The sequence below is a fragment of the Trichosurus vulpecula genome, chromosome 7 (assembly GCF_011100635.1).
Source record: "Trichosurus vulpecula isolate mTriVul1 chromosome 7, mTriVul1.pri, whole genome shotgun sequence".
NCBI lineage: Eukaryota > Metazoa > Chordata > Mammalia > Diprotodontia > Phalangeridae > Trichosurus > Trichosurus vulpecula.
The window spans coordinates 103414702-103558880 of record NC_050579.1 but is presented as its reverse complement, the minus strand read 5'-3'; the positions used below and the strand labels follow the sequence as shown (position 1 = coordinate 103558880).

The following is a 144179-nucleotide window of genomic DNA, read 5'->3' as shown; positions in this document are numbered from 1 at the left end:
AGGTGGTGAGAAAGGTCTAGGATTCACTTCATTAGAGGGGACCATGGACACTTTAATAAAGTACCATTGGCTCAGAGCTCCACCTCAGTGATTTTTCTTGCAGATCGGGAAATTATAGTCCCCATAGCAGGATAGAATTGATCCCCACCCTCCAATATTGGCACCCTGAAGCAAAGCCTCCCTTTAGCCTGTGCAGCTTAGAGATTTGTCACTAATTAAGCTACCTACCTACAGGAACCTCTGGCTATAGTTTGTTATTTCTCTTACCTGTATCATATCTAAAGTCAAAGCCCAGTGGGGATGCCCTTCAATTGTCCATGATGAGTCAAGGGATTACAAAGCCAGGTACCTGATCTACTTCCCAGAGACTTTTCTTGACTGGTTCAAAAGATCAAACATTTTGACTAATCTTCCTTTCCTCTCTCTCAAGTAGGTACATAATCATTTCTATACATCCCCTTCAGTTCTGAATCTTGTTGACCTGAGTAAAACCGTGCTGGTCCCAACAATCACAGAAGTTTGGTTCCCCTCTAACTCCGTCTTGTTAACCAAAGGAAAATTGGCAACTCTCAGGAAGGAGATGATTGATGGTAGCTTATAAAAGGGAGTCTTTTGAAGCCAAAGGACCTGATATTCAAGTTTATATCACATCACTGATTTTACGTGCCCTCTGTCCTCAATCCAAGCCCATCCCTCACATCTACAGCTTGTTTAAATATCAAATTAATCTACATTTGGTGTTTTCGTTTGAAATGTCTGAAATCATGGCAATCTGGAAGTAAACCTTGTTCACTTTTGAACAGGATATGTACCATGAAACAAGGGCCATTGTCTGTGTTTCTCTCTGCACACACAGGATGTTCTCATAGCTGGATCTAACCAAATACCAAACTAATCCAACTTTCATTTAGGGAGCAAACAGGATTTTCTGTCCCGTTGTGTATGAAGGAAGGGTTGGGGGGCGGGGGTCAGGAAATGAAGTGTAAAGGGGATGGAGGGCTAGGGTGAGGGTCAGACTCCTAAAACTGAAGTGAGTTATGAAGTAGAGTCTGCTTTTGCCATTTTCTATGAAGAAAATAATATGATTTTTGTTCTCATCCTATTAATTAAAATCCCCTACCAAACTATTTTAGTTAACTATTGCAACCATTCAGGTGAACAGAATAGGTGAATGACTATTCTGGGTAAATAGAAAAAGTAAACAGTTTCCTCCATTAACTTCCATGGTTAATTTGTCAAAGGGCAATAAAAGACAATCCTCAATTAGCTCATTCATTAACTACAATTGTATGAAAATAAAGCACTTCCTTGCTTACACTTTCCCCAAGCCTTAACTTAGTATTCTGTTCTCAAGGCCCCCATTCTGGTTGCTTCTTTTACCCTACCCTTATATTTTCTTCTAGGTCTTTTCAAAAGAACCTTGAACGATTTCCTTCCATTATCCCTTGCCAACACACTCTCTCTTCTGCTACTATCATCTTACCTTTCTTCAAAGTAACAGTTTCATTATTATATTGGCCAGAAGTCTCTTATATTATTATAGAATTTACTTCCTAATTCATTGCTTGAAAATGAATGCAAGATGCTTGAGAGAAGGGACTGTCTTGCTTTTGTCATTACAACCCCAGTGCTTATACCTGAAACATGCTAGGCATTTAATAAATGATTAATGATTGATTAATTAATATGCTATTTTTTTTTCAAATAGAATATTATCTCCTTGCAGGCAAGTTCTATTTTGTTTTTTGAGCTTGTATCCTGGGCACCTTGCTAGTGCAGTGGCTTTAACATTAGTAAATGCTAGTTGAATTTAATTGCATTGGACTTGCATACCGTCCTTCCTTCTTACCACTCTATCTCTACAGTAATCTTCCTACCACCACCCCTTTTCTTAAACCCATTGATATCTTTGGTTATCCCTGATATATTTCTGAATATACCTCTTCAACTCTTTTTTTTTCCTATCCTGGCATACAGTAGATGCTTAATAATTGTTTGTTCTTTATTTCTCAGCTGCATATTTTCTCAGTATTAAACTAGATATCTTTACTTTCTTAGATTTCTATTTGCCTATTATTCATTCAACCAGAATATAATTATTTCTTTTGAATCTCTCTAGTTTTCATTATTTTCTTTCCTCCAATAATATCATTCTAAACTCTCAACTTTTATACCAAGACCTCTTTTCCTTGTCTCCCTCTTAGAACTTTCTCCTTTACCAGATCCACGATTGACTACTTCTTCCTAGCAGGTCAGACAAATTTCCATGAGGCCAAGTAAATAGAAAGATTTTACCAGAGGGCAATATTCTTAGAGGTGGGCCTTTCAGGGAAGGTAATATCAACATGTGATATTTAAAGGTCAGAACTAGAGGAGGGCTTGCAAGAAACCTACTACCATTACTTTCCTTTATCTCTAGATTAGAATAGTGCTCTGTGAACCACCGGGAAATGGCTGAGTGCCCCTTAGGATGCTCTTACCTAGAACAGATCTCCATCTGTCTTTTCCCAAATTCTGCCTGTTATAACCTACCTTTCAGTTTCACTTGGAAAGTTTGGAAATAAATTAGATTCAGAGAACACTGTTCAAGTATGTCTCAGGAACCTGCAATTGTATAAATTCTGCAATCAATAATAATACTACGTCATCCCTGACAATTGCATCAAGAGAATAAGCTGCCCTAAACACTAAAGAATCCAAAGTTGTGGGTGGAAAGAGTCATTGCTAAAGTAAAGGCTTATGTTTAGAGACTGAGACTCCCTAGCTCCAGAATTCAAGTACTCAAGAATTCTCAGTACTCTCTTTAAATTCTTCCTAAATAATAAAACAGAAACTAACAGGAGAAACACAGTAAACATTTGCAATACAAAAACACATGCTTTAAGATTGTTTTAATTACAGACATTAAGAGGAAACGCATAGAAAGCGTTTCTTGAACTTTTAAAATTTTAATTTATAGTTACATTCCTGTTTAAATTTTTATACCTTTCTTTTCCCCTGCATAAACCACTAGCATTTTTCTCCAAAAGAATTTGACTGGTAATTGTGATGTTTGGTTAACAGAAATAAGGTTGAATTGGCTAGGCACAATCTTCCACATTATATCTCCAGAGGCTTAGTACCTGTAATCCATGATAATTGACAGTACTAGCTTTCTTTCTGTATCAAAAGTTCAGTCTTCATATCTCACTATAGCTAGGGTCCTAATCAATACACAGTATGACCTAGATTTATCCTTTGGAAACTGAGTAACGTTAACTTACAACTTTTCACTTAAAATAGTTAAATTCTCAGTGCTTTGAATTTGAATAAATTGTCATGTTTTGAATGTCCAAGAGGCCTAAAAAAGTGAGCTAAAAAGGGATGGAGCCAGATGTGATGAGAGGCAACAATCTAGAAGGCAAAGGATCTAGGATTATATCCAAGAATAATCTACTCTGCAAAACTGAGTATAATCCTTTGAGGGATGGATATTTAATGAAATAGAGGACTACCAAGCATTCCTGATGAAAAGACCAGAGCTGAATAGAAAATTTGATCTGTACCCCAAGGACATCAAGGAAAAAGGAAAAGGATATATATGTACAAAAATAGTGACTTTTTTGTGTTGGCAAAGAATTGAAAATTGAGGAAATGCCAATCAATTGTGGAATGGCTAAACATGCTGTGGCATATGACTGTGAAGGAGTACCATTGTGCTATAAGAAATGACAAGAAGGATGGTTTTAGAAAAAACATAGGAAGACTTATATGAATGATGTAAAGTGAAGTGAGCAAAACCAGGAGATCATTGTACACAGTAACAGCAATATTGTAATGATGATCAAGTAAGAAAGGCTTAGCTGCTCTGATTAATACAGTGATCCAAAGAAAACTCCAAAGGATTCATGATGTAAAATGCTATCTACCTCCAGAAAAAGACCCGATGAACTCTGAATACAAATTGAATTTTAGTTTTCTCAATTTTTCTTTCTTGCTTTTCCTGCACATGATATGGCTAATATGAAAATATATTTGAAATGATTTCACATATATAATTGATATGATATTGCTTACCATCTTAGTGTAGGGGAGGAGGTGGAGAGAAGGAGAAAAAGAATTTGAATTCAAAATAAAAAAGTTTAAAAATATTAAATATTTTTAAAAACTAAAAACAAGGGAAGTGAGCCAAAGACAGGGGAAAAGAAAAACATGAGCCATGGCTACAGTTATGAAAGGCAGCACGAAATATCAGTAAAAGTATCAGAGCCAGAAGTCCTGGGTTCACATCCTGCCTTTGATACTTATTGGTCATACAGTCATAGGCAAGTCATTTAATCTGTCTGAAATCCAGTTTCTTCAGATTTCAAATGCAGCATCTGGAGCCCCAGGTTCAAGGTGCTTTATGGGTGTCATCTCAAAACCATAGCTCATGATCCCCTACCATCATGTTTCTATTCCTAGACTAATCAGTTACAAACAAAAGATTTATTCAATCAGCAGAGCAAAACAAATGACAGGAAAGATAACCTTATATATAAAGGTACACTTTTCCACAGTCTGCCAACCCAAAAGTGCAGCAAGGGGTAAAAGTAGGGATCATGTATATCCAAGAAACACATATGGAAGGGCAAACAATAGGAATACTCATGGCTAGGGAGCTAGGATACTTTTATGGAATGTGTATTACCAGGAATACATGTGAAGGGATACACATATAGAGAACATTTTTGACCAAGTTTCATGCATGGTAGGGACAACTCTCAGCTGTAACACTGCGGAACCATTGATATCCTCTGGTCCTATCATCAAATTAATTGCTTTCTCTATTAAGCTTTGATCCTGTGCCGTTCTGTGCCCTCTGCTGGGTTTCTTTTTTCATTTTTTTGTTTGTTTTTTAGAATTTTTTTTACATTTTTTTTCCTTTCTTTTTTTTTCTTTTCTGATATTCCATGCTACCACCTTCTGGTTTGGGGCTGCTGTATAGCTTCTCACTTACCAGGTTAGCAGCAAAAACTCTCCATCTCAGAGTGTCTTTAGAACTCTTTTTCTCCCCCAGGATACTGGAAGTCCCTAAATCCAGTATTATCTGAGTAACGGTCCAAAATCCCTTTTGACTATCTATCCCTGGTTTAATAATCTGGGTATCCTTTAAATCATCCTAGGGACTCCACTACCAAAACAGCAATAGAGCTGGGTAGAACGTGGGTGAAGAGGTTCTATTCAACTCCTCACCCCATGATATCAGGCAAATCAGTTCAGAAACTAGACTCAAAGGGACCAGTAGAACTAGCACAACTTTCTACCTTTGCCCTACTTTCAATATCATTAACCAAAACTGCTATTCTCTCAACGGTAAATTGAATACAATAATAGATACACAATCTATGTTAGATGGTAGTTGGGAGAAAAGCCTTTGTAAACTGTAAAGCTTGATGGAAAAGTACTATTATTGAGAAAAGGGAAAGCATGTTGTGAAGGATGACAACAGAGATGAAAATGTAGATGGAGTGGTTAGGTATGGATGGTATCAACTTCAAAGAAGGAGGAATTATAGAATAACAGTAGATTGTGGCCTGGAAATAGCACTGGGGATCAAGGAGTAAATGTACCACTCTTCAAGCATTTCAGTGAACCAGGGGCAGCAGAAAAAAACATTCATCTTCTAATAGAGAAGGTTGATAATGAAGTGCTATCTTGGGAAAGCTAGGTTTCAGTGACAAAGTAGAATGAGTACTTGAGAACAACGTCAAGGATAAAGGGAAGTTTGCTCACAACGGAGATGTTCCACAGGGTATAATTGAAGGAGCCAGTCAGAAATGGAGGAGTGACATTGCAAAGGGATTCAGGTGAACTAAATAAAAATAGAATGGGGTTGGGAGTGGGGGTGAGAGAAATTGGGGAGTGAGAGATTTTAGCCAAGGGTAATTTGTGTAGCAAATGAATATCAGGAGAAGCAGTTTGGGGATAGGGTTAGGACTACATATTAATACTAGAGGAGCAAGGATGGTTGGGATGTGATCAGGTTTGTTCATCAGTTTTATTTAACAAATATTTTAGTGCCTACTGTAGAAGCAGCTAAGTAGAAACACTGAATTTAGAGTCTCTTATGCATACTTTCTCTGATTTCTGTTTGTGTTATAAACTTGAGTAAATGGATTTATTTGCTATCTGCTATGTGTGTTCATTGTAGAACTGGAATTTGGTGGGAAAGGAGTCAAGTCTTGTATATAAAGTTTGAGGGTGTCTTTTCCCATTAAGAGAGTGCTATCAGGAGTGCAGTAAACCTAAAAATTGCTTCCCCTAGACTAACAATATTTAAGACAGCAGATAGATATAATTTCTAGCCCCAAACTCCATTTCTCTGAAGAGGGCAGAGTAGTCAACCTCTGGCCCCAACCTCCTACTTTCCCTCTTGGCAGAAATCAAAGTGTTCCTTGGAGAAGGTGGGAGGAGGAGATGCTAGAAATATCTTTCTTGTCTCCTTGCAAGCCATATCTAGACAGAACCATGAGGGTATACAAAAGAGCACACATATGTACTCCTTACAGTATTATAGATATAACAATAAATATAAACTAGAGAACTCTGAATGAGTGTTATGAGATATTTCAGTCAGAGTGGCTGAATCTAGCTCATCTTATATATAGTATTTTCTTAGGAAATATTTGCTGAACAAAATAATGATCATAGGATCATAGATTTAGAACTAGAAGGGAACCTAGAAGTCATTTAGTCCCACCCTTGAATTTTATAGATGAGGCAACTGAGACCAAGGGAGGAGAACTGACTTGTATAAGGGCATATAGGTAAATACATGGCAGAGCTGGACTTTACACCCAGATCCTCTGATTTCAAGGTTAGCATTCTTTCTACTAAACCAAGATGCCCCACCTTCTTCCCTGAACTAATGAGAGAAAAATAGAATCTCCAACTCATCCTCTGACTTGATGTTGTTCCCAAAATCCCAATTTTTATCAGGGATCCCCATCTCTCAGTCTCAGACAAGGGCCTCCTCACTGCATCCTGGCCACATAGCAGACACCACCAATGAAAACTCCTTGATAGAAGACTCATCAGGGTCCTTTAATTCTTTCCTATCCTTCAGTGGTTTAATAAACAAATATCTATTAAGTGCCTCTTTTATACAAGGCACTAGGGATGCAAAGATAAATAAGAGTCAGTACCTTCTTTCAAGGAGGGGATAAGAACCATAAACACAAATCAGCAATAACAATACAAAATATTAGAATAAATACATAATAAAGGTACAAACAAGGAGATATCTAAAGAGCTACGGACGGAGAGAGGTATCTTGGATTGGAAAGGTAGGGATGGAGATCAGAGAAACCTTCATATTGGAGGTGGCCTTTGACCTTGATCCTTGAAGGATGAGTAGTGTTTCAACAGAGTGGTTGAAAACAGGAGTACTTCTTAGGCATAGGGAACTGCATGAGCAAAGTGGACAGCAGGTATTAGAAAGATCTGAGAGATAGTAAGCTATGCAGCTTGGCTGGATCATACCATGTAGAAGAGAAAAGAGTATGAAATGATGTTGGATGGGTATATGCCAAATAGGCACTGTGTTTTCCAGCCACTGCCAGTAATGAACACTTGAGGCTCAGATCCAGTGCCCAGATCCATAGCGTTGGTCAGCTAGGCTGGTCCAAAACTGCTTAAGGGGAAAAAACAACAACAAAAGGACAAAGACAGGAGAAGAACCAAGGTGAAGACTAAATAGGCAGAAGAATGGTCATCTTACTAGGGGTAACTTATGCTTGGTATCCCACTCTGCTAGAATGTTCTAATTATTTATACTCTCATCCTGCTCCTATGCTAAAGTTGAGACTCCAGTGCCATCTGTAATAGTAATTAAGGTGGGACTTTTTGCTGTTGACCTTTAATGATTCTGGCCTTTGTTTGAATGGGGCAGGTAAAATGGGATTTTTTTGTGTTTCTCAGCACTGAGACAATTGGGAGCCACTCATTTGTATCTGATGTGATATTGGGGGTGGAGAACTTCTCCATGCCCAGCCTGGGTGAGATCGTGGCCCTGAACAGGATATATAAGCACAGAGATTAGCGTTCTCTCTCGGAGCTCTGAGCCACAGCAGGAGTGGCTTGTGACTGTGGGTCAGCCATTATAATGACCTCCCTGGCTGAGCACCCAGATGTTGATAACTATGAATTGTATTTGGTCCGTAATTCAGGGTGCTGGTTTTTTCCCCTGAACTAAGTAAATGATATTTGTATGCTGAATTAAAATAAGATTGTTAACCTCTTAACATTGCTTTCCTTAATGAAGCAGATGAAAAGGACCTGGGCTTGCAGCGTTCTGTGCGCTGGTTGTTATTGGCTTCGCACCCACACAGCAGCTGCTAGCCAAATTGTTGATACACCATCACAAGCTGATATCCCTTCTGTGTTGGGAAAATTCCAGTCCTGAACCACTGGAGAGAGCCTATGTTTCCGGTACTAAATCAGTCAGTCAATAATAATTTGGTAAGTGCCTACTGTGTGTCTGGATGCTGTGTGGCTCTGGGGATACAAACTAGGGCATATATCCTTAGGGCCTCACAGCTCTAGACCTATGATTCTTTGATACAATTTCCAGGAGATACAGTAAATTGGCCCTCCCAGAAAAAATCCCAAGATGTTTTAAATTACGTTTCTCTTCTTTGTATTGTTAGGAGACGAAGGGGTAACAACATGGCAGAACTGTAAGAAGATTGTACTTAGAGTCTACGGACCTATTTAATAGCTGTGTAGCTTTGGGAGACTTAGGAAAATAGTTTTAGAAACTTGCACTAGGTGCTTATTGTATTTGTTCTAATTATAGTTATTTGTGTGGGTGTCATGTTCTCTTATTGGATTGTAAGCTTCATGAGGGAAGAGATGATGACTTTTTCAACATTTTTATCTCCCCCAGTGACTATGATGATAATGCTTTACAAAGTTAGGTGTTTGATAATTTTTTTTAATTTGGATTCTTGTTGTATGACAAGATAAGGGCATTACCAATAGCACACATAATTTACTGTCAGAGACAAAATTAAAGCAATTATGAAATCAAGAGATAGCACAAGGAAAGAATAACATGGATCCCCTGCCTAACAAATACAGTTTAAGGCAATAATGATCTAATTTTTTCTTTTAAATAGGGTCGTTCAATGTGGATAAACTTTGAAATGCTATCAGTCAACACTTTCAACTCAGCCTCCTCTATAATTATCTCTTTTATGATAAAACAGATATATAAATAGTAACTTCTCTTTACAGCCAAGTATATAACTTTTTTTTTTTTTTGGCTAAATAAGGTTTCTTTTTGCTTGAATTAGAGAAAAAAAATAAGAATAAGAAACCAATGCTTAAGTCTTTATTCAGATAAATACAGAAAAAAGGAATAGAGATTTTGGGGGACTTGCTTTACTTTTTCTGTTATAGAGCTCTCTCTAGTGTTCCTAAAGCTCTACTACATTGACTCCTTTATGAGCCTACAAATATACGAGATACTTTTAGGGTACCAGACAATAAATAAATCTGAAGAATTCACAAAGGTTAGGAGGAGAAAAAAAAAAGCATTACTTGTGTTTGTTTTTTAAAGGCCTGGAAAGGGCCTTAAAGTATAGAATGCTAAACTTAGTCACAGGTTGTTTTTCAGTCATGTCTGACTCTTCGTGACCCCATTTGGGGTTTTCGTGGCAAAGATACTGGAGTGGTTTGCCATTTCTTTCTCCAGTTCATTTTATAGATGAGGAAACTGAAGCTGGTAAGTGTCTGAGACCAGATTTGAACTTCCACTCTGCCACTTACCTGTCTGGAGTCATGGGACCAGAATTCAAATTCTGGTCCTGCCATTTAGTACTTGTATGACCCTGGGCAATTTATTTAATGCCTTCGTGCCTTTCTTCATTTGTGAAATGAGGGGGTAGGCAAGATGACCATATGTGATATTATATATTAAGTTTAAAGAGCATTGAAAAATTGTATCTGTGCACATACAGAATAACATCTTGGTTTATTTTGTAATATGTGCACATACTCTCTCTATATAAAGTAACATATAATATATAAATTTCCTCCAAAGATGCAGATGACAGCCCATCCATGGTTCTTCTTCTTCCATTATAGTTTATGTTATGCTTCTTGAGTTTAGATTTGTTTAGGAACGGTCTCAAAGCTATTTAAGTGATAGAAGGTCCATTTGATGATTTAAGGGGCCAAGAAGTGGGATGTAGTAGAAGCAGTATCTCTTTTACATAGGCCAAGCTTTTAAGAGGGCAAAGAAGCCATTATCAGATTTTGGTTGGTCTGGAAGACTAAGGCTTAAATCATTTGTGTATCTCCCTTGTTTACCTGAGATGTAAAGAGCCAAACTTATGGGGAATTGGGTTTCCTGAGATTTGCTATAATTCTCAATGTCTTGAGAAATGTTTTTTCTGACCCAGGGTTACTGCTCTGATGAGTCAGGGAGCAAAGGAATGCAGTATTTATTTTAACAAATTCTTTCCTTTAAATTGTATTATGAGAAAATCTGTTTTTATTGAATTTTATGTTCCAGAAGTGTTTCATTGCATTTCAGTCCTGAGCCTAAATCACCATATAGGCCTAAGCTATGCCTCCCTTATAACAAAGGTCAAAGACAAAAAGATAGATCTCATATACAGCAAATATTCATAGCTAAACATTTTGTGGTAGAAAAATAGATGCCCATCTTTTGAGTAGTGGTTAAATGAGCTGTAATATATGTATGTAATTGTATATTATTATTCCATAAGAGATAATGAATATGAAAAATTCAGAGAAGAATGGAAAGACTTATGCAAGTATGTAGAAACAGGAAAATTATATATGCAAGGACTACAATAATGTAAATGGAAAGAATAAAAAAAAATTAAACTGACTCCTATAACCATGCCTATGGAGTGAGTGAGGAGGGGGAGGAGCTATGGGTATGGATATACCGCCATACACATTTGCAATGTGGGTTAATTTTATTGAATAGCTTTTCTTTCCTCTTCTTTTTTCATTCTTTTTTCTTTTCTCTCTTCTTTGTTAGCAGGGATAATTTATCAGGTAAGAGATGAGGGAGAAATATATTTAGGAATGAAGGAGATATAAAAACAAAGATATCAATACAAATTTAAAAAATAAACACAAGCACAAACAAAAAAATGCATAGGAAAATAGGTTACTCACTAGGCCACTGGTTATTACAGTCCTTAGAATTATCCACTCAAAAAGTTGATAGCTCTTCTTAGATGCTCAAAAAAAAAAAGAGGCAACTCTTTCAAACAATAAGTTTCTGGAGCATTGATTTGATTTGCATTGGTTGCAGGAATTTACTTTCCTCTTTGGGAGAGTTCTTTATATAGATAAAATCAGAAATCTGGTTCCTTCATCTCCACTCCAAAATAAATAAATAAATAAAGTATCTACATCAAATACAAGAGCTGTTTTAGAATGAAATAATCTAAACAAAAAATATTATTAACAATAATATGATATGCAAATTCTATCAAGGCAGGCCAATGTTACTACTTATTATACTAAAAAAAAGATGATATACATTAACCTCATTCATGATTATAGAATTATTATGTTATAGTGGAAACAACTCTTAGAAAATTTTTTTTTTGCGAATAGACATATATGTAGAAATAATACTAAATAGCATTTATATAGTACTTTCAAGTTTTCAAAGCACTTTAAGAATGTAAACTCATATATAAGCACTCGAAGTGAATATTTTTATCTGTGTGGTTGGTCGAAGTGTTATTTCCCTAGAGAGTTCTTTGCCCTTTGGTATACTGGAAAGGCTTATAACCCCAAATGGGAAATCTGTCACAGAGGATCATGAGAGTTTCATAAATTTAGATTTGGGCAGATTTTTTCTCATTCTTGGATCAAAGAATCATTTTGGTGATTCACAAGAAGAGCATAAGACCAATACTGACAATAAAACACCTTCTATCTACGTAAGACCATAAATATTACAAAATTATTTTCTCCATACAGGTAACCTTCACACAAATTATCCACTAAATTGGGATGTGTTAGGTAAAGCTGTCTTACTAAATCTGGTCCAAAAGGATAAAAGTCATTGAAAATAAAAGGCATATCCTCTAAATCCCTACATCTAAAAGTTTTTGAAATACTTTACAAATAGTGAAACAAGCTGTTTGGATACTCAGAATCTTGGAGACTACCAGTGCTTCTAACTTATCTGAATGGCTCCACATAAGTACCAAATGGAACTGATTTTAAAAGACAAGGCTGAGAAACCCAACCCCATCAAAGTGTCAAAAAATGATATGTAATGGGAAGGGAAGAAGGGATCTGAATACAAAGATCATCGAAGATGTCATAATCCATGTAGAAATAAAGTAAGTTGTCAAGTCACATAGATGCTTAGAACAAGAGCTAGAATCAGACTCCACACTACTCACCAATCTTCTATACAGACACACACATGCACACACAGCACCCCCACCCCTGCCATCAAAGCCCTTTCTAACTATTTCCTATATGGCATGATTGTTTTTTTAAGATTAAACACTATATCTATTTAGCCCAGGCTTATCTGGGCATGCCTAATTTTAGGTACCCTGAGGGCCCTTTAAAGTATATCCAGATTGCCTTTGAGAAGTAAATATTTTTGTGCAAAAGTTAGTGCAACTCTCACTGGCTAAATGGGAATAGGGTATAGGGGAACTGCTTTTCCCTAAAATTGGATGAACATCACTGGTAGGGACTGGAACCATTGGCAAAGAACCTAGATTATTCCTCAATGACCTTAAGGGCGCTGGAGAACCCTGAGAGATAGAGTTAAGTGATAAAATCTAATACACCTGGCCTTTAGGTAGTAGAGGCCAGAGTGGTCTGTGTTATAGTTCAACAAATCATAAACCAAAAATGTCCAAATCTATTAGAACCAGAAGGCAAAGTAAAGATAGAAAGAATCCACTCATCACCTCCTGAAATAAATCCCCAAAACAAAAATTCCAGAAATGTCACAGCCAAAATCCAAAATTCCCATAGCAAAGGAAAAATACTGCAAACATCCAAATAGACATAGTTCAAGTCTCAAGTAACCACAGTCAGGATCACAGAAAATCTGGAAGCTTCTACTATAAATTAGAGGAGATCTTGGAATATACTATTCCAAAGGCAAAAAAAGATAGGCTTACAACCAAGAATAATTTATCCTGCAAAATTGATTATAGTCCTACAAGGACAGGGAGAAATGAACCTTTAATTTAACAGAAGATGAAAAGACTAGATGGAAAAGACTAGAACTGGATAGGAATTTTAAAATACAAATATATATCAAAAGAAACTTAGATAATTTTATTTAAGCAATTGAAAAGATCTGTGTGATGATGTAGTGCTAATAAGGAATAGGGAAACAAGTTTCCTTTTAGAACCTTAATGTCTTCAAAGGGTATTGAGGGAGTCAAATGCAAAAAGAGGCATGACCCCTGGATGAATTTATTTTGCTTGACTCTGCTTATTTGCTATCTCATTTTTTAAAAAAGCGAACATTTTGAATTTCTGAATAAGGTCATATTGATGACTTTTTCATAGATCTTTATAATAGCTTAATAGAGGCCCTTTTTGTTCCTATTAGGTTGTCAATATAGATTAGCACACGTACAACCTCTTCAATTAGATATTTCATGACTCTTCACCCTATAGACATTATAGAGATGAACCTTAGCCAGCACTTTGCTTTGCCAGTCTCTCATACACTATTATGCATTCTGTGTATGTTTCTTATGATAAAGAACAATGTATTAAAGCTCAAATTTCTATCCCACTTCCTGGTAGCACAGTGCTCTGTATGTAGTATTAAATATCAATAGGTATTTAATAAATGTTTCTTGAATGAACCCTTGACTTAATGCTTTAGTGAGCTCAAGGTTTATTCTTAGCTTGTAATTGTAGAGAAAACTGAGACTACCTCCAACAAAAAAATACCATTATGACCTTAATTATTCAGCTATCTCAAGTAGAAGTTTTAGAAAGGGTGAGAAAGGAATACTGATCTTTATTATTTGGAAAATTGAGGTGTAAATATCTCTGCCTCACGAAATTTTCCATTGAACTTGGAGTCATGGGAACTGAGTTCAAGTTCCAAGTCTACCACTACTACCCATGGGACCTGGGCAAGACAATCTTTGGGCCTCAGTTGGTTCGCTATAAAATGAGTGGGTAGGATCAGAAGACTTCTCAAGGCCTTTTCAGATCCAGATTTATGATCCCATGATCTTCATTACCAGATAATTTGCATATGTAAATAGACCACTAAGACGATATTAACAAGGCAATACTTTACTATGAACAAATAGTCATCAGCTTTGTGATATTTGGCAAATCATTCCACTTTTCATAGCCTCAGTTTGTTTAATTACAAGGAGGGGTTAATGCCATTTTTGTGACCTACCTTCCAGGATTGTTGAGAGGCTCAAGTAAGATCCCTAGCACAAAACAAATTGCTATATAAGTGAAAGGATAGAGAAGCAATGTCAAAATATTTTGGAGATACCCTGTTTCTCAGAGCAAGCAGGCTGGCATAAGCCTCAGCTTGTGTAGCAAATGTGATCAAAGATCTTCCCCACCCATTCAATAGGCCTCAGGTGGACCTAGGTGGGAAAGCTTGATTATATCTTTGTTTGTAAGTAGGCCTAAAGCCCCTGCTTACCAGGTACTAAGCCGATGTGGGTGTGAAGACCTCAGGACCCTAAAGGGAGTGGCTAAGACCAGAGTCAATGGTGTGTGTGCTGAGTTCTAGTCTATCATGAATTCAGCCAATCAGAGACCTGAGTTCTAGCCAATCAGGTGCCAGCTAGGACTGTATAAAAGGAGAGTCCAGAATTGAAGAGAAAGAGAAAATTGAAGAGAAACAGAACTGAGAGCAGCAGGACTGAGAGGAAGACATTGAGGCAGCAGACATCAAGATGGCGCTGAAGAATAAACATTGAGAGAACCAGGGTCAGCAGAGCTGCAGAAGAGAATGCTGAGCAGAGAATTAGGATTCCTGAGTGATTGTTTTTCAGGAAGGCCCTAGCAGGGGGGAAGATTACAGGATGACTTGGTTCCTTGCTATAATACTATGTTATAATTTCCTTGTTACTACATTGAAGTGGGTCTACTGATTTTGGAATATCATTGCTACTATATCAAATTGGGGATATTGGTTCTTGGATTTGATCCTCCAGAGTCTAAATAAATGTTATACTTCCTCTGCCTTCTACATAGAGAGTTTTTCATACTTTGCAATTCTAAACCATTCAGGCATGTTCATGTTCATCCTCAAGGTCATGAATCTTGACTTAATGATATAGCTGGGCAAAACAATAATCCTTTGTACTCTGGATGATCACACCCTCTGGCAAAGTGTTTTGCTTGGACCAGTACCGAGTGTTCACTGAGGGATTTAGCTCCCCCTATTTTCCAGGGCAATCCCTCATATCTTTTGGTGGACCACAAGTGGCCCTCAGGCCATAAGTTGTACAGGCCTGTGCTAAGTAGTACATCCATTCACAGTCCCTCTTCCTTGTAACTGCCAGGTACTGCATTCTTGTTCCTGTCATAGAACTCTGGTTCTGTACCTCGAAGAGTAATCATGACCCCCCAACACCTGAGACAATGACTAATCCCATGGGACTCGAGAAGGCCTGTACTGTCCCAAGAAATGCCAACCATGAGAATGGTCTGTAGACCTAGAAATGATTTTGTTGTGGTCCAGTCCCTTTCATGTATATAAGTGGCTCCAGGATCAGCAGTGTTAAGCCCTTCTTGGGGGGGTGCGGCAGTTACATTTGCAAAAGCCATTTTCCTCACTCCGAAATTAATTAAACTTCTGCTTGCGCCCTGACTCTCCTGTCTCTAATCTGCTTTGTACAGCTCTGGCCACCCAAAGGTTAGAGGTTGGTCCCGGTCCAGCTGACAGCAACCAAACACAAGAAACTGACTTCCTTCCTCCTATATATTTCTTCCTGTCAATTATGTAGTTGCAATTTCATCCAATACAGCACAATCCAATACAATTTGATGCAAATAAGAAAGGATAAACACATACTAATATAGCCCTAACATTAGGGACTGGGTTATATGAAGGAATTAATCAATCAATTAATTAATAGGTAGCATTTATATAGCAGTTTAAGGTTTGCAAAGGGTTTTACAAATATGTCATTTTATCCTCACAACCCTGGTAGTTAGGGGCTATAATAATAATTATGATATAATGTAATATAAATCCATTTTGCAGACGAGAAAATCGAGCAGACAGCAAAGTGACTTGCCCAGTATCACTAGTAAATGTCTGAGGTGGGGTAAGAACTCAAATCTTCGGGTCTCCAGGTCTAGTGCTCTCTGAATGAACAAATGAATGAAAAAAATGACTGTGCTAAGAGCTGGGGGTATAAATTTAAAAAGCAAAGATAATGCCTCCCTTCAAGAAGCTCACATTCTAGTAGGGGAGATAATATAATAAGGAAACAGCTATTTAAATGTAATGCTTATCACACCATAACTTCTAAATATTCTTAAACATAGCCAGGGAGTGCCACTTTGGTCTGAAAAGTTACTGAAATAGGGAGAGGAGCCACATGGTAGTAGGTTGACACAGTCCTTCTAGGAACAAGGGCTGAGTTGATTTGATTATGGTTTTAGAAGTGGGAGATTGAGGGTGGGAGGGAAAGCAAGAGGATAAGGCTGATAACAAAGTTTTCAAGACGACCAGAGAGTGGGGAGTGGTGCATTTCACCAGGAGTCTTCAAAACTCTTCTTAGTCTAGCACTATAGATTTCCTTTATCGTCCTCTTCAATAAATACACACAAAAGAACCTTTAAAATCAAGTAACCTTTTTTCATCCTTGGTTATAAATGTGGAAAATTAGCTGCAAATTTCACCAGTGAAAATATAAGACCAATAATCATGATAATTCATATTTGAATCTATCAGTGAGCATATAATTAAGTGCCTTTATGTACATGGCATGGGAGTTATATTTATAATATTAAATTGTATTTCTACATACAATTTAAAAATGAAATAGTTTCTATTCTAAAGGAGCTTACATTCTGTCATTTATATGCAACTTTTAAGTTTACAAAATTTACAAATGCTTTCCGCACATTAAACTGGTGAGTAGATGCAAGTATTACTGTATCTATATTACATTTGAGGGAACTGAGAATTAGAAGTTATGAGAGATAAGCTTTTTGAGGATAGGGACTGTCTTGAGTTATGTTTTTTTCCCCCAATGTTTAGCACTGCCTGAAACACCAGAGGGGAAAAGGAAAGGGACAACTATTTATTAAGGTCCTAATATGTGCCAGGCATTGTGCTAAGTCAGACCTGCAAAACTTGGCAGTAGGGAGGGGCCAAAATTAAAATAAGCCAAATTTCTTCAGGCCGGAGATATGTTTTTTTTTTAGCAATTCCAAGTAAAGGTATAATTAATGATTAAACTATTTCTCAAAAACACTTTTTTTTAAATCAGGACATAATCCAGAAACTACAATCAACAAACACTTCTTTATGAAGTCACCTTCAGTGAAAGACTTCCAAGCAGCAGCCGCAATTACTTTAGAAATCTGAACACTAACCTTAGTAGCTGCCTCATTTTTTGAGTTTATTTTCTTGAAAAACCATTGTTTTTAACAATTTGGACATTTTAATTTGTTTCTCATTGGTGTCCAACTTATTTAAGGATGTTTTGATTCAAAATGGCGACAAAGATTATATTCTTTCGGAAAGGCTATTACTTCTTGGTAAACAAGCCGCAGTATTTTGTCTCTTATGTAAGTAAAAAAGTGTCTATTTGTCCAGTCTGGATTAAACACTCTATTTCTGATTCGATCTCCCACTTCTTTTTATCACCCATCTTACAAAGTTACCCCAAAAACTTTAATGTTAGAACCAAAAAATCTCCATAGCAACTGCTCATATACAAAAAAATATTGAACTGAGTGTCTAGGCTTGGAGAGGGTACAAGAAACTCATGTAATGTGGAGGGCAGCTGGATAGCGAGGGAGGGGAAGAAGCCCTGGAGTTGTTGCCGCTCATCGCTCATCGCATAGCAGGCGTCAGCAGCGTTGCACTCACTCTGTCCCTGTTCAACACAGATAAGTCTCTCACTCCTCTCAGACTAGAGACAGATGATGGTTGGTTGCCTCGGGTCATGTGACAAATAGGACACAGTGCGCAGTGGCAACCCGCCTGCCAAGTTACATGATGTGCATAACAGTGACTAGCGGAGGGTGGGTTAAGTGGGACAGGGACAAAGCATTCCTTGCATGTTTACCTTCTTTATATCCTCTCCATTTTTTGTAGGCCACCTCATATCTTTTGGTGGACCACAAGCGGCCCTCAGGCCATAAGTTGTACAGGCCTGTGCTAAGTAGTACTTCATAAATGCTTGTTAAATGAATGAGTGATTTGCTCATGCTCACAAAACTAACAAGTGCTTCTCATAGCCTACCTTCACCAGCTGAGAGCTTTCAGAAGTGAACATCTGAGCTGAGCAATCTATCTTTATCTCCCTAGTCATCAAACAGCCCTCCATTTATTAATCAAACACTGTTCTTTCCCTTTTAGTGTTTCCAATGCTGGTTCTTAACTCTGGAGAATTAATCAATTTCCCTAAACTTACACTTAATTCCAAGTCAGTTAGAGAGTTTAAGGGGCTAAACAAACCCCATCAGGATGTTGCTAATGTAACTGCCTTATCTGAGAACAGGGCATTATTATTGTGAAAGAAACCTTTGGTTCCTTTTTGAAATGTTTTCTAGCTGCACTTTTTTTTTAATTGACTAGAGTTACTGTGCCCTCTAGTGGAAATAAGGAAAAGAAAACAGAAATTGTACTTGTTAGGAAACAAAATCATTGATCCATCTTATGAAGGCAGAATAGTGCAATGACACAAAGATGAGAGTTAAGAACTTAGTCACTTATCTAAAGAGGGAAGTGGTTCAAATACAAAACACTTGAACCATATATACACACAGAGTGATATAATGGGGATGAATTCTGGGGCCAGAAAATAAATAAAAGATAAGTTAATAAACAAGCATTTATTAAGCAACAATTATGTGTCAGGTATTGTTATAGGCACTAGGGAAAGAAAAAAATCAAGGATTTCTGTTTTCAAGTTTACGAGGGGAGACAACATACACATGTATGAGTACATACAGAATCAGTAAAAAATAGAAGCAAGGTATTTAAATGTATTATGGGGGGACGGGTTCAATTTCATCATTTTGTTTTTATTCAGCCCACTTGGTGAAATGACAGAAGGTAGGGGATATGTAAAGACAGTGAGGTGTTATTGTGTCAAAAGATGCACAAAGTAGTGTCTACGTTTTGTTGCCCTTGTAGGAGATTTGAAGTTTTTCAATCAATTAGGATTTTTTTGGTTTCTCTTCCTCTATAAATTTATAGGCAGTGCTTTGTCTCTTCAGTTTTTACTTAATAAGTACTATTTGAAGTCAACCTTATTCTCAGAGGCCTTCTTCCCTTCATTCTTAACTTTCCTTCCCATTAGTCACCCATATTCCTAGTTTTGCTTAACATTAATTTTTTATCTAATTCTTCCCCGCTATTATTTTTTGCATAGTCAATTAAAATGGCCATTCCTATTACCCTTCAACTTCTTTTTTAAGTCATTTCAAAATCTCTTCATTTTTCATAATTTTTTTTTCTCTCCCTCATTCCCTTCATCATTTTCCTTTCCATTATGTTGATTCCAGAGTTTCATACTTGGAGTAATGGTCTTTATTTTTATTTACTCCTTCTTGGTATTCAAGATATACAAACAACTAAGACATGTTAATTTTTTATTAAGTTCATGATAAAAAATATAAAGAATAGACAAAAATGAAATTTAAAAAAAGAAAGCAAATGGAGTGCTCAGAATCACAGATTTTTGGAGCTGAAAGAAACCCAAATGGAGTGCTAGGCCATTTCATACATAAAAAGAATACCCTCTAAAACATACATAACAAATAGGCATCTAAATTTTGCTTGAAGACTTCCAGGGAATAGAAATCAATTACTTCTCAAGGTAGTCCTTTTCATTTTTGGATATCACTCATTGTTAAAAAGCTTCTCCTCACATAAAACTTGTTTCTTTGAACCCTTTCTCTATAGCACCTAGTTTTGCCCTCTGGATCCAAACAGAATGAGTTATTTCTCTCCCAAGCAACAGCCCTCCAAAGATACAACTCTCACATTCCCCTTCAAGTTTTCTTATGTTGCATGAATCTGAGGCCTTTTTTAATGAGGTCACTCAAGAGATTGGCCAAGGAATCCATACAGTAAAAAAGCAAGTGGAAAAAAGATGGATATTAGCCAGGTGTGGTGGTATACACCTATTATCTTTCCAATTCGGGAGACTGAGGCTGATGGATCACTTGAACTTCAAAGTTCTTAGCCCCAGACACTTAGTTTTCTAGTTCACAGAGCAGGAAGCAACTAGGCTGCCTAAGGAGGGGCAACCAAGCTCAGGTTGGAAACAGATGTCAAAAATCCTATGCTGTTGATAATCATTGGAACTGGGGCCATGGGTGGCCACTACTGCATTTCTGGGTGAGATAGGGACAACCAGAGAAGGAAGGAAGGAAGGAAGGAAGGAAGGAAGGAAGGAAGGAAGGAAGGAAGGAAGGAAGGAAGGGAAAATATTACTCAGGTTAGGAAATTTAATTGGATATGCAGCCCATTGACAGAATACTTTCAGTACATACATTTTGGATCCTACAGGAAGGACTCATTAGAAGAGGGCAGACTGGATTATATTTGGGATATTGTGCAATGCTTTCACCAATTCCAAATTTCTCTTGACGCAAAATCTTATCTAATAATAATATATGCTCTGTGATATTTTATGACTGCAAATCAGAACCATTACAATCTCTGCAGAATCAAAATTATGAGTTATCCAAAGAGCCACAGAGCAACCCATCCTGAATTTAAGTAAGCTTATGGAATATCAACATCAATAACTTACATGAAAAAAGTTACATAAAATATATTATCAAGAAAATGAATGATTGGAAAAGGATATGGACAGTTCATGTGTCCAGAGCAAGGGAAGGGAAAAAGTAGAAAGCACAGATCTATCCTGATTACCTAGAAATGTAACAAGACCAAGAAGGCCTCAAGCATGGTAAAGAGGATCCTCTCTGAACATTTTATGGGAGGACATAAATAAGAATTGTACAGAGAAGACATAAATGCACAGTGATCGGTAGTGGTTGAAGTAGTAATTTAAATGGATAAAATTATGTAGCCAGCAAGGAAGAAAGATGGGGATACTAATACTTGCCCTGTCCTACCTCAGAGTTGTTAAAGTAGTGGTGTTTAGAGTGAAATGTCAAAAGCACAATTTATATTGAGGGAAAAAAACCAAAACTATTTCAAATCTCTGCATCATTACTGTGTAAAAGTGAATTAGTCCATACTTTTTTTTTCCAGGGAACATGGAGTATTTTCCATAGGAGTAGCTAGCATTAACTTTCAAAGATCACATTTCATAGTGATTGCCTGCATTTTCAGGCTATTGACACTGTTCTCTTAGCTGGAATACACGGCTATTGTCTATTTTTAAAGCAAATTATTATAGTGTTGGGCTGGTTGGTGTTGCACAATTTCTGAGGAGACTAAGAATGCGAGTCTTTAAACTGTGAACAAAAATTAACTTAACTCTTGGTGCTCTAAATGTTTGATCCAAATGAATGACACCTAGTGGAGGAATAGCATCATATCTACTGAGCTGCTAAAGTGGTCCTAAAACAAAGGTCTACCTTTTGTGCCAACCAATGCCATCCCCACCAAATTGACTAGTTACTGTCCCATCTAGTGGAAACAGGGAAAAGAAAACAAATCATACTTGTGAGAAGACAAAACCATTGATCCGACTGGAGGCAGAATAGCAGCACTGTGCAATGATACAAAGATGAGAATTGAAAATGCAGCCATTTATCTAAAGAGAAAAGTAGGCCAAATATAAAGCACAGAGTAAGTATACAAAGAGTGGTATAATGGAATGAATCCTGGGGGCCAGAAAATAATCAGTCAATAAACAAGCACTTATTAAGCAACAATTCTGTTCTAGGCACTAGGGAAAGATGAAAAATTCAAGGATATCTGTTCTTAGTTTATCAGGGGAGACAAAAATATACATGTGTAACTACATACAGAATCAATACAAAATAATTTTGTACCAGTGCCTTCCCCGCCAAAAAAGAAAAAAAAAGACAAAAGAACATAAACTTCTGGTTGCCATTTAAAGCTCTTCACAACCTGGCCCTTCCTATCTTTTGGGCCTTTTAACAAATTACTCCCCTCCAAGAACTTTCTAGCTATACTGGGCTATTTGTTATTCCTCACACACTACATCTGTTACTGATGGAAAAGGTACTGCACAGGTTCCAGTTTGAAGAGGCACCTTTTATTGTTGGTGAAGTCCTCCAGACACTCATTTACAGATGACATGATGCTGATTTTGTTGACTCAGGACATAGAAGAGCCTCCTAAATGAGACCTAATATCACTTGAAAGAGTTTGGCCTAACTAGCCACACAGGAAAAAAAAAATCTTTTAAGGTTACTTCTAGCCTAGAGTATAAAATGAAGCTGGAGTAATACTTCTGTAGTACTCAATCTATCATCAAGCATTTATTAAGCACTTATGTGCCAGGCTCACCTACATTATTAAACTTAAGTCCCATATAAATGCAAACTATTATCTGAAAAGTGAGCATTGGATTAGATGGTCTCTGTGTTTCTTCTAGCTCTTTAAATGATTTTACCTTATGAGGTGTTTGAGACAGTGGCTTGCATATATTTTAAATGGACAGTACTTAAAGAAAAAGTTTTAAATAAAAAGATACGCCATAAATACCTAATCTTTAAGTGCTTCTATACTAAGAGGATTTAGTCTTTTATTTAATGTTATGGAAAAGAACATTTTGATTGGGGTTAATGAGTTGTAGATAGCACAAAATGTACTCATTTTATTATAACTCGGTAGTTCTTTTCCCCTTATCAACCTTCATTTTCATTCTATTTAGTATTATCTGCACATTTTTGCAAGATCCAGTCTATGTCATTCACTGAGAGACACAAGGACCTTCCCTACCTTCAGAGTAAGGTATTTAATATAATAAGAGATATTTTCTAGTCACTTATCCTCTCAAAAAATAAAAATCATTCTGGCTTAAATTTTCAGCCTGGCCATGTACTTTTGATCAACAATAAAATAAAATGTCATTTTGTAAAATAAAAATAAAACTACTGAGTTCACTTCTTAGTGTCACAAGAGCACCATCTTGTGGCTCTGCTGTAACTTGAAGAGTTTGGGTTTTGAGATATTAATTAGTACAGATAAGGAACTACACTAAACAGTCACAAGGGATTTCTTAATTTACAAATGGGTAAAGGAACGATATTTTTGTTCCTACAATTAATATACCCCTTTAAGGGTGGTGGCAGTTAATTTATCATATTCAAGTTTTTAATAGTAATTGATTCTTATGACACTTTTATTTACTACCAGCCTATCCTAACCTTTTACCAATATTCGCAATAGGGTTGACTAGAGCTTGGAGGGAAATATTTGGTCCCAGAACATAGGTAATCTATTTAATCCATATGGTATTTTATCAGCACTAAGTGTACTTGGGGAAATTTAGATAGATATTAGTAAATAGAAAAAAAAAAAATCATACTTTGCAACAATTAAGCAATTAATGTTGATAGTGACAATTCAGATTCTGCCACAAAAAAATTTTGCATAGGACAGGGTGGGAGAGGGTAGATGTATTAGTGTTATACAAAGAGCATAGTTTCCACTATTTAGCTTAAGTACTTACAAAACAAACAATCAAATTATATTTAAATGGAACAATTTTTATTATACAAGCACACATAAAATACGGAAAAATATATAACAAATGTACAAAAGTCTTAAAAACAGATTTTAGAGAAGACATCACAGTAACAGACATTCCTCCCCTTCATTTGGAAATGACTGGGATTTCAGATGCACTGACATTGAAAAAACATTTGAAAAGGACAAAAACAATTATAGACAGATTCCTGATGTTGCAATTGTAGTTACTTTTACTTGGAAGCCAAATAAAAGTGCCTCAAAAAATAGAGAGGGCATGAGGATATAAAATACATCTTTAAACTTAGGAATTATATTAAAATAACTGGAGAAAATGAATAGCATGTTTAGAGTTTGGCTAAACTGCATGTGATATGAATCTTCAAAGTAAACTTATGAAGATATTGTAGATAAAGCTCTTTTTGACTATAACCTATTCCATTCTTAACTGGCTGTTTCCTCTCCCTTTTAAAAAGGTAATCCAGAATTTCGTATTGAGATTCTTATTTGGTAATAAATGCAGTAGAATTAAAAAAAACATGCCAAAGCTATGAAGTTCCCAAAATTCACTGAAGTTTGTTTTGTTTTTTTTTTAAATTGATTTTTATGCAGAATTGAAAAAACAAAACAATATACTCTTCTTAAAATTTAAAATAAAGACTTCAGGCAGAACCATATTATGATCACCTAATATAACATCTCCAATCCAACTTTTACAGTCTGCTAGCTGCAAGCGATATAACAAAAGATCATAACCGCCGCAAATTCTTTTTGCTCTTTTTACTACCAGCAAGAGGTCCCACTGTGGAGTTTGCTTTTAGGGGTTTTTCATTCGAACAGTCTTTGGTGATATGATAGTTGCATAAACATTTTGTACAAAAATCAAAGCCACAGCTTTCTCGGTTGCAAGTTGCCCTCTGCAAAAAGGGGTCGTATTTTGCAGGTGAGTTGCAGTGGATACAGGCTCTTAGGCTTTCGTTCTTTTTCAAGGTCTTGGCAACCTATAAAGAAAAATTCATATATTAAAAAATCAGCATAGGAATTTGTTTATAGCATAGTAAGAATAAGCTATTTATGACTATGTAAAAAGAGCAAAATTAAAGCGTCAGAGGAACATCCTAAAACTCTCACAGGAGCTTTTCTCCTTTCACCCATTTTGTCATATAAAGCTTCCCTAGAAAATAAACAAACGCAAATCGATTGGCTAACGAAATATCAGGGGGGAAAACAAAAGAACTTATTGATTGAATTCAATCAACACTGTATCTTGGATAGGAAATGAACTGGCCCTTGAAATGAAAAAGGCAAAGTGGGCTGGATTTCACCTGGGAAAAAGCACAATCTCAAATTGTTTATTGCCCTCCCCCCTGCCATTTGTTTAATATCAGTATTCTCCCAGTGATACTAACTTTGAATCATGAAACACCAACATCAAAAGAATTAAACAACCAAAAATGCAATGGAAAACAATAATCATGGATCCACAAATGTACTCATCGTAAATAATGTAAACTCATTTTCTATGTAGGTGGCTGCTAATAACTGTTGGTGCTAATAGCTACCTTTGGGTTTCAGGATGGATTTATTTGTGCTTTCAGATTCTCTATTTTAGAATGCATGTGTTTGTATCTTTATATATTAACATATCAATAAAAAAGAATTACCTCAGAAAACTCATTATGTCGGCTATATGTAGAAATTCCTTGATCAGATAATCTGGACTGAGATCCTTTTTTGGATACCCTAGGAACCTGGGCTGTTGATTTCTGGACAGAAGCTAGTGCTGCCCTGACTAGAACATATTCTCTAGTTGCAGCATGAGCTGAAAATTTGGTAGTATTTTCCTATGAGAAAGTTAGAAAAGCAGTTAGTAAAGTATCATAGAATATGATATACTTAATCTTTTTGAAAAAGAATAAGCCAGAGGAATAAAGATTTCCCAAAATTAACCTAGATTATTCAAATGCATCAAGTACACAAAAATGTTTTCAAAATCAGCAAGCAAATATTACACAAATAACTTCTCTCTAATCCTTTTTATTTGTTTCCTACTCAAATCTTGGATGTGGATGGGGCAGAAATACTAGCCAATTTCATCTTTCTTAAGCGATCCTTCACTATGGTTTTGACAAACCAATATGGCTACCAGTCAGGGTATTTATGTTTCCTTCCAAATTTTTCATCTTTAAAAAGCTAAACAATTCAATTAAAGTCAATCAAAAAGTTAGGCTGCAATCAATCACCTCAAATTTTTTATCATAAAAAATGATGTATATCATTAAACTTATTATTGGCAGAAATGGCTTGACAAGTTTTTATTATATAGCTGCCTCATTTATATTGATAAATGCTTTACTGAATCCCTTTTGAGGGATTACTGTCACCTTTCAAGTATAAGTTAGGATCATAGGTCACATAATATGTTCCCCCAGTGGTATTTACAAGTCTACTTGCATAGTACTTGTCACACAGTAGAAACCTAATAAATATTATTATTGACTGATAGGTTTTCATGGACTTACGTTTTAAGGGAACTCACAAGTCACGCAACCCCTACATTACAGATGAGGAAGCCGAGGCCTAGAGGCTAAGACTTACTCACTAGAGGTCACATAGGTGGTAAAGTGACGGAGACAGGATTTCAACCCAATTCCTGTACCTCTAAAGCCAGTGCTCTTTCCTCACTGTCTCTACAATGAATTAGTTCATAGGTTATGAAACGTGTTTTAATTTTTCCCATCTGCTTCCTCATTTCAGTCATTCCAGTTGCTCACTATAATAAGAGCATCAGGAATTAAATTTAATCAACTTTTACTTTTGTCTGTTGGGCACTTTGGTAAAAGGTTTGGAGGAATAAATAAAGGCTAAAGAATTAAGATTATTTAGAATTTCTAATTATTTATAATATCAGTTTTCTATTTACAAAAATAATGAAGAATAGGCAATATAAACAAAAATGAAATAACTGTAAAAACTTACCGTAGCTTTTTTCATTGCTGCACTATATATGTGGAAAGCTCCTTTATTGTCTTTCAGAATCTTTTTCCACGTTGCACTCACTCTGGCCACACTGATAAAAGTAAAAATGTAAATGATTATAATCCTACTGCTACAAATACTTTTTATTTTTCTGAATATTTATATACACTGCAATTAGCTGCTAAGTACTTGGACCTATATTGTATACATTACTACCTTGACTTGGACTAAATATGTCCAAATCTCCAACTTAAGTCCCACTCTACAGGAAGTGAATATGGGTTCTTAAATGCTATGCCAGTGATGCACCAGCTGTGCCAGATTCTACCAATCTGGAAAGACATTTATGTTCTGTAAGTATGGTAAGAAGTTCAGCTTAGTTATGTTTTGGGAGGCTCACCAACAGAAAACTGAAAATCAGATGTCAAATTTTTTGGCCATAGAAATTAATAAAGGATATCAGCTAAAGTGTAGGGACCACAATCTGTATCTATGAAAGCAATACTTATTTTTAGATTTAGATTTTTAAAAGAATTTTCATGAAAGCTAATAACAGCCTGATGAGACTTAACTAATAGTCCCAGAGTTCTTGTATCAAATCCACCTTGGAGTTTGTATAAGGCTCTATAATAAAACAATCATTCCAAAGTTCCACTCTACAGCCAAGTTACAGCCAAGACAGGGACATCTTTCCAAAAGGATACTTACTTGATCAAGTCCATCTCGCTAAGTCGTTTTAGAATATTTGCTAAGATATGTTTGAGTCCCCTCTGAAAGAGTTCACTGAGAATATCCAGTTGATCTAAGCCCATTTTTCTACCAATTACATTATGTAGTCCAAAATCTCCTTGGGCAACTATTCTTTCCACTGTTTCCCAATCTACTTTAGGATTTCTTTTGGTATTCTTTTTCAAAGTTGAACAAACCACTTCCTCAAAATGAAGGATTGGCAACAAGGTTTTATTTGGAAACTGTTCTGTGCTTTGGTTCTGTAGAAGGCAGGGTTTGGGGCTGACAATGAAATTCCGAGACAACAGAAGGCTGTTATATTCCTGTTCACCAGGACTGCTTTGATGAGAGAATGAAGAGTAACCACTGTCCTCATAAAGTCTACTGCTCTCCAATTCTTCTGATTCACTTGAAACATTGAGCCTCTGCAGTGCTTGGTTTTCCTTGTTGTGCACTGGCCCATTTTCAGTTTTCAGTTCTACAACCCTAGGGCTCACATTCTGAGGTCCAGTAAAGGATAGATTTTTATCGTCTTTAACACATTCTTTACAAAAATCTTCCAAATATTCAGGAGTACCAGATTCCAGTTTTTTGCCAATCTCAGGCTTTGCAAATGGAGGCCCAGAATTAACATGGTTACAGTTAAAATCACATTTCATTTTAACAGAATAAGGACCGTTGTCTTTACCCTCTTGCTTGTATCCTGCAAAAAGAACACAAAACATTCAATCAGACTACTTCACAGAACAAAAAAGTTAAGATTGCATCGGCATTTATTTGTAGTCTGTGCTATTAGCTACATAGCCTCTCTGTGCCTCAGCTTCCTCATGTGTAAAACGAAAAGCTTGGTCTATATGTGTGTATGTATGTATCTATGCAATTGCTATCTGTATGTCTGTAAGATGTACAAGAGGTTTAACTTACAATGATCACACAAGTTACTGACTATAACTATTTTCATTACCTTAATTACACCTTTTACATGTCATGTCTCCTACAAGCTCCTTAATGACAGGGACCTCTACTTTTCTTCAAACTTATTTTAGACATAGAGTATCTGGAAACTGTATCTTCAATTAGACTGTTACATGGCAAACTTCTAACTCAGATACAATGCTACCATCATTTCTTCAGTGGTTAGCTGACAAAATGAATGAAAATGAAAGTAGTAGCTTATTAAAGGTCATCATGATCTGATACTAGCCATATCTCTCCAGGCTTGCTGTACATAGGTCTCCTAATTCTACTGTATAGTCAAACTGCTGCCTAGAACATGCTTCTTTTTCACCCCTGTATCATGTATTACCTGGCTTCCTTCAAGGCTCAATCAACTCAGGTACCACTTCCTGGTGAAATGTCTACTGCTGGTATCCTACCCACAGAAATTGCTTTGTGTGTAAAGAACTCTGAGGAGGGCAGTGAAGGTAGAATGGCAGCTCAGTGGCAGCAGTGAAGGTAGAATGTAAAGTCCAACTTAGAAACTTGAGGTAAGATTTAAGTTGTATTGAACACATAGAGACTATCCAATATACTGACAACTATGCCATACAGTCTCTCAGAATTAGTTGTCTTCAAAAATGACACTTGCAACTTAATGATCCTTATTCCAAAGAATTCTGATTTGTCTTTTCAATGCAGATTTCTCAAAATAAAGCTCATTTCTTTTTATTATACATCAAGAACACTGCATCTATACAGTGAAAATAACACTGGTCCTGGAGTTAGAAGACCTGGGTACCAATTTTGCCGCTCCTGCTTACCATCATGATTGTGAGCAATCATTTAACCTAGAGACTGAGTTTCTTCACTTGTAAAATTCCTGGATACTTGATGGCCTCTTAAGTCTTTTCTAGCTCTAGATTTAGGATCCAGTGATATTAAGCAAACCAATTCCATTTAAAGGGATGATTTTTAAGGCCCCTTTGGATCTGTCCCTTACTTAGCATTCACGCTCACCAGACCTTTTCCTAGGATCTATGACTTTCTGAATACATTCTAAACTAGTGGATTTCAGCAAGCTGGATCAGGAGAGAACACTTTTGCTGCTAGTTGAAATCTTCACCTTCAATAATACAGCATTTAAAAATTTTCACTGTTTCACTTTAATAACCCTTGAAGGAGGTAGTCCAGTTCAAATGTCACCCTGATTTTGTGAATGTCATGATGCTTTCCCTAACTTAAACACTGCTAAAAATAATCCTTCTCTACCACTGTACTCCTACAAAACTTTGGCTGCTACATTAGAAAGAGCACTGACTGGACTTGGAATTAATACCAATAATTAGCAATTATATAGCACTTTAAGATTTGCAAAGTGCTTTACACATGGTTATCTCTGAAGCTGGGTTCAAATCCTAGCTCTGTTTATTACCCATATGACCTCAGTTTTCTCATCTGTAAAATGAAGGGCTTGGGCTAGGTGATCTCTAAGGTCCTCTTACAGCTTTAAAAAAAAAAACCTAATCGGTTACTGAATCTTATTACTTGTACTTTCACAATATCATTTATATCCCAGTTGTTCTACTCATATACTTAATTCTAGTTATGGATTAACCTGGAACCATCATTCAGTGAGAGAAATCCTTCCATCCTACCAACAGGGACAGAGGGAATTCAGCTCTGGCACTCTCTAAAATAGATAATGAATTAAGTAAAAAGTATAAGGAGCACAGGTTTCAATCCCACTGCTTTCCTCTTTCAAGTTCTTTTGTTCTGGTGGGTGTGATTCAAGATACTGGAAGTGGAAATGGATAAGGAGAACTGAACGAAAGAGCAACTAGCAAGGAGCTGGGTTCCCAGGTAGAATCTTAGTACTTGAATAATCAAACCAATTACTATGAATGCCTTAAGTACTCTAGCCCTCCACCACCGGTTTTGAATTTGCACAGTAAATTAGCAAATCTATTCTTTAAACATCAAAAAACCAATCTATAGGGACATAGAGTTCAATGGATTTGTAGCCTATGAACACAGATACTTCCTCCGATAACAGAAAATAATACACGACTGAATATCCTATAGGACTCCCGTGTTCTCCCATAAAGGATCCATTTAGGTGTTAAGGGCTTTCCTTTCCTTTTGACAGTGATTATAAATCTTCACTGGCTCTCTATATTGCCACAAGCATAATTCTAAGAATAACTCTGCTGGACACTGAAGACCCTCCACAATTTGGCCTTATCTCTTAATCAATCAATAAGGTCTTTTTAAACTTTTGCTATGTATATAATTAAACACAGGGGTATATAAAGAAAGGCCTCTTATTAAAGAATTGAGATTTGAGCTGAGTACTGAAGGAGGCCAGGAAAGCCAGGACGAAGTGTGGAATGAGAGCATTCCAGGTATAGATGTGATAGCCAATGAATCAAGAGTCCCTGGAATGGAATAATACATAAAACATACAAGGTCCAGATTGAGAAGATTTAAAAAGCCAAACAGAGGATTTTTAATGCTACCTATTGATTAGGGAGATAACTATACTATAGCTAGGCCCTGATTAGTGCAAATAATGAACCCCCCCAGTGTAGTGGTATCATTATTCAAATTTTCACTGCATCATTTCCTTTTGGGCAGGAACTAACCATTTTTTAGATATAATTACGACTTGGAATAGTGTGAATTTGAAAAACAGTTCCACTTTAGGGATTCATTATCGGAACTAATCATGATCCAGTAGTACTTTCTGTTAATAACAAGTAACTCAACACTTTCCTATCACCTTCCTCTTTTCACTCAAGTAGTCTCCAATTCCTGGAATCTCCCTGGCTCCCCCTTCCCAATTTGCATTCTAATACATACATTAAAGCACAATTCAAATATCATTCCTTCCAGGAAGCCTTTCCAGATCACCCAGCTTAGGTAATGAAAGACCTTTCAATCAGGGAAGTCAAGCACCATTTTTTTACACAGCCTTGTTATTTTTTATAGTCAACAGTATATCTCATTCTTTAGTTTGACTGTAAGCTCCACGGAGGCGACAACTCAGTGTCCAAAACAGAATCGATCATCTTTTCTGCTAAAATCTCCCCTACCACCTCCTACCTTTCTCATTATTGTCAGGAGCAACACTATCCTCCCAGTCCCTCAGTCTTGCAACCTAGATGTTATCCTCAACTCTTCACTGTTTGTACATATTTGTTTGCTTGTTGCTTCCCCTAGTCCACGGTGATATCCTTGGGGCATGGGTCTGTCTTTTGCCTTCTTTTGTAGCCCCAGTACTTAGTACAGAACAGGTGCTCAATTAATATTTGACTGACTATATATAGACCCTAGGAATACAAAGAAAAAAAGACAGGCCTCCTCCCAGGAAGCTTACAATGTGGGAATGAGATGGGAGAATGGAAGATATGTACATAAGTAAATAAAAGCACAAAGTAACTTCGAGAAGTAGAAATATTAACTGGGGGATCAGGAAAGAGCTATGTAGTAGGAGGCACTTGAGTTTGGGAGTGACACGGCCAAGTTTGCTTTATGAATATTAATTTGGCAACGGTATGGATGATGGACTGGAGAAGGGGGAGACTGGAGGCAGGGAGAGCAATTAGGAGGCCATCATAATGGTTGAAGTAAAAGGTGTAAATATAAAGGAGTGATGTGAAGAGAAAGAGATGAGGGGAGGGGCAAGGGGGTGAGGGGAGAGAGAAAGAAAGAGAAAGAATCTCCAAGCGTCGTTAAGTACAGAAGAGGGGAGCAAAGTTGCTGATCTGAGTGACAGTAAGGATAGCGGTGCTCTGTACAGAAATGGGGAAGCTTGAAGGATGTATATTTTACTTAAGATGTATTCTCTGAAAATTAAAGTAATTGAATATGGTAGCCTTATAAGGGCAGGGTCTGGGACATTTCTCTTTCTGATCAAACCCATCCAAAAAGAATGGGGTAAAGAGAGCAGTATTGACTAATCCTTCCCTATCTATGCCATTTCTTGGCATCAGCTTTAAACATGTATAGTACAGGGGTATACTTCAATATTCATTTCCTTAGTTGTGTGACATTTAACTCCATAACTTTTACCTCCCAGGCTCCATAATTATAAATTTGGTAAGTTTTGCTTAAACTAAGATTAGTCAAAATTAAATATTACATCTTAATCTCATGCTAACACTTTGCTCATGATACCTTACTGAACATAAAATTTTACTTGTTTCAAAGCACTTTTTTTCAAAATCATCCCTTAAAAGAAGTAGAGCTGTTACTATTTTGTGGACAGAAAACTGAAGCTCAGAGGTATAAAGTAAAAAACACTGGGAATTAGGAGATCTGGGTTCTACCTTGGCACAGTCACAAACTCAATGTGCCACCTTTGGCAGCTATTCCACTCACCTCAGTTTCCTAATCTGTACACAGATGGAGTAAATGATTTCAAAGGTCTCTTCTAGCTCTTAAGATTGAATGATTTGCCCAAGGTCACATGGCTGGTAAATAGGTAAGCTGAGAATATGTTTAGTACCAGTCTTCTGTCTTGGAGGAGGTTTATCAGACCACTTTACATATAAAACCAAGCATCCTTAATATTTCCCTATTTGTATAGCTGATTTTACTTTTTGCAAAAGGGGAGAAAATCACAGCCTACTTCAGAATTGAGGTGCAGCATAAATTGCCTATTTTATTTGTATGCGTCATACCTCCGCCCCCTACTGGATTATGAGCAGCAAGAACACTGAAAAAAGGGAAAAAAAAAAGCCAACTCTGCCTCCAGTGGTCTAATCATTCTCTTCACCTTTTCCTTATGGTCACTGCTAAAATAAAATGATAATCCCTATCATTCACCATCATTAACCTATGTATCCCATAAAACTGGTTCCCAACCTTAAGGAACCCTCTTAAAAGTTACAAAATTTCCAGGACTTCCACATTATAGTTCTATTATCAGTAACAATCAGTTAAGAAAATGTATAATGGCAATGCATGGTACATAAGTAGATGTTGGAAACTACTACCTTAGAACATTTAATAGCAACAAAAATACCTCATACAACAATAGGCATTTCAGTAACTCCCTTCTCATCATTTCATTAAAACCTTTCACTGGTATTCTATGTTAATTTGTCACTGAGCTTATTCTCTAAAACTATGAAAAATATTCTCTTTACCAAATTCAAACACCACAGTCTATAAAACCTCTAGACCCTTCAGGAAAGCTCTCATTCTCATGTTTTATATTTCTTAAAATCTCCTTATAGATAACCACCATGTGACTGGCTATGAGCATGGTCTTTCCATGACTCAGGGGCCTAGTTGCCCCTAGCTGCCATATCATCCATGATCAAAGTCACAAGGCCCCCACTTGCTCCACTTTCAAAGTAAAAAAAAAAAAAACCAAACAAAAAGCCGCCTAAACCCCCCCCCAAAACCCTTCACTTTATGTTTTCTGTCCTTGCCAACCTCAATTGCCAATCTATCTATCAACAGAGACTCATATTAAATGCCTACTCTGTTCCAGGCCTTCCCTTCTTTCCACCTCAAACTACTATTCAGCCTCTGAGTCACACACGGACAGTATTGATTCCCTTTTATATACAAGTGTACTGTCATTTTCCTACTTGAGAGGACTAGTGTCTTTTTGGGGAGAAGTCTTCACAGAATATTGATTACTGCATTGTAATAACCATCTACTTTTCCCTTTAGTCATTTCTGAAGTAAAATGGTGAAAATTTTTCAAAACGGGGGTAGACACCCCCCAAAAAGGGAAGAGCCACAAAGAGGTAAGAAATAGCATTTATTCTAGTGCTTCCAGGCTGAGGCCACCCCAGTTTGGGATTAGGAGGGAAACCTGGCTCTTCCACCTCCACACACGTCTGCAAAGAGATAAGGCATTTCCCTCCCAAGGAAATGGCCAACCGGTGATCAAGCCAATGTATGGGGGGAATTAGAAATAAAATTTCACTTCATTTTTAAAGCCCTTCCCTTGTCACCCCTGGGCCCAAGAGGGGTGCTAAGGGGAAGGGGGAGGAATTTAACCCTTTCCTCAGGGCCCTGCCCAGGAGAGGCTCAGTCCAAACGCTGGGCGCATTTGGCGGGAGAGGGAAGTGAGTGAGGCCCACGAATGCTGAGGAGCGGACGGGACAGGGCCTGAGGGGCCCGCTGGAATGGCCCCGAGGGGGGCGAGAGGCGGGAGATAGTCGGTCGGGAAACTGGTCCAATCTCCCGCGCCCGGGCTCTGGGGTGCTGCCCTGGGTCGGGAGGGAAGACACCGTCGGGGAGCCCTGGGGGATGGGGGGTCTCGGGGTCCCTGGTTCCCCGCGGGACGGCTTCGGATCCGAAGTGGCCAGGCCGCCCCGTCGGAGTGAGAAGGCCCCCGGTGGGGGAAGGCAGTGGAGGTATTTGGCGCGTCTTCCAGGGGCTAGTCTTGCCCGCCGGAGGGAAAACAGTCACCGGGGTCTTCCGAGGCTCCTCTTTTTCCCTAGGGAAGCGAGGCAGCCCAGTTCTGGGGGGTAGAAGCCCCCTATCTCTCCTTGGTTCTTCCATGTCTCGTTTCCTCCCCCAATTCGATCCCCTTTCTCAAGCCCCGGCTCTCTCCCTCTCCCTCTATCCCCCACCCCAGTTCCACAGCCTAGAAACCCCCTTGGATGTCAACCACCCCAAGCCCGGCTCGCGGCCTCGTCCCTGAGGGGAGGGGTAGTCTCCATCCATCCCCGCTCCACCTCCGCCCCTCCCCGGGGGACCGCGCGCCCCGAATCGCGCCCTCTTTCCTCAGATACTCACTGTCAGTCGGGCGCGGGGATTCTGCGGCCGTAACGGCGGCGGGGCCACTGCAGCAGGAGGAGGATGCAGCCGAAAGAGGTGAGGAGCAGCAGGAGCAGCAAGAGCAGCGACTGCGGTGGCGGCTCATGCCCAGACCTAGGCGCTGGGAGTGGATGAACGCTCAGGTAGAAGAGACTCCTCCAGCAGCAGCCAGCACAAGGACCGGCTCCACCAGAGTAGTACCTTCCAAAAGGCGCCAGCTGGTACTTTTAAAATCTTTGAATTTGGTGCCCAAATCCGTGAGGTCCAATGAAGGCAAGCGGTCTGACCAACCCGCCAATAGGAAGGCGGAAGGAGGGGAAGCCTCCATCGCCGACCAATCAATCGGCGGCGGCCACCGGCAAGAGGCGGAGCCGAGGCCGACAGCGCCCCGCCTCTCTCCATCTCTCGAGCAGTCACTGCAGCGCCGGAAAGATGCAGGAACCAAGAGCCCAAAGGGCGGGGCTTACAAGAGGCGGGCGGCTCAACTACACATGGCGCGCAGCCCAACTTGCACGCACGCCCCTCCGCTAGGACCAACTCAGAATTCATGGCATCAGGCTTCTTTGCATGCTCAAGTCCCAGTCTGCGGGTAGCATCGGCTTCAGCTCGAGAATCCATAGTGGGTAGGCAGAGGTTCTCTCCTTCGTCAGGTGGTAGCTTTGGTGAGCGGCAGAGGGGCGTTTCCGGTCAGTCTTTTTTAGAGTCCGGTTCTGTGCAAAGCTCGCACACCTCCCCTCCTTTTTTCCCTCCTCCCTGCCCCCCCGCTTCCTCCGTCGAGCGCGTGCTCACGTCTCCCTCTCCTTTTACTCCTCTCTCTCCCGCTCTCTACGTCCCCTCCCCCACCAACCTCCATCACGCAGGCGCCAGGTGCTTTGAGAGTTGGCGGGGTGGCGCGTGCGCGTTGGGTCCCCCGCGCTTCTTTTGGTTGGGGGGGGGGAGGCGGCGCGGGGCATGTCCCAGTCTCTGCTGGTTCGTCCCTGCCCTGGGAGTCCCGCGCTGTCGACCCCGCCAAACTGGAGGGCGGGGATCCCGCCTAGAGTTGGACTCGGGCCCAGAGAGCCTGGGGCTCCTCCCCACGCCTGCCTTTGCGGGCGGCTTGCCTGGGATTACTACGTCTGGCGCGGGGGGGGGCGGGGCCCGCCTGGGTGTAATTGGAGGGAAACGGAAACTTCTTAAAGTTTTAAAGTCTCTTTTTCTGCCGTTTTATGGATTTCTGTGCAAAATCCTCATGAACTCTAGAATGAACCTCTTTGATTTTATTTCCTTAATATGCTATTTCTTTAGCTCCCAATTTATACACTCCAGTAGCCACCATTCAAGACCAGTAATGAAAATGGGAGGGACCCTGGAAAATCTTAGATCATTTTACTGGTGAAAGTGGATCCACCCGATTTGAAAACTGCTCCAGCCCTAGCCACGATTTGTGTTGTCAGTGATAATTATAATAATAGCTGACATGTCTATAGTGCTTACTACGCGCCAGGCACTGTGCTAAGCACTCCGCTAATATCTTACTTGGTTCTCACAACAGCCCTGAGGGGCAGCTGCTTTATCCCCATTTTGTAGTTGAGGAAACTGAGGCAGTTACTTGCCCAGGGTCACACAGCTGCTGAGTATTTGAACTCCAGACTCTCCTGACTTCAGGTCTAAGGCTCGCTCTAACCACTGCTCAAATTAGCCCCTTCTAGGTCACCTTACTTTAGTGTATGCCATTTCCTTGATCCCGAGGATATGGAGAGTGCACGTTGTTGGAGCCAAAGGATGCAGAGACCCCAAGAGATTAATACTGTTTCCCGGGATCACACTGCTAGTTAAGGAGCAAAGCTGGGATTCAAACCTTTAATGTGAGATCCAGTGTTCTCTCCAGCATGAGCTTAGTAGATGGAAGGAAATTAGTTTTATGGATGAGAGCTCAGGAAGGCTTAGGGTAGGGGATAGCAGAGTCACTTTGGTTGGAATGGAGGCGAGATGTCTAGAGCAGAAGGGGACAGGGGGGACGAACTGGTTGAGACTTCCAAGCATGTAGAGAATGTAACCTAATCCAACCTCTCTGCAGATGAGGATATCATCTAATCCAGCTTCAGCGGATGAGAGAACAGACCCAGAAATGTCAGCCTGCCTAAAACGGATGATTTACCTAGTAAAAGTACCAGAGCCAAAATACAAACCTGGTTGCCAGCCCGTAGGTCTTGCGATAGGTTATAATACCTAGGTGGAGGGGCTCTGCTTTTCTGAGCATCATTGGGTTTTGTGGTTTTGTTTTTTTTTTGTGTGCTTATTTTTTAATTTTGAGCCAGAAGCCAAAAAGGAAATTTAACTGGTACTAGGCTGTTGAGTGCTAGGCATTTTTTGCTGCCCTAAATATTGGTGGCTGACAGGGTTTTTAGTTGCTGATCCTACCAAGAGAGGCAGAATGGTTGTAGTTAGTGGCGAGCTGACCAGGTAGGCATGGATTCAGGTCCTGCCTGACCTACTGGCTGTGAGACCCTGGGCAAGTCATTGTCCTAGACAGTTCTAAGACTCTAAGTTATAGAGAAGGTGGGGGAGTTTCTTCATCCTGGAATTCCCCATAACACTGAAATCACAAATCTAGTCTGTAACCTCTTTCTGCAGGCAGAGTGCATTGAAATCTCCTAGGAGTCAGCAAGCATATATCAAGTGCATACTATGTGCCAGGCATTGGCAAAGAAAGGCAAAAGACAGTCCCTGCCCTCAAGGAGCTCATGTTCAAATGAGTGAGACAACATGCAAACAACTATGTAAATACAAGATACATACAGGGTCAGTTGGAGGTAATCTCAGAAGGAAGGCCCTAGCATTAAGGGAGGACCTGGAAAGCTTTCTTTGGGAAGATGGGATTTACCTGAGCAATGAGGAGTACTATTTAGCTTTCATTCTTGGGCTATTTCCTTATCATTTAGTTAACCGAGAGCTCTAAAAGAATGTAAACTCCATAAAGGGAGGGGTACTTCATTTTTATCTTTGTTTCCAGCATCTGTTACAGTGCCTGGCACATAGGCATGTAAGAAATACTTGTTGATTGAATGGATTAATTAAACCTACTGTGCAGAGCTTTTTGCTGGAAGGTAGGAGACAGGAGAAATAGAAAACAAGGCTCCTTGACTTGAGAAATTTAAAGTTTATGAACACAGAGCACCTATGTAAAACAACTTGAGAATTGGTTAATGTGCTTTAAACATTTATTAAGTGCCTACTGTATGCAGGCCACTGAAGATACAATGACTAAAATGAAAAATACATAAATATTAAAAGTACAAAGTAGTTTGAGGAGGGAAAGTACTAGGAGTTGGTAGAAATCATTGGATCAAAGTTCTTGAAATGGGAGGGACCTTAGAGTCCTTTTACAGAGGCCAGAGAAATTAAGTAACTTGCCCACGGTCACATAGGTAATAAGATCATAGTCAGGATTTCAAACCTGGTCCTTAGAAATGTTTCATAGAATTAGATTTGGAAAGAACATTTGATGTCATCTAGTTGAATCATGTCATTTTGCAGATTAGGGAACTCAGGCGCAGAGGTATAAATTAATTTGTCCAGTGTCACATAAGTAATAAGTAGAAGAGCTGGGATTCAAACCCAGACCCCCTGGCTCCAAATCGGGCACTCTTATGCTGCACTATGCTGCCTCCCCTGGTATATGTACTATAATGGGCACAACCTAGGAGTGCTGAATGAACATGGAATAAAGGAATAATGACCCCAAGGATTAATCAGTAATGGCATGCTAAAGGCCGTGTTTTAAGTTGTGTTTTAAAGAGAAAATAGGAAGAGGCTGTATTCCAAGTTGGGAAATGGCCAAGTAAGAGCTAGGAAATTAGTTATCTAGAGTGACCAGGGTCTTCATGCAAATTAATTTGACTGGGTTGCTCAAAGTGATAAGAGATGAGATCTGGAGACCAAGAGAGAACTGTTCAAATGTTAGGCCAGAACCAGCATTGTATAGTGATTAAACAAATGAATGAAAAAGTATCTTACTAAGTGCTTACTGCGTGTCATTCACTCCACAAGCATTGTGTAAATCCTCTTTAGGTGCCCTTGGCAGCTGGGTGTCGTAGTGGATGGAGTGCTGAGCCTGGGGTCAGGAATACCTAAGTTAAATGTGGTCACAGACACTGTCACTTAACTCTGCCTCTGTTTCCTCATCTGTAAAATGAGCTGGAGAAGGAAATGGCAAACCACTTCAGTATCTCTGCCAAGAAAACCCCAATTGGGGTCACGAAGAGTTGGACAGACAACTTTATGTGCCAGGCACTGTGCCAAGCAAGGAGAATACAAATACAAAGATGGTCCTTGCTCTCTAGGAGCTTACATTCTAGGGGGGGAAGACAATACATAAAAGGAAGTTGAAAAGAGTATAGGAGGAGGAGAGGAAGAAAATACTGGGCACTGGGGCATGATGGAGCAGTCTGGAGAAAAACGAGGAGAAGGCTGGCCTGGGTGTCCTCTTTACATGGAGATTCAGGGAGGAATCATCCAATGACTTTGACAACTGCCAAGTTATTAGATGAGCCCTTCCCAGCCACTCCCACCCCCTTGTCCCTGCTGTTACCTGGGATTTATTTTACTAGTTTTGGTAATGTGCTAGCTTTAATTATGATGCTAGGCACGTAGTTCAGTGGAATGGCAACCTCAGTGAGAGGTTGGGTTAGATAGGTCCTCATCTGCAGAGGCTGGATTAAGTTACATTCTCTACATGCTAGGAAAAGTCTTTATTAGTTTGTCCCACTGCCTCTGTCTGCTCTAGACACAACCTCCATTCCAGCCAAACTGTCCTTGCTCTAAGACTTGTCCCTACTCTTAAGAGCTGTCCCATATCCATAAAACATTTACTTCCATCGACTTTATGCATGGTAGAAAGAATAGTGGATCTGAAGTTAAAAGACCTTTGTCAGTGGATCCCCCCAGTTGAGTTCCTGTTCTAGATGAACAAAAATCTCTCTTTATAGATGGTCAAAAGTAAATACAATTACCAAAATCAATATAAATGGGCTAACTATTGTGCCCAATTCTACAAAAATACTTAACATCATTTTTTAATAAAATTCAACCACTGTGCTAAGTTGGAAAGAGTCTTAGAACAAAACATTGCATGGAATGAAAACAGATGACTATCTTTGATACTGCTAGTTAGATATGGACTCACAATACTATGGTGTGTACCAGACATAGTGTGAGATATACAGGAGACTCCTGACTGCCAAATTAAGAGCTGAATGGGATATCATAAGTGATGCTTACATAGCATTTTAAAGTATGTCATTTGAGCCTCACGGCAACCTTATGCAAGAGGTATTTGTCCTCATTTCATACGTGAGAAAGCTGGGTGGAGCTCAGACACATTAGGTGACTCACCTAGAATCAAGATTTGGGTTTTAAAGGAGGCCATCCGGCTTCCAACTCTAGCCCTCTTGTCTATTTGACCACACTGCCATCCCCTGGGGAATTGTGGAAATGAGGCTTCATTGATCCCTGCCTAGAATTTACATTTACAAATTCGATTGTTATGTGGCTTCCTTCTGTTACAATGTCCACTATAATACAGCACTTGGAGTCAGCCATTTTAAAGTGCAGTTTGATTCAATTCAACAAGCATTTCTTAAACATGTCCTGCCTTTCCTTGAGGTATGAACTATAATAGACATAATACAGGAATGCTGAACGTAAGGATTAGTCAGTAAAGGCAAAGGGGCTGTATGTGCAAACACTGTGCTTATTTGCAGAAACTGTTTTCACAGTATTGCAATGAAATGCTAGTACAAACTACATATAGAATAAGCAATTACCCAGGTACATGAATCCAGATTATTTGGCTTAAAGCATTGGTCAGTCTCTTAGGCCTCTCCTGCTCCAATTCCTGGGGTACCATCAAGTGAGATAATGTACTTGAAACATGTTGCAAACCATGCAGTGCTATTTACTTTTCAACTAATTAAAGGCCAGCCCTTTTTTTCTTTTCGGAGGTGGGGAGGCAAGGCAATTGGGGTTAAGTGACTTGCCCAAGGTCACACAGTTAGTAAGTGTCCTGAGGCAGGATTTGAATTCAGGTTCTCCTGACTCCAGGGCCAGTGCTCTATTCACTGCGCCACCTAGCGGCCTCAGCTCTTCTAACCTTGTGGTTACTCCATTTTTATTTGAGTTCATCCTACTTAGTCTCCTAAATCAAAGCTGAACTATTTTTCCCAGTTCCTTTAGGAAAGTCCACCTCACCATATCTCACTTGTCAGATTGGCTAACATGACAAAACAGGAAAATGATAAATGCTGGAGAGGATGTGGGAAAATTGGAACACTTACATTGTTGGTGGAGGTATGAACTGATCCAGCCATTCTGGAGAGCAATTTGGAAGACATAAAAATGTGCATTCCCTTTGACCCAGCAAGACCACTTCTAGGGCTGTATCCCAAAGGGATCACACAAGTGGGAAACGGACCCATATGTACAAAAATATTTATAGCAGCTCTTTTTGTGGTAGCAAAGAATTTGATGCCCATCAATTGTGGAATGGCTAAACAAGTTGTGGTATATGAATGTAATGGAATACTATTGTGATATAAGAAATGGGGAAAATACGGACTTCATAATAACCTGGAAAGACCTACATGAAATGATACTGAGTGAGCGGAGCAGAATCAGAACATTGTACACAACCACAGACATATTGGTTCTGTGATGACTAACTTTGATAGACTTGGCTCTTCTCAGCAATATAAGGTTCAAAGACAGCCCCAAAGTTCTCACGATGGAAAAAGCAAGCTACATCCAGAGAAAGAACTATAGAGTCTGAATACAGATTGAGGCAAACTATTTGTTCTTTTTTTTGGTTTTGTTTCTTCTTTCTCATGATTCATTCTATTGGTCATAATTCTTCTTCCAACTTGACTATTGTGTAAATGAGTTTAATGCAAAGGTATATGTAGAAGATATATTGGATTCCATGCTGTCTTGGAGGGGAGGGGGAAAGGGAAGAAAATCTGGAACTCAAAAACATGCAGAGCTGAGTGTTGTAAACTAAAAATAAAAAATCTTAATTAAAAAAAAGCCCACCTCATGGCTTCATATTGACTTTTATAACCCTAAGAACCCAGATTTGATTGCATCTTATGATGTGCTTATCAGATTGGCAGATGACACAAAACTTACAGGGAGGGATAGCTAATATATTGGGTGAGAGTCAGGATCTGATCTCAAAATATCCCAGACTAGAATATCAGCCTGAATTCAATAAAATGAAACTTCTAAACCCTCAATTGGCATTCAGTTCTGGGCATCACATTTTAGGAAGGCCATTTGATAAACTAGACAGCTTTCCAAGAAGGAATAACAGGATCACAGATTTGTAACTGGAAGAAACTTTAGAAGCCATCTAGTGCAGTCACCTCATTTTACAGATGCAAAAACAGGCCCAGAGAATGTGATTTTCCACATTCTCTCACTCCACATCCAGCATACACCTCTCAAATCAATCCATGGTGAGCCCTCTAAATGGTTTAATCTGTGAACTGACTTAATTTACCTCTAGAGACTACATAAGGTTTATCTCCTTAAGGGATATAAGATTATGACTCCTTAACTAGATACATTCAACTGTCATGATATTGAAGGTAATATGGAATTATGATTTATAATACTCATGGCCACAGTATACTTGTTTCCTAAGTTTAAATCCCCTGGTTTATAGCCATTAATGCTATTCCACTTGATTTGTCAGAGGCAGCAGATTAGGATGAAGCAGTTGAGGTTAGATAGGTGATAAAGATCTCATTGTGGTACTTCACCATGAGAATGGTTAGCACCAAATAGAGAACTGCAGTCAGCTATTTGTGCAGAGTCAGTCTGGGCAACTGAGATTATCTTCTACTTAAACCATACGTATCTTGAGTGTATGTAGTTGTTTATACATCATCTCTCTATTTAGAATGTGAGCTTGAAAGAAGGCACTGCTTGTGCCTTAAGAAAATTTTTTTTTATTCCTATCACCTGGCACATAATAAATGCTTAATAAATGCACTGGCTACGTTAACTGACCCAGATATGGTTTGAAGGAGGGTACGATGGTCCAATATGATACTGGGGTATGAAGGGATAAGGTAAGAAAAACTGTTCGAAAAAGCAGGCCCCTTCTACCCACTCCATGGGCAGAAATAGTATTTAAAAATGTACCATAAAAAGCATGTTTAAGGACAATTTGTATTAGCACATATTTTTCTCATTTTTATACGTTGGAGTTAATTAGTTCAGTTTTTACATTTTTCATAGGTTTTGCATAATATACTACAAATTAAACAGAAAGGCTTACATGTTAACTTGATTACAATGAGGTAAAAAAGTCACAGGAAAGAAGACAATATTAAAGCACTTATTTAATATTTTAATAATTTAATATTTAATATTGTAATCTATTTGGACAACAAATAAATTTACAACCATATTCATAATAAATTTTTTGAGGACTAGGATGCAAGAAGCCTGGAAAGCTATCTGCCTTTTCACAACATAACTAAAAAAAGGAACAATTTAAGAACCCTGGAACAGGAATTACCCTGGCTTCTGTGACTGTTCAGATACATGTTTACAAATCAATGAATATTTATAGTGTTCAAGTGGGCATTTTTAAAAGGACTAGACTTATGTACATGAAAGATGACAGAAATTGATTTTGCTAAGCTACAATACAGGATTTTGGGGGGGCAAATTAACATTTTTCTGAAATAACTTCTGTTACAGATTCATAGTCAGCATATTCCTTTAATGACTGTACAAGTTCATCTAATAGATATTCTCCTAGCATGAAACTTTGGATGTCATACAGCGATTTGCTTATTCTGTGATCTGTAACCCGATTTTGTGGGAAATGGTATGTTCTTATTTTTTCTGATCTTCCTTTGGTTCCAATCTACAAAAGATAAGTTTACAAGAGACAGATAAAATAGTTTAATTTCATCATATCTTATTCCTCAGGCTGCAACATAAACTAGATTAAAATATTAACTAATAATTTAATGCCTATAATAGTATTTAGATAGCATGGTATGGTGGATGAGAGGCTTCTTATACATGCTAGATATATGGCTCTGGGCAGTCACTCAACCTCTTAGTACCTTAGAAATGTCTCTAAGATTATAAATTGCAGGCAGATGCTGATCTGCATTGATAGATAGCTTCCTTACCCAGAGGAAACTAATTAAATAACCAGTCAGGACAACCTGCCGCCGCCGCCGCCGCCTCCCCCCCCACCCCCCAAAAGAACCACAAAACCTGAGTGCTTCAAAACAGCTGTGCTTTCATTGATGTGGGTACTTTTTCACCAATGTAAATCATACTCTGGAGTTGTAGCCAAAAATAATCATCATCTAGCAACGAATCTCTCAACTTAGTTGGTCCTTGGATGCTAGTTTGTCACTGGACCTACATACACTTGAAGAATTTCCATCTTGGAAAAAACAAAAACTTGTCATCAAGGCTTTGTTGCCTTGATGAGGAACTGAGGTGGTGGGGCCTTAAGAGAGGAATACCTGTGCTATATTACTAAAAAAATAAATTTGGGATAGAAAGTTTAGGAGACGTATCTACTAAGAAAGATTCTTAGTGCATGTATCTATTAATCTGTTAGTACTATTAAATTATCTATAATACTAGTGTTTGCTTGTCATTACATCCTGTGCAGTTATTTTCATTGGTGTTCAACTCTTCATGACCACATTTGTAGTTTTCTTGGCAAAGATACTAGTTTGCCATCTCCTTCTCTAGCTCATTTTACAGATGAGGAAACTGAGGCAAACAGGGTTAAGTGACTTGCCCAGGGTCACACAGCTAATAAGTATCTGAGGCTAGATTTGAACTCAGAAAGATGAGTCTTCCTGCCTCCAGGCCTGGCTCTATATCCAGTGTGCCATTTAGCTGCCCCATCACACATCCTCCTAAACTGTAAACTAAATGTAGGCTAGGACTGCTTCATCTAAACCTTTTATCTCCCTTAGAAACTAGCATGACATTGAGTGCTAAAGACATGTATTCAGAAGAATTTAAAATTGCCCTTAGGAAGGATGTAAAAAACTATCAAAGAAATTGGAGTCTAGTCCTTTAACTATTTAAATAACTTTCATATTCTGAAGATATAATTATTAAACACATTTGAGGTTGAAATGGCATTAATACAGCTTTTTTCATTGCTTCTATGTTTTCATTTTTGTATTTTCTTCTAGATCCCTTTATTTTTGGTATATAATTAAAGAAATTTTACCTGAATCTTTCTAGCATTATATCGTTTGTTAGTCTCTTCTTCCAGCTGAATGTTATATAGTTTTGCCCGTAACTTTTTCATGGCCATTTCTTTATTTTTTATTTGAGACCTCTCCTGTTGGCATTCAGTAGCAACACCTGAAGAGTGTTATGAGAATGAGAGTTTTAACAGAAAGCCTTCTTCATGTTTTATGCTTCTTTTTTTCCTTCTCTTCCTTTTTCTATTTCATAAGAAAAAAAAAGATGGCTCTAGTAAAAAATGAAACTATAAAAGCATGACAATTTTTCAAAGGCTCACAAATCACCTCTTAAGTTCCAATTACATAATAAATGTTCCTGCTTTATTTATCAAACAATAAGCATAAATCATGTAACACAGGATATATATTTTCCCCCACTCCTGGCCATCTACCATTAATCTTTAAAATTAGGTTTTCTTTTGGAGGTTCTTCTTTAAAACTTTGTTGCACTGTTCAATATTAACAATGATTCTCAAAAGTAAAGGGTAGGTACTAGGTCCACTTCGCTGCATATGTGATCTCATCAAAATGGATAACTTCCCTCCAGATGTATAGATTGCTATCCAATCACACTGACTTCCTCCTCAAAAAGTTTTCAGAGGAGAGTCAGTCAGTGAAACAAGTATTATTAAGTACATACTATTTGTCAGGCAAAGTGTTAAGCCCTGGGGATACAAAGAAAGGAAACAACAGTTCCCGCTTTCAAGAAGTTCAGTTTTAATCCAGAAGACAAACATGCAAACAGCTATGTAAAAAAATGTATATGGAGAATAACCTGAAAATGATCCCTGGGGAAAAAACTAAGGAGGAGAACTGAGAAAGGCTTCTTGATAAAGATGGAAGCCAGGGAAGTTCGGAGGTAGAGATAAGGGACAGAGTTCCAGGGATGGGAGATGGCCAGAAAAAATTCCTGGAGTCATTTGATGAGCAGCCTGTTCAAAAAATAGCAAAGTGCTATGCATTTTCCCAAATTCAATCTAGCCCACTTTCTTCTTTCTTACTTGTGGGCGTAACTCACTGTCCATTTGCACTATTTTTCCTAGATACGTATGTTAGATACATTCAATCAGTTGTCTATCCAACTGCATATTAGAGTTTGGACACGAGATAATCTTGCTATTTTTGTGTGAATAGTTAGGATGAATTCTTTTTTTTTTTTTTTGTTTTTTGTTTTTTGTAGGGCAATTGGGGTAAAGTGACTTGCCCAAGGTCACACAGCTAGTACGTGTGTCAAGTGTCTGAGGTCGGATTTGAACTCAGGTCCTCCTGACTCCAGGGCCAGTGCTGTACTCACTGCGCCACCTAGCTGCCCCAGGATGAATTCTTAAATAATTTTTAATAGTATTCCAAAGGCTCTGCAAAGTTCTGTGGTTTGGCAAAATCAACACAATATTGCAATCAGCACAATCTTAAAATAAGCATCTGAAAAAACTCACCCTTTATGAGGAATTTCTTTTTAATTTGGACCTGCTATACCTACTCCATAAAATGACAAACACCTTTGGAAAGCATTTGTCTTCTCATTCTAGGTCTAATCTGATACTAATAATCAGTGGGCTATCAGTTATCTCTGTTTATCAAAACATTTTGTATAATCTATATGTGCACAGAAGATAACTGTTAGAAGAGAGCCTCTAAGACTACATCTTGTTGTACTGAATCACATGCAGTTTTAGAGTCAAATATTAAGTACAGTAGTGGGATCTTGTATACTCTATACCTTTCAAATGCTTGAACATAAAGGTGTTTTCTACCCACCAAAAATAGACATTGCCTATTCAATTACCCAGGCTTGTAAATAGACAAGTTCAGTTGCAGCTTTTGTGTCATGTACACCTAAAATTTACTGAGAGGGAAAGGAATCACGGGGTGGTGTTACTTCCTCAGGGTGGGCAATGGGCACTATTCTGCAGCAGTAGTAAGGTTCTTTCTCAAATTTCTCCGCCACTGCTAGAGGACTTTAGAAGTTAACTTTATAAAGCATTTGCTTGTTTGTTTTTTCCCTTGGGGTGTGGGGGGGGGGTTGGAGGTGTCAGAGGGGTCTTAACTAATATGTTTAATAGTACTAATAAGATTAATAGTTAAATTAAAAAAATTTAATACTTTAGTCAAATATAGGATTTGATCTGGATGCAAGAGGCATGAAGGAAACCTTAATTAAATACTGGTGCAAAATGTACCTTGTGTTTATTTTACATATAATTGCATACATACATGTTGCCACCCTCAATAGAATATAAGGTCCTTGAGGCAAGGAATATTTTTTTCTCTTGTATCATTAGCACCTAGTCCTTAATAAGTACTTCTTGATTGCTTGACTTATGTCAGTTGGACTTTCAAGCAAAAGCTGGTCCCAGAGGGGGTAACACATGAGTTCATGTTTCTTTTTCAATGTCTGACCTAGCCCAAATTAAAGGGAAATTGGGTAGCTACTCAGGGTACCCCACCAAATTTATAAAAGAATTTCACTCCCTTTTTCTTTCACTTTGACCTAATCTGGGGCAACAATAATCTTATTATTTCTACCTCATCTTCCATCAAGAAAAAGAGGATGATTTGGGACTATGCACAGAAATACTCAGCCAGGTCTGCAGCTGTCCCCCATTATCCACCTGGGGCAGTTGCCATCCCTCCTGCTGGTCCCTCCTGGGATTATCTTGATGATGTGGATCAGGAGAGAAGGGACTGTATGATCACCTGCCTCCTAGAAGGCATGAAAAGTGACCTAAAGAAACAAGTGAGCTATGACAAATTAAAAGAAATCACACAAGGCCAGATGAGAACCCTGCCCTCTTTAGGAATAGGCTGGGAGAGGCTCTAAGAAAGTATACTGACTTGAATCCTGAATCTCCTACAGGAACCACAGTTTTAACCATGCATTTTATTTCTCAATTGGCTCCAGACATCAGGCAAAAGCTTCAGAAATTAGAACAGGGCCCTCAAACCCCCTTAAAAGAGATCATGGAAAGCCACTTTTAAGGTCTTATTAATAACAGGGACAAGGCACTTGCAGATGAGCCGTCCCTTAAACTTACAGTACTAGCCTTGAGTCTGCCATGAGGACGAGTTTCAAAGCCAAGGGATATACAGTAGGTCTATCTATAAATTAATATGTCCTTAAATATTCAAAGGCTCTTCAATAATTTTTTATACCAATAACTAGATATCTATTTTATTATAGGAAAAATTACCACATTATGACACTCAGTTGAGCTTATATAGGTCCCTTCAACTTCTATCTTAGAAAATCAAGAAATACCTGTTGGAAGATGAACTATTCGGACAGCACTGTCAGTAGTATTTACGTGCTGACCCCCGGCTCCACTAGCTCGCTTAGTTTCAATGCGTAAATCTCTAGGATTGATTACCAGGTTAATCTACATGAGAAAAAGAAATAGGATTAAAAATCATTTCATACACAAATACATACATATGTTTGTCTATGATTATTTGCATAAAGCTGAGAATCATATCAACCTGTAATGCATCTAACAGTCTCTTATAGGCATCAAAGGACAGACACTTATTTGGATCAAAAAGAGGTAACAAAGAATGCCATTCAGAATTTTGTTCAATATTTTTTAATCCTCAAAATAGGGATTTCTTGGAAATTAGCAAAGTTCTACTTCAAGATAGGAGATTAAATTGAACTTATTGGCTAAAATCACTTTTATGGACTATCTCAGAATTCAATATCCAAGATAAATAAGGACTGAAATGGGTAAATTCTTGAGGCTGGTCTGGGATCTGTTTTCTAACCTGTAAAATGACAGGGCTGGACTATACCAGAAGAGCAGCCTTTACCAAATTAAAATGTAATTGGTAAATATTTAACCAAAAAAAAAAATAAAAATAAGATAAAAACAATAACGTTAATATATTATTTTCTAAGTCAATATATGCAGCCTACAGAGGTCATTGTGTATGGTTTAGTGGCCCCCATTTCTATTTGAGTTTGACACCACTCATCTAAATGGCCTCTCAGGTCCCTTTCAGCTATAAGTCTATGATCACTGTTTAGGAACCTACACTATATCCCCTCTTAGAAACATTCCTCAACTAATTTGTTATTTTCAGGAAATATAGTGTAACCTGAAGAATTTATGTGAATATATAAAATGTGAATAGTAAAAAAAATAGCATGTATTTGTCCTAGGCCTTCAGAATTGGGTTTTTATTTTAATGGGTTTTAGACATATCATGAATATTTTAACTTGTCAAAGCAGTATTCTATTTATATAGTTAATATGCTAGAATCGGTCATATTGTACTTGCAATAGAGCAGAATTCACCCCATGGAAGGTAGTTTAGTTTTCAAAATTCTAAAAGGATATAAAGTCCTCTCACCAATAAAGGTGGTGCTACAACAAGGACCTCAGGAAAAATATGTGTATAATTCACAAATTACATAAGGATAAGAGGTGCACAGGGAAATTATCATTTCCCCTTCCTTACAACCCAAAGTGAAATCATGGGTTCTCAAAACCAATTAAATTTATAATAAAAAAAGAAAGCATAGAATGGTTTCAAGAATAACTGGAAATACTGCTGCTTACTTCAGTAGGCTGGGGCAATACTGCTACAGTCATTGTGCTGGTGTGCATCCGGCCTTGCTTTTCTGTCTTTGGCACTCGTTGCACTCGATGTACACCTCCTTCAAACTTCATGTGCCTATAAGCTTCTGGTCCCCCAATGCTGGCAGATGCATGTCTTAGGCCACCTTACCAAAACAGAGAAGCACAATTTGTATTCATTACTGCCATTTACAAAGACTACTATAACTTCCACTGTCTTGAAATATAATTTACACAGAAACAAAAAGAAAGTGAGCATTCAAATTTTGTAAATAACTATTAGTTTATAATCTATTTCCTCAGCTCATCAGTAATATTATCTCAACATGTTCTAAGTATAAGAATATGTTTCATCAGACATAATGATTAGAAGTTATTTTGTACAATGCGCCATATTAGGTATAGGGGGACATAAAAACATAAATAACATGCTCCCTGCCCCCCCCTCCTTTTTTGAGGCAGGGAGGAAGTGGACTTGTGTTTTATCAGTGTTGCACATTGGTAATTTTTCTATAATTTGTAAACAGCTAAAAACATGTATGTACATTTTTGTTCCTTCTCTCCAAAATCTATTCTTAAGAATAACAATTTACATTTTTATAGCACTTCAAAAAAAGTTCTCTCCTCACAAGAACTCTGTGAAGTAGGTAGTATAAGTATCATTCTTATTTTAAAGGTGAACAAACTGAGGCCAGGAGAGACTTGCCACTCTCACAGCTAGTTTCAGAGACAGGATTTGAACCCCAAAATAGTTCCAAGTCATGCTCTTTACTAGGACAATGAAATCAACCTACTAAATTCCAAGTGAATGATACAGTATTACTGACCTATTTCACTAGGAAAGTATTCCAGTATTTCAAAATGCCATTTTTTATATGAGGCATATCGCTGGTACATATCGAACATCTCTGCAGTAAACAACATAGCTTCCTGACCCCCAACTCCAGCAGTTAATTCCAAGATTAAGTCATTCTCATCTGTTTCTTCTGAGGGAATCAAGAGTAAGATTATCTGTAAAAACAAATGCCAACCCTCATATTTAAGACAAGTATTTTAAAAATTGATCAATGGGGCTATTGGCAGACATGGACAATTTGAGTTATTAAAATTTACCAGTGCTGTTCCAGATACATATCTCAATATGACTAACAATACAACATGACTCTTAGCAATTAAAATTATCTATTACTAATGTGTTGATGTTGCAACTGTAATATCTATAAGAATAAGTATTTATGTGTTTCTTTATAGGTGTTCAAACTGCTTTTCCATTCAGTCGACAAGCATTTATGAAGCATTCTATGTGGAGAGAGCATTACACTATGTACCATAGAGGTAGCATACAAAAGACAAAAAAAGCATAGCCCCGGTCCTAAAATTTTTATTGTAACTGAACACACACACACACACACACTCTTAACGATGTTTACAAACAACTGCAAATTATTCCACTGAGAAGCAATATGGCATAGCAGAAAGCACTTGATTTTCGATGTCACAATTAGTTCTATGTTCCAGCAACAGTAGTCTGTAATTCCCAGGGCTCTAAGGTTCAGGGTTCTGAGCTCCTATTCAGGGTTAGGAGTTCCCTGGGTATGGAACAGTGCTTATATTTTCAGAATGTGCTAGTTTTGCAGAGTTTCTTTTCCTTCTTTTCCCTCTTTCTGCGAATAAAAATTTATTTTTAAAAATGCCTATTGTCCAGGCTATAATATACAATTGGACAGCCCAGAGCCAGTGCCTTACTTAGTACACATACCATGGATAATCACTGTACTTAGACAGTAAACTGGACCCAAGATTGAAAAGGAGGAGAAAGGCAGTTGAATTACCACTGGGAAATCATACAGTGGTTTTATTAATACCCAAACTTCTCCCTGAGATAAAGGCCCATCTTTGTAATACCGGTATTTTTCTGGTGATGCTATATAGCTGAGAGTCAGATAATACCGTCTCTATAGAATTAAATTTGTGAGTCAACCAAAATGCAAGAGAAGCACATGGTAGATGAGAACAAGTTGCAGTGTGTGTCTACATATATATGTATACACACACACACACACACACAAAAATTATAAGGGAGAACCAATGTAATATCATTAGTTATAAAAGTGAAAAGAAGGTGGACAGGTTACACAGTGAGAAAGTTTTCTTCAAGTCCCAGCTGCTGAAAAAAAACAAAACAAAAAAAAAAAACCACCAAAACCTCCCCTGGTCCTCTTTCATATTAGTGCCTTCCCTCTGAGATTATCTTCTATATATCCTTCTCTCATATGTGTGTGTATATATATATATACACACACACACGCACACAAAAAATCTTATTTGTGTGGTTGTCTCCTCTTTTAAGATTTGAGCTCCTTGAGAGTAGGCAGTGTGGTTTTTGTCTTTCTTTGTATACCCAATATTTAGCACAGTGCCTAGAATATAGCATGTGCTTAAACATTTGTTAGCTTGATTTTAAAGCTTGTACATCTGCTTTACTAGTATCTATGCAATGTCAAGAAATCTAAAGGAAATCCCCCAAAATGGTTGCAACCCCTCTGTAGGATTCACAGGAAATGGGCAAGAGTCCACAGGAAAAGATAGGGATAGGATATAATTTCCACTAGGTAGTTCCTTACATTGATGTAATCACAAACTCTTCTAAATATCACTGAAACTTCAGGAAAGTTATAAGCCAGGATCACTATAATATTTAATCCATGTGACTCATATAGTTATGAAACTTCCCTTCCAGGACAGGCAGTGAAAAAAGCCCCAAAATAGTTTTTCCTAATACATCACTTACTTTTCAAAGGTACAATACCTTTTGCTTCAATTTAGTTAATTCTTTCTGACAAGAGATTATTTCATTTTCTGCAAGTTTCCTTAGGTCTTCATTCTCATCTAGGAAAGCAAAGATTTGAATTTATGCAGTTAATTTTAAGTAATAAGTTTTAAGAAAATAGTTAAAATTTTGTGTAGAAAAAATGTACCCTTTTATTAATATTTCTTTTCCAGCAAATTCTAAATTAACTTTCCAATATGCTTGTAGATATTTATATTAGAGAACACCAATTAAATATTAGCAGCCTCTATAGATAATCCCCTCAAAAATCATGCCTAGCTGTTTTTATTATCTAAAAACACCCTTCAAAGTGATTGTGGCTTCATTTTCATTACTGAATTCACTAGGTAATTGAAGAATTAGAATGAAACTAAAATTTTCAGATAATCGGAGATCCGCTTTATCTGACTACTTAAAAGTGTATCAAGGCATACTTCCTTTAAAAAATGTATTTTTACTTCTTTCGTTAAATACTTTCCAATTACATGTAAATTTTAACATTTTTTTTTAGATTTTGAATTCCAAATTTCCTCTCCTCCCCCACCCACGGGGAAGATATGTAATTATAATGACTATACATGTTAAGTCATGCAAAACATTTCCCATATTAGCCAGCCTAACAAACAAAAAAAAACACCAAGAAAAATAAAAAAAGTATCAAGCTATACTCCTTAAAGTACTTCATGAGGAAAGTCAAAATTTTTCATCATGGTACCAGTAATTGCACTGATTTCATTTACTGTACATCTGTTAACAAGTTTGTTTTTTCTAGGGACAGGGAACTGGTTGTGGTCAGTTGGAAGCATGATAAGAGTCTGGTGACCCTCATTTTGTAAAATGAAAAGCAGTCATGGGTAAAGCAAAAAGTAAGACATGCATAGCAAAACACTGCCTTCAAGGTTTAGAATATACTATCATGTTATCAGTTATACATGCTATGAGCTCGGTAAAAGTGCTAAAGTTCGGAGGAAAAAGAAAATGTGTTCGGCTCCAGGCCCTAAGCAAGCCACAGAAGAGGAAGCACTTCAGTCAACGCCTTATAGGTTCGTAGTATTTGGATAGGCGGAGGTGGTGATGGAAATCTAAGGGAAAGGACGTGAGCGAAATCTAGAATGGAAAAAAGTGGGAATGGCTGGCGTATGGAGCAGGGTCAGCAGAGATCGGTGGAAAGGCTAAGGAAACGAGAGAAGGAAAAAGGGGGAAGGGGGCTACTACGCTGAAATGCTATATATGAAGCCAGTCGTTGTCATCCTATTATTTTTGCTTAGTTACGTCTTCCTTGCCCCAAGAGGCGGTTCAATGCGAATAGGGCTAAAATGACTATGATGTAATAGCAACAGGCATTAATAAATGTATTTTTAAATAAAATGAAAGATTTGCAAATGATGTCTAGATGAAAGGGAGGAGAGGACTCTCGGATACAGACGAAGGAGTTAACCTTCAATTCGAGCCAACAACGAGCCATGAGGCATCTCCATCCTTCCGACTTTACCAGGACGAGCAGTTTAAAGAGATGATCCCCCTAGAAACACTTCCGGGGCCCGGACCGGCCCTAGCCGCAGCACCGCTCCCGTCTTCCCGCGCCCTCACCCTCTAGCAGCCGCTCCGTCTCCCGCAGCTCCTGCTCCTTCTCCCTCAGTTTCTGGGCCGCCATCGCCAACTCCGGACCCTGGACTAGGGACAGGGCCTGAACCCCAGGTCCCGCCAGGCGTTCGAGGAAACTCCTCATGGCCCCACCGTCGGCGAAGAGCTCCTCCAGCTGGGGGCTGCTAGAGCTCACGGGCCGGCGAGGAAGCCTAACTAGGGCTCCACGGGGCCACAAGTACCGAGCGGTTCGGAACAGCAGCGACGTCCACATAACTGCGCTAATAGCCAGACCGGAAACAGAATCTTCGAGACAGAAATCCCGGGGCATTCGTCAAATACCGCGAGAAGAGGCGGAGCGCCAGCGCTAGCGCCAGCTGAACGAACTCGCGGAGGTCTGACCCGGGCACCGCAGATCCACGTGGTTTAAAGGGCTCTTTTCATCCCTCCCCGCCTGGAGCCGGGAAGGAAGCTGTCAAGAAGCTGGGGTGATTCGATTGGCTCTCTCTGGCAGACGGGGGCGTGGTCAAAAGTTGCAGCTGATTTTGACAGAAGGCGTGTTCAAGCAACACGTGGAAAGTTGTCTGGTCTCATATAACAGCTGGGCAAGGAAAACTGAGGGACCGCCTCCGAAGTGTGTGCTCTTTTGTCCAGGCGGTGGACCAACCCTGGGCGGCGGGCAGCATCATTTAAACATCTCTTGGGCTGGCTCCAGGAAGAGACTAGCCCTACATTTCCAGAGGAGGGCGTTGAAACAAAGGGAGGCGGTAGAGAAGTAAAACGGCTTCTTTCCCAAGCTTTGTGTTTGAACCAGTCCCAGAACCTCTTACGGGCTTGTTTTCGTGCGGGGGAAGTCACTAGTTTATTCCCCTTAGATATGCGGGGCGGGCATGTCCTTAGTAACTATTATCTCTACAGTAATCCCTGCTGCGGAGTCCTCATTACAATCTCCATCTTTCTTCCTTCCCTAACAATGATATTTTTTTTTCTTGTTTCATTCCTTCTTTGCCCTTTCCGTGTGTGTGCCATTTCCATGCAATTTATGTGGAAAACTGGTGGGGAAGGTATTCTTATTCTTCATCTTATAAAACAACTATGAAAGTGCTATTATGACATCTAGTTCCTTCAAAATTATTCTTCCAATCCAACTTGAGTTCCTTAAGAGTTCTCTGGCAACCCTTAGTTACACCCCCATTCCTACCCTCAGGTTGCACCTTCCCCCTGTAACAGATTTCCCTTTTTTTTTTTTCTTTTTTTGCAGCGTTGATGCTGTTAACAGTTCGGTTGTGGCAACAGATACCGCCAGATGTCTACCGTTTTAATAAAATTGCTTTCTTAGCTGTCCTTTCTCTATTTTTCTGTTCCTGAACACATACATGCATGCATATACCAATGCACACACTCTTGAGGATTTCAGAAACGTTCCAAGTAAGCTCGCGGATCACGGGGGAAGTAAGACAAAATGTTCTTGAGACTCTTGCCACTACCCAACTCATCAGTCAGTTGAACACCACTCATGAGAACTAAGTGGCCTGTGCTCAGAATGCTGCATATTTGAAACTTCAAAACAATATCTGTAAATAATGATAAAAATAAAAAATCATATGTAAGAGATATAAGAGTCAAAGGAACCTTAACTCAGAATCAAAACCATTCTGGAGAATGTCTAGTTCATTTCAAATAATTCCTGAGAGATATCACAACCTTTGTTCTTGACTCACACTTTCCTTCCCCCATTTCAGTCTACAAAATGCAATGGAAAATCCAGGCCAGATAATTCCAGTCTGATATCCAGTTGATTAATAAAACATAGTTTTTCATTGTGAAATACTAAATAGTTAATTTTGATTACATTAAATTGAAAGTTTTTGTACAAAGCCAATGCAACCAAGATTAGGAGGGAAGCAGAAAACTGGGAAAGAATTTTTACAACCAGTGTCTCTGATAAAGGCCTCATTTCTAAAATATATAGAGAACTGAGTCAAATTTATGAGACTACAGGTCATTCCCAAATTGAAAAATGGTTAAAGGATTTGATCAGGCAGTTTTCAGATGAAGAAATTAAATCTATCTATAGTCATATGAAAAAATGCTCTAAATCATTATTGATTAGAGAAATGCAAATCAAAACAACTCTGAGGTACCACATCACACCTATCATATTGGCTAAAATGACAAAACAGGAAAACAGGAGATGTGTGAAAATTGGAACACTAATGCCTTTTGGTGGTGTTGTGAACTGATCGATCCAACCATTTTGGAGAGCAATTTGGAACTATGCCCGAAGGGCTATAAAAATGTTCATTCCCTTTGACCCAGCAATATCACTTCTAGGGCTGTACCCCAAAGAGATCATACAAATGGGAAAAGAATCCACGTGTACAAAAGTATAACAGCTTTTTTTTTGTGGTGGCCAAGAACTGGAAATTGAGGGGATGCCCATCAATTGGGGAATGGCTGAACAAGTTGTGGTATATGAATGTAATGGAATACTATTGTGCTATAAGAAATGAAGAGCAGATGGGCTTCAGAAAAACCTGGAAAGACATACATAAACTGAAGCTGAGTGAGGAGAGCAGAACCAGGAGAACATTGTACACAGAGAGAGCCACTTTGTGTGATGACTAACTTTGATAGACTTAGCTCTTCTCAACAATGCAAGGTTCTAAAACAACACCTAAAGGCTCGTGATGGAAAGTGCTCTCCACAAAGAACTAGGGAGTCTGAATGCAGATAAAAGCATACTATTTGCTCTTTTTTTGTTGTTTCTTCTTTCTTGTTCATCCCATTAGTTCTAATTCTTCTTTACAACATGACTAATGTGAAAATATGTTTAATATGAATATATATGTAGAGCCTATATCAGATTGCTTGCCAACTTGTGGAGGGGGAAGGGAAGGGATGTGGAGAAAATTTAAGACTCAAAAGTTTGTGGGACTGAATGTGAAAACTAAAAATAAATTTAAAATAGTTTTTGATGCTTGAATTATTCATCTAGTTACTTAAAAGTTTTTATATTGTATGAGTAGAGTTTTTTTTTAAATCTCATTAGGTCTTTGCATTTTAAGGTTGTATATTAAACTCACTTCCTCTTTTTTGGGGGAAAAGGGGCTCAGTAAAACTGGAAATCGTCTTCTCCTTAGTAACCTGTCTTATACCCCAAGAGTCTATTATAGATAGTTTAGATGTCCATCCTCTAATCTTTGGGGTGTCTTTGACCATAATATCTGTATTGGTGATTATGATTTTAACTACACGTAAGACTCTCAGCTGAACTCTCAAAACAAAAGTCATTTAAAGAATATACTTTATTATATTATAAAAGGTGCAAAATTGTAGTAAGCAATAACCTTATAATACAACCATTGAAAAGAATCCAATCAGCCATTCCTTTTTTCCCCCCTCAGATGCATATAGTAATTAAGTAACAATTCATCAAGTGTACTTTTTACTACTAAATTGCAACACCAATGGGAAAACAGTAAATTCTCCAAGGATACATTATCAAATTCCTTATCATTTCAAAATCTTTTAATAAAATCAATGTAATGCATATGCATTTTACAATATCATCTATGTTTCCACAATATAGTCAAAAAGGAAAACATTAGTAGGCTTTCTTTTCACTTTGAAAACTCAAAGGAAAATAGTTTTTGAACAAGATTTAGAATTTTTCACATTAATTTCATGCTCAAATTCTGTTACATTAAAAAAAAATCTGGTCAGTATAGAGTCCCTACGGTTCATCTGGCCTTGAAAAAGAGCCTAGAGTGCTGCCTATTAAATTGTATTCATGCATTCAAAACTTCTTAATGGTCCACTGATAACTGCCAGTGAAATCCATCAAAATATAGACAGATGATGAGAATGGGAATTTTTAAAAATTATACAAATGTTAAATATTAATTTTACAAGACCATATGCTTTGGAGTTTTCATTAACATTTGTTAAAATTGATCAGATAGCCTAGAATTACACATAAGTAATTTTAAAATTGTGACAAGTGAGTAAAAGCCACAGTTGAAAATTAAAACATACATGAATTTCATTATTCAGTGAAGGGCAAAATAGAACACCATCCAACAAAAAGGGTAGTATCATCAACTTTAATTCCATAGAAATGAACTAAAGTCCAGGGGAATTCTAAAAGATGAGGGTTAAGTCCAGGTAATTAGTACCTAAATAAAGTGTAAAGTAAAGGTAATTATTCAGACAATTAGAGCAACAACAAAAACACTTTCATATCAATTATCTGAACATTCTTGGTGAAACTTTATTTTAGGTATCAGTTATATTCTTCACTTTGTAAGATCTCACTGAATTTCGGTATATTCCATTTAGCATATTATATTCATTTGTTAAACATCAACTTGTGAATATTGTGATAAAGAATTTAGATGTTTTCCAACATTTATCACAAATTAGTACTAAATATCTTAACTATTCTTCCATTATTGCCTTTTGGATAATCTTCTAATAATATGTACAACTGTCAAACTCCTTAAAGTTCCAACTTAAAAATACTTTTAGTTTTAACTCAGTAATTTTCTAGTTAAAATTCTGGATGCTTACCCTTTTCCTATTTAGATTATGATTTTTATATCAATCAACAAGTATTTATTAAGTGCTTTCTATACTCCAGGCACTGGGCTTTAGGGAAAGGATTTTAAACTAGTTTCTCCTTTTGCTTTTTAAAAGAAAAGTATGCTGTTTACTTTGTGCCATTTTCTATTTCCATAGCAAACATTTCTATTACCTTTACGCCTCCTTCTAAGTGTCTAATAGGCTGGTCCATGAAATAAAAAAATATTTCCATGAATTATGAGTTTTTTGCCTTGTTGTAGACTGAAAACACACAGATTTAAACAAGAGTAGTCATGGGAAAGCCTTATTGATATATTTTGAAAGAAGCACCTTTTTTTTTGCCACACATTTTAAGTACAGGTGTTATTTTTTTTAAATGCACATTTCTTTTGAAAAGATGGCAAACTGTGCCCCTTTTTGAAATATGAAAGTCCAGTGTATCTTTTTAGCTTTCTTTTTTATACTTTCACCTTCTTCCTTGTATCATATATTGATTTGCAAAAGTCTAGTATCCTCTATTAGACTCCCTAAGGGCAAGAACATGGTTGTCTTATTCATCTTTTTATCTCCTGGTGCTTACATTTATTAGGTAATCAATAAATATTTGTAGCGTGAATGTGGTTTATTTGTTTTAAAGTAGAAATGCCCTGTCAGAAGTCAGTTTTAGGTTAACAGTTAAAATACAGATATTTGGAGCACAAAGTGTAATGTGTAGGAATAAGTGGTGAGGAGAGGAGCATGGTGAATGCACCCAAGAACTATTCCTACAATCTGATTACTTTTTGTGGCTAGTTTGAATGCCCTATACTTTTACTCATTGTCTCTTTAAGAGCTTTATTTGTTGTTAAGAGTTCTAGATCTTTCTTTTCTTTTGAAGCCTGGATAGAGTAAATCCATTCTCTTAGGACAGACCAAGGGATATCTCTAACATACACTACTTTTTAACCTCCTTTATTCCCCCACTAATATTGTCACAGCCAAAGTTCTAAAAAGCTTTATGATTTATATTTGTTGTAATATGTCACGCTGTCGTATTTAACCAATATTCATTGTTGCAGCAATTAAGACAAGAAATGTCAAACATTTTTTATAACTTGTTCACTGGAACAAACATTTTTCATTTGGTTGGGAATGAAGTGGTGGCCTGATAGACTGTTCTCAAGAAACAAAACAACACAAAATACCACCACAAAGGGAAATAAAAATTATGTTCTTGAAAAATTCTAACTGGGCAATTAATATGCACTAGTTACACCTTTTGAAAATTTTCTTACTCCCAAACTATATCTGGTATGGAACACACTGGGGAAAATAATTCAATTGTTTCTTGAAGGGGTGCTAAAGTTCCTTGAAAACGTTAGGAGGCATTTGCAAAAGGAGTCTCTTTAACTTTGCACTTGGGGGGAAAAACTTTCCTATTTTCCAGCCTTCACAGTGGCCTAAACCATTTTATATTTTGTAATACAGTAGAAAAAAAAGACAATACTAGATTTGGAATCAGAGAGCCTGGTTGGTTCAAATTCAATCTCTGCTACTTAATATCTGTGCAATCCTAGGCAAGTCACTTAACATCCTTAGTCCTCAGTTGCCTCATCTGTAAAATGATAGGGTTGGAATGGATAAGCTCTAAAGTCTCTCTGGTTCCAAATCTATGACCCTCTGATATTTTGCAAATTGTTACAGTCATTATGCTACTTTCCTTTATAGGAAGCAGTCATTTTAGAAAGTATAGCTCAAACCTCAGAACCAGGTATCAGTTAAAGTTCAGTCCCAGGATGAATATGAGTTTAATTTTTGTCTTCAATAAATGCACATTATTTACCTGCTCCTATTATCCTTCAGAAATACTGAATTATCAGGCAAATACACATAAATACATTTCATTCCACAAGTAAATACTTAGGCAGTATTTAAGGATACTAATAAACAGTCCTCCTACCCACCATGCAAGCTAAACAATTTTCAAAATTGATTATCTTCATTATTTACAATTTTTAAAAGGCAGCCAAAAGAAAAAAAAAGACCACACTGTGGTCTTGGCTCTTGTCCACACTAATTTTGAGATCAAAATTGTTCTTAGCTCTTATTACAAGTACATACAAATGTGCCCATAATGCTTTAATCTGCATGTACCATGGCTGGAGTTTGCACCGGATTCACTCAACTCGTATAATTCTGACAAAACGACTACTCTATACTTTTGTAAATTTTTTTTTAAAAAAGTCTATTTATTCAGACCCTCTCAAAGTATAAAAAGCCAGTAAATCTGTCTACTTAGGATAAATAAAGTGGAGAGATAAGTAATAATCCTGTTACTGTTACCTGTAAGCAGATAGGCATTCTGGAAAATTCTGACAATCAAAGTCCCTTTTCTCAATATCAGGGCATTTTGTCTGAACTATCCAGAGGATGATCTCTCCTTCACTCTCCAATGTAGACACAGCTCATTTTGGACACTCTAAGTGCAGTAACCACTTTCGGACCACTGTATTTAGTGTACTATAGCAGCATGCAAAAAAAAAAAAAAACCAACCCACCTTGGTGGCCTAAAATATATTTTTGCACCTTCCAAGGGGTCTCATTTTTCCAAAAACACAAAAACAAAAACAAAAACAAACGCTGTATACATTGAGAGAATTTAAATACTAAAACAGATGTTGTGCTATTGAAATGGTAGTATAGACACCACTTAAGTTGTTGGGCTTTTCTTTTAGTTTCTTGATTTTGTTTTCTGTTTTATTTATATAGCAAACATAATATAAAGCAACTTTTTTTCTTTAAACTAGATAGAGCACAAAATATACAGACACCACTTCTAGGAAGAAACTTCAGGGTTCTGTGGTTAAATCTTAAACCCCTGAAAATAGGAGTTTATTATGGAAATGTTCACACAGTTGTAAAAAAAAAATTAACGTGTAAACTTATTCCAGTTTCCTCCATAAGACAGCTAGCTAAACAATTTCCAAAAAGATGCACCTATTTCAAAATATATACTTTATGAATTCCAATATTAGACATCAATATTGGTTTTATAAGGGCCCTTATGTTTAGATTTGGTAAAATGGTAAAAGTATTGTCAAACAGACAATTCATCTAATGGTCCAAAGTATCTTATAAAGATAGCTTCTGACTATCAGGTCACCATCAAATAGTAACATCAAGAATATAAAGTCTACGTTTTAAAAGATTCATACATGCAATATTTGTAATAGTATTTTACATGTTTTTTAGTTCTATGCACCAATGTTATTGTGCCTCCACATTGTAACAAGTATGAAAATACACCATATGTGTGTATGTATACACAGTAGTAGTACAACCAAAGTAATACTAATTCAGGAAAAAAAAAGTTTAAATCATTTCAGGAACAACAGAACTTCACAGTAGAAGTGGTGATTCTTTCTAGTATTTTCTTCATACTTCAGGAAAAAATATGAATTATCTATTGTTGTAAACATATTCATAGCTATGAGTCTATTAGTATAGTACTAAAAACTTTTATTCATATGGTAAATAACTAACCAACATGAATAAAGTATGTCATAACACAGTAACATTTTCAGACAAAACAGGCATTTATTAAAAGAAATGTTTGTTATAAATATTTTATGTCTTGCATTTTAACTACATTTTCATAAATAACAATGTATTTAAAAGTGCTGAATATGATAGGATAGTCAGCAACGCCAGTGTAAACAGAATATTTTGTTTTTTATTCTGGATTTTTTTTATCCCATTTTGTCAAACACTACAACAGTTAAAATATTTGCATAGGGAGTAGAGAATAGCCCTTTAAATAGCTCCTGAATTCTATATTAATTACAAAATCAAATTCACTTAAAAACAGTTTTAAAATGTTTTAGGTTCATGGACACAAAAACTTACGTCAGGCTTCAAGTAAAATAAGTTGTAAAATAAAACTTCAAAACTGCTCTTCTGAAATATGCTTAATAAATTAAAAATAAATGAGAGGTAGTAAAAGAAAATGAAAAAGAAAACCTAAAATTTTAATATCATCCCTAGTATAAGGCCAGTGTTCTCAAGTGGCTATAACTATTTTTCAACTTTCATTCCAAGTCACATAGTTATTTTCACCAAGTTTGCAATTAAAAAAATAGCCTCCAGGGGATATTAACATTTACAACATAACACTTTGATATAACTATGAAGGTGATGATGTTTTGTACGTTACAGGATATTGTTTTCTTGAATGTCAAAAGTGCATACCCACATCAGGCAAGATCTTTCTTTTTCCTTTCCTGCTTTTCTTTCTTTCTCTTTTTCTCTTTCCTTCCTTCCTTCCTTCCTTCCTTCCTTCCTTCCTTCCTTCCTTCCTTCCTTCCTTCCTTCCTTCCTTCCTTCCTTCCTTCCTTCCTTCCTTCCTTCCTTCCTTTCCTTCCTTCCTTTCTTTTTCTTCCTTCCTTCCTTCCTTTCTCTATACCTTCAGAAGAATCTGAGCAGCAAAAAGCTTTGAGTGCTGCACTGTCTTTTGAATTTCTGATTGAAAATTTAATATTTGGTATTTAACACTACTTATTTTTGGAAACTTCTTGTTCTTGAGGAACTATTTCAAAATTCACTATGTCTGAAGCAGCTATATGTTTTCTTCAAAACCCTTGATTAAAAACAGCTTTTCATGGGATTTGTCTTCAAGAAAAATATGCCACAGGACAGATGCTATTCATCAAAATGTTTTAAAATGCTACATGTAGGCAATCTTTTATTAAATCTTTCATATTCCAAAACTAAAGTATCAACCTATTTTTTTCCCTTGCTAAAGTATATAACATTACACAACAGTGTTAGAACTGGATAGCCAGTCTTTAATAAATCAATTACAGTATCCGACATCTGAAATGTACACAGGTTCTGTTTCCTTATAACAATTAAAAACAAAATCAGCGCATAGATTTTGTCATTGAAACATGATCCCTTCAAATGATTTGTGCTTTTTGTTTTTTGACATTGCAAACTCTTCTGTAACGAAAATGCCACAGTTTCGGCAGTGAACAACCAGAGGAAGTCCCCATGATGTTTTGTTTTTGTTTTTTAAATAAACAGTGATAAATAGCTCTTTTTTTTACAGAAATATTGGCTTCAAAATCAGTGTATTGAATGCAGTATAGCATATTGAATCCCATTGTTACACTTTAAAAATTGGCTTTTTATGTAGTAGTTTATACTAAAAAAGTGCAAACCCCCAGCTGATTTGCCGCAATTATTTCTATGTAAGACCATATTGCACAAAATGTCCTTAAATACAGAGATAAGTTATGTTATTGGATTAAATATTACAACAACTAAGTGGCAAATGAAGCAGCTTTACCTTGCACATGCAATGTGAGGATACACAAGGAGACTGTTCATAGGACTACAAATACATCTTGCTTGCAATTAAAGTGAGTGGTGTGTAAAATACATGTCATTTGGCAACTCCATTGTCGGTTTTTCCCCAAAAAAACTTAACCATGAATGACCTTGGTAAAAATGGAGACAAAGACCAGAATATGTTGTATTTTTTTTTTCACAGTAGCCTGAGTAGTGCTAAACTGTAGTTCTCCAGGAACTCAGCTTCTGATGTTATGTAACTACTTGAATTTCCCACCCCAGCCCTCCAAAATGATTCCCTCCCATCCCTGCCCCCCCTCTGAAAAAAATGATAACTAAGATTCAGAAGTAGAGCCAGCAGTACTTTCAACAAGAGACTTATAAATCTGAGAGTTCAAAAACCTTGGAAAAGAGTCTCTGTGCATTAAAGTATATATCTGAAGTTGGGCGTCTTCATACATGTGAGGATTAGGGTCCAAGAGATTTCTATTGATCACCTCTCTCACTCGAGAATCAAGACTGACCTGCAAGGAATAGAAACTGACATGTCAAATGATGTTTTTGTTTGGAGGGGGGAAATGAAATAAAATTAGTACAGATATGCTATTTAGATAAACATTTAAGATTAAATCAATGCCTCAAATCTTTGATAATCAACTTCTAAAAGTATTGCTCCATCACCATCACCTGCCCCTTATTAGTTCTCTACCTGTTGACATCCCTCCCTTTCTTCAAATTCCAATTTAAGTGGAACTTCATTTTCTCTGCAGCCTTAACTGACAACCTCTCTGGCAGGTTAAGTGGGCTTCTGCACTTTGCCTGGCCCTCTCCTTTACAAATATCTCACTATCCTGTGTACAACAGTTCATATACATAGCCTCTCTGTCCTTTTGAGAACAGGATAGTGACAGCTAGCATTTATATAGTGCTTTAAGTTTTACAAAGTGCTTTACATGCATTTGCTCATTTGATCCTCATAATAACCCTATAAGGTAAGTTGACTGAGAGGATAAGTGACTTGCCTGGGTCACACAATCTGTAAAGATCTGAGGCAGGATTTGAATTCAGATGTTCCTAACAAGTCCAGAACCCTAACTGCTAAGTTACCTACCTGCCTCTGTGTCGTATCTTTGTATCCTGGATATCTATTACAAAGTCTTACAAATAGTATGCACTTAGTAAATCTTTGTTAATACCATTAATGTTGAAATGTTTACTCTTTTCCTTGAAAAACTAAGTTTAACAAGTTAAATAAAAATTAGAAAAATTAACTCATCAGATATTTCAGTGTATCAGTCAGTCAACACACATTTATTTTAATTTTCTTTTTTGGATACAGTTGGAGTTAAGTGATTTGCTCAGGTCACAGAGGCAGTAAATATCTGAGACTGGATTTGAACTCAGTTCCTCCTTACTCCAGAGCTGGTACTCTATTCACTATGCCACCTAGCTGCTATTCAACACACATTAAATGCCAGATACTATGCTATGTATTAGAGATAAAATTACAAAAATGAAACTCTCTCTGCCTTCAAAGATCTCATATTCATTTGGGGGAAATATGTATGTAAATAAATGTATGTGAAGTATATAGTCTATATATAAAAGGTAAATTTTTGGTGAGGGAGGGCACTAGCAGGCAGAGATACCAGGAAAGTCTTCATGTAGAAAATGTTGCCTGAGCAGAGTTTTGAAGAAGACAAAAGATCACAGGAAGTAGAGGTGAGATGGAAAGTGCACTTAAGTTATGAGGGACAACCAGTGCAAAGACTTGGGAATGGGGGAGATGGACTGTCATGCGAAGAACAGCAAAAAGTCAGTTCAACTGACTGCAGAATTCAGAAAAGAGAGGAGTGTATAGTAAAGTTGGAAAGGTAGGTGAGGACCATGTTGTTGAGAGGCTTTAAAAGAGGATTTATATTTGATCCTAGACGCAATAGGGAACCAATGGACTTTATTAAGTAGGGGAATTCCATGGTTAGAGCTACATTTTAAGAAGATCATATTGGCAGATGTGTCAAAAATGGGAAGAAGGAGAAAGAGTTGAAGCAGGAAGTTCAAATAAGAGGCTATTGGAATTGCCCGTGTGGGAGGTGATAAAGATCTGAACTTGTGTAGTTGCTACATAAAATTGAAAAGATTTGTCAAAAGGTTGGCTATATGGGCTGAGGTAGAATGAAGAGCCAATGATACCATTGGGTGACTAGAAGGATAGTGGTGCCCTCAACAGAAACAGGGGTCTATTTTGGGAGAAAGATAAAAAAAATGTAAGTTGTATATAATTTGGACTTCTCTCATGACCAGAAGAAGAGGCTGCTTATGGAGTAAGAGCAAGGGATAGCAAGTGGACGGCTCAAAAACTGCACATATGTCATAGCAGATTTGGAGCAAGGACCTGAGCAAATCAGTTGGCCCCCTATGAAGGTTTGATGGGGGTATAAGGAAAAGAGTCACACAGGCTAAGAAGGCATGGATAGGTTGTGATCTATACCATTGTTATCCCAGATTCATTTCCATGTTGAAACATGTACATTCCCTCAGGAAGTTTAAAGCATTCATACGTTGACAGTAAAAAGATTTCCTGATTCTAAAACAAATCCATCTCCATCTACTTGCATTCTGTTTAGGCTTTCTGGGCTGATAGTGCTGGGCCTGGAGTCAGGAAGATTCATATTCCCAAGTTCAAATGAGGTGACTTAACCCTTTTTGCCTCAGTTTCCTCATCTGTAAAATGAGCTAGAGAAGGAAATGGCAAACCATTCCACTATCTTTGACAAGAAAACCCTAAATGGGGTCAGAAAAAGTTGGACACAACAAAACAGAACAACATTAGGCTTTCTGCTGGGGGAATCTCTAAATGGTGAAACAGAGAACCTGAAAAAGAGACATTCTTTTATATAAGATGCTTATACCTTTGCTGAGGTCCTTGACTCAAACCTTTACAAATCAATCGATTAACATTTATCCAGTGAACACTATGTGCCAAGCACTATTCTAAGCACTGTGGATACAAAAAGAAAAACAAAAGACAAGAAACAGTCCCTGCCCTCAAAGACTTTACAGTCTAATAGAGGAAACAACAAGCAAAGAACTATATTCAAATAAGCTATATATAGGATAAATAGGAAATAAACAACAGAGGGAAGGCACTAGAATTAAGAAAGGTTGAGAAAAGCTTCCTTTAAAAAGATGGGATTTTACCTGGAGCTTTATGGAAGCCAGGAAAGTTAGTAGGAGGAGTTGAGGAGGGAAAACATTCCAGCTCTGGGGGACAGCCAGAGAAAATGCCTGGAGCAGACAGATGGAGTGTCTTGTTAGAGGAATAAGCAGGAGGCCAGTGTTACTGGATCAAAGAGTACATGGTGAGTGTAAGACTGGAAAGATAGGCGGGATAGGTTATGAAGAGCTTTGAATACTAAACAGAAATTTTGTATGTGATCTTGAAGGCAATAAGGAACCACTGGAGTTTATTGAACCACTGGAGTTTACTGAGTGGGGAGGAGACCTGGTCAGACCTGTGCTTTAGGGAAATCACTTTGACAGCTGAATGGAGGATGAATTGAAATTGGGAAAGACTTGAGGCAGTCAGACCCCACCAGCAGGCTAAGTGTGGATATGGGTGGTACATGTACTCTCCAAACTCAGTCCTAGATGGGGCATGAAGTCAAATACAAATTTATATATACCCAACTCCCAACAGGACAATAGAATTTTATTTTATTTTAGTTTTTTTTAGTAGCAACAGAAAGGTCTTAGGAATATATAAGAAGGCCCTTCAGATCCGGTACCATTCAAAAATTTTCTTTATGTAGTGGGAGCAAGGGATAATTAGGTGGCAGCTCAAAAACTGCACACATGTCACAGTAGAAGACTTGGAAGAAGGACCTGAGCTCTACCTGGGCAGGGATGTGAAATACCTTCATCCTGTTATTTATGATTAGAATCAACCCCAAATAATAATAACTTAGTCAATCAATAAATATTTGTTAAATGCTTACTATGTTCTAGGCACTGTCTAAGCATCGGGGTACAAAGAAAGGGAAAGGACATTCATTTTCCTCAAGAAACTCACAAAGTAACTCTTTTATCTTTACAAGATGCTTTTGTATAATATATGAATTAAATATGTAAAATGTTTTGATCACCATTTTTCAGAGGAAGACCCAAAGGCTCACAAAGGTTAAAGCATTTGTGCAGGGTCAAGACATTAGTAAGTATCACAGCAAGGACCTGAACAATGGTCTTCCAGGTTATGAAGGGCTTTAAAGTTAACCAAAGGATTTTATATTCAATCTTGGAAGTAATAGGGAGCCACTAGAATTTGTTTGGTAGGGAGAATGGCATGACTCATACTCATACTTTAGGAAGATCGCTTTGAGTGAAGAATGTACTGGAGTGAGGGGAGACTTGTGGCAAGGAGACCAACAGTGGTCTATTTCAATAGTCCAGGTATGAGGTGATGAGGACCTGCACCAAGCTGGTAGCAGTGTCAGAGGAGAAAAGACGTTATGTAAGAGAGATGTTGAAAAGGTAGAATAAATGGGAATGGCAAAAAACTGGGAGGGTGTGCGTGGGAGAGTGGGGAGTTGAGGGTGACACCTACTTTGTGAGTTGGGTGACTGGAAAGATGATGTTGCCCTCCCTTTATGGTGACAGGGAAGTTCAGAAGTCAGGAGGATACAGGGGAAAAGATGAATTCCATTTTGGATTTGAGTTTAAGATGTCTATAAGACATCCACTTCATGATGTGTCCAATAGGCAGTTGCAGATGTGAGACTAGAGGTCAGCAGAGAAGTTTTGGCTAGATAAGTAGATTTGAAAATCTTCAGTATAGAGATACTTGAATCCATTGGAAATGATGAAATTGTCAAGTGAGAGAGAGTCCAAGTTAGGGACATCCACTCTTCTCTTAGGAGAGCTGATGTTCAAGTGGACTATTTGTGCCTGACCTGTGGTAGAGCCTTCTGAGCTCATATTTGTCTGATCAACCATAGTCGGATACACTGTGTACCTTGACTCCAACATAGTGATGTCATTTTGGTCCTCCTCAAGAACAAAGGACAACAACCAATCAACCAAGAGATCCCAGCTTGGGGACACTCACAGTTAGTGGACATGAAGTTGATGAAGATCCAACAAAGGAAACTGAGGAGTGGTCAGACAAGTAGGAGGAGAACCAGAAGAGAGCAGTGTCATGGAAACTTAGAGAAAAGAATGTGTAAAGGAGAAGAGGATGACTGATAATGTCAAAAGCCATAGAGAAGTAAAGAAGGGTGAGGATCAAGAAAAAGGCATTGGATTTGGTGGTTAAAAAATCACTGGTGATTTTTGGTGAAAGCAGAATCAGTTGAATGATGAAGTTGGAAGCCAGACTACAGAGAGTTTAGAAGAGAGTAGGGGGAGAGAAAGTGGAGGCATCAATTGTGGATGGCTTTTTCAAGGACTTTTGCCACAAATGGGAGTAGAGATGGAGAAATATAGGATGGCAGGATTCCTACTGAGAATGAATGGAACAAGTGAGGGTTAAGGATGAGGGAGATATGGACATGTTTTTAGGCAGCAGGGAACCAGTTAACGGACAAGGAAAGATAAAAAATTAATGAGAAAGTATAAATGATAGGAGGGGCAATTTGCTAGAGAAGATGGGATGGAATGGAATCATGTTGCATGGGACCCAGACTAATCCATGAAGGTGTTAGCCTTGGCAAGAAAAAAGAAGGTCTTCATGTGAAACAGTACTGAAGGAAGAGATTGTGGCAGAAAGCATCTGAGTGGTATAAGATGAGAAGAAAAGAAAGTGCTTTTAAAGAATATCCTCATTTTTTTCAATGAAAGCAAAATTCAGTGAGGCAAAATTTTCAGCTGAGAGGGTAAGGGGAGGGATTACCATAAGAAGTCTGAAGAGGGATGAAAAGCCACTATGGTCAGTGGTATAGTGAATTGGTTAGGAAGGTATAAAACGATTAGCTTGATGAATGAGGGCCCAGCTGAGATTACATAACATAAATTTCTAGTGGACCCAATTAGATGATTTTGTGTTTTTCTCCAGCTTCATTCAGCAACATATGAAGATCACTGAAGGCAGCTGATGGTGGAAGTAATCTAAGGTTCAAGCTTTGCTTAGTTTGATCAGCAATAGGATAAGGGGGCAAAGGACTTGAGAGAAAAGTATATTGTACAGCTAAACTGGTTTATCAAGAGATTGAGGAAAGGTGTGGTGAGAAAGGTAAGAAAGAACTAAGGGGTGGAGGAAATGGAGGTCATGGTGAGGATGACGAACAGGGTTAGGGGTCATAAGACAGAAGAAAAGTTGGGATGATAAAATATTATGATCCCATAAATGAATTTCAGAATTCATGAACTTGGAAGTAAAACACTTAGTGATGGTGAGATCAAGTATATGTTTGTCTCTCTGTGTAGTTACTATGTGGGGTAGAAAAGTAGTTTGTTGGAAAATGAGTAAATTGAGGAAGTGGGAAGTTCAGTTATTTGAAAGGATATAAATGTGAATGTTGAATTTCCCTAGTATGAGAGCAGGTGTTGTGGAAGAAACACTATGAGCCAGGTGCTGAACTAATTTAGGAAGGAAGGGAGAACATTCTGGAGTTCAGTAGCTAACAACTACCAGGAAGTAGATTTTAAGAATTTTGGCATAGGGAGAGATCAATTCCAGTGATGATAGGATAGATATTTGTAATCAATTAGCCTGTCTGGTACTAGCCAGCCAAAAAGTTTCTATGGAATAAGAAATTATTTGGAATTTTTATTGTTATTCCATTGCAAAACAAGGACTAGCATTAGTAATTTGAAAAGTTGTTTGATTTATTCACTGTGTTCAGGTCTTATCCTGTATATTCAGATTTCTATATGTGGGTTTAAATTTATGCCATGCCCAGAGAATTCACTCTCTTTGGTCAAAGTATCTTGGGGAATCCCTGTTGGCTCTTTCATCCTTTTTCCCTCAATTGCCTCCTAAAGGGCTTAACAAGCTTCTAGAGTAGGTCTCAGCTCTGGTTCAGGTCATAGTCATATGGTCCCAGTTCCCCATGTTTAAAGATCATACAATACTGATTTATACAGTCTGGCTGAAATTTTCTAGGGCAGGGGTTCTTAATCTGGGGTTTGTGAATTTGTTTCAAAAAATATTTTGATAATTGTATTTCAATATAATTAGTTTTCTTTGTAATTCTATGTATTTTTTTCAGTTAAAAATTTATTCTGAGAAAGGGTCCAAAGAGTTTACCAGACTGCCAAAGAGGTCCATGATGCAAATAAATAAATTAATGTGCAAATAAATAAAGGACCTTTGGTCTAGGGCTTACTGATTTAGAATAAAATTCTGAGATTCAGTCATTAAGAGGAAATTAGAGTATGTAGCCAACAGCTCTCTGCCATCCTACATTCTTGTCTTTCTTAAAAATTCCCCAAATAAAGAAAAATCTGGAAATGAGTCTCTTAAAATACGCTTCAGTTTCAGTTACAAGGCTACATCATTCCCTTTTGTTAAATAAATTATCCCATACAGTCAATATCTCTTGATTAATTTTTTTCCCTTTTCTTTAAGATATCCTTTGGGTTTCTGCTCAATAGATATTTAAATTTTTTATCTTTATCTGATTCAGCTTATTTTCATTTGTAGGGTTATGGCAAGATGAAGATTTTCTAAATACATTTCAATGTTTAGGTGAACAAGGATAAAGACACAGAAATAGCTCAAGACAGCTAGAGTTCTTGATTTCAAACTTAAGAGTTATCCTAATATCACAGAAGACGAAGTCTCATTAATTATGAAGAAAAATTCTTACGAATCAAAAAATGTAAAAAAGTTTAAAACTGCTAGCTTATAGAAATGTAACAGTTTTAAACCATTATCTGAGGTCACATAAGCTTTTTTAAGGCAGAGGAAAAGGATAACTAGATTCCAAAAAACCAAAGTAACTTATGTCCACATTGTTCTTTGCTCAAGAACCATAAGGAAATTAATGATTAACAATGTTTTTGCACAATGATAAGTTAGAAAAAAATTACAAATTTAATAACTAGTGGTTAAAATATACTTTTTAATAAATGTATACCTTAATAGTTTACTGCTTGTTTGAGAAATATTTCTATATTCATCAGGGGTATTTGGCAAAGGCAAGATACAAATATAAAGCCTGAGAAGTCTACCATAGTAACAGGAGATTGATTCAGATTATGGCATCCTTGTCTTCAGCAGGAACTCTGTTATTAGATTGAATCACAGGCTCACTGGAGAAAACTAGATTTAGAGTCAGAGGAACTGGAGGTCGAGTCTCCTGACTCTGCCAATTACTAAAGCTACGTAACTCTGAGGGTTTCTTAATGTCTCTGAACTTCAATTTACTTCTCTGTAAAACCTGGAAATATGATGTTTTGCTGGGTCCAGCTGCTCTGAAGCTTTTAATGTTGTGAAATTGATGACAAAAATATCAAAATGGGAAAACTGATCATTCAATTAGTCCTATCTACCAATGACTTACCAGTCCATAAGCTATCCAAGTTGCCCAATAGAAGACAGATATGATCAAATGAGCTCACAGATTGATTAGCATTTATTAAACATCTACTTTTTTTGTTACACACTGGATTAGGAATTGGGGATACAAATATATAAAAAAAGAAGAGTTCCTTCCCTCAATGATCCTATATTTAACTTTGGGGATATGATATGGCTACAGATAAGTAACTTAAAATATATACAAAGTGATGGGTAGCGGTATCACTACCAAGTGGAGTAATCTGTGCCTTGAAGTGAGCTAGGGATTCCAAGAAGTGGAGGGGGCATGTATTTCAGGGGTAGAGGCAGGAGGCAGCCTGAACAAAGTCACAGAGAGGGAACGTGGGATGTAATGTAGAGGGAACAAGTGAAATATGGAATGTCTGAGATCAAGAAGTTATATAATAAACCTGAAAAGATAGGTTGGAGTCAGATTGTATAAGACTTAAATGGCCAATCAAGAGTTTGTATTTTTTCTTAGAAACAATAGGGGCCCACTGAAGCTTCTTGATGAAGACAGCAATATGGTCAGACCAGCACTTTAGGAATATCAATTTGGCAGCTATATAGAGGATGAATTTTAGAGGGCGAAGACTAGAGGCAAGGAAGCTAATAAATAATTTAATAATTGGTGGAGATGATGAAATCATATAATTTTTACATTTTGAAATTGCCTTGAAATTATTCTTAATCTTTACATTTTTAATATTTTAATTGTTTCACGGCAATTAGGTATACAAGTTACAATCAGAGGTAATCATTGCCCTGTAGGGATAAGAAGTTAATAGAAATAGAGAAGGTTACTAGTGGAAGGAATCTTAAGAGATCTAGATTGTCTCATTTTATAAATGAAAAAAAAAAAAACCTGAAGTCTGGAAAGCTGAAGTGACTTACCCAAGATTTCAGACAGATAGTGAGAAATCACTAAAAATCAACTAAAACCACCATGGAATAGACCTGTGTGCATAACCAGGTACATCAAATTCTTTCTTCTCTAGGTAAGGCTTCTGTTTAGAGAATACGTTAAAAATTAGTTCTTTCAAGATCTTGGTTACTGTTTATAGCTGTTAATAGCTTAATTCTTCCTTCCTTCCTTCCTTCCTTCCTTCCTTCCTTCCTTCCTTCCTTCCTTCCTTCCTTCCTTCCTTCCCTCCCTCCTTCCTTTTTTTTTTTTTAAAAAAAACATTTTGCAGGTCTTTCATTGCTACATTTCACTTTATTGGACCTGAATATCCAGTGCTTAATAGATATAAGTTGATGCTAGGATCTGTTCTATCTGCTAACGAATATCATTTAGTTGTAAATTCTTTTTTTATTATTTTATTCTGCTCTTCCCCTTAGGCAATCTTAGAAAGCGTTAATTTACTCTTGGAAGTAATTCTATTTTATTATTTAACATATTAGCAATTTTTTACTTAAATTTTTTTATCTTCTTTTCTCCTTAATATATTTTATAACAAGAAAAATTAATATAATTTCTCCTGGGTGCCAATTCAGTCAATTTTATAACAAGAATGAAAGGAAACCCTGTGTCATGTCAGCTTAAATACTGTACCTATGAGAAAAGAGCCACATAGGCATATACAATTTAAATTGTGGATATTTTCTACATAATTATTAAAATGAAATATAAAAAATTTAAACTGAAAGTCAAGAAAAAAACAAAATGCAATTTTGGTTGTCATGACCAAGATCATAACATACTGAAGCTTCCTGGTTATCATTCTTCAATGAACTACTCAGCTGTGTCTTATTTTTTAAAATTCTGAGTGCTTGAAGTCTTAGTTATTGAATCAGAGATGGATGGAATGTTGAAGATTCTTCAGTCTAACACCCTTATTTTTTAGGTAAGGAGTTTGAGGCCTTGAAAGGTTCAGAAACCTATTCATGGTCATGTAGTTGGCAAAGCCAAAACTAGCACCCAGGGCTCTGGATCCTTAGTCCAGTGCTTTTTCCTTCTGTATTACTATCTCTTATATAATATTCCTTTTCAATAATGTCAAAAATTGTAAATTTAAAACACAAAATCATAATCCTTACCTTAAAGTGCCATTCCTCATTGTGTTGTGGGAATGACCTTGGGTTCTCAAAAGCTCTGTCAACAAAGCACCAGCTCTGTCAAGCTTTACCAAGCAGCAAAGGCTTTGGATGCTAGCCCAGCAATTGACTCTTGTTGAGAGGATTAGTCTGCTAAGTTTGGGGCGGCTCATCACTATAAGTCTAAATATTATATGATGAATTTTTTGGCCACAGCCACTCATAAACCTATTTACCAAGGCATAGAGGGGTTTTGAACTTCATCTTTAGAGAGGGGTACCAACACTACTGTTGACATCACAGTTGTTTTTTTTCCCAATATTCAAGTTATTCAACATTAACAGAAATGTATTTTTTTGACTCTTTAAAAAATTGTTTATTCTGAACTTAAATTCCAAACACATTAAGTATTTCCATACAAAGTTGAACAGAAAAAGCAGATTGCATAGAAACCTGCAGATGTCTGTTACGAACATGTTGCTTTCCTTTTCATGTATAGATTCAAGCTGTAGTTTTCAAAGTTGTCTGACTTATCTGCGTTTTTCTCTGGTTGGTCTTCTGTTCTCTTCTCTGACCCTAATCTAGACTCGGGAGAAAGTGCTGTAGTGTCTGTGCCTGAGAGGACACTCTAGCTTCTGCAGCTGGAGGAGCCCTGTGGCCTAGTGCATATGACTCACTCTGTGGGCCTCCAATACCAAGTGGAATAAGATCGCTTAGCCAAGCTATGCTACTTCAGAAAGACATCAATTTTAAGGACTAAAGAGCTATCCTGAATCACCATACCCCAACCTTGCCCTAATTCTGAGATGAGGGGACTTCACTGGCCTCTCGGTATACCATAATGACTAGCTATAAAATATATCTATGAGCCAGAGACTCAATCAACAAGTATTTATGGTGGGTAGAAGGGAGAGGAAGCTATCTGAGGAGGACCTGTGACTCAGGTGAGGAGTGTTTGCAAGTGGGGTTACAATTAACATTTTAGGAGCAGTACCAATAAAGGAGTTTCAGCAATGTCCCACACCTGGGATGTGTGGAGGTTCCTCAGAAATGTTTTTTAAAGTATTTATGGATTATGTGTTAATGAGTGACTGATTGCTAAATAAAAATTAGGTCAAAACTTATTGCCATCAATAGTCAATGAGATTCAGTGTAAGGAATGAGGATTTTGTGCTAAACTAGAGAGATACCGATATCTACATGTTCTGAACAGAACTATCCAAACATAATTATAAAGCAAACTAAGGTTTTTGAATGCCTTTTAACCTCTTTTTTTCTGCACTCCTTTATTTCCTTTCAGTTAATTTCCCACAATTCATCCTAGGCATTCCCACTGATGCCCACTAGCTGAATCCAGATTTGCCAGTTAGCTCCCACCTGAATTTGGCCATCCTAGGTTTATCGTCCCTTCATCATTGAAACTTGCCTGTCTGATATAAAGAGGAAAGAGACCATTTTATCTCATCTCTTTTATCGCCTTCCTCCATTGTCTAGGGCAATGATCTGCATGCAGTTAATACTTAATAAATGTCTATTTAATACAATAAAAGATGAAGGAATAAGTGAATGACTGATTTTTAGAGCCAAAGCTACCTAACCCACAACCAAGTGAAGCTCTCCAACCTATCTGGATGTGCTCTTCAACCTGCACCTAATGAGAATCAGTCCCAGGTTAGATCTCGTTGGTGACAAGAAGCATTACTGTGTGTTTCCCCAGATTTTTACCTCTTTGGGCGACAGTATAGAAATATAATCTTCATATATAAGCCTGGCTTTTTCCTCAACAACTTTCTTGTTCTGCTCCTTTTTTAGGTCTTCACATGCAAGCCAGAAAAGTAGGTTCTCTTCACTGTATTCTGTTCGAAGAAATTCCCTGAAGAGATTTCTCCCAGCTGGCGTTTTCATCATCTTGTCAAAATTTTGAGACCAGGACATAATTTCATCTGGGGTGGGGTTCTGGCTATAGAAAAAGAACAAGGCCATTACAACAGGAAAAGGAAAAAAGGTTTTGTGAAGTTAGTGCTGCCTAAAATCCCTGAAATGACTTCAGAACTAGCACATTCAGTCACTAGAGTCCTAGGATGGCTTGATGCCTCAGTAGAGTAGGCAGCCTATGTAGTATGATTTAATGCTACCATTAATTATTAATAGTATCATCACAGACATGCATATATGGGTGTTCCATGTGTGCCCAGGTACATATTAATTTTTTAAAGTAGCTTTGCATTTTAATTTCTTGATAATGTTCTTTTAGTTTTAAAGTATGGATTCTTGTTTTGATGTGTATTATTCTTAACTTTAGTTAAATTTTAGTTTCTTTAGTAGGAATGAATATTCAGGAAATAGTCACCTTAAAGTAAATAAAATAGATGTGTACCCTAATGAAATGTACAATGCATACCTATGAGCATCACATGAAGGACTCCAATAAAACACCATCCTTCACCCATCCCCCCCACATGCGCTATAACTGATGGTAGAAATGCCAATGTAAGAAATTCAAGTCTTCAAGTTCAACATTAACTTAGAAGATTGTTCCCTATGAAAATGTCATTACTCCATGGAGATTCAATATATTGATCCAGTGTCAGTCATTTATATCTTAGTATAAAGTAACTTATCAGGTCTTTTCCAACAGGACAATTAGTAGGTAGGTTTTAATGGTGAGGAGGCTAGTTGAAAGAAACCTTAATGTCTAAGCCCTGCTGTAAGGCAATACAAGGCTATTCAGGTCAGCCTGGGATGAGCTCTGTGAACCTTGGCCAAATCATTTTATTTCTCAGACCAGTTTCCACACCTATAAAATTCCTTCTAGCTCTGAAATTTATTCTACAAGTCTTTGGGTAAAGCTGTGCCAAGGGAATGCCCCTTATATTAGCAAACACATAACAAGTATTCAAATGAACACAGATTACTTATTTCATGGTGGGTTACCTCTTTATTTTATAGCTATCTTTACAGTATTTAGTGTTTCAACAAGTATCAAGAATTAAGAAATGTGGAATGCAAAAGGGGCTCAAGCATAAAACTGAGTAAAAATACTTAACAGATCACACCTGACTTCTTACCCACTTATTCCTGCCGTGATCTCACAAATAAATATCAGGAATAGATCAGCTAGGTTCTGACTAGGATTCTATGTAGGAATTTTGTACTAGGGCACTTCAGAACGTGATGGGTCACAGAAAAATTCAGAAGAGAGGAAAATGTTCATCTTGTGTTTTTCCCCCAAGTGTTACTGGCTGGCTATGCTGTCAGTACCACATCAACCAATAAAGTTTTGGAGGACTGTTATACTGTTATTGACTGGCCTGAAGCTAACCTACACAGCTGATCAGTAATGGTAAATTTGGAGCACGCTACTCCTTTTCTTCCCCTTTAATGATTCAATTCCAAAAGAAAATCTCAGATGGGAATATCAGCATACAAAGTTTGTGCTGCTACTTAGTAAATGCTGATACAGAAGTGTACACTACTCCCTCACCACTGATTTATTTATGAGGTGGTTGTGATTCTGCTTCTGACTTAGTCAAACACTCACAGGGGAACAACCTGTGTGTAAGGAAGCTCAGTATTTAACAAACAACGAGGTACAACCTATACAGAGTCTTCAGAAAATCCTTGTTCAATTTGAAAACTTTTAAAAGCTAGTAACTCAGATTGTAGGGATGGTAGAAATCATCAGTCAACTACATTAAGGGCCAACTGAGTTTTCTTCTCATAGCTCATACGGATTTCAATTCTCTTTGCCCCAAGATAGAGTTTATCTTCTTATCAATGGTATTGATCACAGGCTCTGAAATAAAAATACACAGTATAATTGTGTGATGATGCTGTTCTTAACTTTAATTGATTTGTTTTCAAATATTCTTCATAGATTATTTCTAAAGGAGCTACAATCCAAGTTATTATAATTTGAATATGCATATGGGCTTTATGAAAATCTTGAATACATTGGCAGGCTGAGACAACAAAAGGGGTGAATGTAGGAATTCATCAACTTTATCAGAACAGACTTGTCTGAGCAGCCAGGATCTGTAAAAATCACTGGTTCTGGTATCATTCCTTTACATGTTATCTTCTCTCTACTGTCTTTTCCTCTGAAGATTCTACAGGGTGAAACCTAACTGAATTTACTCTCAATTTAAATAATTTATGTAATATCTTGCTGTTTTAAATTATATTGATTGTAGAACGATTCATAAGAAAAACAACTTCTATTATATTCTTTCTATTAGGTGTTTTAAATAACATTACTATTCTCTCATGCCCAAACTTTCTGTTTTACTCACTTTAAAAATTTAAGTGAGCAAGAAAATTATTATCAAATACTATTATTAAAACCTCTCCATAAAAAGTAGTGAAGATTATACCATTTATCATCATACAGAGAATTTACTTATATTATAGTTTTCCTTTCCTTTTGTGAATCTCCAATTAGAGCTTTTGATTCATTTTAGACCTAACATTTTTGCTAAAGTATGATCTAGAGAGGACAGACAAATGATAGCTGAAATATTGTGAAAACAGTCCCGGATTTCAAGTGAGAAGCCCTAGGTCTGAGTACCAGCTCTACTATACACTATCTGTGTGACTTTGGGAAGACTCCGGTAGGTCTCAGGTTCCTCATCTGTAAAACAGGATTAATGTCAGCACTGTTGATCTCACTGTGTTATAATGAAGATTAAGTGGCATAATATATCTAAGCTACTTGGCAAACCATAAAATACGTATGTGCGTATTACACATCCATGAATATATGTGTGTGTTGTGTACGTGTGTGTGTTTATGTATTTTCAGTTATGTCTGACTTTATGACCCCCTTTTGGGGTGCTCTAGGCAAAGATACTGGAGTGGTTTGCCATTCCCTTCTCCAGCTCATTTTAGAGATGAGGAAACTGAGGCATACAGAGTTTAAGTGACTTGCCCAGGGTGACACAGCTAATAAGTGTCTGAGGCCAGATTTGAACTCAGGAAGAGGAGTCTTCCTGATTCCAGGCCTGGTATTCTATCCACTGTGCCACCTTGCTGCCATCTATATTTGTATATAGACATTGATATTTAACATAGCTCTATATGTGTTTGTGGGTGATGTGCGTGCGTGTGTGTGTGTTGGGGTGGGGGGGGTGGTTTGGTGCTTACATATAAATACCAACTACAACTAGCCCTAAGTCAGTTTTGCTCTTTCTGAGGTTATCTTTATGGTTCTTATTTGTAATGGAAATTAAAACATGGAAAAACTGATTTTCCTCATGTTTTAGTCTCCATTACAAATAAGAACCATAAAGATAACCTCAGAAATGAGAAGTATCAAATTAAGGTAATTTTATGGATGATGCAGGTAACAATCTTGCTTTTGCATGAATCAGAGAGATAGAGCTTTACAGGCTATGGAATTGGGCAACTTTCTGGCACCATTTTTAATAACACAATGGTGTCTTGACAAATATCTGATGAAAAAAAGCACACTGCAGGGGCAAAACCTGGTTGAATATATTTGGCTGTAACCCAAGAAATGAAGGTGCTTGGTGGATATATTAGATTCTGAAAAACGCAAAAAGTGAAAAACCTAGCAGTCACTGAATACAGATGCCATATAAACACAAGATATAATTATCAATACAGCACCCAAACTTACCATTCTTCTACTGCCTGGATACTCTCCATTTTTGTTGTATGTGTTGGCCTTCCCGCATTGTCACCTCTATCTTCATTCCTAACAGTGAGGCTGTAATGTAGCACAACACTTTATTTTGTCTAGAGAAAGTCAATTATTTTAAATAAATGAATGAGTTTATCAATACAATATTCCATAGAAAAAACATATAGCTAAATGGCTAACTATGGGGATATGCTAAAATGCTCAAAGCAGAACAAGACCTAACATTTAAAAATTATATATGTGCATATATATAATATATATAAATTAGATATCATGCCTTTTTACAATCATTAATAATATTTGATAAAAACACAAACCAAAATTTTAAAAATCTTGTTTGAATATACTTATATCCTCTGACATCCTCCTTCCAGAATCTGATTTTCTTAAAATTCCTGGAACAATTACGTATTTCCATATTTTATATCTATCTTTAATGCACCAATACTTGATTACTTGATACTTTGTTTTTGCCTAAATGGAAATTCATTTTTCATTTTAAGTAGTATAATTATTCCATTTCAGGTTCTTTCTGTATGCATAAAGTTTTTCATTTTTTTAATCTATGTGAATCTAATATAGTATTATTTACCTATCATCCCTCCTCCCCAAACCATCTCCTTATCTGCTCTCCTTATCCCATGTTTAAAACCTCAGATTCATCCTTGCCTGTACTCTCTCTTCCATAACATGTTGATCATCAAGTTTTGGCGATTCTTCCACTGCAATATATCTTTGAAATACCCCTTCTTTTTTCATGTCCATTGTTAGCATTCAATTCTCCACTATACATCTGCTGCACTGCTTGGTTTTTTCAACTCCACTGAACAATATGTTCATCCAAGGTTAAGCTCACTTCTAATTTCATCACGAGGCTGCTAACTCAAGCCTTGACTGATATCACCTCCCTCAACCCCCTCTCTCTTGACTGGAGGGCTAGAAAGTGGAGTCCTTAACTCCTCCCAATGACTTCCTTTTTAGAGGGAAGAAACTGGAGTTTGGGGGCTTGCTCCACTCTGCATCTGCTGCCCTGCCTGTTTTTTTTTCAACTCCATAGAATAAGATGCCCTTGAACCGGGCAACTTCTAGTGTCCCCTCACTGTCCCTCCCTCAACCCTCCACTCTTCTGCCTCTTTTTGTGTGTTGTCTCCCCCACCCCCATTACATTGTGTCCAGGGATTGTCTTTTAAGAAAAATAATTGTATTCCTAGAAACTGAGCCAAATTTATAAAAATAAAAGCTATTCCCCAGTTGATAAATGGTTGAAGGATACGAACAGGCAGGGATTTTTCAGAAGAAATCAAAGCTATCAATAGTCACATTAAAAATGTTCTAAATCACTATGTTTTAGAGAAATAAAAATTAAAATAACTGAGATACCACCTAACACCTATCAGATTGGCTAACATGACAGAAAAGAAAAATCACAAATGCTAGAGGGGATGTGGAAAAATTAGGATACTAATGCACTGCTGGTGGACTTGTGGACTAGTCCAACCATTCTGGAGAGCAATTTGGAACTATGGCCAAAGAGCAATAAAACTGTGCATACCCTTCTACCTAGCAATGCCACTGCTAAGTTTGTATGCCAAAGATATCAAATAAAAGGGGAAAGGACCCATTTGTACAAAAATATTTATAGCAGTTCTTTTTGTAGTAGCAAAGAACTGGAAATGGAGGGGATGCCCATCAATTGGGGAATGGCTGAACAAGTTGTGGTATATAATTGTGATGTAATACTATTATGCTATAGGAAATGATGAGCATGCAGACTTCAGAAAAACCTGGGAAGACTTATGTGAACTGATGCAAAGTAAAGTGAGCAGAACTAAGAGAACATTGTATACAGTAACAGCAATATTTTAAGGATGATCAACAATGAAAGATTTAGCTATTCTGATCAAGACAGTGATCCAAGACAATGCCAGAGGACTCATGGTGAAAAATGCTATCCACCTCCAGAGAGAGAACTGGTGATCTCTTAATGCAGATTGAAGCATGCTTCATTACCCTTGTCTGCAATTTCTATTCTCCTCCTATGTCATCACCAAAGACACTCCCCCTGCCCCAAACCCCTGGCTCAAGTCCTACTTCTAGCATTAGCAGGATAATAATATTTTCCTCGGAATTTTAATGGAAATGATAACATTGGCAGCAACAGAAACAACAACAATAATAGCTCGCATTTATATAGCACCACTTTGAGGTTTGCAAAGCATTTACAATTATTATCTCTCATTTGATTCTTATACAACCCTGGGAGGTAGGTGCTACTATCAACCCTCCTTTTACAGATGAAGAAAGTTAGGCAAACAGAGCTTAAGTGACTTGCATAGGGCTACACAGTGAGTAAATGTTTGAGGTAGTATTTGAACCAAGATCTTGACCCCAGGGCCAGCTCTCTATCCACTACTCCATGCTGCTTCTCTCCCTCTCTTCCTCTTTTGCTGTCTCCCTTTCTCTCTCTCAGTCTCTCTTTCCCTCTCATTTCTCTCTTTATTACATCTTTCCCTTCTGTCTACAAACATGCTCAGATCTTCCCCTAAACAAACAAAAAGCCTTCCTTTAGTGTTGTTATCCTCTGAAACTTACTGTCTTACAGTATCTCTTCATTTCTAAATGTTGAGAAAAATAATCTACTTTTGTTTCCTTTACTATGGTATTCATTCAGTCCCCAATCCCTTGAAGTCTAACTTCCATCTCCACCACTCAACTGCAACTACTGTTAGGGTCCCTAGTAAACTCTTAGCAAATATGATAGGTTTTGCTCAGGCTTCATCTTGTTAGAGCTTTGGATTCTGTGGACTTTAATTTTCTGGATACCATCTCCTCCCTTGGTTCTTGTGGCCCTGTTCTTTTCTCATTTTCCTACCTATTTAGGCATTCCCTCTTGGTCTTCTCTTGTTAATTTTGTATTTTTCTATCCCCTAAGGGTAGGTGGCCCTTTCCTCTTTCTACAGGCTCTCTATGGGTGATATCACATATTTCCATGATTTAACATGACTCCCAGGTCTTCTTTGATAAGATCTGGCCTCAGATCTCCAGTTGCCTTCTGGACAATTTCAAGTGGCTATCCTGATAGTACCTCATATACATGTTTCAAACTAAACTCATCATTTTGTTCCCTGCCTGGCCCTTCCCCAAATTTCCATCTCTTCTAATCAACAGGTCAGAATATTAGCATGTTAGACTCTTTTTTTCTTCCTCACTCTCACATATTAATTGCCAAGTATTATTAATACTGCTCCTATGGTACCTCTTGAATCTACCTCTTCCATGCTCTCCTCTTCCACCTCTTCCACTCATACTGCTACCATTGTAGTTTAAACCATTGCCTAGTCTATTGTAATAGCCCCCTAACTGCTGAAAATGGCTAATGGGGATTGAAAGCCAAAATAAGTAGGGTGAGACTTTCTTAAGTAAATTCAATTCACCATGTCCAAATGAAATAACTTCCCTAGTTACTGAGAGAACTGTTGGAATTAGTTGCTCAGCCACTGTCAATCATCTTGAAATTTCCAGAGAGGTGTCCTTAAACTATTTTCCTCTATCTCTCTTCTCTTTCACAGGTAAACTCTAAAAAAAATTTGTTTACTCTCATTTGCTCTACTTCTTTTCCTCTCACTTATCAGCTTTTTCTAATTTAGCTTCTGACTTCATTACTCAACTCTCCAAAGTTATCAATGATTTCTTACTTGCCAAATCTTGGTCATTCTACCTATATGATCAATCTTTCTCAATCTTCTTTGCTGGATCATCATCCATATTACACTCCCTAGATATGGGTGTAGTCTAAAGCCTTGTCTTGTGCCGTCTCTTCTCCTTGTACACTCTTTTTTTAGTGACCCCATAAACTCACATGAATTTAATTATTATCTATATGAAGGTAACCTACAGATCTGTATATCCAGGACTACACTATCTGTTGCCTGTGAGACATTATGAACATAGGAAAAAGGCTTCTTAAATTCAACATAATTCATCATCTTTTCCCCCAGCCTCATTCCTCTTCGGAATTTCCCTATTTCTTTCTCTTTTTTAAAAAAATTATTTATTATTTTTAGTTTACAACATTCAGTTCCACAAGTTTTTGGGTTTCAAATTTTCTCTCCCTCCCTCTCCTCCCCGCCAAGACGGCATGTAATCCAATGTAGGTTCTACATATTCCTTCACATTGAACTTATTTATATAATAGTCCAGTTGTAAAGAAGAATTATAACTATGGAATGAATCATGAAAAAGGAGAAATGAAACCAAAAAAGAAGGTTAAAAAAAAGAGAGCAAATAGTTTGACTCAATCTGCATTCAGACTCCATAATTCTTTCATGTGCATAGCTTTTTCCATCATGAGTCTTTTGGAACTGTCTTTGAACTTTGTATTGATGAGAGGAGTCAAGCCTATCAAAGTTAGTCCTTACAGATATTGTGTGTCTGTAGCTGTGTATAATGATCTCCTGGTTCTGCTCCCCTCACTCAGCATCAGTTCATATATGTCTTTTCAGGTTATAATGAAGTCCGTCTCTTCCTCATTTCTTATAGCACAATAGTGTTCCCTTACATTCATATGCTACAATTTGTTTAGCCATTCCCCAATTGATGGGCATCCCTTTGATTTCCAATTCTTTGCCACCACAAAAAGAACTGCTATAAGTATTTTTGCACATACGGGTCCATTTCCCACTTGTATGATCTCTTTGGGATTTAGCCCTAGAAGTGGTATTACTGGTTCAAAAGATGTGCACATCTTTATAGCCCTTTGGGCACAGTCCCAAATTGCTCTCCAGAATGGCTGGATCAGTTCACAACTCCATCAACAATGCACTAGTATTGCAATTTTCACACATCTTCTCCAGCATTTATCATTTTCCTGTTTTGCCATTTTAGCTGATCTGATAAGTGTGATGTGATACCTCAGAGTTGTTTTGATTTCCTTTTCTCTAATCAATAGTGATTTAGAGCATTTTTTTGATATGAATATAGATAGCTTTAATTTCTTCATCTGAAAACTAGCTGTTCATATCCTTTGAACATTTATCAGTTGGAGAATGGCTTGCATTTTTATATATTTTACTCAGTTTTCTATATATTTTAGAAATGAGGCCTTTATCAGAGACATTGGTTGTAAAAATTCTTTCCCAGTTTTCTGCTTCCTTTCTTATTTTGGTTGCATTGGCTTTGTTTAAGCAAAACATTTTCAATTTAATGTAATCAAAATTGTCCATTTTGCGTTTCATAATATTCTCTATCTCTTGTTTGGTCATAAATTCTTCCATTCTTCATAAATCTGATACACTATTCCTTGCTCTCCCAGTTTGCTTATATCAGCCTTTATATCTAAATCGTGTACCCATATTGACTTTATTTTGGTATACAGTGTAAGATGTTGGTCTATGGCTAGTTTCTGCCATACTATTTTTCAGTTTTCCTAGCAGTTTTTGTCAAACAGTAAGTTCTTATCCCAGAAGCTGGAGTCTTTGGGTTTTCAAAGAGATTACTATTATCATTGACTACTGTGTCTTGTGTACCTAACCTATTCCACTGATCCACTGGCAGCATAATTCTAGTGTGGTATTTTCTTATATATAATCACAACAATTTTCTTTGAAGGTGAAATAGCTAAAGATATTAAAATGCTCAGAAAAAGAACACTTTTTCCACCAATTCTAAAATGGAAGAGTGTGTGTGTGTGTGTGTGTGTGTGTGTGTTTGTGTGTGTGTGTGTGTGTATTTCATTCCAGTCTATTAGGGTTGTTGTCTGTACATATAATGATTAACCTATGACTGGGAACAAAATTAAAAAGAGAATCTAACAGAAAATAAAGAGACCTGTGCCATAGTTTACAAATGATATTATGTGCCTAGGAAGATTGATTTTTTTTTCTTTTCAAGAAAGCTTTTCACGGGAAATCATACTAAGTTACATTACAGTTCCCACTCATATTTATACCAATTCAACACTTGTCAATTGATCTGTGAATAACTGAGAACATAAACTATACTTAAATTGTTCCATAGCACTGTGATATGGTGGAAAGTGAACTGGGAGTTTTAATACCATCTCTGATACCCATTGGATATGTGACTTGTCTGTGTCTGGGTATCCTCATCTGTAAAATCTGGATAATTCTACTGATGCTACCTGCCTCAGAGATTTGTAGAAAATGTGCTTTGGGAATCTTGAAGTGCTCTATGAGTATAATATATTTATTTTTCTATAATAGAAGGCCATGGATAGAAGACGGAGATTAGACTTCAAATCAGTAAGTCCTGGGTGCAAATCCCACCTCTGACACTGAGCTATGTGACAATGGGCACATCACTGAACTTATTGGAGCTTCAATATCCTCACTTGTAAAATGGGTACAATACCTAGAGAAGTGACCCGACCAGGTGGTTGTGAAGTTCTCATGGCATACTGAATGTAAAACACTGTAAGTTTTAGAGCACCACAGAAATGATAGTTGTTGTTATGTGTTGTTTATAAGTAACAGGCAATGGATGAACAGGACCGCAGCATGACAAAACTGTGCTAGTAAGGAACCAGTCTATAAATCACCACAGCACCAACTAAGGAAATTCCAAAGGCACGAAATACCAACAAATTGAAAAAGAATAACAGTACTATGTTGAATCACAATGCTTTCTCTCACATGCACCTAACACCTTACCTCACATATATTTTTAAGGGGCAAGAGGATACCATTTTGTCCAGGCTAATTTGTATAGAAATATGAGGTGACTTTACTTCAGCATTTGAAGCTGCAAGAAGAATTATTGCTTCCTTCATTTTGTGGCTGGAGAGTTCTCAGGAAGGGCAGCTAAATAACTGATGCCAGAGGCCAGGTTCAAAGAATATATTTCTAAAGGTTTTGATGCCAAATCATTCTGGGAATTATTCCTCCATAGCTCATCACATCATACCTTACTGTCTCAACTGGATACAGGACTTTGTATGACAAGCCTCGGGGCCTCAATTACAGTCCCAGGAGTCCACCTTCACTCAGCTCCAAAGTCCTTGGCAAAGACCCATTCTTAGGGCAAAAATGAATGAAAAATAGCATCCAAGTTACGTTTCTACGAAAGCCATCTGTTAAGACAGTAGGACAGACTCCTGATGCAGAATATGAAATAACATACGAAGAGATGAGAAATCTCTTGTTGGACAGCTTTCCCATCAATCTCCTTTCAGCTTGATTGATTTCTTGATTTTAATGAGGTGTGATGATGAGAACTCAGGCAATGCTACTGTCATCTTGGTCTGGAAAATTGTTTCACCCCATCCTCTTTAGAGTTCTGCCCCTCCAGAATTCACTTTGAAGTGTCATTTATAGTTATTTGGAGGGGAAACTGGGAGAGCTCAGGCAAACCCCTGCGTTTTCTCTGCCAATTTGGCCTGGCAATGTTATTGTCAAAAAATTCCTTGAATTTAACAGAGGTAAACATGAACTTATTGCCTCAAAGGAGAAAGCATGACAACTGATATAGGGCTGTGATTGTTACAAAAAGCATAGAATGTAGAGGGAACTTAGAATACTTTGAGACATTTTGAGAAACAATTTGCCTCAGTAAACAAGTTTTTTATTGAAATGGTCTTTCAAAATCAGTTTGACTTATTCTTTGACAAGTAAATGGTCAAATGATATAAGCAGCCAGTTTTCAGAGGGAGAAATCTAAGCTGTCAATAAATATATGAAAAAAGTACTCCAAATCTTTCATAATTAGAGAAATGAAAATTAAAGTGATTCAGAGCTTCCACTTCACAGCCATCAGACTGGCAAAGTGGCCAAAAAAAGGCACAATAACAAATGTTGGAGGAACTGCAGGAAAACTGACACACATATACCATTAGTGGAGCTATGACTTAGTCCACCTATTCTGGAAAATAACTTGAAATTGTTCCTCCAAATTCACTAAACTGTACACAGTGACCCAGTCACACCTCTAGTAGGCTTATATCATAAGGAGATAAGCAAAAGAGGGAAGGTCTAATGTACAAAATTAATTATAGCAAGTAGAAACTAAAGGCAAATCCATCTCTTGAGGAATGGCAAGAGAAATTATGGCATACAAATATAATGCAATAGTGTTGTGCCACAAATGATGAAGTGAATGGTTATAAGGCAAATAGCAAGACCTGTATAAACTGATGCAGAGTGAAGAGAACGAGGAGAAGAATTTATCCCACAACATTATAAAGAAAAACAACTTTGAAAGCTTGAGAACTCTGATCAATGCCATGACCTCCTTTGATTCTACAGGATAAAGTATACTACCAACCTCTTGATAGAAGTGAGAAATTCGAGATGTAGCCTAAGACATTTATTTCCAGACATAGTGTATGTGTTGGGGGTGGGGATAAAATCAATATGGTTTGACCAGAGACTTTTTAGTCTTTCTATGGAAAATCTTTTGGTTGGTTATGGCCAAATATTTTGGGATGTGCCACACTCTTTTACAATTTAAGAGTATCAGTTCCAGACCACCTGATACATCCTTTAGCCAATGATATTTATTATACAAAAAAAAATCTGATGCTTCCTGAACCATATCATGTATAAGGTGATATGATAATCATTTTCTGGATTAGAACCTTAAATTTCCAATTAATTCATATTGACATTAATGTAAAGTAATTCATGTTATTGGGATGTGAATAGCTTGAATTCCTCAAGAAGTTTCTTTGTAGGTTCTTCCTTCCATACTCAGTTCTACCAGGGTCCAATAACTTTGGAAGTAGGCATGCCTAAGATGGTAGGGAAGGGTTCAGAAGATGCTATCCTTTAATGCCTGCAATACCTTACATTTTACTCCAGGAGACACTCCAAGGACACACTTGAAGCAGAAATACAAATATATAGATAACCCCCCAAAAGCATTCAATATACCAGGGCTGCATTGCCTTGCCATGAAAAGATCTCAACTGGCTCTCTTGCTCGTCCCTGCGCTGTCAACATAGTTAACTCTGAAAAATAAACAGCCAGTTTAAGAAACACTGGTTTACATGCATATACTTTTTTTTAAAATTAAGATTTTTTATTTTTAGTTTACAACACTCAGTTTCACATAACTTTGAGTTCCAGATTTTCTTCCCCCCCCCGCCTCCCTCCCCAAGATGGCATGGAATCTGATATATCTTCTACATATAACTTCATATTGAACCTATTTACACAATAGTCAAGTTGTAAAGAAGAATTATGACTAATGGAATGAATCATGAGAAAGAAGAAACAAAACCAAAAAAAAAAAAAAAAACCAAAAGAAAACCAAAGACAAAAACAAAAGAGAAAAAAAAAGGGAAAAAAAAGGTGAGCTTATGCTCACACCTTGAGTGTGCCTCAATCTGCATTCAGTCTCCATAGATTTTCCTCTGGATGTAGATAGCTCTCTCCATCATGAGTCCTTTGGAGTTGTCTTTGCACTGTGTATTGCCAAGAAGAGTGAAGTCTATCAAGGTTAGTCATCACAGAATCCATATATCTGTGGTTGTGTATAGTGTTCTCCTGGTTCAGCTCCCCTCGTTCAGCATTATATCATGTAGGTTTTTAAGCACATTATTATGAAGTCCGTATCATCCCAATTTCTTATAGCATGGTAGTATTCCATTACCTTCATATACCACAACTTGTTCAGCCATTCCCTATTGATGGGCATCTCCTTGATTTCCAATTCTTTGCTACTACAAAAAGAGCAGCTATAAATATTTTTTGTACATATGGGTCCTCTTCCCACTTGTGTGATCTCTTTGGGATACAACCCTAGAAGTGGCATTGCTAGGTCAAAGGGTATGAATGTTTTTATAGCCTTTTGGGCATAGTTCCAAATTGCTTTCCAGAATGGCTGGATCAGTTCACAACTCCACCAGCAATGTAACAAAGTTCCAATTTTCCCACATCCTCTCCAGCATTTATCACTTTTCTGTTTTGTCATCTTAGCCAGTCTGACAGGAGACATGTGGTATCTAAGAGTTGTTTTGATTTGCATTTCTCTAATCAGTAGTGATTTCAAGCATTTTTTCATATGCCTATAGATATCTTCAATTTCTTCCTCTGAAAACTGCCTGTTCATATCCTTTGACTATTTCTCATTTGGGGAATGACATGCATATACTTTGACCTATCAATACCACTATTAGGTCTGTTTCCCAAAAGAGATAAAAAACAAAAAGGAAAAGGACCTATACATACACAAAAATATTTATAGCAGCTCTTTTCTGAAGGTAAAGAATTAGAAACTGAGGGGATGCCCTTCACTTGGGGAATGGCTGAACAAGTTGTGGTATGTGATTTTGATGGAATATTATTGTACTATAAGAATTGATGAACAGGATGCTCTCAGACTTGCATGAGCTAATGCAAAGTGAAATGTACCATGTACAAAATAACAGCAATATTGTAAGATGACGAGCTGTGAATGACTTAGCTATTCTCAGCAATACAATGATCCAAGACAACTCTGAAGGACTTAAGAGGAAAAATGCTAACCATCCCCAGAGAAAGAACTGATGGTGTCTTAATACAGATTGAAGTATACTTTTTTTTCTTTATTTTTCTTGAGTTTTTTTTTCCTTGTCTGTGTTTTCTTTCACAACGTGACTATAATGGATATGTTTTGCATGATTATACATGTATAATCTATATTGAATTGTTTACCTTCTCAATGGGGTTGGGGAAGGAGGGAGAGAATTTGGAACTCATAGTTTTAAAAACAAATGTTAAAAATTGTTTCTACATGTAACTAGGGAAAAATAAACTAATAAATAAAAAAGAAACACTGATTTAGAAGCTAGGACTATCTCTGCTTTTACAAATAGGCCATTGGCTACCTCAGACTGGTAGAGATGTTGATGATCTTATTTTGGCTATTGGAGGTAATAGCTGCTGCATCTCTGCCCCACAAATCAGTTACCCTGCCTTCTCAGACTTTAGAAACAAATTCTAGATGAGGATCTTATTTGGGATCCTCTGCAGTTAATCTACCAGATGGGACCACTCTGAAAGTAACATCTTGAACCTATTAAACACTTAAAAATTGGCAACCTATATGTAATAAAGATTCACAGTTTCACACATAATACTCTTTTTCTGTTCTACTTTACTTATGGAAATGGTGTGTGTGTGTGTGTGTGTGTGTGTGTTTCTTTTCATCAAGCTCAAAATAAAAAAATATAAAATAATCTGCCGGATGAATTTGTTTGGAACAGCTTATGATGAAACCTTCCATTGCAGGGTTACAGAACATAATCCATGCCACCCAGTGGTAGATAGCTCAAGGCATCAGCACTCAATATTGCTTCTGCTGGCTTGTGAACAAGTGTGTATTCATTCAGAGGCACTAGGAAAACACTCCAGTGCTACTTATGTGGTAGCATAAAAACAAAAAGCAACAAACAAAACAGAAACAAAGAAACCCAACAACTAATATTTATATAGCCTTTTAAAAGTTGCACAGTACTTTCTTTATATCTGCTACTTCATCTGAACCTCACGATAACCCTTTGAGGTAAGTGCTACAGGTATTGTTAAACTCATTTTTACAAGTGAGGAAACTGAGGCTTAGAGAAGTTAAGTGACTAGTCTATGGTAACACAGCTAGTCAAGAATTATTATAGAGGCTGGGAAGGGGCTTAGTATGAATTATAAAGGCATTGTCCTAGTGATAGTTGTGGAAATTCCTGACTCCCACAGTAATGAGAGGTTCTTTTGTCAATTTGTGTGTCCCTCTCTTCTGGACTTGTTGAGTATAAACAACTGATGCCTAAGTACATCTTTTATGTCATGATCCCCTTTGGTAAGCTGCTGAAGCCCATGCACCATGAATAATTTTAGTTTTAGTTTTCAAGATTCACTTTCATAAGATTTTGAGTTCCAAATTTTCTCCTTCACCTCCCCTCACCTCAAGATGGTATGCAATCTGATATAGGCTCTACATATACATTCATAAAGGAGAATTAGAACCAATGGGAGGAACCACAAGAAAGAAAAAAACAAACAAACAAACAAAAAAGAGCAAATAGTATGCTTCGATCTGCATTCAGACTCCATAGTTCTTTTTCTGGATGTAGATAGCATTTTCCATCATGAGTCTTTTTTATGTATAAGTTAATTTATCTTTAGTTTTCAACATTCACTTCCTTATGTTTTTAATTTTCTCCCCACTTCCCTCCCCAAGATGGCATGCAATCCAATATAAGCTCTACATATACATGCTTATTAAACATACTTTCACATTAGTCATGTTGAATGGGAGAACAAATGAGATGAACCATGAGAAAGAAAAAAAAATAAAACAAAAAAAGAGAGCAAATAGCATGCTTTGATCTGCATTCAGATTCCATATTTCTTTCTCTGGATGTGGATAGCATTTTCCATCATGAGTCTTTTGGAGTAGTTTTAGATCCTTGCATTGCTGAAAAGAGCTAAGTCTATCAAAGTCAGTCATCACACAATGTGGTTGTTAGGGTGTACAATGTTCTCCTGGTTCTGCTCACTTTACTCAGCATCAGTTCATATAAATCTTTCCAGATTTTTCTGAAGTCTGCCTGCTCATCATTTCTTATGGAACAATAGTATTCTATTACATTCATATAACACAACTTGTTCAGCCATTCCCCAATTGATGGGCATCCCCTCAATTTCCAATTCTTGGCCACCACAAAAAAGAGCTGCTATAAATATTTTTTTTTGTAGATGTGGGTCCTTTCCCCATTTGTATGATCTCTTTGAGATACAGACCTAGAAGTGGTATTGCTGGGTCAAAGGGTATGCACAGTTTTATAGCTCTTTGGGCATAGTTCTAAATTGCTCTTCAGAATGGTTGGATTAGTCATGAATAATTTTTGAAGGAAATACTAAATTCCAATTAGAGATTAGTGAAAAAAAATACATTTTTTTCTAATCCAAATTCATAGCCTTCCTTACATCTACCCACAGATCCTTGAGTGTCCCTATGGATATTCAGGCTAAGAACTCTGCCTTAGTGTCATCTGGCATTCTGTGGCCAAGTACAGCTCTGAAATTTTCAGGTGGTGTCTATCCCAAGAAGCAGTGATTTTTGGTCATTCTAATGTACTGGCACAAATTAAGAAGTTAATAACCATTTAATTATTATGTAAAATGTCTTCATACTGACAATTCCACTGCCATGGAACTCCTATTTCTAGTAGGCAATAAAATGACTTTTTTAGGGAAACAAAAGATATAAATTCAGTAGTCCCAGGAAATCTTGGGGGTGGGCACACTATGGATTACATGTCTCTTTCCTTGGATATAATGAAAATCTGCAGCTATTATCTAGTTTTCCTAAAACAATGATATTAAAAGATTTAATTCCATTTTAAAAAAACTGAGATATCTTAGGCATCACAGGGACATGATGCCCTGAAATATTTTTACCAGTTCATCCTGAGTTGTCCCCAGGATCAGGAAATTATTAAAATAAACTACTAATAACAACAACTCACATTTGTATAGAACTTTGTAATTTGTAGAGCCCCCTCACCTCCCATTTATTATTTATTTATGTTTTAGCATTAATTAAAAAAATTGAGTTCTGAATTATCTCCTTTCACCCTCCCTCACCCATTGAGAAGGCAACAAATGTGATATCAATTACACATGTGAAATCATGCGAAAGACTTTTCCATATTAAACATGTTGCAAAAAAAAAACAAGAAAAAAATAGAGAAAGTGGAAAAAAAATGCTTCAGTCTGCATTTAGATTCCATCAGTTCTTTCTCTGAAGATAGATAGCCTTGTTCATCAAAAGTCCTTTGGAACTGTCTTGCATCATTTTATTGATCAGAATAGCTGAGTCATTCAGAGTTGATTATTGTATAATATTGCTGTTACCATATACAATGTTCTCCTGGTTCTGCTGACTTCACTTTGCATCAGTTCATATAAGTCTTCCCAGGTTTTTGTTCTGAAACCATTTTGCTCATTATTTCTTATAGCAAAATAGAATTCCATCACAATCATATACCACAATTTGTTCAGTCATTATTCCATAACTGATGGGCATATCTTCTCAATTTCCAATTCTTTGACAACACAAAATAAGTTGCTATAAATATTGCTGTATGTATAGGTTCTTTTTTTTTCTTTGATGTCTTTGGGACGCAAATCTAGTAGGAACATTGCTGGGTCAAAGGGTATGTATAGTTTTATTGCCCTTATAGTTCCAAATTATTTTCCAGAGTAGTTGGATCAGTTTATAACTCCACCAATGGTGTATTAGTGTCCCAATTTTTCTACATTTCCCAACATTTATCATTTTCCTTTTCTATCATATTAGCCAATCTGATAGGTGAGAGATGATATCTAAGAGTTGTTTTAGTATGTATTTCTTTAATCAGTAGTGATTTAGTGCATTTTTATATGACTATAGTTTTAATTTCTTCTTCTAAAGACTGCCTATTATATTCTTTGAGCTTTTATCATATTTTTATCAATTTGATTCAGTTCTCAATATAGTTGAGAAATGAGGTCCTTATCAAAGAAACTGCCCTCCCCATCCCTACCCCGCCCAATTTCCTGCTTTTCTTCTAATCTTGGTTACAGTGAGTTTGTATAAAATCTTTTTAATTTAATGTAAATGAAATTATTTGTTTTACTTCCCTTGATTCTATCTCTTAGTTGGTCATAAATTCTTCCTGCAAACATAGATTTGACAGATAAATTTTCCATGCTCCCCCAATTTGCTTATGGTATTACCCCTTATGTATAAATCACATGCCCTTTTTGATCATATCTTGGTTCACAGTGTGAGATGTTGGTCTATAGAATTTCTGCTAAACTGCTTCCCAGTTTTCCCAGAATTTTTTTTTGTCAAATAGTGAGCTCTTGTCCTAAAAACTTGTCACTTTGAGTTTATCAAACACTAAACTATTATGGTCATTTACTGTTGTGTATTGTGTACCTAATCTATTCCACTGATCCACCAATCTATTTCTCAGCCAGTACCAGATTGTTTTGATAATTACTGCTTTGTAAAACAGTTTGAGATCTGGTACTACTAGGCCATTTTTCTTGACATTTTTTTCATCAATGCCCTCAATATTCTTGACCTTTTGTTCTTCCAGATGAATTTTGTTATTATTTCTTCTTATTGTTGTTCAATCCTTTCAGTCATGTCCAACTCTTCATGACCCCATTTGGGGTTTTGTTGACAAGGATACTAGAATAGTTTGCCATTCCTTCATGAGTTCATTTGACAGATGAGGAAACTAAGGCAAATAGGATTAAATGACTTGCCTAGGGTCACATAGCTATTAAGTGTCTGAGGCCAGATTTGAACTCAGGTCTTTCTGACTCCAGTCTCAGCAATCTATCTACTATGCCAAATGGTTACCCTTATTTTTTCTATAAAATAAGTTTTTGGTAATTTGATTGTTATGGCACTGAATAAGTAAATTAATTTTGGCAGAATTGTCATTTTTATTGTATTTGCTCAGCCAACCCATAATTATATGGATTGAGGGGGAGTGAGACATCAATGATGACAATGAGGTTGCGAGCCTGGAGACTGGGACAACGGTTGTGTCATTGAGAGTAATAGGGAGGTCAGGAAAAGGGTAAGATTTTAAGGGAAAGATAATATTTCTGTTCGGGACATGCTGAATTTAAGATGTCTAAAGGATGAAAGTTGTTGATAGGCAGTTGCTGATTTAAGACTAGAGGTTGGGAGGGAGGTTAGGGCTGGATAGATGAATCTGAGAATCATATTGTGAAAATAATTGAGCCCATGGGAGATAATGTAGAGTGAAAAGAGGAGTCCCAGGACAGATACTCATGGTTAGTCAAAATTGCTATAGCTTGTGTGTGTATGTATATATACACTTTTTCTTATGTTTTGGTGTTTATTTTGACCTTTGTCTTAAAATAGTGTGCATAGACATCTGATTTTATAATAGCTGTGTCTAGTTATTTCTTACCTGTTACATAAATAAATATATGTGTATATAATCAATTTCATTTTTAAAAAATATGACATTTGGTGCTCACTATATCCAGTGCCTTCTAATATACTATCCTTTAAAAATAGTATTCTTGATGATGGAAAGGTATCATGCTCTTGAGTAGTCTACAAGTTTTTTGATTTTCATCTACTAATCTCAAACTATACCTTTCACAGTTGATTATAATAAAAGTTCATTGGATTAGTTTCTTTCTAATAGATTTTGATTCATGCATTCTTTCAAAGTGCCCCCTTTTTGAGAACATGCTTTTTATTACCTTGAATCAATAAGCAGGATTTTTATAAAAAGTACCACAGTCTAAGCAGGGGTTATTTTATATAAAATGATCTGCAGATATTGTGGCACATGTATTTCCTGTTTTTTTGTTTTTTTTTTTTTTTGCTGATCATGCTGGCAAGAGTTCTCTGCCTATATATGGATGTTGATATTACAGTAGTTTGAGAATTACTCAGAATAATCAATAATTTTATATGGTTTTATTTTGTGAAATCAATGGTCGTGCATATGTGATTCTATTGAGCTTACTCCAAACATCTGACTTTGTTCAGATGAAACAAAATTCCCTCATCTTTAATTAATTCTTTGTCAGCTCAGTGCTAAATTCCATGCCATATGTGTGTTACCTTGCTCTCTCTTTTTTTGTATTTTAAATTCTGTGGTTCATAAAAATGGATATTATTTCAAGGAAACAAAAAGTTATACCTTTTAAAGAACACACCTCAATGACTGTTAGAGATGTAGTGACTGTTGGTGTAGAGACATCAGGAGTTTCAAGCCCACAATAGACCAGGATCAGTTGAATTGAAGTTCAAAGGAAATTAGTTTAAAAAAAATCAAAAACTGACAACCTGTTGTTGGAAAACAGCCTAATTCATCCTCAGGAAACTAGCAAAAAACTTCAGAGGAATATGGCAGCTGGAGGGATTGTTTCTGATTCCCCTTCTGTATAGCACAGGCTTTTTGAAGTTGGAAGAACAGTGAGAAGATGAGTGGAAGGAAAATGAAGAAAAAACACTTGCCAATGTCTAGAATATATAAAGATTTTTGTACAGAAGATTGGAAAAAGGTAATTGTTACTAAGGAAACCGACATTTTCATTTAAGGCTACACTAAAATTATTATAAAAATACTAGGTAAACCTATAAGAGCTAGGTATGTTCATCATACTGTAAAACATCCACCAAAAGAAATAATTATTAGGAGATTTTAAAAAATTATTAGATCTGGATACCTTGTCCCCATCGAAGGAATAAAAACTCTGATGATAATAACATGAGAATAATAAAATAAGAACGCAGTAACCACTAGAATTTATATAATGTTTTTAGGTTTGCAAAGTGCTTTACATATGCTATTTCCTTTGATCCTCACAACAACCCTGTGAGGTATATACACTGTGATTATCCCTAGTTTACAGATGAGGAAACTCAAACAGAGAGAGGTTAAGTCACTTGCCCCAGGTTACACAACTAGGAAGTGTCCAAGACAGGATTTGAAGTCATGTGTTCCTGACTCCAAATCTAACACTCCATTCACTCTATCATCTAGCTGCCTGAGAAATATATTGATATGTTGAGAACCAGAGTTCCAAAATTACAAAATTCCCAAATTGAGATGGAACACAGCAACATGGCTTTTACACCTCAAAGAGCTAAGATGTTTATTGAATAGATGGGGATAAATGTGCTTCAATGGCCTAGGAACTCATTTGCTTTAATCTTCATTGAAAAGCTAGGACAATAACCACATGTAGAACTAAAAAAGAAGATTGTTCATTAAAGGTACTCAATATCCTATGTGATGTGTGATTTCATGATGAAGAACTAAAGAATAAATATCAAAATCTTTTGAACTCAATGTCAAATGTCAAAAGCAATAAATAAAAGACATATTATATGTTAAATGTTTTTAAAAATTTTATATTTGCAAGATTTGTTTTACTTTGTCCCAAGTAATGTGCACACCACTATAGAGAATACTGATATTAGAGACTATTCCCTTAATTTCAATGACATATAGTATTGGTGTATCACTGGATAGAGCTTTGTCTTTGACCATTACATATGTTAAATTTGGTTTGGTCAAGAGATGTTTTTGAAGAACTTCTTTATAAAACTCTCCTTTTAAAGTCCTTCTAAAACATGGTATCAAAGATATGCCCAAACTGGCAATATTGAGATATATGGCACAATTCAGTAATATATGCAGTAATGCTCGGTAGTCTGTTGTCTCTGAGTGGGAAATTTAAAGTTCTGAACAATAGTAAGAAATGTGCTTAAGTTTCCCTCCCTTTCCTCCCTCCCCTCCTCTCTCCAATGCAGATATCATTAGCTGTTTTATCATGTCTTAGGTCTTAGGTCTTAGATGCCTAGCTCAGCATCACTCAGTCAGCATATGTCAGAAGTGGTACTTGAACGCTGGTCTTCCTGACTCTGAAGTCAGTTCTAACCACTGTGCCATGCAGCATCTAGTGCTTTTAAAAATTCCACGAATTCCTCAAATATTTTAGTTTGGAATGAAACAGGGGCAGTGAATGATCTCATGGTAAATGTTCCCATGTGGTAAATGCCCCCATAGATTTTCAGGAGCACAGCGTGCTTCTCTCTTGGGGTTAACCTACCCCCACTCCCCCCATGATAGAAAGAAATTCTTATATAGGAATCCCAGAAAATGGGCTGACCAATTTAAAACTCCCTGAAGAGTCCCTAAAAGTCTCCCAGGCAAAAGCTATATTCAGTTGTTTACTGGAATACTTCAGTAAGGACTAGTTATCTATTTTTAGCAATGTTCCATCCTCTTTCGCAGAATGGGTAATGTGATTAGGATCAATAACAATCAAGGGAGGTAGGTAGGTAACAACACAGCATTATTCATATAACAACCTCTGAAAGTTAATTCATTAACTATGATGACTCAAAAGGTACAAAATATTAATGTGTCTCAGAGGAATTCCCTATCTCTTCTGTACCCCAAGATTAACATACATTTATATAGATAAATGACATCTCAAATATATGGTAAATTCTTTTACAACTGAAATAATTTCCTCCATTTCTCAAATTTCCTAACACGTAGCACAATGCTGGACACAGAATAAAAGCTCAGTAAGTATTTACTGAATGCTTATAGTTCACTCTTTGGCCAAGAAATAGTATGAATAGCCTTAAAGATGTTAGCTCAATATGTGCCAATTGGAGTTCTAAGGGAATTTGAAATTAATTCTTAAAAAAATGCAAGTCTCATTTCCTTTTAGAGCCTATAACATATTTCTGTCATAAGATATGATATAATCTAATGAAACAAGCTCTGTTTTTTTCAACTATATAATATACTCTTTGAAGACAAAGACCTACCTCTTCTATTTCTTTCTTATCTCCATAGTATACCACTCTACACATACCGACACTTAGTATATAGACCATTCTATGTAATGGTCTCATGAAAAATTTTATAACCACTTTAAAAAAAAACCACTGAATCATTTTAACTGAACTATTATAGAATTATAACATTTTATTGCAAAAAAGATATAATCTACATCACAGTATTTCTGAGACTACAACTGGGAAATTCTGACTCATAGATAACTACTTTACTCATCGTACCTTGGCTGTATTAGAGGACTTTGCAACTTAATGGAACGCTATTATAAATCTTTTTGTAAAGTGAATAATTACACCCTAATTTATTTTTATGTAAATACAAATTTTCATAAATGAGCTATGCATATTTTCATAAGCACATGGGCATATTTTGGCAAATGATACGCACATAAATCAGAACAAGAAATAATCATGATTAACAATAACTAGCATTTATGTGGTACCTATTGTACATAAGGAACTCTGATAAGCACTTTACAAATACCATCTCATTTGAGCCTTACAACTCTGGGAGATAGGTGCTATTATGATCTAGTACCTCTAGCAATGAGCAAATGAATGTAGTAAAGATGATATACTTAAGTGCTGGGTACACAGTGATTAGATTCTGGTGGAATAAAAGCAAAGAAGGCAACAAAGAGTTGAATTTTGTATGGCATTTTGAAAGAAACATAAGCAAACTGAGGCCTCCATTTCCTTGATTAAAAAAAAACAACATACATGGCTATCTATGACGGGCAGAAAGGAGGTAGGAAGGAACGCCAGTTTGGAAAATTGTAATGCTAAAGATGAGGTGACAGCAGCAATCAAGTGATCTCACTCAAACACATTTCCTTGTTTTTAGCAGAGAGAGTCTTTGTTGGGAAGTACTAAAAATATGTTTGACAAAGTAAGGGGAAGACTTTGTATGAAGGTTGATAGTGATTGGCCTTGATGCTGAGGCTAAAGAGTCTGGGTTACTCTAATAGGAATTAGTCAGAAGGTATAGGATCTTATGCAAGGATAAATAACGGTTATTTTAAAAAAAGATTATGGTTGGGACTTCTTTGTGTCCTCTCAATAGATACAAAGAATTTAGAAGTCACTGGAAATGATTCACATAGATTTCGGAACATGAATTCTGGCAAATGTGTCTGTTTTTGTAATATTTACAAACATGCCAAATGCCACCATATTGGTATGATGATTATGAAATATTGGGTTGTGCTCATATTCCCAGCTTTGCAGATGGTAGAATATGGACACACATTTGTGCTAAAACCATACACAGTAGACACTCAGTAAATGCTTGTTAACTATTTATTCTTCTCATGGATTACACTGCATATGCCTATCACAGCACAGGGTCTAACATTACATGAATCCTTGATCTGTAGAAAAAAAAAACCTAAAATTTATTAATCTCAAGGTGGTATTTCAGTGAATTGTCTTTTAGTAATTCCCTTAGAAAAATGTCAGACAAGGTCTGGATTCTAAGTGGACTGTGGTTATACGCAGCCCTTTATGAAAGGTTATTACAATATTTGTAGGAGATGAGGGATAAAAAATAAATAAAATGAAAAATGATGTTAGATTTAAAATTCACCAAACATTTACTGACTGCCAACTTTGTTCAATATACTTTGCTAAAAGGTATTGTTAGGGACTCAAAGATCAGTAAAACATAGTCGTACAGAGAATCATAAATGTTGAGCTAGAAAGGACCTTGGACACCATCTAGTGTAGTCCTCTCATTGAACAGATGAGAAAACAAAATCAGAAGGTAAAAGTGACTTTCCAAAGGAGCTGGACTGGGAATTTAAATTCAGGTCCTTTGATTTTAAATCTATTATTCTTTCCACTGTTCCCTATGGCCTCCCTCCTTAGTTAGGAACTTGTATTTTAGAAGAAGTAAATAAAACTGTTATTTTTATGACAAAACTTATAGACAAGCCTTTTTGGTTGGTATCTGTGATTTCACTCCTGATATAGTAACAGTACTAATGCAAACCAGTAATTCCTCTTAGACAAGTGTCTGAGGTTACTGATAGCTAAAGTATCCTGTTCATGGCCACGCAGCTAGTAAATGGAAGAGGCGAAACTGACTCCAAGGCTATCTCTCCCCTTTTCCATGCTGCCTCTCAAATAAATAAGTATATTAGAAAATAAAGGGTCAAAGATCAATCAATAACAATAATTAACATTTATTTGGTGCTTTCAAGTTTGCAAAGTACTTTATATATATTATCTCATTTTGATCCTTATAATAAATCCTATGTGGCAGAAGCTATCATCATCATCTTCTTCTTCTTCTTCATCATTCCCATTTCATACATGAAGAAACTGAGATAAAGATTTAATCAGGTTTACATTAGTTAATATGTAATTCAGGGCTTGAATTCAGCTCTTCCTGACTCCATGGTCAGCATTATATCAATTATGCCAATATTATGGCAGCTTACAGGAGGGGGCTATATGTTTTGACTAATGAAAAGTTTGTCATTCATTTAATTTTACCCTTTCTCTGTCATATTTTAAAATAAAGGTGCTTTTAGAAGTCCTAAAAATATCTGATATACATGTAGATATTATTTCAGTGTCTATTCCAGTAGGTACTCCATGGTTCCTGATCAGAGACTAAGTATCTTACTTTGGATTATAACTCAATTTAACCCAGGGAACAAGTGAAAACTTACTCATTCTTCCATGCATGCATGCATGCATGCATGTATGTATGTATGTGCATATGTACAAGAGATTTTAGAAAGAAGGGGTTGGGTGGGTAGAGTACCAGAAGTCTGCTCCTGGAAATTCTGGCTTGGCATATTTGGTATTTTCCTGCTCTTCATTTGGAAGCAATTCAATCTTGGAAGAACTGGTTTCCACTGAAGAAAATGTTGCAAGGAAAAAGCAAACTTTTCAGTAGCCATGGTTACCCTGGGATAGAGTCCAATCACAAACCCACATATATTAGCACAGAACTCAGTTATGGTAGCAATAGGATGCTTAAATTTAATACACATCTGACTTTATGGCTTGGAGAAAGATCCACTATGCTCAATTAGGTAGATGTTATCCAGTATTATTTTAGTCATCTCAGTTTGTAAAATTAATTCATATGTTTTATGTTTTTTAAAAATTAATTTCTTCTTCAAACTGCCTAGTAGATTGGTAGTATATGAAATGAAACTGTCATTCTTTCATATTTACTTGAGTTAGATAATACATAGCCATTTTGTATGCAGTGCAGGTAAAGCAAAGATTGTGGACTATTCATATTCAATTTTATAACTATTTATGAATGTTATATAGTCACATATTTACAAAGCATTATGTATGCCATTTCTGCTGTGGGCAGCACACTGTGCTAAGTAAGAGGGGGAAAAGACCCAAAAGAGATAAAACTCCACCCTCAAGGAACTTATTCTTCATCGAGGAGAAACAATATCAGTCATTCAGTCAATAAACATTTATTAAACTCCTACTGTGTGCCAAGCCCTGTGCTAATCACTGAGGCTACAAAAACAGGCAAAAGACAATCCTTGCCCTCATGGAGCTTTTAATCTAGTCAGGGAGACAAGCAAACAAATATGTACAAACAAACTACATAGAGGATAAATAGGAAATAATCAATAGAAGGAAAGTATTAGAATTCAGAGGTTAGGAAAGACTTCCTGTAGAAGATAGGATTCTAGTGGAGCTTTAAAGAGAAGTCAGTAGTTAAGAGTTGGGGAGGGAGAGTATTCCAGGCATGGGGAACAGTCAGAGAAAATGCCTGGAGTGGAGATGGAGTATCTTGTTTGTGAAACAGCCAGGAAGCCACCGTTACTGGACTGAAAACGACACGGAAGAGAGTAAGATGGAAGAAGATTGAAAAGGTAGGAGGGAGCTAGGTTATGAAGGGCTTATGTAGTAAGATCAAGAAACACAAAAATATACAAAGTACAAATTAATCTGGAGGGGTGAGGATAAGGAAGAAAGTGGAGAGAAGTAGGATAGGCCTTGTGTAGGAATTGGTACCTGAGCTAAGCCTTGAGAAGCTCACAATGAGAGGTAGGTAGGTAGTAAAGTGGGTAAGAATACTGGACTCATAATCAGGAAGATCTTGAGTTCAAATCCAGCCTTAGAAGCTTACCAGCTATGTGACCCTGGGCAAATCACTTTACCTTTCTCAGACTCAGTTTCTTCATCCATCCAATGGGAAAACACACACACACACACACACACACACACACACACACACACACACCCTTGCTCTTTGCACACGTTAAAGTACTATAAAGTACTGGTTATAATAATAATTATAATTATTATTATTAAAAGGAGCTAAGGATTCCAATAGGCAAAGTTGAGGAAATATTTGTAAAAAAATGCTTAGCTGGTCACGATCTTTACAGGTCACTTCTAGCCATATGATTCAGGAAGCACACACACTCACACTGACACATAGACGTATGGACACACACAGACACAGAGACACACACGCCAAAGGAAACTCTGGTGTCTTCAATATATCATCACTATTTCAACATATCCCAGAGGCAGGTGGCAATACCATGGATAGAGTGCTAGGCTGGGAGTCAGGATGCTTGAATTCAGATTGTACCTCGGACACTTACCAGGTGTGTGACCATGGGCAAATCACTTAATCTTTTCCAACCTCAGTTTCCAAATCTATAAAATTAGTAGGTTGGATTTGATGGCCTCTAAAGTCTTTTCTACATCTAAATTTATGACCCTACAGACAAATGTTTTCCATAAAATAGTTGCCTTGTGCATCATCCTCTTTTTCATTGCTCTGAAGTCTGTATTGAATGACTGCAACATTTAGTATTCTTGATCGCCATTTTCTTTTTGGTACTCTCCATTCCTTTGGCCCTTGAAATACAGCTCTCTCCTAGTTCTTCTAACAATTCTCTAGCTGTTCCTTCTCCACCTTCTAAATGATGACAATTTCCAAGGCTTTGTCATCAGTCCTCTTCACTCAACATTCCCTTCTTTGCAACCTTATAATTTTACATCCCTGAATGAGACAATTCTTAAACTTGCTATACTTCTCTAGCACATTTCTTTTCCAAACTCCAGAAACACATTTCACAACTGATTTTTTGAAAATCACCACCTGGATGTCCATCTGGCTTCTCAAGCCCGACATAGCCTAAACTAAACCCATTATCTTCTACCTATTCTTCTAAACTTACTCCTCAACTTACATTATATATCTTATAGTTCCTTTTTATCTTTTCCTTTTTAATTGCCACAGCTTAAATGTCAGATTCTCATTACCTCTCATCTGTACCAATCCTATAATCTCCTAATGGTCTCCCTGCCTCCAATCTCTTGCTTCTCCACTTAATCCTAATTACTGCCAAAATCATTTTTGTAAAGAAAATTTTAATGCCAACATTCTTTTCTTCTTAACAACCTCCTATTGCCTTTTTTTCTTCATTGATAGGCATTCATTTTCTTTCCCTCTAACCTCTTACACACCCAAAAATAAAACTTGTAAGAAATACACAGACTCAAGCAAGACAAAATTCTACTTTAGCCATGTCCAAAAAAAAGTATTTCATTCTGCATACTTAGTCTATCTTCTCTTTGTTAAGAAATGGGCAGCATTCTTCATCACTGCTATTCTGGAATCATAGTTGATCTTCTAAATTAAATAAAATTGAGTTTGGTAATTGCGTTGCTTAGGGCCAAAGACTTGGTCCCAAACTCCTTTTCCAGCCTTTCCTTATTATTTTCAAATACACATATGTAGTAAAGTAAGCTAAATTTGTCCTTGTATAAAATAGTATTGGGTAGCTGGATGGCGCAGTGGATAGAGCGCCAGGCTTTACGTCAGAAAAACTCATTTTCAGGAGTCCAAATCTAGCCTCAGACACTTACTAGCTGTGGGACTCTGGGCAAGTCACTTAACCTATTTGCCTCAATGTCCTTATCTATAAAATGAGCTGGAGAAGGAAATGGCAAAGCATTTCAGTATCTTTGCCAAGAAAACTCCAAATTGGGTCACAAAAGATCAGACATAATGATTGAAAAATGACTGAACAAAAAATAAAATAGCATCACATATCATCCAATCTTAATCACAGTTAAATTTAGTTAATTCATTCTATTAAGGATACATTAAGAAAGTTACGATGGCAAATTTTATGGGAAGTCTTTCATTCAGAGCTGTAATATTATGTGTGTATGGATAGACAGAGAGATGTGGTTAATTCAGTGTGCTATGAAACCTGGCTAAAATGAATTATTTCAAAAAAGAAATTACTGCACTTAAAATTCATTTTCAAATACAGCATGAAATGATCTCTAAGTTATTCGAGAATCCTCCCATACCTCTCCTCACATACGAACAGCACCCACCCCGAGGAGATTTTATATATAGTACCCATATCTGATGAGTCCAGAGGATTTGACATACCAATAATCATGCTAATCAAAATCTGTCCCAGGGGTCTTGTTTCTGAGAAAGAAACTCTGATGGAATCTGGGTGGGAATGGACACTCTCCTTGGCACTCAGCTGCTTCCTGGAGAAGGGCAGCTTTCAGATTGTCTGGGAAAGCCAAGGAGAAAAGTGTTGTGGTTGGAGGCCGCCAATGCCCTCGAGGTATGGGAAGTGATTTTTTCCCTCTGGCCAAGAACATGCCCAGATGCAGAAATGAACAGCTGAATTCTTGGCACATAAAGAGAAACAATGACTTTGGAATCAGAGGATCTAGGTTCATATGCCAGCTCTGTCACTGTGTGACCTTGGGCAAACTACTTATCCTCTCCGAGTCTGTTCCACATCTGGAAAAGACAAGATTTGACAAGATAGCCTCTGCAATCCCTAAATCTATGGACCTATGATCTTAAGACCGAGGCAGCTTTTGTCTCTCCCTTAATCAGGAAACATACGTTCCTGAGAAAGGGGAGAAAATGAAGGCTGTAATACTTAAATATTCTTTACTCTGTGAGTAAAAACGGGCCTGAAAAGTAAGTCAGTAGTAGGGTTAGGAAAATATCAGGCCTCTTTACTCTTTATCTTATTCCTTACTATTGCCCACGATCTGTAATTTTGGTGAAATATGAGAACATACAGATTCACTATCCTCTAATTCAATTATTACTCAGCATTATTTTGTTTTGTTATACCCCTATATTGCATAAGCTCCATTTTGTTGAAATGCCACTCCTTTGAGAAGGTGGATACATGGCCTAATTCTTGCATCTTCCTCTGCTAAGAAGATCACCCTTTCTTGAATTTATGCCATGCTAATTATTCATCCATGGAGCATTGATTTTAGAGCTCCACCTAGCACTGAGCAACTAGGATGCCAACATGGAAAGGACTATTTGCAGGGAGGGACTTTCTTTTTACAAGAAGTTCCCCCAAGGCCCTCAGTCCTGGTGAGATGACACTCATGGTTTGAACTTTATCCTACCTCCCTCACTGCTCCAAAACTATGTTTGCCTTTGATTAAAATATTCCTAGTTATAGGCCTATCAATCATACAAAGATAAGATGATATTGGTACTTTTAGATTTCTGTAGCTTTTCCTGTAATCTTCTTTATTATATGCTTATGGTATTAGACAAAAAAGATTGCAAGCTTCCAAGACACAATGCAGTAGAAAGGAAAGAGTGCTAGATTTGGAGTCAGAGGACTGGGTTCAAACATTGGCTCCCCCGTGTGATAACTGAGATAACATCTGTACAGTGCTTAGCACAGTGCCTGACATATAGTAGATACTTAATAAAGGTTTATTCCCTTCCCCTTTTCTCCCCAGGCCAATTCATCTCATCTTTCCTGCCCTCAGTTTCTTCATATGTAAAATGAGGAATTTGGGCTAGGCGACCTCTGAGATCCTTCCAGATTGAAATTCTGGACACTATAAGTCACATTTCCAGAGGCTTAGCTCCTTTTGTACAGAGTCCACAACACCTGTTCTATAAACAGTCATTGAAAGAATGAATCAGTAAACAAAACTCCCTCAAAGAAAAATCAAGAAAAAGTTTCAAGACATACACATATATTGTATAGTTGGCTCTCCTATATTTAAAAAAAAAGATGCAAATCTGATGGATTTGACTTTATATATTCCAATTTTATAAGGTGTGAGCAGTGATCCAGTAATGTGTTGTCTTTTGATAGCTCAATGATTTATATTTCTTTGTCACTGGGGAACCCATGAAGACTATAAGATTACACCCAGGGACAGTGTGGTATAGTAGACAAAGTGTTAGACCTAGAATCAGGAAAGCTTGGCTTCAAATCAGAAATAGAGATGTAGGACCTTGGACAATCATTTATCCTCTTTAGGCCTCAGTTCCTCATTTGTAAAATGAACGGGTTGGTCTCTAAGGACCCTCCTAGCTCAAAAAATCTATATTACTAGGAAGACTGGGGGTGGGGGAAGGTGGCAGTAATAAATCAGGGTATTGATCTATATCTGTGAATAGAGACTTCATCACACTAATGAAACCATCATGGATCATTCAAATATCATAGTATTAATCAATATTTCTATGATACTAACATTTGTTTTACTATTTAGGGCATAAAACATTTTCCTAAATCATTTCTAGGCATTGATTTGTGCTTCAAGAAAAAGAAAATATTTGATATTTAAACCAACAGCTGGGGAACAATTTGGAATTAAGGACCTTTAGTTTCCTCATCTATAAAATGAGAGACTTTGACTTAATGATATCTAAGGTCTCTTCTAGTTTTAAATCTATGATCATATAATCCTCTGACAAGGTATAGTCTCCTCCAAATTATTTGTTTCTAGAATTCATGCACTTTATTCATTTTTGGTTAGGTATTACTATTTTTTTTAATTTTTAATTAAATTTTATTTTATTTTCAGTTCTAATTCTCACCCTCCCCTCCAATCATTATGGTGAGAAACATACATTACAAATATGTATAGTCATGCAAAATAATTTTTTTGCATTAGCCATGTCCCCCTTTTCCCTCCACATAAAGCAAGAAAAAAGAAGTAGTAAAAAATATGCTGCAGTCTGCACTCTGAGTCCATCATGTCTATCTGGAGGTGGATAGCATGTTTCATCATGAATCCTTGGAATTATGGATGGTCATTGTGTTGATCACAATTACTAAGTCTTTCAAAATTGACTATCTTTACAATATTGCTGTTACTGTATAAATTATTCTCCTGGTTCTGCTCACTTTGTTTTGCATCACACCACAGAAGTCTTCCCAGACTTTTTTTTTTGGAAATTATCCCCTTCATCATTTCTTGCAGCACAACACACAGTATCCCATTGCATCTGTACACCATAATTTGTTCAGCCACTGTCTACTTGATGGGCACTCTCTCAGTTTCCAATTCTTTGCTACCAGAAAAGAGCTGGTATAAACATTTTTTGTACATGTGTCCTTTTCCTCTTTCCTTGATCTCTCTGGGGTCTAGATGTAGTGGTCAAAGGATACATATAGCTTTATAGCTTTTCGGACATAATTCCAAATTCCTTTTCAGAATGGTTAGAATAGTTCACAAGTCCACCAACAGTGTTCCAGTGTATGTTATCTTTCCACATCCTCTGCAACATTTGTCACTTTCCATTTTTGTCATCTTATCTAATATGATGGGTGTGAGGTGGTATCTCAAAGCTGTTTTAATTTACACTTCTCTAATATATAGTGAATATATTCTTCTGTGAATTATTCTTCTGAAAATTGCCTGTTCATATCCTTCAGCCATTTATCAATTGGGGAAAGGTTCTTTCTTTTTCTTATAAATTTAATTTAGTTCCCTATATATTTTAGAAATGAGACTTTTATCAGAGAAACTTGCTAATGCATACCCTTTGGAAAATAGGGTAGGTAAGAAATTTGTGCCTAGAAATGCTTGTACAGTACTTGTAAAAGATAATCCCTAAGGGAAATGCCCCTAAATTTTATTTACATATGATTTCTATAGACGGAGCTAGTGTTTCATGTTAAAATTTTATCTCATAATCTGAAATCTTGCAACAAATGAGAACACTAGACTATAAAAACTGTCCACTAGATGGCTGTGTTAACTACTCCTGATGATTTTCATTGAACCTAAATGAATAGGGGAAGCATTATACATGTATTGTTTGTTAAGTGTCCATTTTAACATGTATTTTCACTTTTTAAGTGATATGTTTCTAAGTAATTTAAACCATTTAACTTAAGTTCAATAAATTTGAATCTTAAGTAGGTGAAAATAATTATTCTATTGAATGGGGGTGGGTAGAAAAAAAAGAACTAGGTGAACAATTTAAAGAGAAAGTTGCTTGCCATTATTTATAGAACTCTTTTTTCTAGATTGTAGCACTCAAAATTAATTGGATTTGGGTGCATTTTAGTCTTTTTAAAAACTAGTGTGTATGAATTTATCAACATTTTACTTTTCCTTTAATATAATCTATGAACGATAACAAGAAGGAAATTTTCATCTGAATATCTTTGCTGTTGTGAGATAACTCTGGGTCCTGGAGAGTGGGGGTAGAGAAGGAGTGTCATACTTTAGGGGTAAATTATTCAGATCTTAAACATCACCAGCAGGGAAATTTCTTAAAACAAAAAATTAGGACCAGTGAGGTGATTCATTCTGTGCTTCCATTAATTTAATTTCAAATGCAATTTGGGCTGGAAGTGAAAATAATTTTATGATGCAGTAATTCTTTTCTCAAATTTCTTTCACTCATAGGAATGGTTACACTTGAAGAAAAAATGAAAGTATTGGGCAACTGATTTAGGGACTAAATTCTTTGGATAAAGATGGGTTTAGAGAGAGTTTTCAAAAACATCCTCTTTTTGCATGTATACATTTTTATTGGAAACCATGAAAAATATATTAGGATTTATTAGGCACCACAAGGAGCAGCATATGGATACACTTTGAAAAGCAGCTACATGATTGAAAACTAGCCGTACTCGGTATGCTTCTCTCCAGTTGGGGATTCAAAAGATTTTTATTCGGGCAAAAACTTTCCTTCTTAATGGAATCATTTTAAAACTATACTAAATATTTATAAAAGGTTCTCTTTCTTTGTAACACATGCCTGTCATCAGAACTTTTTATTTCAATCTCCAGTTTGATTATAAACTTATTTTAGGCTCTTCTTCTATCCCATTGTAATTTTCCCCCCAAGTTGTAATTAAGTTAGTAGATGCCTTTGTGGGAAAACATCACTCTTGGCTGCAAAAAGGAAAAAATGGATCCTCTTATTCAGATGATAACCTATTATCAGAAAGACAACATCAAGCAGTGAAAAGATAACTGGTTTTGATTCCTGGATTGGTTGTTTACTACCTCTTTGACTTTGGGGATTTCACTTGACCTCCCAAGTCCCATTTCCTCATCTATAATATTAACAGAGTAGATTAGATGATTTCTATGGTTCTTTGTATCTCTAAATTTATGATCGATCCTATGATCAGACTCTTTTAAAAGAGTGAGTGAAGTTGGAACTCAAGGCCCTAACTTAAGATGAAATGCTCCCAGATTAGAAAGTAGGGAATAGAAATTAAAATCTATCCATGGATATACAGACATTTACTCAATGGTCTATGTCTTATCCTCAAAAAGGTACACTCAGTGGCCTGGTATGGGGCAGGAAGCTGTCTGGGTATAACTGCACTGGACAGGGAGGTAGAAGAGTTTAGTTCAAATCTTAAGTTTATTACTTTTCTTCAGAAAGTCACTTAAACTCAACAAATTGCAGCTTCTTTATCTGTAAAACAAATACATTGGACAAAATGCCTCCCTCAATCCATTCCGGCTCTAAATTTTTGTGATTTTGATCTTAGAAATTTGTTTGGCATTTAGGTGAACTGAAGATGACCTTTGAGGATGTGTATGTGTGTGTGTGTGTGTGGTGAGTCTGTTGATACTAAAATTGCTTAGAGGGGGTGGTGGGCAAAGTGAAAATTGGACTACGAAGGATAAAAGAATGTTAGGACTAGAAACAACAGAAAGAAATTATCTTGTTTAATAACAGAACATGAAACTGAGAACCTGAAACCAAAACTGATAAGTTAACTGACTTGCCCAAAGTCAAACAGCCAGTTGATGGTAGACCCAGGGCTGGACAAAGGTCTCCTAAATTCAGCAACAAATTTTATATATGAACGAGAATATGTAATTGTTCAATGCCAGTGTAAAGGGGACCTTGCAGGACCTTCTCTCTGTAGGAGAGGTTAAGATTAAGGTATGAGGGAGAAGAGAATGAAGGAGGAGAAAGGAAAGGGAAATAGGTGAGGGGTGAAGAGGGGAGAGAAACAAAAAGAAGAGAGGGAGAAGGTTGAAGATGAAGAGGAGAGACAAGGAAAGAGAAGAGGAAAGGAAGAGAGAAAAAAGGGGAAGAGAAAAGGGATAGAGAAAGAGAAGAGAGAGAAGAAAGGGGAGAAAGAGGAGGACAGAGAGAAAAGGAGAGAGGAAGAAGTCATAAAAGAAATAATTACATTTTAGAGCTAATATGTGGTCCCTAAAGATGATGGATCTCTTTGAACTGAGGGTAGGGGTGCTGAGCTGTAGTCTCCCCTATTGATTATTTGTGTTTGTATATTTCCTTGAAGAGTTTATGATTTTTAAATAATGTAGGCTATCTTTAAATATAAGCCAGCCACTAGAAAGGATTAAGTCTCTCAACAGATAATATTTCTAAGCATGAAATATACATTATCAAGTGCTATATTGAGTTTTGCAACAAAGTTTTGAATTATGTAGTGTTGGAAATTATAATTCTAATATAAAATTTAACAGAATTATTATACAATCAACTGCATATTCATAGAAAAGGATTTCATCTTCCTACTCAGGAAAGAAAGAACAAATGAAACTTGGATTACATCCTAAAATAGCCATGCAAATTGTAACAAGTCTAAAAGACCTAGACCCTGAAAGAGAGTAGGTCAGCCTTAAAAAAGAAAAGACTGTGGGGATTCCAGTAAACATAGGAGAAATATCCAACAGTCAGTAACACTTATTTCCATAATATGCACCACTGTTATGACACTGGTAGGTTGGGAACCAATGGTAACATTTTTGTAAGCCAAAAAATATTTTGTAAGATGCTAGACTTTCTTTTTTGAAACTATCAAAAATGTTGCCCAAGTGATGAGTTGATTTCTTCTGCATTCCTCTTCCTCCCCCCATCTGACCCCAACCGCCACATCTCACTAGGGTTCTCCTAAGAGAGAGTTTTAAGGCAACTAGGGAAATGCTGGCCTTAATTCCTTGTCCCATGAGATTTGGTATATATGACAGTTTAACATTTGAATTCACCCTGTGACTTATCTTTAAGTGCTTCCCCAGAGAAATCCATGAGGCAAAAAAAGACTAAATGTATGAGAATATTCAATTCTCACAAGGGTTGCTACATGCAAGGGGGAACAAAATAAGTTACTTTCTGCACCCTGGGAATTTGACTCTACACAGTAAAACCACAGCATATGTTATGTGGAAGGCAGAGGGGGCCCTTAACTTCCAGAACATGTCTGGAGGAGGAATGATAGGCTTTGAGTTGCCAGACTGAGTGGGGGTGTCGGAGTAGGCCATCCTGATTCAGAAGCAGCATTTTTTTTTTAAGTTTAGGGATCTTCAAATCACTTTATCATGAGAGCAAAAGATACCAAGAACACCGATTCTCACCCAGTTCTTCTTAATCATTGGCATTCCTAGAATGTTAAAGCCAGAAAGGACCTTAGAGATCATCTAATCCAATTCCCCTCATTTCACAGATGAATGAACAGAGGCTTCTGACTTCCCCAAGGTCATGCAGTTAGTTAAAGTCAAAGCCAAGACTAGAAAGCAGAGCTTTTGATTTGTAGTGTTTTTTTTTTTCCATATACATTACATGTTACTTGGTTCCTGAAAGAAACATATAATGAATACAATCCATGCCCATATTAAGGGAAGGGATGAAACTTGCTTTTGATATGGTAAAAAGAAAGGATATAAATCAATTGTCAATTCATAATTCAATACTTAAAAGGCACAAGATCTTATCAATGGCCACTCTTTTCACCAATAGAGATTGCAACCTCTCTATCTTACTCAGCTGCTGTTGCTCAAAAAATTAATTACTCTGTCATCATACTTCTGCTGATGAACATTTCCCAAATTTGGCTAGATTGCTTTTCAGGTGGCAGACGATGCTTTGCTCATCTCATTCTCAAAGGTAGGAGGTGGTGGAACAGATAGATAGCTGGACCTGGAGTTGGGAAGACCTCACATTCGAGCCTCAGATACCTATTGGATGGGTGACCCTGAGTGAGTGTCACTTAACCTCATCCTTCCTCAGTTTCACCATCTGTAAAATGGAGATTATACTAGCACAGTCTTCCCAGGGATGCTGTGAGAATAACAATGAGATGATACTTGAAAAGCACTTTGCAAACCATAAAGCACCACATAAAAGCTGGCTATTCTTAGCTGTTATTGTTCATTATAGACTTTATAGTTTGGTAGAAGCTCTCCTGGTCTGGCGGCATAGCCTTTGAGAACCCTGTCATCTCTACCTAATGATCTGTCATTCTACTAGAGTATCAGTAGAGTTATCAAGTCTCAAGATCATAGATTTAGAGACAGAAAGGACATTAGAGGTCATCTAATGCCCTTATTTTACAGATGACAGAACTGAGGTTGAGAGAGGTTAAAAGACTTGAACAAGGTCATATAGGTAAGTAGCAGTGTCGAGATTAGAACTCAAGGCCTCTGACTCCATAACCAGGGTTCTTCTCACTATACTATGCTGCATCTTATAGCAGTATAGAATTATATACATTTTCATCTTTATAACATGAAGACTACCAAAACAACAGCAATAAATAATAATTGATAAAGAGAATATAGTAATGATAATAACTGAAAAAATCCATAGAATTTTGACATCTATTAAATGACTAATAAGACACAACCTGATAGTTAGAACTATACAGTAGAAGCTTGCTATCTTTCATTGATTGGCAGATGACAAATCCTCATACTACAAACACAGAGCTCAAAATATCCTGGAGAACTTAACTAATAAGCTATAATGCATCCAGATTATTATCATAGAACATACTATTGTCAGTGATCACCCAGATATAAACTGAGTCATAAAGGCATAAAAATACATATTTATACACACACACACATATATACTTTACCTACATATATAAAACACTAATAATAGTAATTAGAGCTGATGTTCTACACAGCACTTTAGAGTTTGTAAAGTACTTCACATATTCTCTCACTTGATCCTCACACAATGCCTGTCAAATATGTACTTCGTATATTTTTACCCTATTTTATAGATGAAACGATTTGCCCTTGGTTGCATGAGCACAAAATATCAGAGACAAGATTTGAAGTCAGACCTCTTTCTGACCTCAAGCATCATATTCTTTCTTCTGCTGTATGATACAAGAGACTAATCTACAGGACACAAAGAGGAATGTCATGGAACACAGACCACAGTGCAGGATTTACTAACCTGGGGAATTCCAGGTGGCATTATCCCATTTCATTTCAAGTAGTTGCCTATTCTTACAATTTCAGAAGTATCATCTAAATAGTCTCACCTGTCAGATGACTGCTACTTGAATAACACTATTGGAGCTTCGTCCTTTAGCTTAGGGCTTTGATCCCTGTAGAGATTCAAATACCAGAGAGGAGTAGTATTTTAGACTTTTATGAGTCATTTACACATTGTCATGAATTAAGGTTCTGAGAATAATTTACAAGAGGGATGGATAGTAAAGAAAAATGAAGGTGCTGGGTCACTGATTTGGGGAGTGGGAATGTAAAAAAGGTGCTGGAGACAAATTTCCTTTAGTTTAAAGAATTCTGCTAGAGGCTGGTCCTAGTAATAAGATGGCAAGAATCATCTTTGTTATCTTGGAAACACAATTACAAGCCAATCTGTTTTTATCATGTCATACATGATGCTCACTTGGATGAATACTAGGAGAAATTTCAAGACTGTCTCTTAAAGGATTTGATTAGGAAAGTAGCTGTTCCATGTACTAAGTATAGTGTTTCTTCTTAGAAATATTTTGGCTACTGGATAAAAATGTATGGTACCTAGAAAGGCTCTGGTCCTTGGAGACTTAAGCAATGACTGTGGGGATTCAGTGCAAACTTTCATACTAAACTGGGGATCATTTCACTGGAAAATGACGAAACATGCATCATTAGGTAATTTGTTGGCTTTGTAAGTACTGATTATAATGCCCTCTCCCCCAATTACTTAGTGGATGGGTGGGGGCAGAGGAACCGGAGAAGAGTCAATCCCAGATCTGTTACCAATACACACGCCTAGGGGCAACACTTCATTGCCTCAGTGGATGGCACAGTAGTGTAGTAGGAAGAGCTAGAGACTTCAGAGTCAGGAGATGCCTGAGTCCAAATACCACTAGTTGAATAATCATGGGCATTCACTTAACTGCTCTAAGCTTGTTTCCTCACCTGCAAAATGACTATAATAGGTTCACCAGGTTCTTGCAAGGATCAAATGAGATAATGTATGTGAGGTGCTATATCACCTACTGCTGTTACTGTTAGAGGTAAAGCAAAATCTCACAGCTCAGAGTGCACTTCTAAGGTTCAGTTTCTGCTTTCTCAGTGATCTATCTCTCCCACCCCACAAAGAAGCAATGCAAAAATGCCTACCTATTACACTAGTTTATGGTACTAAGGTTTTCACTAAAAGCTTGTGCTTGGACACTTCATCACAGCATAGCATAGTGGTAACCATGGGTTCTTATCCACACTGAAATATACAAAAAGGAAATGGTGATAACTTGAATACGATTTTCTAAAAATCTAAATGCAGTGATAAGCTTTAATAGCTTAAAATGGCATGAAGCCATTTGGTACACTCCATACAGTATCAAATTAGTGATAGTTCAGTCCCGGAGGTCAGGATCCTTTAACCTCTTTTTGTGTTTTTGTGTCATGGACGCCTGTCACAGTCTGGAAACCCCTCTCTGAATTACATTTTTTAATTCATAAAATATATAGGATTATAAAGTAAACCAAAGGTTAGTGAAAGTAAAGATGTACTTTTTTTCTCCATTCAATTTCATGGACCCCTGAAATTTATTCTGTGGAACTATGTGGACTCCAAGTTAGGAAGTGCTGATATTTGTCTAATATCAGATATAGATTTCCTCCAAGAATGTGTTTCTTTTCAAAGAAAGCTTATTTCACTTTCCTGAGGCTAGCATGAGGTATATAGATGGTGAACGTATGATTGCAAATAACTTCTGCAGAAAATCTCATGCGTCTGCTAAGCAGGCCATTTAGAAGCATCTGTAGTGGAAGGACAATGGATGAGCCAGCTTCCTCTTGATGGTCTAAATCTGCTGAAAGTAGAGAGAGAAGCCTGAAAAAAGCCACCAATCCAGATGGAATACTTATGTTTGAAAAGAGTTGTGAGGGTAGAGAGCAAGGATCTCATTTTCTCTGCTGTGCCAAGACAACCAGGGATCTGGCAATAGTTACCAAGTTGACAAGGCTTGGAGTGTAGTTCTGGCTATAAACTGTGTATCTGTCATCCCAACACCAGCCTTAGTGTGGATGGGCTCTTTGCCAGAAGGCTGGTCACAGGGTAAGGAAATACTTTTTGGCAAAAGGACTCACAAAACTGTCTATTAGGGAATCAAGGGTTTATGCTGGCCTCTGTGAAAGGAGTGCCCACGTTGATGAAATCAAGATTTCTTCAGGTATTAAGTGTATATGGTGATTGGTAGCTGAGAATGGGAGCATGTGGGGAGAAGGTTGGGAGGACTGGAGGGAGCTGTTGACAGGAATATTCACTCTCATTATTCAGCAGTTGTTTGAGAGCCAGTGTCTACTGCTTGGAGACAAAAAAGAAAGAAGACAAGGCCCTTGGCCTTCAATCTAAATTCTAGTTAGGAAGTCAAGTTATACATGCATGAAATAACTACAGAGCAAAAGCAAGAGCATAGTATGTATAATTTATACACATAAATGTAAGCTTGAAGGATGGAAAGGAATGAAACTTTAATCAGAAGGCAGACAGCTATAATCTAAGAGATGAATTCAGTGAGAGGGAAATGATCGATCAACAAGTATTTATTAAGTGTTTACTATGTTCTAGGCACTATGCTAGACACTAGAGATATAAATACAAAGGATGAAGCAATCCCTACTCTCAAAAGATAGCTAAGTTGAGGGGTTATCCTTGCTGGCTGAAGTTAACCATCCATAAAATATATAAATGAAGATGTCTGTTTATTTTTTAAATTAAATTTTATTTTTTCAATTAATAATAATAATAATTTTATCTTTTATCTTTTTTATTTTATCAAATAATAATTTTATCTTTTTCCCACCTTGCCACTCTGCCTCCCCTGCCCCAAAACAAACAAATAAATAAAATGCTGGTGAAAAATTGGCATAGTCAAGCAAAAGAAACTCCTACACTGGTCATGTCCAAAAATGTGTGTTTCATAATACTACCCATCTCCTAACCAAGAGGAAATAATAGATGAATATTTCCTCTTGGTCAGAAGGTGGGCAGCATTCTTTATCATTTGTAATCTGGAATTGGGGTTGGTTTTTGAATTTGACCAGAATTCTAAAGTCTTTCAAAGTTGTTAATTTTTACAATGTTTTGTTGCATAAACCATAATTTGTTCAGCCATTCCCCAATTGATGGGTACCCACTTAGTTTATGTTGGATTGTTTCAGTTGTGAATGACTCTTCGTGATGCCATTTGGGGTTTTCTTGGCTAAGATACTGGAGTGGTTTGCCATTTCCTTCTCCAGACCATTTTTTGAGAAACTGGGGCAAACATGGTTAAGGGACTTACCTAGGGTCACACAGTCAATAAAAATCTGAGGCCAGACTTGAACTCACAGAAATGAGTTCTCCTGACTCCGAGCCCAGAACTCTATACTACCTAGCTGCCATTTATAGTTCTTTGACACCAGAAGAAGAGCTGCTACATACACACACACACACACACACACACACACACACACACTTACTCTTAATATATACATCCTTTTCCTCTTTATTTGATCTCTTTGGAATACAAGGCTAGTAATGGTATTGCTGGGTCAAAGGGTATGTAAAACTTAGTAACTACTTGGGCATAATTTCAAATTGCTTTCCAGGATGAATGTACCAATTCACAGCTCCACCAACAGTGCGTTAATGTGCCTTTTTTCCCTGAAGCCCCATTGGCACCCTAGGTTACAATTAACATATGTTTAGAATTATATAAAGCCAGAGCTGGAGGAATGCATAGAAACGATTCAGAATTTAGGTCCAGAAAAGGGCAACAACTTGCCCAAGATCCTGCAGCTTGCTGTTGGCAGAGCCAGAATTGGAAGCCAGGTCTTTTGACATCTATTCCAGTGCTTTGCCTATTGTCAGTCACTAAGTATTTATTAAGGCCCTACTATGTGCTGGGGACTGTGTTAAATACTGGGGATGTGAAGGATGAAATGACAAGTGCAAACAAAAGCACTTATGGTTATCATGCAAAAAAGGGGAACCTGGAAGGTAAAAAGGTATCATTATTTCTCCAACATAATCCAAGAAGGAGATAATTTGAATATGTGGTCAGCTTGGTAAATATACACGCTAACATAAATGAATAAACACTTTTCTGTTCCGGTTTTGTTTCATGTAATTTAACATATTCTGAACCAACTTGACGAATATTTGCTTGTGCTAGTGGCTGATAAAAAAATGTATAAACCATGGTTCCTACCCTTCAACTTATGATGTAGTTAGAGATACATGCACAAATAATATCCTTAATTTAAGAGCTTTGTGACTTCATCAGCGTATACATTGACTTTAGTGGTAAATATCACAACCCCTGCCATGAAGGCACTAAGATCATCTTACTGAGATGTAAGGACTGAGGTACCTCACTTAATGGTTATCCTTCTAGGGATGAGCTCCTGTGAACTTTACTCAGACGACAAACGTGTAAGTCTGTCACTAGAACCGTACTCAAAGTCTTTCCAGTTTTGTAGGACCTGACAAGTTCTACTCGGCTGGCATAACCTTTGAGAACGTATGGTTAGTCAATAAGTCAGTGAGTCAACAAGTATTCATTCAGTGTTTACCATGAGCCAGGTCAAGAAGGTTCATCTTCATAAGTTCAAATCTGGCCTCAGACACTTACTAGCTGTGTGACCCTGGGCAAGTCACTTAATCCTGTTTGCTTCAGTTTCCTAATCTATAAAACAAGCTGGAAAAAGAAATGGCAAACCTGCTCCAGTATCTTTGCCAAGAAAACTGCAAATGGGATTACAAAGAGTCAGCCATGACTGAAAGCGACTCAACAATGATGACGACAACAATAACAAGCCAGGTAACGTGCTAAGTGTTGAGGATACAAAGAAAGGCAAAAGACAGTTCCTGCTCTCAAGGAGCTTACAGTCTATTTGGAGAGACAACATACAAACAAATATGTACAATATATACAGGATAGGGGCCAGCTATGTGGCGCAGTGAGTAGAGCACCGGCCCTAGAGTCAGGAGGACCTGAGTTCAAATCCGGCCTCAGACACTTGACACATGTACTAGCTGTGTGACCTTGGGCAAGTCACTTAACCCCAGCTGCCCTGCCAAAAACAAAAAAAAACAAACAATATATACAGGATAAATTAGAGATGATCAACAGAGAGAAGGCACTAAAATTAAGGAGGACTGGGAAAGATTTCTTGAAGAAAGTAGGACTTCAGCTGAGACTTGAAGGAAGCCAGGGAAGTCAGGAGGCAGAAAAGAGGAGGGAGATAATTTCAGGCTCAAGAGACAGTCAATGAAAATGCTGGAGTCTGGAGATGGAATGTCTTGTGGGAACAACAGCAAGGAGGCCAGTGTTACTGGATCTCAGAGTATGTGAAGAGCGTAAGCTATAAGAAGACTGGAAAGATGGAAGTGGGGGGGGGGGGTCAGGTTACAAAGGACTGTGAATGACCAAAAGAGGGTTTTGTATTTGATCCTGGGGGTGATCTGGAAACACTGGAATTTTTTGAATAGAGAGAATGACATGGCCAGACCTTTCTTTTAAAAAGATCACTTTGACAGGTGAAAAGATGAGTTGAAATGGAGAAAAACAAGGCAAGAAGACCAACCAGCAGAGTATCACAATAGTCCAGAATAAATGCCTCCACTGAAGTAGTGGCAATGTTAGAGGAGAGAAGAGCATTTATGCAAGAGATATGACAAAGATAAAACTGACAAGATTTGTTAACAGATTGGATAAATGGGGTGAGGGATCGTGAGAATTTCAGAAGGATGCCAAGTTTGTGAGCCTGAGTGACTGGGAGGATGGTGATACCCAACACAGTAATAGGAAAGAGGAAGAAAGAAGGTTTTAAAGTGAAGATAATGGGTTCTATTGTGGACATATGGATTTTAAGATGTCTATAGGATACCCCGTTTGTTGGAGATATGAGTCTGGAGGTTAGAAGAGAGTTAGATTTAAATATCATTGGCATAAAGATGATAATTGAACCCATGAGAGTCGATGAGATCACCAATTGAAATGAGGGAATGGAGAAAAGAAGAGAGCCCAGTAAAGATCCTTGAGGGACATCTACCATTAGCAAGTGGGACCTGGATGAAGATCCAACAAAGGACGGAAGAGGTCAGGTAGGTATATGGAAAACCAGGATAATGCATGGAAAACCTAGAAAGAAGAGAATATGAAGGAAAAGAGAGTGATTGGCTGTGTGAAAGGCTACAAAAAGATCATGAAGGATAGAGACTTAGAAAAAGCCGTTAGATTTGGAAAGTAAGAGCTCATCAGTAACTTTGGATGGAGCAGTTTCAATTAGATGATAAGGCCAAGAAGCCGGACTATAGAGAGTTTAGAAGACAGGGAGAGGAAAGGAAATGGAGGCATCTGTCAGTGGTAGACAGCCTTCTCAAAGAGTTTAGCCACAATGGGGAGGAGAGATATGATGGTTGTGATGCATGGATCAAGTCACTTCTCCTGCATGCTCTAAGGTATCAAAGTAGGATTTCAGTGGAGTATTTATTTATCAAAGTATCAAAACTCTACAGAATTAATCAGAATGTACTGAAGAAAAATACCTTTGTTTTGACAGGATGGGAAATTCCATTCATTATAAGGGACCTTTATGTCAATTTAATTATAATTACAGTGCATAAGTCTTTTAAAAAACACCTTAATTAAGCCTTATATGAGATGAACCATGAAAGGACTTCACAGTAACAGTGTTTAAATGAACTGATTTATTCAACGAGGCCTCCTAACTGATGGATGATTCACCTTGTATGTATGAGACACTTATTTCCAGAGAGCAGTATCTTCATCACAGAAGCAGACATGGATTTTCCATTTTTTTTTCCTTTTTGGGGATTATCCTTTGACTTTTAAGAGTATGCTACTTATTATTTCCATTGCCAGAGAGCCAAAGTATCACAGCTTCAGAGGACAAAATAGAATGCTACTTTGGCACTGTTTTGCATTATAGTCTGCTGTTAAAAATTGGACTCTGTGAAAAATGGAAGTGGGGGTGCCTAACAAAGGGCACATTTATGAAGTGTACAAAATTTATTCAGACAGATCTGCCACGTGGTCTGGGAACTCGATGAATAAACGTGTCCAAGGGGAAGACAATTTTAGCTTTTGGAGGGCTAACTGATTTACTAAATACAGTCCATGACAAATTTTCTCTGAGAAGAATGAAGACTTGAATGCAGCACCATAGATCTTACAAGTGTGGACACCTACTGGTGCCTCTTAGAATGCACAAATGTATATATACACAAAGCTATATTTGGCTCACTAGTTGATAGTACTGAAAATTTTTAAAAATTAGTTTATATCACATCTAAAATATAAAAAAGGTACCTTCATTATTTTTAAATTGGCATTTTAAGAGAGATGGGAATATCTTCCTTGATGGAAAATTAGAATTTCTAGAATCTAGAGGCTTTCTTCCTGAACTAACCTGTATTCTGAGATCTCTATATTTAGATGTTGATGTTATTAATTTGGGACACAGCTCTGACCAAATTGAGCACTTTCTTTTACACCACACTGACCCTTCATGGCTTTGATTTTGCGTATTCATCCAGTGGTCTTCTGAACTTAATTTGGTTTCCCAACCAAGGAGAGTTTCCCGACTAGAAAGAGTGATTTCATATATATATTTATTATTGTTATTAGATTGGTTTTCTGATACAAAAAAACTAAGTTTAAAACAGTTTGGGCAGACTAAGGCAATTTGTTCAGGGCCTTCTTATCACCACTACTATAGTCCTTTCTGCCAACACATGACAATCATGATTCCAGATCTATAGGACTAAAAGGTCAAACCCAGATATGCAGAGGTAACTGCACCCTAGAAGTCCTTCCTTTTAGTACACTTCTCCCCAACCCCCATCCCTCAACCGCCCCGATTTACTGTAGCAGATAAATTAGAGATCAAAATGGGATAAGAAGCTGTAAATAGGTACATAGACAAATTAGCTTAGAATCTAGAACAATTGAGGTTTAGCTTAATGGAAATCAAGCTTAAAGTGTAATTTTAAAATCCTATTTTCTTGAATTCTGTTGGATACGTTTGGTCTCTGTGGTTGTAACAACTGTCAATGGTCTAGTTCGTCCCAGCTATATATAAGGACAGACTAACCGAAATGACAGGGTTGAGATGAGTCTGAAACCTCAAACCAGTCTGCCCTAAGAAGAAGAAGGAAGCAACTACAGGGACAATCTAGTTCATTAATTTCAAGAACACCATTATAGACTGGGCCTTCAAATGGATGAATCCCTTTGGTGATCCAAAATACTTCAGCTTTGTGTTTTGTCTTTTTTTTTTTTGCTGAATGTTAATAATCATCTAATCTAGCACCTTCATTTTACAGTTGAGGAAACTGAGTCCCAGACAGGTAAATTGAGTTGCCCACATGGCAAGGGAATAGCAGACTCAATACTTGACTCAGATTTCCTTTGTCTCTCTCACTGGGGGAAGTAGGTCATTTGGTCTAAGGCCTAGGTAGTGACCTTCTTAAAGGAATGAACCAGGGTGTTTATTAGAGCATTTGCAAAACATACCCTTTTCACCGAATTCCAGTTTAGTCAGTTTTGTCTCCACAGGAGAATTGAGTTAAGTTTCAATAGCCAGAGACATATTCTCCAAGCCTGATTATCAAAAGCAATAGCAAAAATAGAAGAACTTGGGTAGAAATGGGAGACTCCAGGCATTTAATATAGGGGAAATGCAAATTTAAGGATTAAATTTTGACTAAGACAAAAAATCTTTTCTCACCCCACAACCCATTGTATATAAGGCTGATGTAACATATTTGTATTTATTAGCAGTCTTTCTCTAGCACTGTATTTCCTTAAAAGGAAGTAAAATCCACTAGATGACAACTATTTGTTTTCATAAATGACAATTACTTCATAATCTGAAACCTAACTTTTTTTGAGTCCCTAAATTGCATTTTTCATTGTTTCTTTTTGTTCTGATCCTTTGACCTAGCCTGGAAAATTTGAAGAACATTTCTCTTTTTAAAGTCAGGAATACTTTTAATGAAACAGTTTTTCCCAGTCAGATTTTAAAAGTAATGTTATTTTAAAAAATATGAGTAAGAACTGTTTTCATTTACAATAAGTTGCCTTATTCTTTATTTGGTAAATGTTAAAAGAGACACTTGGCTTAGGCCGTTTTTTCCCTTTTCCTTGCCTTTTTTGTTGATTGTACTATGAACTACCATGCACGTGAGAATTTGTTAATTTTTGTAATATGAATTGGGCCAGGACAGGGGACATAGATACTCTTTTTTTCTACCAGGTCCATTTGCATAAATGTTACTTCTGGCAATGCTTCTCTGGTATACATTGCTTGACTTTGAACAAAGAAGATATGGATCAACATGTCTCAGCATCTGTCAGGAATATTGCAGGGGGTATTGTTGTATGGAGTGCACGCTCACTGTAATGTAATAGCACTTTTTAGGGCCACAAATGACCACTTTCTGAATATTATGCGAGTAGCTTAGAAGAATGCAAAGAAGGCTCCAAAAATTCCTGACTTGCTCCCAGGGATAAATTATGTGTACTAAAAAAAATCTGATGCATCTCTAATCATCTTTTATTCCTCTTTTATTGCCAACTGTATACAACCCAAAGACTATTTCTTGACTTGATGAATCAAGATGTTAGTCATCATGGCTCTATATCTGTCAGGGATAATATAGAAAATCTACCTGCATCAGGTAGGAGGTTGGACCAAATGACGTTTAAGGTCTTAACTTTATGAATCTATGGTTCTAGATACAAACTCTTTCTAGTTTTGAGTACTTATACCCTCAGAGGGAACTAAAACTTTCTGTGTTTTGGTAGATTTTTCTTGGAAGCTTACAGAATAGAATTTGGGCAGAAAAATAAGATAGTCTACTGGCCACTAAAATAAATGATTCTGGTATATGGCATTGGACAGAAAATGAGGGTTGTGAGTATAATTCTTGTCATTACATGATCACTACTTAAGTAATAGTTCACGTTTATATAACGCTTTAAATTTTGCATAGTGATTTATATATGTTATCTCATTTGAATCTCACAATAGCCCTATGAAATATGTCTTAACTATCATCCCATTTTACAGATAAAGAAACTGAGGCTCAAAGAGGTTAATCTCAGATTCCCACAGCTAGTAAGTGTCAGGGACAGGATTCAAATTCAGCTCTTCCTGATTCTAACAGTGTATCTATGATGTCTCTTATGAGCCCTTGTAGCTATAACAACAAAAATGTTAGCTATAATTATTCTCATCTAGAATTCTGAAAAAATGTCTTTCTCTTCTGTTATTATTTCTATAAGTTACAAATAAATCCACCAAAACACAGCCTGAGCCTTGGGACACAGGAATATATGAACATCAGGCATTCCTAGTCAGTCCCCTTTAAAGAAATACTATTTTGTGATCTAAAGTTGGAAATAATCCATAAAAAGTTCCATTGAGCTATGGAAGACCAGGTATCATTTATGCCTTTTTATTAGAAATAAATAATTATAGTGCATGTTTCTATCCACTCTTAAGATTTATTTTCCTTAAACTTGAAGCAATCAGAGATTAAGGATACATAAATTAGACCTCCTCTCCACTTCCCTAGTAATCAAACCTTTGGGAAGTATATAAAGTACACTTGGAAATCACATAAAATTATTCAGATGGGCATAAAGGTACCATTGAGAATAATAAAGCAGTCATTTTTTAGACCAGGCTAGTACTATGTCATCATCCAGAAATGGCTATCAATCACCAAATCCTGCTTTTCTGTACATATTACAGTGTCACCTGCAACTGAACACAAAACCTCCACAAATGTCAATAATCCATGGAGATACTCCTACAGACCATGTTAATCACATATAATTTAGGATGACTCCCACATCTGGGACCTTCTTAAGGATCTCAAACATAATCAAAGCTGTCCAAAGAAATCATAATTCAGGTCCCAAAAATTGGCTCTTGATCCTAGAGATTTTCAGATAAATTAAGTAGGGGGCATCCTGAAGACTTCACAATAAAGTCATTACTCCAGGGAAGATCTATTCAGTCCAGACATCTCTGAGGATTTCCACTGAGAAAATGAAAATTCTTATTTTGACTCTGGAATCCTCTCACTGACCTGAAAATGACTTAGACTTTCAAAGCTAAAATAGAAGGGTAGAAGAGTTTGGAGTCAAAAGACCTCAATTTGAATCAGAACTCTGTTACCTATTACCAATAACATCTGACAAATTGCTTCACTCCTCTGTGCTCCAGTCACCTCTACTGTAAAATGAGAAGGTAGAGTGCACTGGGTGAAGTGTTAAGGTCCCTTTCATCTCTATATCTATGACTGACAGAGATGGTTGGATCATAGACTTTTAGAGTTAGAACTTAGGGAGGATTTAGCCTTACCTTTTTAATGTATAAATTAGGGAACTAAAACCAAAAGACACTTATAGCCAGGTAGTGTGACCTACCCACTAGAAACTAGGCTCCTAGACTCCTCCTCCAATGCTCATTAGGTTTTCCTGGCCTACCTACCTTGTCTTAGCCTATATCCAGGGCTGTTCTGGTACCAGCTTTAATCTACTCTCTGTTAAATTTTCAGCAAGAGCATCTTATACCTTAAAACCCAGAAAACTATAAAAATCAGAGCATGATTTGTTTTTGTTTTGCTGATGGTCTAGACTTAAGAAAGTGATTGAAAAAACATTAACAATTCAGATTAAACTTAAAAGTATTTTGTGTGCATGTTTTTTTTTCTGGAGAGACAGTTGTTTGCCATCACATGGGTAAGGAACACCTTAGTTTGCACTTAGAAGTACACACTTCAAAATTAAACATACAGTGCTGAAATGAGTGTCAGCTAGAAGACACTGAATTGTTAGAGAATCATTCTCTTGATGGTACCTTCGCGGCCTGAAAGAGTTCAAGTGCTTCTGAGTATATGTACCTTTCTCCTAGTACAGAATTTGTGCTCTTGGTGAATCATTACACATTTATTTTGGATTACTTATTTGAATGTTTGATGCTCTGGAGCTGCTGTCTTATTCTGGAACTTCCCTCAGTGCCTTCTTGCCCCTGAAACACTGCTTTGCCGTGCCCATCCCCTTCTCTTTTGTTGAATTCCTCCTTGTGTCTCTATTTTGGGGAGGGGCCCAGACTGACTAGACTTCATTCCCTTCCATGCTATACTTTTCTCAGGAGTGAACACCAACCTTTCCCAACCTCCACCCCCACTCCTTTTCAGCTTCCTTCTGTGTATTATCTATCTCCGTAAGAATGTAAGCTTCTTGAAGTCAGGGATTGTCTTTCTTTTTGCTTATTTTTGTATGCCTAGGATTAAGCACAGTGCTGCATGCCTGCCTAATTGTTAAACATCTCATGCATTTCTTTCAGAACCATAGCTAAGTAAAAAAGTACAGATTTTTCTTCTCCCCACCCCGAGCTGAAGTTTACATTCTCAGATGAGGAAAGCTCAAATTTCTGTAGTTTTTACATCTCATATTCAACTGAGGGTAGCGCTATCTTTATTAATTCTTATTTGTGAAAAAGAAACATCTTCCCTTTTATTTAATAGGCTTTGGGGAGGTGGAGAGATTACAGACTGATCAGAGATACTTCTATGAGTCCAGAAACTGGCCTGTGTCCTCTCTCCTTATTTACCTAGCTTCAATACGCTATCGAAGAGATAATGTAACATACCACGAACAGCTGCAGCAACAGCACCAACAAAAGCAACATGTGTTGTTGGGCCTCTGGTTTCCAGGTGCTTGAGACATAGCAGATGTTCCTTCATTTTGGGACTGCTGCCTTTTTCTCATTTCAGCTCCTTTGGTACCCAAGTGGCTGCAGGAACAGAGACAGAAGACAGGGACAGAATTATGGTAGAGTGAAATTAGATGTGCAATTAGAGGCAGAACCAAAGAAACTATGCCCCTCAAGCTACAAATAAAATGCAATTTTCAAAGCAGGGATTCTCAGAACATTTCATCAGGAATATTCCAGAAATCTGGGTGCCGATAGTTCTCATTATCTGTGGTTCAAGAAATAATAAAGTAGCTGTAGTGATACGGCAAATGAGATAAGGCATTGAATTCTTCCACTTCCTTCTTTGCTCAACAATGATAAAACCTTTGTGGAAAATTTTAAATAAATTTTGGGAGACTTTCTTCTCCGTGTCTTCCTGAGAGACAGTTGTTTGCCAGCACATGGCTAAAGAACACCTTAGTTTGCACTTAAAAGTACACACTTCAAAATTAAACATACAGCTGCTGAAATGAGTGTTAGCTAGAAGACACTGAATTGTTAGAGGATATTCTCTTGATGGTACCTTCGTGGCCTGAAAGAGTTCAAGTGCTTCTGAGTATATGTGCCTTTCTCCTAGGACAGAATTTGTGCTCTTGGTGAATCATTACACATTTATTTTGGATTACTTGTTTGAATGTTTGATGCTCTGGAGCTGCTGTCTCATTCTGGAAGGGTTAATAGCCAAGTGCTCTTCATTTGTCCAAGATACTGCTCAAGGCAAAATTGCAGGAGATAAAGATAATCTTAGAGAATAACAACAACAAACATTTCTACAGCACCTATTACATGCCAGGCAGTGTGCTAAGTGCTGTGCAAATATTTTATCATTTTATTGCGCTGTTACCCCCATTTTATAATTGAGGAAGCTGCAGCAAATAGAGGTTACATGACTTGCCCAAGGTCACAAAGATAGCAAGTGTTTGAGGTGAGATTTGAATTGAGTTCTCACTGACTTCAGGCCTAGCTGCTCTATCCACTGTGCCACCTAGCTTTCTCCCTACCCTTCTTAGCTTCTTTAATCTCTCTTTCACTGGCACCACTGTCCCATGTCATAGTGCTAATTCCCTGTGCCAAGGCCTTGCTACACTCACCTAGCTATCAAATGAACACCCATAAAGTAAGAGATGACCATGGCAATTTCCATTGTAACTGAGAACTCTTCAAAACTGAAGGAAAAAGTTGCTAAGAGTGGAATTTAGTTTTAAGGTCAGGCCAGCAGTGGAGACACTTTTGGTGTCTGGCAACCCAGATACAGGTTTCTCTAGCTGGTGACCCTAAAATCACTCCTTATAGGTGCCTTCTCATATGGTCAAATCTGCCTTTGAGTTGGAAAAAAAAAGTCTTTAGAAATTACTTTAATAGAGTAATTTGATTTGACATCCTTGGAAAAAAGAATTGAAAACTATGGGTCTGACATATTGCTTATGAGTTGTGGTGTGTGTAAATTGTTTGAATTTTACATTGATGCCAAGAAGAACACTTGTTAAAAATGTACTAAGCTTTATACCAGATCCTTGCCTTGTCTACACTCTAGAGGTTTTCCTGAGAAATAAAGTTTTCCACAGCATTTGATTATGTCTTGATGATTTGTTGGGAACACACTATCACTGGAAAATTCAGAAGGAAATAAGATCTTGGGGTTTCTGTTCAGGCAGCCTCTGGAGAAAACTCTAATTTGTGGATAGGCTCAGAATGGATTCTTTGAATCTTCTCCTCTTGCTTTTCCATTATATGTTGTTGGTTTCTCACAAAATATTTCTTTCCCTCAATTTCTTTGAGAGCTGCTCCTATTCTGTAGAAAGCATGTTCTTTCTAGAAAAAAAAAAAACCCTCTCGAGAATCACAATTACAGCAGACCGCCAGGGATAATTTCAAATCCAATGCCCCCTTTCTTCCACCCCCAACTAACTAACTGAGCTAAGATAAAAGTGTGGTGACATTTTTTTTTTTCTATGCAGGGTGTTCCAAAAGTTTTAGTGGAGTTTTAGGCTGTAATTTCTTTTGGGAAAACCTTTGTATATGTTCACTGACCCAGAAATTAAATACACAGAGTTAATGGGAAGAAACAATATATGACAAATTGTTGCTAAGACACACTACCTCCAAACTAGTCCCCAACCCCAATTCTCAGAGAACAGACATGGCAAACAGTGGCATGGCCTTATAGTATTGACTTTCACATCCTACTCTCTTTGTTTATATGTACTTCTGCAATAGGAAAATGTAATTGAGTGAGGTTCATGGGTGGGTATGCAAGGAAAAATCTGTACAATTCTTGTATTAGGCCCTCAGATTCCTAGCATTTAAGCTAAATGCATTTTCTCACCATCTACAAATGAAAACAAAATATTGTGTAACATTTTTGCATAACTTAAAGGTTAAAACTGAGTTAGATACTTTTGAGTATAATGAGGCCACTTCATTTTTATCCTCTCCACAGAAGGAGGAAGAAAGCTGGGAAGCTTAATATTGGATAGTCAGAAAGTTTTAAGGTTGATTGGAAAGCTGTCCTCTGCACAGGAGATGAATGGCTTTGCCCAAGGTTTCGATTATAGAATTTATGGACCATGTAACATGGAGTCCCAGAGGATGGAAGTTGGGGCTGGGGGTGGGTAGATAGCTTGGCAGCAATGCTAGTAACATATACAACACACATGTAGCAAATCCATTGAAAGTCTCATTGTGTCATTTTTGAAGTAACACAGAGAACCTGCTTTACCCAGAGACCAGCAGCTGTAGCAAAGCAGTTTTTTCCTTCAATGCATTGAGTGGGAAAGTGTTGAAAAAGTGGAGGTTAGAAAAATTTTATTTAATTTGGCAATCATTTGTGTCTTCCTAGTGGTGAAAGGAAGGATGAGGTTCAATAGTGGGTAGGGTTTTATGTTCTTTTTGATGGGAGTTTTAATGGGTGTTTAGCTTCCATTCTCTTTTTTGTAGCTCCATAGTTGAACTCTAGATTAGTACTTTTCAAATGGCAGTTAGAGGCAGAAGTTACTATTGAGCTCTTCAAAGTCAGTTGTAAACTTTAATTTAACACCCTTTCCCCATTCCGATTTCCTCTACCCTTTCTAAAGATTCGGCTGTAGCAACTAACCTCTATAGTACTCTAGAATTTGGGGTTACGGGCAAGGCTACTCCGAAAGCTAGTGCTGCTGGGGAAATCTAGGTGCCTAGATCATGTTGCCTAAAGGAGTCAAAATCTTCACCTCCTCTATTCAGAAAGGATGTCCCTTCCTAATTAGGAATGCTTACACACAGATGCGAGCATGTGTACTACTGTTACATGATTTTATTGTTCCTGTATGGGGGATAGGGTACAGAAATCCATCCCTCTCTCCTTCTTATTACATTATGGAAGAAGGGGCAAGGGAAAAGGTGGAGAAGAAATCAGAGAGATTATGTGTGTGAGACTGGCTTGCTTTTGCAGGCCAGGAAGTGGGGAGTTTTTCTTCAGCCAATCGTTAAAAGTTCTCTGTGTCCTATCAGCTGCCTACAAACAATCTAAGCTTTGTAATTCGCTTAATGGGGAGAACTCCTTGATTTGAGGCAGGACCCTCTGTGAACTGCCTTAGATTCTAAAGCCCTTTGGATTAAATTTTCAAAATACCAGGAAAATACATTCTTGTCTAACTTTGTTTACCATAGGACAAAAGTCTGCCACTTCTTTATTTTAAGATACTTATAAGAAAGAAAGAGGTGGACTATTTTGAAAATACAAAGGAGAAGTTAAAGATGAAAAATACAAAATAATGAAGCAATCTCTACAGTATCCAGCAAAGTCCAAAGCAATAAAAATTTGTCCAATCACCCCACTAATTGGGAGTAGTCTGGAGTCACCAATGGTCTCCAAAGGGGAAGCAACTGCTTCCTTGGAGTCTATGGAATCCTGATTGCTCACATAAGTTCACCTCACATATACAATGTATTTCCAAAAGTTGTTATTTCTATCTTTACAACATCCCTCAATCAGACTCCTCTCTACTCACACAGCTACCACCCTTGTTTAGGCTCTTGTTTGCTGTTTGTCCTTCATTTTCAATGAGGACCAATGACATCATGGGGTGATATCTTGACTTGTGGGTGAACTGGATTTAAGTGAGGCAGAGTTGTAAAGTTGTTAGCCTCTCTCTTCCAGAGTTACTGAAGTCTAGTGAAAAGACAAAAGTCAATGTGACTGGTGAGGTCCAGGATGCAGTGGATAACCTTGGTGTCTCTGATGTCTGATCTTCAGTCGTCTTTATGGCTTTTGGAACAAACCATTCTCATCTGCCCATTCTGCCGGGGTGAGTCCTCACATGCTCGAGGTATACTCCTTTAACTCCGCCATGGTTCTGAGGCCTATCAGTTACCCTCAACCTGGGTTAGCCTGTCTACCAAGACATTTTACTGGGGTGTGGGCCATTGCACATGCTTTAGTTTCTTGGAGCCACAGGTGAGACTTGATTATCAGGCAGACACTGAAGGTGGATAAGCAGTCCTGAAAAGGACTCAGCAAGCCTTCATAGCAGACATGCTAGTTCTCCTGGAACACCCCATATGCGTCAGACCCTCATTTACCTTTTGCTTAGACCTCTACAATAGCGTCCTGATCTCTCTGACTCAAGTCTCTCCTTTCCAAGCCATCTTCCACACAGATGACACTGATTTTCCCAGTCTGCCTATGTCACTGGCCTTTCTCCCTCCCCATCCAACACACACTAAATAAATTGCAGTGGCTCCTTACTACCTTTAGGATCAAATATATACTCTTCACTTTGCCATTTAAAAACTTTTGCAGCCTGGTCCCACCCTAGTTTTCCAGGCTTATTTTATGTTACTCCCCTTCTTTATCTCAATGGTCCAACCAAATTGGTTTTCTTAATATTCCTCATACATTAAAAAATACAATGAAAATACCCAAATATGAATAGGAAATTAAGGTATGATACCATTAAGCAGAACCAGGTTAAAAAAATGGAATGAATTCATATTGAAAACTTTCTGTTGACAATTGAATTTTGCTTATTTTTTTTGCATCATATATGGTAAATATCTACACAAAGAGAAACACAACTTCTGTTAAAAGCTGTTATGTTTACTGACTCATATGACCTATTATTTGATTGTTGTGTTTTGGGGGCAATTAGGTGGCACAGTGGATAGAGAGCCAGGCCTGGATTCATGAAGACTCTTTTTTCTGAGTTCAAATCCAGTCTTGGACAGTTACTAGCTGTGTCACTGGGCAAGTCACTTTACCCTGTATGCCTCAATTTCCTCTTCATCTATAAAATGAACTGGAGAAGGAAATGACAAGCTACTCCAGTATGTTTCCCAAGAAAACCTCAAATGGGGTCACAAAGAACTAGACATGACTGAAATGACTAAGCAGAAACAACTAACAATTATTATTTATAAATCTACCCAACCCTCCGAGGTAAAAACATGGATTTTTAAAAATAATCAACTATATTCAATTGTGTGGGTCTCAAAAGAAAAAAAACAGCAGTTCTTTTATACCATTAATAGCAGAAAAATATGTTTATTCTATCTTTACTGAATCTTTTAAAGTTTCTATTTTTGTATGTTTCATAAGGCACACAATATATTAATACAACATGCATATATCAGGGGTACATTTCAATTTTTTTTTTGCTGATAGGGGAAAAAGATCAAAAAAGTTTGGAGGCTACTAGGCTAGGCAACCAGTGCAATTGAGTCAGATTTTAAAATTTGCTATTTTCTATATTACCTGGACCTTGAATAATTATCCACCCTTCTACTAAAGTTTGCATGTACAGAAGTAGCCAAGGTGGGCTTAAAATGACAGGTCCAGGGAAAGGAATAGAGGCAATCTTTTACACAGTTTATGACAGATGTGAGAAAAATCATCAGTAGAGACCTATTCCTTTTATTGCATCAAAATGAAAAATATCCATGATTAATGTAGAATTACAATGTGTTTACTTAGAAAAGTACTGACAGCACTTTTATCTTTATGACATGTTCATTCGGAGATTCATCAAACTGCTTTTCAGAAAGCATAAGTGCTTATTATTTCACTATATATCAAAGGAGATAAGCAATTTTTAAAAGAGGCAAAAAATGACACTTAAAATATGAAATGGGGAAAAAATATTAATTTGACAAAGCAAAACCCCAGAAACTCTAAAAAGAAAAAGCAATGTGCTATGAGGTTTATGTGAGATGCTCTCCTATAATAGTAATTATCCAAATAATTGCTAAGAAACCCCACCACAAATACAAGGATAATTGTTAAAGAAATCCAATACCAAATAATGTTTGTATAAATATGTTGGATCTGAATAAACAGGATAGAAATATTTAGAAACATTCTCAAATAAGAGATAAAAGTGCATAAAATTAATCTCATTTACTTAAATGTTTAAAGCATTACCCCAACCTTGTTTTAACAAGAAAGCAAATAGAGTTTAGGATGTGAAACTCTTTAGACCTAAAGACAATGGGTATTGGAAAGGTGAAATCAATTATAAAGATTTCTTTTTAAATTTTTGTTTTTCCTGATCTTCCCTGGTTGTTCAGAAAAATTTTGAAATCAAAGAGCAATGTTCCTTTATTCCAGCCTCAGAAATTTCCAGGATACTTGGGACCACATTCTCTAGCTTTTTCTACATGACAACTCAGAGATTTTTATAGTTGAAAGGGAGTGTAGGTATCTTTTAGTATCAGAATTTTAGAGCTAGGGAACTCTGAGAGCCTTATAGTCCAACCCTCTCATTTTATAGTTGAACTAATGTGGGTAACTCACATTAAACTCACTTAAAGTCATACCAGTAATTTGTAGCAGAGATAATACTACTACCAATATTAACTATCATTTATGTAGCACCTACTGTGTGCAATACCACTGTGTGATGTGCTTTATAAATGTTATTTCATTTGATCTTCACAATAACCTTGAGAGTTAAGTGCTATTATCACCCCAATTTTGCAGTTAAGGAAACTGAGGCAAACAGCAGTTAAGTGACTTGACCAAGGTCACAGAGCTAATAAGTGTCTGTTTCCAAATTTGAATTCAGGTGTTCCTGACACCAAGCCCGGCACTTTACCTACTCTACTACCTAACTTCCTTTAATCTCCAGAGTCTTAGCACACTTGATTTTGGTATAGTGCCAAGAGCTCTAGATCTGATGTCGAAGGACATGGGTTGAAATCCAATTTTCCTCAGCTATATGATTGGACTTAACTTCTTTGGGCCTCAGTTTTCTCACCTGTAAATTGTAAAGTGCTTTTTTTTTTTTTTGAGAGGATAGGGTCCAGATATGTGGTTTCATTAATGTAGGGAACTTCCAATATGGAAACTTCCCACATTGATTCAGATCATTGTATAGAATACAATTTATAGTCTTAGAGGTCTGCCTGGTCACCTAGCTAGTATGTGTCAGAACTAGGACATCAACTCACAGACACCGTTGGGTGTGTCATCCTGGGTGTGTTAAATGCAGATGAGAGAGAAGACACAAAGTTGGGCAGATATACAGTGATATGAACTGGGTCTAATCATAGGGAATGCTAGCTTTGGGCTTAAGCTTAACAAAAGAGATGTTATTGATACATATTATTAAAACTGCCCTAAAGTGGAGGAGAATAAATAAATAAATGGATATAGGATGAGCCAATAGTTTTCTAGAGGAAGGAGGTATGGTAAAAGAGCATAATCCTTCCCCCTTCCCACTGTTTCTCTTCAGGGGTGGAACTGAGGACAGAACCTAGAGAAAGTCATGACTAAAATGAGCAATTAGGAAGGAGTAGTACCATCCTCAGGAGGATGGGAACAAGAGAGAGAGGGTAGAGAGGGTAGTTCTTTGCCAAAAAGCCCACCAGCCATTGCTAGATAATTAACAGAGAAACAGGAACATCCCAAAATTGTAAGTAAACACATTAAAACAACAATTTTAAAAAGTGTTGTCAGAACCAGCCAACTCTTTCTTTCTCTATGCTAAATTATTTCAGCTCTTCAGTTCATCCTCATAGGACATGATATTGGGGTCCTTCACTAGGCTGGTTATCTTCCTCTCGATACCCTCCAGTTTCTCACTGTCCTTCCTTCCTATCATGTGGCATCCAGAAGTGAGTATTCTATTCTGGATATATTCTGGAGCACACCATATTAGTCCTGACAGCTGTGACTCTCTATCTTAATGAAACCTAAAAATTTCTGGTAGCTATTTCATAATGTTGAATCCTAATGAGCAGATTATAAAATCCACTAAAGCCCCAAGATCTTTTTTCAGTTGACCTAGGTGGCCATGCCTCTTCCTTCTTGTACTTATTAAGCTGAGTTTTTGTGGAAGCCAAGTGTAGATTTTATCCCTATTAAATTCATCATGAGTGAATTAGTTTTAGTTAAGATTTAAAGTTATCGCGAAGTGTTCCTATCTTTTTAAACTCCATTTTTGCATATTTGTTAAGGGTGTCATTTATGTTTTTGTCTAGGATATTGATAAAAATATTAAGTATTACAAGGCCAACCACAGATCCTTGGGGCACTCCACTAGAGACTTCACTTCAAGCTGACATTGTTCTTTGTATTTTTGTATTGTATTGTATTGTATTGTATTTTGGGGTCAGTTCCAAATCCAATTAGCTATACTATCAGGTAGTATTTATCTCGCCCTCTGGCCACAAGGTTAGCATGAAAGACTTCATCAAATGCTTTACTGAAATCAAGGTAAAATGTTTCTATAACATTGCCATGATCTACTAGATTTGGAGGAAAAGGAAAAATATTACCCTTGCATGGCTTCTTCTTGGTAATGTCACCCGGGTCCCTATGAGCTTTGCTAATAATAATAATAATGCAGAAACACTTTAACAGTATTATATCATGTGATCCTCAAAAAACATCCCTGAAAGATAGGTGTTATTATTATCCCAATTGTACAAATGAGGCAGACAGATATTAGGTTACGTGGCTAAGATCACAGTTAGGAAGTGTTTGAGGCAAGACTGAACAGAAGTCTTCCTGATTCCAGATCTAGCTCTCTATCCACTGTATCACCAGACTGCTTATTTTGATTATATGTTTGCCTGGAACCTGTCAGGCTCATTGGTCTGTAGTGTGCACACTCCAAATTTGTCCCTTCATTTGAAAAATGTGTACATTTGACCTTTAGTCAACTTTAGTCCTTTAGTACTTCTCTAGGTCTTTTAAACTTGAAGTAAGCAGAACTGCCAGATTCTAGTTTTTTTCTATACTATCTAAAAAATATACCCATACCCCTCTCCCACCCCTCAGAGTTTTTTCCCTTCACCCTCTCTTTTTAGTTTAAAATTTGCCTGGGTCTGGTGACTTGAAAGCATCAAGGGCAACTATGTGGTCTATTATCTACTAATTAAGATTTGATTGGCTCATTTGATTTTGTCAGGGTCAGTGCAAAGATAACTCTTCTCAGCCATAAAAAAGTAAAAATAAGTAAGAGTTGAATAGTTGTCCATAAGTTGTCTCCTTTTCCCTCCAAACAGTGGGTGGACCCTGTTGCTTCTTTGATTCTATTCTTTTCTCCGATAGACCTTTTATTTAAAAAAAAAACCTTCTTTGCTGGCTTTGGTATTTCTCATTAGCCTCAGTTCATTCTGAGCTTAGCATTCTTGATATTCCCTCTTCTTATTGAACTCTACCATTTTTTTTTATTCTTTCACTAACCGCTTCTGCTTCCATCTTTAGTATGTGTCTAAAAAAGTCTGAGTCGTTGGATGAGTTCTTACAGCTCCATGCTGCTCTCTTTGGACAACTAACCCCTCTCCCCTTTATAACCTTGTCATAGGTATTTCTTTCTATGCTTTCAGAATTTGTTTTGAGACCTTTCCATCATTTCTGGGCTTCCATAGTTTGTAGAATGTTACTCCATGGGTTCTTGCTTATCCTTTCCTCTAATCTTTGGAAACCTGCCCTCCCAAAGTCTTGGGTGATTGTTAGATTATGCCTGACTTCCTCTCTATTACAAACTCTAACAGAGTGATCACTTCTTTACCTAAGGTTTCCATCACTTTTCCCCCAGCAATCAGTTCCTCTTTTTTGCTGAGTCAGGCAGGAGAAAGGGAAAAAGTAGAGAGGGGATATACTCACCAGATCTTGGTTGGTGTGACAAACAGAGAAACCACAAAATTCTGTCCAGTAAGACAACTCCTTAAAACAGATCAGCGAGACAGACAAGGCTCCAACTTCTCTGAATAATTATATTCAGTTTGAGGATCGAAGTTCTCCACATTTGCAGTCACCTGGCCCCTGGCCCTCACTTACGCCTGCATACCAAATGCCTATACACATCTTCCCAGTAGGCTTCTGCCTCCCATGATTCTTCATTCCCTCCCTCTAACTTGGAAAAACTACACTTCCCATCATTCTCTTTGATGATAAGGGGCTACATTTGACTGTTTTACTAATTATGTAAATCATTTTCTAGGAGAAAAGATGAATAACATTCTAAATAATAATGGCTCACATTTATATAGTGCTTTAGAGCCCAGAGTGTTATTTTTTTGGCAACAATTCCATAAAGTGTATTATAAGTTATTTTACTATAAAAAAACAATCCTTTTTTGTTGGCTTTAGCATTTCTCATTAGCTTCAGTTCATTCTTAACTTAGCATTCTTGATATTCACCATTCTTACAGAACTCTACCACATATATTGTATTCATCTTCCACTAACTGCTTTTGCCTCCATCTTTAGTATGTCTAAAAAAATCTGAGTCATTGGTTGAGGTTCTTATGCATTCATACTATTCTCTTTAAACAACTCCCTTTTCTTCTGCCTCATCAGAATTTCATAGATGGGGAAAATGAAGGTCAGAGTGGCTAAGTGACTTTTCAAATTTTGCAATTCTATACTTTTGATCTTTGGCCATGGACATAAGTTGATTTTATTCTATTTCATCTTTCTCATTTGTATTAGATTTTCATTTATGAATTATTGTATATACTTTATTGCAATTATTTGCATGCTGAGATAGAGGATTATGCTGAAAAAACAGATAATTGGGTATATGTTTGTCAAACTGTAAATATATATTAAAGTTAGTCATTTTCTAAAGTTGTGCATTCTATTTAATAGACTGATTTTCAATGAATGATTATAGCTTTTCATTATTATTCATTCCCTATCAAGGGAGATATGTTACATATCTCCAATATCAACTATCAACAAGTTTGATAGTTGGCATAATTTTCATATATTTAGGTATACTGGAATGCTAAAATGAAAGAAATACTGAAATTATTTGTTTGAAGTGCTACTTGCCTGCTTCATTAATATCAAGGCATTTTTAATGAATTTCAAATTCATCACCTTTCCTAGGTGAAATTAGATCTATGAAAGAGGATTTGGGAAAAAATAGGACCAGGCCAGCAGAGAAACCTGTGATCTCCATTTTTTGTGCCATTTATTGCTTACATGGATGGGTTCTGCAGATTTAAATTCTAATAAATTCATTATTATAAATTATTTAGGTATTTAGAGCTTATTGACTATTGATTTTTAAATGAATGGCTTTCCAAACTTGCCAGAAGGAGACTAAGTAACCTGAGTCATTTTATTGGAGAAACGACAAAACACAGACTTTTCCTCATGTAGAAGAAAATTATTTTTCTGTATTAGTCAATAAATATTTATCAAGCACCTACTAGATGCCAGGCACTGTGCTAAGTTCTGGGAATACAATTAGGCAGTTATTCCTACAAAGAAAAACTGATATAATTCCTTTCTTTCTTAGGATATGGGACGTCAGAGGTAGAAGCCTTCCCCCAAATTCCCAAGCTAAAAACGTTGGTCTCATCCTCAATCAATTTCTGAGTTAATGAAATTATACATGCAGTTGAATATTCCCAATTCCTAGCATAGTATGGTGTATTGGCAACCAAAAATGGGCTCCTTAGCACTTAGTCAACAAGTGCCCTTGACTAGTTTGGCTTTTTCCCCTGAACTGAATGCTGTTTGTATGTTGGACTGGAGTAAGCTTGTCGGCCCCTTCACCTTGCTTCCCTTGCTTAAGCTGATGGAAAGAACCTGTGCTTTCCCGGTCAACCCCTTCACCTTGCTTAAGCAGATTGAAAGAACCTGTGCTTTCCCCAGCGTACCTTACACCCCCGCAGAAGCTGGATGGTTAAAAGCAGCTCCCGTTGGAGCCAGAGGCTGCTACAGGCACAGCCACAGCTGAAGCAGGAGCTGCCAGTAGCAGAGCTGACCTACGGGAGGAAGCTGAACAAAGACTTCAGGCCAGTGGGTAATCTTTTTACCATAGAGGGGGAAGCATGATTTTGCTTTATGCAATCATGCTTCTCTGTAGCCTCCTGGTTACTCTTTCAAGGCGTACTTATTGGGCCTGGAAGCTTTTGATCAATATATCAAAATGGGGTTGCTGGTTCATGGGTTGGTTACTGCGGAGCCTAAATATATGTTTTGATTCTTCTGCCTTCTACTTTGAGAGTTTCTTATATCCGGTGGTTCCGAACCTTTCAGACATGTTTATGATCCTCTTTGAGATTATAAACTCTGCCCTCCTATTACATATGGGTCCTTAATAACAACATAATAAAGTTATGTTCATTGATTTATGCTAATTATTTTTTAGTTTATTACTTATTTTTTAAGTAGCGAGTATTTTTAAAATAATCTATCCCTTCTACTATCTCCATCTACAATTAAGTAAATACAAAAAAAAGGCAAATTAAAAAACAAATTCTTCAATACATATCTTAAAAAGTCACGCAAAATAAATATCCCTATTAGCTATATCTGAAAATCCTAAATCTCTTTCTGTATTTTAAGTTCATCACCTCTCTCTCAGGAGGTGAGTGGCATGTTTCATATTCATTCTTTTGGACTCATGGTTTATCATTGTGTTGATTAGAGTTTGAGAGTCAGAGTCAGATATTTGCTACACACCTAATAGGTGCCAGGCACTGTGGTAAGTGCTAAGGATGCAAACAAAAGCATACATAACACAACCCCTGCCCTCAAGGCGCTTACAGTCTAATGAGGGAACATGTAAAAAAAGCTGAAAAGCAAGCTACCCATGGGCAAAGTAGTGCTAGAAAGGGAGTTAAGAAGACTTGAGTTCAAAGCCAGTTTCAGACACTAGCTTAGTTCGTTTAACCTTTATCTGCCTCAATTTCTTCATCTGTAAAGTGGGGATTAAAAAATAGCATCTACCTCCCAGAACTGTTTTGAGGGCAAATTATAAGTAATATTTGTAAGGTGCTTTGCTAACCTTAAAATGCTATATAATTGCCAGTCATAGTCGTTACCGTCATCATCATCTTCTTGTTCTTGTTCTCCTTTTCCTTCTCATTCTCCCTCCTCCTCCTCTTTCTTCCCCTCACTCCTCCTCCTTCATTCTTCTTCCTTATTTACCAGATTTTGTATTCACTTCACTGAGATGAGAATGGACTTTACAAGGGATTGCTCAACACTTTGCAGTGCTATTAATTATAATTAGTTAATTAATTCAATTAGTTAGCAAATATCACATGCCGTTTCTATGCCAAGAAAAATGGGTTTTCAATTCATCTTAATTATTTGTAAAATGATCCTTTCTCACACTGAACAGGTGTGGTTGTTCCTTCAGCCTGAATATAAAATTAATAATACCTTAAGATTCTGAGATTTTTCAAAATTTTCTTCATTTTTAACTTGTAAAGCACAACAAAATTTATCCAAAGAAACTAAGACTCCTTCATGTTCCCTAGTTCTTATTAACTTGCTTGAGGTTACCCAAGATCTTCTCAGTCCTGTTAATCCCCTGCAGGTCAAAAAGTCTTTCCTTGTGATGAACTCTCTCTAGTCCAAATTCTCCACTCTTTCCCACAACTCATAAATCCATAGGTTGGGGATTTCAAGAGGGACACCTTCTACCTTGGATTCCAGTGGTAACCCTTCTGAGTGGTCAAACACTGTAGATTCTGAGCCTCCACTACTGTGCTTCCCATTACTGCTAACTATATTTAGATATCAAGTTACTCCATATGTAATTTATTTACAAGTGAGAATAAAAATAAAATTTATATATATTCACATATATATGTATATATAAGACTATTTACAATAATTTGGCTATAACCAAATCCACAATCAAAATTACTTCAAACTTTTAAAATATCAGTAATTAATTTCTCTTCACTTGTCTGGAAACTCAGAATTACTACATTTGGTGTCTCTTAAGATATTATGTAAAGTCTCTTCTCTCAAATCCTTTTCATACAATAAAGTTAAAAACAGTACCCACAGGAAAGATCTCTTTATCTTTTTTTCCTCTCTGTGCATTCTTTACCTTCTCTCAAGTTTATATTTTTAATTGTCTTTCTCCACAGTTTATCAAATAGAAATTCTGAGATAAAGTGAAAAAAGGGGAACAAATTACATTCTCTCATTGACTCCATGGGTAAAGCACAGTATATAACAAATTCTTCATAGATCCTGGTGGATGACAAATAACACATTCTTGATTCCATACAAACTGGTATTTTACCTTAAGTTGGTTTCTCAGCTGACTCTACAAATTCCCAGAGATCATGGGTAAGTAACATATCACCTCCATAACTCCATAGGTGGTGGTGATTCCTATCAAGCCATTTCTCAACTATTGCACTTAACTGCCAACATCAACTGGTTTCTACAACATTTAATTTTCTCTTTAAACTACAATTTCTATGTCTCTATGTTATAGACAATACAAGCAAGGGTTAAACTTGAATGAAAAGAAAAATGTCTACAGACTCAAAAGAGTTCTGTTTAAATCCCTAAAGACTACTGAAAGCATTTTAATTGGCACAATGAAGGAAATGAGGCATGGCCTAGTGGATAAAGGTGGAATGAGGAAGAGCAGGGTTCAAGTCTTGCTGCTGACTTATACTGTGTGATCCTGGGTATCACTTCCTTTCAGTGCCCTGAGGCACCTCTCTGAGATGATAAGTTAACTGAGAGTTGCTGATTTGGATCATTGGAAAGACTTTCCACACTTCTTTCCATATGAGGAGTTCTCTACAATGATGATGAAATCATAGTTCTCCCCCTGACCTGAAAAAATCATCCCCAAAATAAAAACAACACCACCTTTTCTGGTGTGTACGAGAGTGCAGGAAGGAGATGTCACAGCAACTGTTTATATTTGTGTGACTTACATAAAATCCAGGTTCATCTTATAACATGTCCTATATTGGTCCTAATTGGTCCTAATTGTAGCAATGTATATGTAACTACAGGTGACTTGTATTTTTACGAGGCAATTATTCATCTCAAATTATTTTTTACTAAGGAGGACTTATGAAGAGTAAGACTTTGCAAACAATATTCTTTCTAAAAAAAGGATATTTAAAATACCTGTACAATATTAATCTGAACATTAAACTCTATTTTTTCCAGAGAGAAAATTCTCACAGGGACAACTCAGGATCACACAAAAATGCAACACAATTTAACTCAACAAACATGTGTTAAGCACCTATGTGCCAGTTAATGTGCTAGGCGCCATAGATATTTAAAAAAAAGAAAAGAAAAGTCTTCATTTTTAGACAGAAAAGAAGAAATGACAATATTAAATTGAATTCCAATTGCCAAAAGTATTGTGGGATCCTAAATTTAAATGCAGTTTTATAAATTTTGCTAAAAAACAAGATTTTTGATATAACTTCCAGAGCTCTGTCATGACAATTATTTTATTTTTTAAAAATATTAATATGGGGGCAGCTAGGTGGTGCAGTGAGTAGAGCACCGGCCCTGGAGTCAGGAGGACCTGAGTTCAAATCCGGCCTCAGACACTTGACACTTGTACTAGCTGTGTGATCTTGGGCAAGTCACTT

The 144179-nt window shown here is 37.1% G+C and overlaps 3 protein-coding genes across 6 annotated transcripts; all 3 read right to left on the bottom strand.

Annotated features, from left to right (window-relative positions):
* Positions 1-24627: 24627 nt before the first annotated feature.
* On the bottom strand, positions 24628-35390 carry FBXO5 (F-box protein 5). The gene is made up of 5 exons (XM_036769336.1): positions 35288-35390; positions 27566-28289; positions 26858-26948; positions 25543-25722; positions 24628-24879 (listed from the first exon to the last, which is right to left on the bottom strand). Exons 2-5 carry the CDS (start codon positions 28243-28245, stop codon positions 24628-24630), a joined length of 1203 nt encoding a protein of 400 aa, XP_036625231.1. The 5' UTR covers positions 28246-28289; positions 35288-35390.
* An 8298-nt stretch (positions 35391-43688) lies between these two features.
* On the bottom strand, positions 43689-54850 carry MTRF1L (mitochondrial translational release factor 1 like). 4 transcript variants are annotated; one of them, XM_036769269.1, is made up of 7 exons: positions 54583-54850; positions 52972-53051; positions 50990-51173; positions 50145-50308; positions 48848-48965; positions 45570-45706; positions 43689-44222 (listed from the first exon to the last, which is right to left on the bottom strand). In XM_036769269.1, the coding sequence occupies exons 1-7, from the start codon at positions 54848-54850 to the stop codon at positions 44022-44024; spliced, it is 1152 nt and encodes a 383-aa protein (XP_036625164.1). In that variant the 3' UTR covers positions 43689-44021. The 4 variants fall into 4 exon arrangements, with proteins under 4 accessions (XP_036625164.1, XP_036625165.1, XP_036625167.1 ...); XM_036769270.1 differs by lacking the exon at positions 54583-54850 and having other exon boundaries at positions 50990-51148; positions 52954-52980; XM_036769272.1 differs by lacking the exons at positions 43689-44222; positions 45570-45706; positions 48848-48965; positions 50990-51173 and having other exon boundaries at positions 50275-50308.
* Positions 54851-64823: 9973 nt separating this feature from the next.
* RGS17 (regulator of G protein signaling 17) lies at positions 64824-128392 on the bottom strand. The gene is made up of 4 exons (XM_036767941.1): positions 128259-128392; positions 80682-80771; positions 76769-77003; positions 64824-65012 (listed from the first exon to the last, which is right to left on the bottom strand). Exons 1-4 carry the CDS (start codon positions 128375-128377, stop codon positions 64824-64826), a joined length of 633 nt encoding a protein of 210 aa, XP_036623836.1. The 5' UTR covers positions 128378-128392.
* Positions 128393-144179: the final 15787 nt, after the last annotated feature.

Bases quoted from the DNA above. Each gene is read 5' to 3' on its own strand.
- FBXO5 (XM_036769336.1), bottom strand. From the start codon at position 28,245: ATGAAATGTGATTTTAACTGTAACCATGTTAATTCTGGGCCTCCATTT. The intron at 26,949-27,565 runs GTAAGTATCCTT...TACTTTTATCAG, and splicing joins AGCGAGATGGACTTGATCAA to TGTGGCCAGAGTGAGTGCAA. The intron at 24,880-25,542 runs GTAATTCTTTTT...TTTTCTTTATAG, and splicing joins GACATAATGAGTTTTCTGAG to GTTGCCAAGACCTTGAAAAA.
- MTRF1L (XM_036769269.1), bottom strand. From the start codon at position 54,850: ATGTGGACGTCGCTGCTGTTCCGAACCGCTCGGTACTTGTGGCCCCGT. The intron at 53,052-54,582 runs GTGAGGGCGCGG...TTGCTTTCCTAG, and splicing joins GACGGAGCGGCTGCTAGAGG to ATGAGAATGAAGACCTAAGG. The intron at 50,309-50,989 runs GTCAGTAATACT...TGTTTTGGTAAG, and splicing joins ATACTTTCCTAGTGAAATAG to GTGGCCTAAGACATGCATCT.
- RGS17 (XM_036767941.1), bottom strand. From the start codon at position 128,377: ATGAGAAAAAGGCAGCAGTCCCAAAATGAAGGAACATCTGCTATGTCT. The intron at 77,004-80,681 runs GTAAGTTTGGGT...CTTTTTCTATAG, and splicing joins ATCCAGGCAGTAGAAGAATG to CCAGAACCCCACCCCAGATG. The intron at 65,013-76,768 runs GTAAAAATCTGG...TATTCCTTGCAG, and splicing joins CTATACTGTCGCCCAAAGAG to GTCAGTCTTGATTCTCGAGT.